Below are 129,146 nucleotides of genomic sequence, written 5' to 3' on the forward strand. Positions count from 1 at the left end.
CGGTTTTTGGCTTCAATAACTGCATCAGGAAACCTGACCGTGTAGCCGTACCCCAAATTATGTAGTGAAATATTGCAAAGTCTATATACACAGAATTTTATTTTTTGTTGCAAATTTGTGGTCAGTTGCAATTTTTATATGTTTTTTCTATATTTTTATACATTTTATAATTAAAAAAAAAATGGCAAATAAAAAAAAAATCCCTGTCAAAGGCATGCTCATAACAATATGACACACATTTACTAATATGAGTGAGCCTAACTTTTGGCATAAATTTCTTCAAAATGTGGCACAGTTTGGGGCATCTGGGTTTAGAGAACATTTCAGGGCCTAATACGAAAGGGGCATATGACCTACCTGATTAACCTAAGATGCATTGTTTTGAGCCTGGCGGAAAATTCTGTCTCAAAGTAATCCAACCAATAGTTGGTACAAGGTTAGACAAAAGTGTATATCCCTTCACCATATTTATCATCCAGCCTGAACCCCTGTGATAAATCTGGTGCAGGTCTAGACAGCCTGTCTGAGTTTATGCCATCTACAGGATTAGTAAATATATTGTCTTAGTAGGAGGATGCCTGTATCTGCCTGTATATGAATGTTATAAACTAGAATGTACACGTTTACATACAAAGTATTGTGCAAAAGTTTTTGGCAGGTGTGAAAAAAAAATGCTTTGAAAAAATAGAAATGTTAATAGATTAAATTACATTTTATTCTGCAGTAGGACAATGACCCCAAACATTATGCAGATGTCATTAAGAACTAACTTGTGCATAAAGTAGAACAAAGAGTCCTGAAAGTGATAATATGGTCCCTACAGTGCCTTGATCTCAACATCATCAAGTCTGTATGGGATTACAGAAGGAGACAGAAGGATTTGAGCATGCCTACATCCACAGAAAAGCTATGGTTAGTTCTCCAAGATGTTTGGAACAACCTCCCTGTCGAATTCCTTCAAAACCTGTGTGCAAGTGTAGCTAGAAGTGATGCTGTTTTGAAGGCAAAGGGTCGTCATACGTAATATTCATGTGATTTATATTTCTGCTTATTCCCTTTGTATTTTGTTAATTAATAAAACTAAACTATTAAAGGATAACTGTCATGTTTTCTCACCAAAAATATGTTACTGCTACAGCAGCACTATGCATAAAGCAATCTTTGGTTTCTTCACATACCACCGGTTTCCTTGAGTTTTCCCCTTAGTTACAGCTGTCTTGAATCCTTCAATATGAGGATCTTCTCAAAATGGCTCCTCTGCCAGTTCTCTGAGGCCAAAACTGCTTTCCCTCACTTCACATACACACTTGCTGTAGCCAGCAGCTTCCTGACAGCCAATCAGATTGGATTACTAAAAAACACGCCTCCTCACTCTGAAGCCTAATGCAGGCATGCAGTGTGAAGGACCGCCCCTCTGTCTTCTGTTTACATTAAGTTGGGAGACAGATGAGCCCTAGCAATGATCTTTTAAGGGAGCAGTGGAAAGGGACAGAGGACATTAATGAAAGCAGTTATAAGGTAATTACAGATCTTTTAGCAATCATTGACAGACTAACTCAGGTATACATGCCTAGCTCTAATAAACTAGCAAATAAAAAAAATATGACAGTTATTCTTTAACACTTCTATTTTTGAAATAATTCTTACTTTGCCAAACTTTTGCACAGTATTATATATTACACAGATATCTTTTATACTGCATTAATGTAATCATATTGTCCATGATACTGACCTTTTTCCATGATATCACATATGTTTTATCTCTCTCAATGTGCCCTTGGAATACAATTGTTTTAAACACATCTGCTACAGACTTCATCTATGTCTGTTCCTTCCCTTGGTTTTAAACCTGTTAGTTCTAAAACATTGACAACAATAGTTATTCAGCATAATACTGTATATACAAAGGGCAATGTATACCAATGTAATACCCTTCACTGGCTGCATTAATAGACTCAATCCCAGTCATTTGGGCATAAACATTCTGTGCAATTATTATTGCTGTTTTTTAATCCCATTTTACCTTTTCTTCTTTTAAAGTGTTTTTGATGAGGAACCATCTTTGGTATGAATTTTCATGTATATTTCAGCCACATAGGAAAAATACCCATCATCCTAATATATTAAAATATTTATTTGCTGTTTTATTCTACTCCTGTATTACCATACATGGTGTCTAGTACTGTACTTGTGCTAACTACATAGGGAAATCCACACTCAGAGCCTATATACTGTAATCAATGTGGATTTCCAGCACTGCTGTGTTCAAATTACCATCATGGCTTCAGTTTCTATTACTTGAACTGCAATGCAGTGTAGAAAAATGTCTCCTTGTACCCTGGTCTCAAAATAGCAGAGATGTAAAACAAGATCCATAGAACTAGTGTGTAAAGTGCTTCGGCTGCACAGGGGCCCAGTGTGGGAGAAGGGCCCATTATAAGTTTCGGCGGCAGGGCCAAAGGTAAATGAGCACTTCCATTGTGAAATCGCTCATCCCTATATTTATCTGCATAGTTGTACTCAGTACGGCGATACAGATGATTGCTGCGGTGGAGCAGGGGAGAGGTGTCTCCCTTTCATGTTCCTCTGATAGGCTGCAGGCCAGAAGAGGCCTACATCGCATCCCTGAAAGTGGAATGGAGGTAAGTATGTGAGTTTATTTTTTCCATTTACACTATGCTGTTACCCAGTATGGGGGAGAGGAGCACTATGGGGGGCATCTACTGGGGGCCCTATATATTGGAATTATATACTGGCACACATAAGGGGAACTATAGAAAAGGGGGGTACTGTGGGGTCATCCACTGGGGGCCCTATATATTGGAATGATATAATAGCACATATGGGGGGCACTATAGAGAAGTGGGGGAGAGGAGCACTACTGGGCGGGCATTATATAAGGGCATTTTATACTGGCACAAACTATATGTGCACTATGGGGGTAGGGATAAGAACTATAGGGGCATTTATATTAGCACATTATGTGAAGCACTATGGGGGCATCTATTGGGAGCACTATATAGGAGTATTTTATACTGGCACAAATTATGGGGGCACTATAGGGACCATAGCTCAACTTGGGACACTAAGAAAGTTATTTTATTTATTTTTTGACACATAGTAGGGGGCATTGGTACACATGAGGGCGCTATGGGGACATTGGCTCTACTAAGGGGAGGTATTTTTTTTACTGGCACGCAACAGGGACATTTTTTGCACCGGCAATTGTAAGGGGTATTTTTTGCACTGGGACACATTATAAGTGGGCATTTTTTGTACTGGCTCACATTATAAGGGGGCATTTTTCTACTGTCACACATTATAAAGAGAATTATTACTACTGGGGGCATTATTACAATTGGGGGACTATGGGGAATATGAATACTAGTATGGGCACTATGGGAGCATTATTACTTCTGGGGCACAGTGGGGACATTTTTACTGTTGGGGGCACTATTACTACTAAGTGCACTCTGGCACTTAGTATTTCTATTGGTGGGACTTTGGAGAGCACTATTACTGTGGGGGAGGGGGGGGGGGGGCACACTGGCACAGTATCAGCTTAGCACAATTATTTTTGGGGAACATCATGGTTACACCATTAGTGTCAGGGGCACAATTACTTCTTAGGGCACTGTGTGCTAATAATTATTGAAGAAGGCACTATCTCTTTAGTATAGTATTGGGGAGCACCATGGGCACAGTATTGGGGGTGGCAGGATGGAAAGTAGGAAACTAAGATGTCTGTCAAACTCTGCAGAGACAAGAGAAGGCTTAAAGAAATTATCATGGCGGTCTGGTCCAAATGGAGAAGTTGAAGAAAGAGAACATCTACATCAAAGGAGACGTCACTGGATGTAATACGTATGTGGCGCTGTATTAGGTTACTTTCACATCTGTTTTAGTGATTCCAGCAGGCTGTTCCAGCAGAGAACAACCTGCCAGAATGGCACTGCTGGATGCAGATAGAATGCTCACTGGCCCTATTAACTATAATGGGATCCGGCCACAATCTGGCAAAAATGTGTCCGCCCCTGCCAGCAAAGTACATGAGACTAGACAAATCTCATGTACACTTTGCTTTTTTTCTTCTGTGTGGAAATTGACCTGCTGTGCAGATTTAGAAATCATGCAGGTTAATTGTTTGCTCCCGTTAATTGTGTGGTATACCATGCAGCAGAGAGCAGGGGCTTGGCTCTCACATGGCACCCATGCTCCTGCTCTAATGGCCCTAACCGGAATAGCACCTGCTGCATTTAAATGGTTACAGAGCAGACTCCCTTTGTCTCCCATTAGCACCCCACAAATGAGATTGTGCGGTGCCAATGTGTGTGTAAGCAGACCACGGCCTAGTGTAGATCCCAAGCCTGCCTCCAGTGGTTCCCAGCAGTCTGCACCTCTCTGGCGCAGTCTGCTGGTCAATGTCAGTATAGCACTGACATTAAAATACAATGCACTATAGAAATAGCGTAATGTATTTTAGAAGCGATCAAAAGATTGCCTATTAAGTACCCTTTTGGGACTATTAAATGGTTAAAAAACATTTTTAAAAAGTATTAAATAAAACAATTTCAATAAAAAGTAAGCTTTTTCTATTGAAAAAAGCACTTTTCAATGGAAAATATTTAAAAAATAAAATCTCCAATTTGATATTTTTTGCATCCGTAAAGACCTGCACAAACAAACAAAAAGTAAATTTAAAATAGGAATCCGAAGTGGGCTTTGATGCCGAGTTACCAGCCAGTACCAAAGCACACTTCGGATATATGAATAGAGTAGTAATTCACCGAAGTCTTGCACGACTTCGGGCGGCGAAATGAAGTTTGGCTCCAGAGAGCCAATACATTTTAATGCTGTACGGAAACAACATTAACATCGAAGTATTTGAATGAATCAACTTCAGATCTATGATCCAAAGGTCAATTCGCTCAAGCATAGTGGCAGCATCATGCTGTGGGGATGCTTTTCTTCAGCAGGGACAGGGAAGCTGGTCAGAGTTGATGGGAAGATCGATAGAGCTAAATACAGGGCAATCCTGGAGGAAAACCTGGTAGAGGCTGCAAAAGACTTGAGATTGGGATGGAGGTTCACCTTCCAGTAGGACAATGATCCTAAACATACAGCCAGAAAATCATAAAAATATCAGACCACTATCCGGCGCTGCTGGCATATAAATCAGTCCTTGGGATGAATAATATTCTTTTATTTAAAGTCAACGCGTTTCAAGGGCGAAGTGCCCCCTTCGTCAGGACAATTTACAGAACGCACGTCCAAACATACAGCCAGAGCTACAATGGAATGGTTTAGATCAAAGCATAGAATGGTCCAAAGTCCAGACCTAAATTTCAATGAGATCCTGTGGCATGACTTTGGCATGGTTTGAGCTATTTTCTAAAGAAGAATGGGCCTTTAGATGTCCAAAAGCTGGTAGAGACATACCCAAAAGATTTGCAGCTGTAAGTGCAGGGAAAGGTGGTCCTACAAAGTATTCACTCGGGGGGATGAATACAAATGCTCGCCACACTTTCCAGATTTTTATTTATTAAAAATTCTGAAAAACATGTATCATTTTCTTTTTCCTTCACACATACTTGCTACTTTGTGTAGGTCTGTCTTTCATATAAAATACCAATAAAATACATTTAAAGCTAGATGCACACGACTGTATGTGTTTTGCGGTCCGCAAATTGCGGATCCGCAAAAAAAAAACGGATGACATCTGTATGCCATCCGTTTTTTTTTTTTGCAGATTCATTGTAACAATGCCTTAAACGGACAAGAATAGGACATGTTCTATTTTATTTGCGGGGCTACGGAACTGACATACTGATACGGACAGCACACACTGTGCTGTCCGCATTTTTTGCGGACCCATTGAAATGAATGGGTCCGCATCCTATCCGCAAAAAAAAATGGAACGGACACGGAAACAAACAACGTTCGTGTGCATGTAGCCTAAGTTTGTGGGTGTAATGTGAAAAAATGTGGAAAAGTTCAAAGGGTAAGAATTATTTTTACAAGGCACTTTATACATGCAAATAACCACAAAAAAAATGGAGTGCTTCTTTTGGAATGACTGTAGCATTCTGTTGTGTGGTGCTTAATTCCTTACCAGTAGAGTGGATTCATTGGGTTTGGTTAGGGTAGTGTGTTATATATATGCAGTGCCCCAGACCTAGGGGTATCTGCAATTGTAAATAGTTATGTATTGTAATGTTATGTTATGTATTGACAATGTATTCTAGCAGAGGAGGTTATGGTTGGTAGAAACAGGGCTAATCACCCTGTTCCTCCCCTCTTAGTAAGAGTGGGCTGGTCCTGCTTCCTGCCAGGAAAGTGAGGTCCTGTCTAGCTAGGAGAGGAGAAAAGAGTTCCTGTTCAGATAGTAGGGTACTTCTGAGGAACCGTATCTACTGTGATTCCCCCCTGAGACCAGCACTCTAGTGGGGTATTAAGGAACCTGATCCAGTTTCACCTGAGAGACTAACACTCCAGAGAAATCTCCAGAATCAAGAACACTGCTTCCAGAAAGCATCAGTGTGACAAGACAGCAGAGTGATCAGTGAAATACAGCTTTACGGACATTGTTGCAAGGTGAGGGACTACATCTCAGACACCACCACCTACCTAAACCGCCAAAAGCCTAGACTAATATCAAGCCAGTATTACAGTGGACATATATGTTCGCAAGTGCTTGTTAGTGCCTATTGCCATTAATCCAGCTACCATACCTCCTCATTTAGTGCCAGAAATTGCACTTTATAGGTACTACTGCTGGATGTCCCACAAGTTATATGTTGCACCAAGAGAGACTGTTATACTTTTACTTCTGGCCTGATTCTTCAATCTACATTTTCACTTCCACTGAACCCCAGGGAGCAACGGCCTGAGGGAGTATACCGTGGCACAAAACCTCATCAGGGCCTCTACCACCCCATCCTTTGCACCGGCTCCTCCGGGGTTCACTGCATATACAGTATCGCACAAAAGTAAGTACACCCCTCACATTTTGGCAAATATTTTATTATATCTTTTAATGGGAAAACACTGAAGATATGACACTTTGATAAAATGTAAAGTAGTCAGTGTAGAGTTTGTATAAAAGTGTAAATTTGGTGTTCCCTCAAAATAACTCAAAGCACAGCCTTTAACGTCTAAACCGCTGGTAACAAAAGTGAGTACACCCCTAAGTGAAAATGGCCAAATTGTGCCCAAAGTGTCAATATTTTGTGAGGCCACCATTATTTTCCAGAACTGCCTTAACTCTCTTGGGCATGGAGTTCACTAGAGCTTCACAGGTTGCCACTGGAATCCTCTTCCACTTCTCCATGACGACATCACAGAGCTGGTGGATGTTAGAGACCTTGTGCTCCTCCACCCTCCGTTTTTCCACCCTCAATAGGGCTTAGGTCTGGAGACATACTTGGCCAGTCCAGCACCTTTACCCTCAGTTTCTTTAGCAAGGCAATGGTCATCTTGGAGGTGTGTTTGGGGTCATTATTATGTTGCAATACTGCCCTGTGGTCCAGTTTCCAAAGGGAGGGGATCCTGGGATCAGTATATCACAGTACATGTTGGAATTCATGGTTCCCTCAATGAACTGTAACTCCCCACAGCTGGCAGCACTTATGCCCCAAATCATGACATTCCCACCACCATGTTTGACTGTAGGCAAGACACACTTGCCTTTTTACTCCTCACCTGGTTGCCGCCACACATGCTTGACACCATCTGAACCAAATAAGTTTATTTTGGTCTCATCAGACCACAGGACATGGTTCCAGTAATTAATGTCCTTAGTCTGCTTGTCTTCAGCAAACTGGGGGCTTTCTTGTGCATCATCTTTAGAAGAAGATTCCTTCTGGGTCGACTGCCATGCATATCAATTTGATGCAGTGTACGGCGTATGGTCTGAGCACTGACAGGCTTACCCCCTACCCCTTTAACCTCTGCAGCAATGCTGGCAGCACTCATACGTCTATTTGGAAAAGACAACCTCTAGGTATGAAGCTGAGCATGTGCACTCAACTTCTTTGGTTGACCATGGCGAGGCCTGTTCTGAGTGGAATCTGTCTTGTTAATCCGCTGTATTGTCTTGGCCACCGTGCTGAAGCTTAGTTTCAGGGTGTTGGCAATTTTCTTATAGCCTAGCCCATCTTTATGTAGAGCAACAATAATTTTTTTCAGATCCTCAGAGAGTTCTTTGCCATGAGGTGCCATGTTGAACTTCCATTGACCAGTATGAGAGAGTGAGAGAGCAATAACACCAAATGTAACACACCTGCTCCCCATTCACACCTGAGACCTTGTAACACTAATAATTTACATGACATCAGGGAGGGAAAATGGCTAATTGGGCAAATTTTCACTTAGGGGTGTACTCACTTTTGTTGCCAGCGGTTTAGACATTCATGGCTGTATGTTGAGTTATTTTGAGGGCACACCAAATTTCCGCTGTTATACAAGCTGTACATTGACTACATTGTATCAAAGTGTCAGATCTTCAGTGTTGTCCCATTAACCACCTCCCGTCCGCCCATAGGATATAAACGTCCTATGGGTGGATCTCTATTTCTGAACGCACGTTTTAAAACGTCCGTTCAGAAAGTGCAGCTGCACGCTAATCGTGCAGCTGCTGATCGGGTTGCCCGCTGTCAGTGACAGCAGGGCAACCCTTAGAGAAGGCAGGGACAGTGCCCAGATGTCCCTGCCTTCTAGATCGCTGCATACACAGGAAGCGCTATGTGACCGCCGGGACCGGAGAGTGCAGGAGCTGTGTGAGGTCTTTCAGAGACCTCGATCAGCCCTGCTCTGAGGCTGTACAGCGCAGAATTATGCTGTACAGCCTCTCTGGGGGGTGCATTTCTTCTGTAACTGGGGCTACTATGTCAGCCCCAGTTACAGGAGAAATCAACAGTGAAAAAAAAAAGAAAAAGTGAAGCTAATGTCCCCCAGAGGTCTTGTATGACCTTATGGGGGACGAAAAGTGCAAAAAAAAAATAAAAAAAAATAAAGGGTTGAAAAAATTAAATAAAAAAAAGTTTCACATGTAAAAAAAAAAAAAGTCCCCAAGTAAGGAATAAAAAAAAAAATGTTAAAAATAGAAAAAATAAAATAAAATAGACATATTTGGTATTGCCGCGTCCGTAAAAACCAGCTCTATAAAAATATCACATGAGCTAACCCCTCAGGTGAACACCGTAAAAAAAAAAAAAAAACTGTGTCAAAAAAAGCAATTTTTGTCACCTTGTATCACAAAAGGTGCAACACCAAGTGATCAAAAACGCGTATGTCCCACAAAATGGTACCAATAAAACCGTCACCTCATCCCGCAAAAAATGAGCCCCTACATAAGAAAATCTCTCAAAAAATAAAAAAAAATATAGCTCAGAACATGGACACATTAAAACATAACTTTTTTGTTTCAAAAATGCTATAATTGTGTAAAACTTTAATAAATGAGAAAAAGTATACATATTAGGTATCGCCACGTCCGTAACAATCTGCTCTATAAAAATGTCAACCAATTTTTTGGTCACCTAGCCCCATAAAGTGTTATAATGAATGATCAAAAAATCATATGTACCCAAAAATAGTACTAATAAAACTGGCACCTTATCCCCTAGGGTCACGTCTTGGGAGTTTCTACTGTAAGGGTGCATCAGGGGGCTTCAAATGGGACATGGCATCTAAAAACCATGTGGAGTTCCTTTTCTTCTGCGCCCTGCCGTGTGCCCATACAGCAGTTTATGACCACATGTGGGGTTTTCTGTAAACCGCAGAATCAGGGTAATAAATATTGAGTTTTGTTTGGCTGTTAACCATCGATGTGTTAAAGAAAAAATTGGATTAAAATGGAAAATCTGCCAAAAAAGTGAAATTTAAAAATTTGATCTCCATTTTCCTTTAATTCTTGTGGAACGCCTAAAGGGTTAACAAAGTTTGTAAAATCGGTTTTGAATACCTTGAGGGGTGTAGTTTCTACAATGGGGTCATTTATGGGGGTATCCACTATGTAGGCCCCACAAAGTGACTTCAGACCTGAACTGGTCCTTAAAAAGTGGGTTTTGGCAATTTTCTTAAAAATTTGAAGAATTGCTTCTAAACTTCTAAGCCTTCTAACGTCCTAAAAAAATAAAATGACATTTCCAAAATGATGCCAACATAAAGTAGACATAAGGGGAATGTTAAGTAATAAATATTTTATGAGGTATCACTTTCTGTTTTAAAAGCCGAGAAATTGAAATTTAGAAAATTGCAAATTTTTCGAATTTTTGGGTAAATTTGGGATTTTTTATAAATAAAGGTGAAATATTTTGACTCAAATTTATGACTATCATGAAGTACAATGTGTCACGAGAAAACAATCTCTGAATGACTTGGATAAATAAAGGCGTTCCAAAGTTATTACCACATAAAGTGAGATATGTCAGTTTTGCAAAATTAGGCCTGGTCAGGAAGGGGGCAAATGGCCCAGATGGCAAGTGGTTAAAAGATAAAATATTAAAATGGGAGGGGTGGACTGACCTTTGTGAGATACTGTATGTATAATATATATATAGTACAGACAAAAAGTTTGGACACAAACTTCTCATTCAAAGAGTTTTCTTTATTTTCATGACTATGAAAATTGTAGATTCACACTGAAGGCATCAAAACTATGAATTAACACATGTGGAATTATATACATAACAAACAAGTGTGAAACAACTGAAAATATGTCATATTCTAGGTTCTTCAAAGTAGCCACCTTTTGCTTTGATTACTGCTTTGCACACTCTTGGCATTCTCTTGATGAGCTTCAAGAGGTAGTCCCCTGAAATGGTTTTCACTTCACAGGTGTGCCCTGTCAGGTTTAATAAGTGGGATTTCTTGCCTTATAAATGGGGTTGGGACCATCAGTTGCGTTGAGGAGAAGTCAGGTGGATACACAGCTGATAGTCCTACTGAATAGACTGTTAGAATTTGTATTATGGCAAGAAAAAAGCAGCTAAGTAAAGAAAAACGAGTGGCCATCATTACTTTAAAAAAATTAAGGTCAGTCAGTCAGTCGAAAAATTGGGAAAACTTTGAAAGTAAGGGCTATTTGAACATGAAGGAGAGTGATGGGGTGCTGCGCCAGATGACCTGGCCTCCACAGTCACCGGACCTAAACCCAATCGAGATGGTTTGGGGTGAGCTGGACCGCAGAGTGAAGGCAAAAGGGCCAACAAGTGCTAAGCATCTCTGGGAACTCTATCAAGACTGTTGGAAGACCATTTCAGGGGACTACCTCTTGAAGCTCATCAAGAGAATGCCAAGAGTGTGCAAAGCAGTAATCAAAGCAAAAGGTGGCTACTTTGAAGAACCTAGAATATGACATATTTTCAGTTGTTTCACACTTGTTTGTTATGTATATAATTCCACATGTGTTAATTCATAGTTTTGATGCCTTCATAGTCATGAAAATAAAGAAAACTCTTTGAATGAGAAGGTGTGTCCAAACTTTTGGTCTGTACTGTGTATATATATATATATATAGTCATCATGCTTGCCACTAGAAAAGTTCTTCATGTTTATAATCAGGCATAGGCCCTTTTCTAGATATTCCATGTTATATATGTAGGTTTCATCACTGTAAAAAGAAACATTAAAGGGTCCCTGTCATAAAAAAAATGCAGTGCTCTTTGCAGGCAGCATGTTATAGATCAGGAGGAGCAGGACAGATTAATATAAAGTTTTATTGGTAAAGATTCAGTACAACTTGTAATTTATACAATTAATTCTCTCCTTTTTCATAGCTCATGGGAGAGGTATTCTCAGTGATTGATAGCATTCCCTGTGTAAGTGTACATACAGAGATAGTTGTCAGTGACTGACAGTTTGGGTTGTTAGACCCACATTCAGGCTATGTTTGTGGCCATAATGTGCCTGCATTACACTCATGTGAAACTCGTCTTAAGCCATGAAATAATAAAATACAATAATTATTGTTAATTTATTTTTATTACAAATTTTATTCTGTCTTCTGCAGCTTGCATGTATTCTCATAAATTATGGGCTATTTATCTCCATTGAGTGTAAAAAAATCAGTCTGTAGCACCACTCTTCTACAAACACAAATTAAAGTTGTCATTTTAACTGGTAAATACAATAAACTTAAATCTAAAAAGGAAGTCAGCTGTATGAACGTTCAGGTGAGCAGAGAGGGAAGTCTACAGAAAAACGTGTTACAGAGCTCATCTTAAGAATTTCACAATGAATGGACTATTGGACTAAGCAGCCTGCAATGTACGGGGGAAAAAAAGCAGATTAAAGAAAAAAAGCAATTACAAAATAGTTTTCTTTTAGAAAAAATACAAGCATTTCGGTAAAAAGAAAATGCCCAAGTTCTAAGTTTTAATTAGTTCTCATGTCGGATGTCACATTCATTCAACTATTGTAGAGACATTTTTGTCTTCTGCTGACAGAACTTAAATAAATGTTTTTTTCTCCTCTTCCTTTCAGAATATTGTCTCCCATCGGCACCCCATGAATGAGATTTGCGGGTGCAGATGTGTGTATACACAGGCCGGGGCCTAGTGAAGACCCCAGGCCTAAGCGTGTCCCAGCAGAGTAAAATACATAGCACTAGCAATGTATCAATATATTTTGGAAGCAGTCAAAAGATTGCCTATTGTAGCCCCCTTGTGGGACTATTAAATGGTTAAAAAAGTTTTATTAAATAAAAAAAAAATGCATGTAAAAAAAACACCTTTTTCCATTGGAAAAAATTATAATTTTCAGTGGAAAAAATTGCAAAAATAAGATCTCCACATACTTGGAATTGCCATGTCCGTAATGGCATGCACTACACAATTATCATGAAATTTATCCCACATGGTGAATGACATAAAAATTGTTCCTTTTTGCCATAATTGCTGTTTTTTTCTTATTTGCCACAAAAAAACTGAATAAAAAGATCAAAAAGTGTTATGTACTACAGAACTCCAATGAAAACTACAAGTTGTCCCACAAAAATTAAGCCCTCACACAGCTCCACAGAAAGAAAAACAGGTTGACCACTAAGAGGTTAAGAAATACCTGCAGCAGGTTGTTTCTGCCAAAGCGCTCTTACGATACCTGGTATATCACGTGCATTTCCACAGAAGGAAATGGCATTATCTCAAAATTTTCCGATTAATACCCTATTGCATAAGATTTTATCTTTATATCTGGTGTGAATAAAGAAGCACGTGGCTTCTCCTTGTCCTGCTTGGCTTCACTGACATGACTGTTTTTACATAGGGAGAGACCTGTCAGTGAAGCCAGCGGGAAGGGGGGGGGGGGGGGAGGAGAAGCTGCATGTCAGACTCTTCTTCCTGTGCCCGGATCGTTTTAAAACAATATCCCCCCCCCCCCCCCCCCAAATTCCATTTTGTTTGTGAACTTTGTTTTCTCTGAAACTCTGAAGCATTTCTGATTTAAACATGGCTCTAATTAAGGGGCTAAGGATTGTCAGGATTTCATGCACAGCATACATTAGAAGCCAGGCTCTGCCATTCATTTATATGGGAAATAAGCTAATGCATAAATGTACCACCCTTTGATTGACAGAACCAGGCAGTGAAAACATCATCATGCCTGGCCCTGTCAATCAAAGTGGAGAGGATAGTTGCAGAGAGAGCAGAGTCTTTAGGTGTAACAGCAACGCCCCCGTTGCTCCTAGTGGCTCATCTGCATATATTAAAACATCATTATTCCAAGCAATGCGGGCACATATGAACATGGGACCAACACAGATGTCTTCAGCTGTCAAGTGCACATGTAACAGGTCAGCCAGTTTCATAGGTACGAATCTGCTGACAGTTGACCTTTAAGTCTTACTAAACAAGTACCCTCTACTTAAAAAGAAAAAAAAAGAACTTTAAAGTACCCCAAGGCTAGGATCATGATCACACTGAGCTCCTGCAGGAGAACAAGGTGAGTCCCCCATATAGATATAGGGGGGTTTATCATTCCCCCATACCAGTTTTCTGGAGTTAAAAAGTCACAAAACACAATTTTGCGTCTTTTTAAATGCCATTTCTACTTTTTTAGGCAACTGGCATTTTTACATTGACCTCAGAAGGTGTCCGAAAAAGGGGGCGTTAGGAGTGCATGTAGTGGGAGGGCTGTCGGCCCTGGCTCAGTTATCATTATTTACACCAGAAACTGGTGGAAATAATGACTGAAATCTTCGGCACTTGTACGAGACATTATGTATACCCACTGGGGACACGTACCTCATACTGAGAACCTGGGGTACAATCTACCAGTTCTACAATCACTAAGCATAGTATTTTAAGCATGTGTAATTCATTTTTATATGGCAGAAATTACTCTAATTCTCCCTCATAGAATCAAAACCAGCAATACAAATACTACTATGCTGGATTACAGATGCTACTTTTGTGAATGTGAAATAAAATTACCATTATTGCTAATAGATTCTCATTTATCTGTATTAAAACAAAACATACAGGTCGTGGCTTGGCAGCCAAACGAGATGGCTGTGCAAAATCTCAGCTCCGGCACAACTCGACTATTCCACAGCCGATTCCCCTCTCCTAAGCCGCATAACTGCTGTGAATTGTGCCCGGTTCTATACTTAAGACTGCCCAGGATGCCGAGGGGGAAGAGAGCCCAAGCCAAGCAAGGCAGGCTCAAGTTTTATTTTGAGAATGGAGCGGATGCAGCGCCGCCTGCCTCAGCCGCATGTGACCCGTCCTCACCTCACACTGCAGCGGCCCCTTAACACTCTCCATCAGGACATTGTGAGGCCCCTCTGAGCGCCAACCAGCCGCGCTACTCACCTGCTGGTCCCGACCCTGCAGCCGGAGGTTCGAGTGGTGCGGACAAGGTTTGGGCATCTGCTCTCCAAGACCACGTGGGAGCGTAGGCGCCATCTTCCCCTGTAGTGAGGAGCCCTGCAAAACAGCGTTCCGGACTTCAGACAGCATCAGAGGAGGTGAGGCCAGGGTCCCCGGCCACTTATTACATCTCAACTGTACTGCAGGAGTTTGCCACTTCTGACAACCCTGCTTCAGGCACCCTGCTGAAAAATATGCTGATAGCATTGAGCACAGCCCTACACAGGGACTTTTCTTCACTACTAGTGCCACTACAATCCTCCATTACAGGCCTAGACTCCAGACTCTCCCACGTGGTTTCTAAAATGGGGGAATTTGCTGCCTCCCACAACCAGCTTATAGATAACCAAGAAGAAATTTCAAGTGAGATTGACCGCAATAAAGCTAACATAAGTGACCTAGAAGACCGCTCCAGGCGGAATAATATTAAGTTCAGGGGAATCCCTAGGATATTGGGCCCGCTGATCTCACGAACTATCTAAAATCCCTCATGCAAAAGCTCCTACCCTCTTGCTCCAGTCATGATTTGATTATCGATCGGGCTCACAGGATCCCTAAACCAAGGCACCTATCAGACTCGGCTCCTAGAGACACTCTGGTCAGGATCCATTTCTATGAGACCAAGGAAGCTGTTTTATTAGCGGCCCGCCAACTTTCAGAACTACCAGCGCCTTACCAGTCGGTGAAACTCTACGCAAATTTAACTTCTGCCACATTGCGCCAAAGTTGGCTGCTGGCTCCTGTCACCATTGCTCTGAGGGAGCATAAAATCATGTATAAGTGGGGCATCCCTGTGAAGCTGATTATCAATCACAACGGCAAGCAACACAGCATTGCCTCCATCGATGAGGGCCGTCGTTCGTTGGGAGTCATGGAACATTCCAGTCCTATCCCCAGAAGAGGCACACCACCCTCCCCCACATCATCTGGAACCGGAATGGCGCACTGTAAATGCCAAGAGGGGAACTAAACATTGATATGGAACATTCCTTAAGGTGCCATGGAGTCTTTTTCAGTGACTGGCATCAACCAGGAATCCCCCGCACCCCGAGGATACTCCAGTTTTTGACCTTCTTTGGTCCATTTCATTTTCTTGTTTTACTTGTTATGTGAGTTTATTTTGTATGTTTTATGATTGGATATACACAGGATGCCGAGTTGTGGTGGCGTGGCTGGTTTGAAACTGTTAGCCCTATAGGTCAGATCAACGACTTATGCTTTCATAAAATCCCTTATGGTTCTCAATATAGTAACATAGTAACATAGTACATAAGGCCGAAAAAAGACATTTGTCCATCCAGTTCGGCCTGTTATCCTGCAAGTTGATCCAGAGGAAGGCAAAAAACCCTGTGAGGTAGAAGCCAATTTTCTCCACTTTAGGGGAATAAAAAATTCCTTCCCGACTCCAATCATGCAATCAGAATAACTCCCTGGATCAACGACCCCTCTCTAGTAGCTATAGCCTGTAATATTATTACGCTCCAGAAATACATCCAGGCCCCTCTTGAATTCCTTTATTGTACTCACCATCACCACCTCCTCAGGCAGAGAGTTCCATAGTCTCACTGCTCTTACCGTAAAGAATCCTCTTCTATGTTTGTGTAGAAACCTTCTTTCCTCCAGACGCAGAGGATGTCCCCTCGTCACAGTCCTGGGGATAAATAGCTGATGGGATAGATCTCTGTACTGACCCCTGATATATTTATACATATTAATTAGATCTCCCCTCAGTCGTCTTTTTTCTAAAGTGAATAACCCTAATTTTGATAATCTTTCAGGGTACTGTAGTTGCCCCATTCCAGTTATTACTTTAGTTGCCCTCCTCTGAACCCTCTCTAGCTCTGCTATGTCTGCCTTGTTTACAGGAGCCCAGAACTGTACACAGTACTCCATGTGTGGTCTGACTAGCGATTTGTAAAGTGGTAGGACTATGTTCATATCACGGGAATCTATGCCCCTTTTGATGCAACCCATTATCTTGTTGGCCTTGGCAGCAGCTGCCTGACACTGGTTTTTGCTGCTTAGTTTGCTGTTTATTAAAATTCCTAGATCCTTTTCCATGTCAGTGTTACCGAGTGTTTTACCATTTAGTATGTACGGGTGACTTGCATTTTTCCTTCCCATGTGCATAACCTTACATTTATCAGTGTTAAACCTCATCTGCCACTTATCTGCCCAAGCCTCCAATCTATCCAGATCCCTCTGTACTAGTATACTGTCCTCTTCAGTGTAAATTACTTTACACAGTTTAGTGTCATCTGCGAAAATTGATACTTTACTATGCAAGCCTTCTACAAGATCATTAATAAATATATTGAAGAGAATAGGGCCCAATACTGACCCCTGAGGTACTCCGCTAGTGACAGTGACCCAATCTGAGTGTGTACCGTTAATAACCACCCTCTGTTTTCTATCACTCAGCCAGTTACTTACCCACATACAGATGTTTTCTCCCAGTCCGAGCATTCTCATTTTATATACTAACCTTTTATGCTGTACAGTGTCAAATGCTTTGGAGAAGTCCAGATATACGATATCCATTGATTCGCCGCTGACAAGTCTAGAACTTACCTCCTCATAGAAACTGATTAAATTAGTTTGACATGACCGATCCCTCACGAAGCCATGCTGATATGGCGTTATTTGCTTATTTCCGTTGAGATGCTCTAATATAGCATCTCTCAGAAAACCTTCAAACAGTTTACCCACAACAGATGTTAAACTTACCGGCCTATAGTTTCCAGGCTCTGTTTTTGGCCCCTTTTTGAATATTGGCACCACATATGCCACGCGCCAATCCTGTGGGACATTCCCTGTCAGTATAGAGTCTGCAAATATCAGAAATAAGGGTCTGGCTATGACATTACTTAATTCCTTTAGGATACGGGGGTGTATGCCATCCGGTCCTGGCGATTTGTCTATTTTAATCTTTTTAAGTCGCTGATGTACTTCTTCCTGGGTCAGACAGGACACTTTTAATGGGGAATTTATTTTACATTCTGCATGTCATCTGACAATTTATTTTCCTCAGTGAATACATTGGAGAAAAAAATATTTAACAGCTTTGCTTTCTCCTCGTCGCTCTCTGCGACTCCCCCCTCATTACTCTTTAAAGGGCCAACACCTTCAGCTTTATACTTTTTAACATTTATATAATTGAAGAACATTTTAGGGTTAGTTTTACTCTCTTTGGCAATTAATCTCTCGGTCTCTAGTTTGGCCGCTTTTATTTTTTTTTTACATGTTCTATTTTTTTCCTTATAGTTTTTCAGTGCTTCCGTGCAACCCTCCTGTTTTAGTGTTTTATATGCTTTCTTTTTGTCATTTATTGCTTTCTTTACAGTTCTGTTTATCCACATTGGTTTCTTTTTGTTCCTTAACCTTTTATTACCATACGGTATGTACCTCTCACAATGAGTTTTTAGGATGTTTTTAAAGATATCCCATTTTGTGTCTGTATTTGTGAGGACTTTGTCCCAGTTAGTTTGGCCTATGCTTAAATGCTAGGGGCCTGAATAGTCCTCATAAAAATTCCTACTTATGGTCAGAGGCGATGTGTTCAAAGGCAGACATATTACAGTATGTGTCAAGGAGTCACATGTTGTTAGTAAGGATGCCTATAGGATCCGTCACCATTTATATCCACATGTCGTACAATCTCACTACCGTAAAAAGCAGAGGGGGGTTATTCTCGCCTTCAGCAACTCTATTGCTTTTTCATCCAACTCCATTATATCAGATGTAAATGGCAGATACATCATCATTGCATGCACTATAGCTGCCATTTATGCACCAAACAAGCATCACATTAATTTCCTAAATAAGGTACTAGCTAAAGTTGAAAAGATAAGAAAAGGCCATTTAATCTTATGCGGTGACTTCAACCTAGTACCTGATGCAGAGATAGATTCAACTGCGAGTAGCAGAAGTTCATATCCTACCCTCTCTTCTTTGTTGAGTCGTGAAGAGCTGTACAACATCTGGAGACTTCAACATGCCTCTGAACGAGACTACTCCTTCTTTTCGCCTGTGCATAAGACGTATTCACGCATTGATTTATTCCTAGTGAGTAGATAACTCTTACAGCTAGTTACTAAATCCACTATAGGAGTGATTAAGTGGTCTGACCACGCCTCTGTATTACTTTCTGTCCAAGAAACTTACAATATCAGAGATACCCTATGGCAGTGTAGCCCTCATCTTATCTCAAATACGGTTCACAAAGCTGAGCTCACCAAAGCTCTCACCGAATATAACAGCTTAAACAGTAATTCATTCTCCAGTCCCTACAGCTTGTGGAACACCCATAAGGCCTTTATTAGGGGCATCTTTATCAAACTAGGCCACCAGGTGAAAAAGCAGAGAGACTCAAAAATGCTAAATATCCTCTCTCAACTAACCACCCTAGAGTCCCTTAACAAAAAATCCTTTTCCCTAGATAGGGCCACCCAAATTCACTCCCAACTCAAGGAGTGCCTTCTCTTTAACTACGAGAAAAACTTGAGATCAATAAAGGCCCGCTATTATTTCCAGGATAACAAGGCTGGCCAATTACTCGCCCGTTGCCTTAAACTACGCGCAGTCCAGAATCCCCTATATTATCCACTCCACCACTGGTAGTAAGTTATATGACCCGAAAGCAATACTATTCGGCACTATATACCGTAACCTGCAAAATTCAGCTAAACGTATATAGCACCCACCCTGCGCATACTTAAATACTCTAAATCTCCCATCGCTAACCCCCCAAGAAAGCAAACTTCTGTCTGCTCCCATATACCAAGCTGAAGTGGCCAAAACAATCAATTCCCTCCCCTTGCATAAATCCCCAGGCCCAGACGGTCTCTCCAATCTTTATTTCAGAACCTTTCAAGAACATTTGGTACCTCACCTAACGTCAGTATTTAATAAAGCCTTTCAAGAAGGATCCTTCCCTAATAAAATGTTTGAAGCCACGATTGTGGCCTTACCAATGCCCGGCAAGCCCCCTCACAAACCTCAGAATTTCCGTCCCATCTCTCTGATTAATACAGATTTAAAAATATATGCCAAGATTTTAGCTACCAGACTGTCAACGGTTTTGCCTCTCCCTCAATCAAGACCAAACAGGTTTTGTCAAAGGCCGACAAATTACAGATAACACCCGTCGTACCCTAAACCTGATTGACCTCATTAATCGGAGAAAAGAGGAGGCCTTGCTGGTGACCACCTCTGAGAAGGCATTCGACTGCCTGAACTTGTCGTTCGCCTTCTTGGTGTTGGGGACCATGGGAATGGGAGAACCCTTTATCACTGCCATAAGGACTTTATACTCTAAACCTTCTGCAAAAGTATTCTTAAACGGTGCCTTATCGTCACCCTTCTATTTAACAAATGGTACTCATCAAGGGTGCCCCCTTTCACCTCTACTCTTCATCTTAGCTATAGAGCCCCTCGCCCAAGCAATCAGACTACACCCAGAAATCTTAGGAATTAGTATTGGGGAAAGACAACACTGCATACCCCTTTATGCAGATGATGTACTTCTGACCCTATCATCCCCGCAGAAAGCTTTACCAACCGCGCTTTCTTTAATCAAAGAATATGGTCGCCTATCTTATTATAAGGTAAATGAGACTAAATCTCAAATACTCCCATTAAACATCCCAGCCCACACTTTCCACTCCCTCAAACAGAAGTTCCCCTTTGATTGGAGACACGATCATATTCAATATCTAGGAGTAGCCATTACCCAATCTATACCACGGTTATATCACCTTAACTATGTTCCACTACTGGACACGATCAAACAAGATATTGCTTCATATGGAAAACAAGAAATATCCTGGGTGGGACGAATTGCAGCTTTTCAGATGTTAATCCTTCCAAAACTTCTGTTCATTTTTAGGACTGTCCCTATTAAGGTTCCCAGTGTATTTTTTTGGAAGATACAGGGCCTACTCAATAACTTTGTGTGGGCAGGGAGTAGACCAAGGATTGCCGCAGGCATAATAACGAAAGCCAAAACCAAAAGGTGGACTGGGCCTCCCAAACATACTGGATTACTTTTTGGCAACCGAGATCTAGGCCCTAAGGTACTGGTGGATGCAAGCGCCTAAATCTCCATGGGTACAAATTGAATCGGTGCTAGCCTTAAATAAAAATCTCAAATCCCTTTTTATAAACAGTATTAGTGCCTCCCCATTTAAAACACCTACTTTACCAGCTTTACTAAGTGCCTCAATACTTATACAACAAAAGAGCGAGGATTATTCATGATAAAAAATCTCATTTTATTAAATTCAAAATAACATGATCAATTACGGGTAAGAGTCAAAGGCACAAGACATGGAGACTAAGCCACAATAGGGCTCTACAATGTGGAGAATCACATAAGGGGACAAAGTGACCATAAACAGCAGGTGACATAACAATTCAAGCAGAGGCTATGAACACTGGAGTAGTTGCGGGTGCAAATGCTGTTCCCTAATAAATAACAACTACCTTGCTCTCTGTCATAGCATCAACCAATTGGACACTGTAGGGTATAGGAGGACGGTGATATACTGATCATAAAGATGGCATTATGCAGATAATACAAGCCACTCGTCCAACCCTATTGCAGGTACAATGTTACCTACCCATGTTGCTGCTGTGAACTGGTAACACAAATCCCCAAACGCTTCAACCTCGACACGTGTTTCGCCACGTAGGCTTCGTCAGGAGGTAGAGCCCTATTGTGGCTTAGTCTCCATGTTTTGTCCCTTTGACTCTTACCCGTAATTGATCATGTTATTTTGAATTGAATAAAATGAGATTTTTTATCATGAATAATCCTCGCTCTTTTGTTGTATAAGTTGTAGTAGGTTGGGGAGTTAAGTATTGCTATTGGGGTATTGTAGGCTATAAGTGCCTCAATACACCATTGGCGTACTTTCGACCATATTAGCAAACACCAACCCATCTTTCTGCTAAATGCATCCCCTCTCCAACTTCTGGAACTGCATCTCCCAGAGACAAACCTAGCTAGGTGGCGATCCATGGGAATTTAGAGTATTAATTTGCTTTATAACGATAGGATTCTCAAGTCATTTGCGGATCTTCAGCAAGAGTTTGCGATCCCCAGGGTAGACTTCTTTAAATATTTGCAAGTACGACACTTACTACAATCCAAGTCTCCATATCAGTTGAATACAAATAAAGAGACCATTGAGCTGTGGTCCACTCCAGCCCAACCTCTTAGCAAATCGGGCATCAAGCCGTTTTATTTACCTCTGGGGTCAAAAACTACTTTCTCTAAAACTGCCCCTCTTCGGGCAAGGGAGAAGGAGTTACAAACTACTATTACTGAAACAGAGTTGGCAGATACCTTCAAATTTATTACAGCTACCTTTCGTAGCACCACTCTGCATGAGGTAGCAATTAAAACCTGCTTGAGATGGTACTCTACTTTAAAACCTGCTTGAGATGGTACTATACTCCTGATAAGACTTAGTAGAATTTACCCCGGTGCCACTCATCTTTGCTGGAGGGGTTGCGGTTGCATGGGTACCCTTCTACATGTGCTTTGGGCATGCCCATGAGTGGCTTCTTTATGGTCTGAAGTATTTAAAACAGCATCTAATTGCAGTACGCAGCCCTGCAGGGTATTGCGATGGTGAGGTCACGGTTACTAGGCAAACGAGGGTTGCTCTTGGTTACTCACAGTTTTTAGGATGACCCTGGGCAGGCGTACAGCAGTGATGGAGAGGCTGGCACAGTAGTCCTCTGGGGCACTCTCTGTGTATAGGGACCAGGCCGGTGGTAGGTGAGGTGCCCTGGGTGTTGCAGGTTTAATGTGCCTGTGGCAAGGTCCCTTTAAGATTCATGACGCCAGTGCCGGTAACGGTGGCACACCGATTGATAGCAGTAATAAGTGAGGAACACAGTTTGTAGTGAACCAAAACTTTTGTTTACTGAATCAGTTAACTATATACAGTTCTTTAGGTTCAGTTCCATATGACAGTAGCAAATCACAAGCAGGCTTTTATAAATGATGGCAGGCAACAATGTTCTTGCAAGATACTCAGAGGGTTAATTACACTCACAGATCAGGCTGCACCTTTTCCTCAGAAATCCTGTGCACTATTCCTCAGAACTCCTGTCTGTCTTGATCCCAAGGCCCGTATGCCCTATTGGTGGCTTTATCCTTGGTAAAGAAACTTCCTCAGGTATATATCTGTCATGCCCCACTCTGACGATGTGCGGAGGTCGGCCAGGATAGCAGCACGAGTTTAGTATTTGTTTTGGTGCCGTGCTGGATCCGCCTCTCTTCAAGTGCACTGGGTGGAGTCATTAGTTTAAATGGCCTCCAGCTAAGTGCTCTGAGCGGATTATACTGATCATTTTGGTCTGGGAAGTTTGGAGGGAAGGTTGGCTGGCAGTTCCTGCTCTCAGAAGATAAGTGTCATTTCTTGTTTGGTTGTTTGTGTCTTCTATCCCATCCAGGTTCTGTGCGAGCAGGCTGCTCCTATCTCCCCACTTCACCATCTCAGGGAGTTCAGGGTTTTGTCAGTCCAGGCTGGAGGACACAGCACACCTACCTTCAAGGTCTGCCTGTGGGCTGAGCAGTGCAGGGAAAGAGGTCAGGGATAAACTAGGAGGTGACCCTTCCCCTGTCTCTCGTCCAGAGCCTTGTTGGTGTGTTGTCTTTTATACTGAGTGCACGTCCGCCGTGACATTATAATCCGCTCAGAGCACTTAGCTCGGGGCCATTTAAACTAATGACTCCACCCAGTGCACTTGATGAGAGGCGGATCCAGCACGGCACCAAAACAAATACTAAACTCGTGCTGCTATCCTGGCCGACCTCTGCACATCGTCAGAGTGGGGCATGACAATATCTCCTTGCATTAGATATATCCTTCTGCCCTTCAGCTCACTTGTCTGGCTGGAAACACTTCTGCTCTGCACTGTACTTTGTAGGAACTGCAGGTTTCTCAGGAGGTAACTCTTCCCCTGGTAAGAAACTTCTGAGCTAACTCTGGCTCAAGAACCTCAGGCAGGCTAGACTGCACTCACTAGCCTCCTGGACTACACTACTCTTTTCCTGTCTGGGCCTAACTATATATATTAGGGGTTCCCTAGCTCATTCTACTGTCTAGGAGGAGGAACTACATACTACACCCTAACAGGCCTGATACACAGATAAACAGGAAAATGCACATAAAACATCATATACATTACAATGGTCATATTAGCCCTTGTGTAGTGCCCACCTTTACCTAGTGGGACACTACATAATTACTGTGGTTTTACCATTAATATGTCTTCCTGCCGGGCATTCTTTTTCATGGACATGCATTCCATACCACCCCATAGCCAAGTTCCAGTAGCTCATTTATTTCTAGCAACGAAGGTGGCAATCACTAGATGTTGGAAGTCAAATGTTATCCCTACAATAGCGGATATTTTATCTAAAGTGCTAACTGCCTGTTTGAGATAATCATGGCCTATAAAGACCATAAAGTGGATAAATTCATGCATCGATGAATACATGGATGACAGCCATGTCCCCAAACACTACTGTATTACAGAATATATCAATCTAATTGCCTCCAAGACTAATGTTTTGCTTTGTTTGGTTCTGTTTGATTAGCTACCTAAGCTATATAGTGCTCGACTTCTTCCCATGTCATGTCAGCCTTTAATTATACGACTTACCTCCAACAATCTGTACTATTGACTGCTTAACATGATAATTGGAAAGCTTTGTTATCTGTATAATGTACTTAAAAAAATTCAATAAAAATGATTGAAATATAAAACAAAACATATAACCTAAAAGAGTCAAGAGGAACATTCACCTTCCAGATTGATGAGGTGGATTGCTGACATTGGTAGCTTGCTCCATGTGTACTGTGCTCTTCTGTTCACTGTAATGAGAATGTAAGCAGGTAGTTCTCAATGTTAGGCCTCTTGCACACGTCATGTGCGGGCCGCAATGCACGAGCACAGTTCGTGGGGCAGCCACAGCGGATCGTGGACCCATTCACTTTAATGGGTCCGCGATCCGGCCGTTCCGCAAAAAGATAGGATATGTTCTATCTTTTTGCGGAACGGAAGTACGGGAATTTGCGGACCCATTGAAGTGAATGGGTCCGCATCCGTGATGTAGAATGCCCACGGAACGGCACCCTTGTATTGCGGGTCCGCAATACGTTAACGGGGCGCACACGTTCGTGTGCAAGAGGCCTTACACTGAATAGTTTCAGTGTTGGACGCCTTCACAGTTGAGCCAGTGTTCTCTCTATCTGTCAGCAGGTTTGTACCTATGAAACTGGCTGACCTGTTACATGTGCGCTTGGCAGCTGAAGACATCTGTGTTGGTCCCGTGTTCATATGTGTCCACATTGCTAAGAAAAAAAAATTATGTTTACATGTATGCACATGAGCCTCTAGGAGCAATGGGGGTGTTGCCATTACTCCCAGATGCTCAGCTCTCTCTGAAACTGCCATGTCCCCTGCACTTAGATAGGGTCAGGGGTGAGGACATTTTCACTGCCTGGCCATGTCAAAATGCAGTAGGCGCGCCAGTTGCAAAGAGAGCGAAGCTGCTAAGTGTAGCGGCAACGCCCTTGTTGCTCCTAGACAGGGCCGGCCTTTGGGGTGTGCGAGCTGTGCGGCCGCAGAGGGCGCCATGGCGGCCGACACAGCTCGCAGTCGGTCTCTTACAGCAGGCCGGCCCGAGATTGTGTGAGGCGAGCCTGGCGAGCTGAGCCGCTGCAGCTGCCAGGTCAGGTTCCGGAGCGTGGAGGAGGAGCTCAGGATCCAAGTGCTGCGCCTTCACAGAGAGCCGCGGAAGGATCCGCTCAATGTGTGAGGGGGGCGGCCAGTGCTCTGCAGACAGGGAGGGAGCAGAAGACTTCAAATAGTGAGTACCTGTTCTTATTGTTTTTTTTTTTTTTACCAAATACTGTATCTTTTATTAAATGGGGGCAGGTGACTGGATAAGGGTGACACTGGGTATGATTAAGGGGCAGGGGACTGGATAAGGGTGACACTGGGTATGATTAAGGGGCAGGGGACTGGCTTTGGTTGACACTAGGTATGATTAAGGGGGGCAGGAGACTGGCTATGGGTGACACTGGGTATGATTAAGGGCCTTAATCATACCCAGTGTCACCCATAGCCAGTCTCCTGCCCCCCTTAATCATACCCAGTGTCACCCAGAGCCAGTTCCCTGCCCCCCTTAAATCATACCCTGTCACCTTTACCCAGTCCCCTGCCCTTCTTAATCATACCCAGTGTCACTTTTAGGCCTCTTTCACACAAGCGTGTCCGGATAAGGTCCGGATGCGTAGCGGCAAACCCGCGCGAGTAGGTACGCAATTGCAGTCAGTTTTGACTGCGATTGCATTTTGCACGCGCGTGATAAAAAACTGAATGTGGTACCCAGACCCGAACTTCTTTACAGAAGTTCAGGTTTTGATTCAAGGTTGTGTAGATTGTATTATTTCCCCTTATACCATGGTTATAAGGGAAAATAATAGCATTCTGAATACAGAATGCATAGTACAATAGGGCTGGAGGGGTTAAAAAAAAATAAAAAATAATTTAACTCACCTTAATCCACTTGTTCGCGCAGCCGGCATCTCTTCTGTCTTCTTCTTTGAGGAATAGGACCTTTGATGACGTCACTACGCTCATCACATGGTCCGTCACATGATCCATTACCATTACCCATCCTGATGGTCTCCTAGCAACCGTGCGTGAAAATCGCACCGCATCCGCACTTGCTTGCGATTTTCACGCAGCCCCATACACTTCTATTGGGCCTGCGTTGAGTGAAAAACGCACAAAATAGAGCTTGCTGCGATTTTCACGCAACGCACAAGTGATGCGTGAAAACACAAGTGATGCGTGAAAATCACTGCTCATGTGCACAGCCCCATAGAAATGAATGGGTCGGGATTCAGTGCGGGTGCAATGCGTTCAACTCGCCCGTGTGAAAGGGGCCTTACCCAGTCCCCTGCCCCCTCAATTAGACACTGCCCCCCTTAATCATACCCAGTGTCACCCATAGCCAGTCCCCTGCCCCCCTTAATCATGCCCTGTCACCTTAACCCAGTCCCCTGCTCCCCTTAATCATACCCAGTGTCTGTCACCCTTCATTTAAGGGGGACAGGGGACTGGGTAAGGGTGACACGGGGTATGATTAAGAAGGGCAAGGGACTGGGTAAAGGTGACAGGGTATGATTAAGGGGGGCAGGAGACTGGCTAAGGGTGACACTGGGTATGATTGTGCTTGTTTGCACTTGCACTTAAATTAGCTGTAATAAAAAAAAAACAGTTTGTTACAAAGATTGTTTTCCTCTTTGTGTATGTTTAGGTTAACCCGGGGGGGCAGCCCTGCTCCTAGAGGCTCAGCAATGCGGTCACATATGAACATGGGACCAACCCAGATGCCTTCAGCTGCCAAGTGCACATGTAACAGGTCAGCCAGTTTTATAGGTACAAACCTGCTGACAGATGCTCTTTAACTTATCAGGTCTATATAAAGTACAAAGCATGCAGGATTGAATCTATAGGTTGCACCAAGAGCCACAAATGGCACAAATCCCAAGCAAAATCTGACAAAAGCTGCTTCCACACAGACTAGTCTTTTATTCTGTATTGCACTCTGATCCTGGAACACACCTTGTCTCACTCGCCTGGTGAATCCCCAGTGGAGACCACAACTCTCCTGGCAGTCTATGGCCGTGATCTCTGCAAATACCTCTCGACAGTGGGTCTAATGACCATGCGTTTGGGTCATTAGTCACATGGGCAGGCCATAATGTGCCTATATTACACTCATGTGGCAACTGGCCCTAACATAATTTTAATATATCATCTCAGCATATAAAGGGATCAGACCATTCAGACACAACCTTTTTGGCTTGTGTAAAGTATACATTAAATGGATTCCTCAGATGGATGCCATACAGTTGTATCTGTCACCATAGGGTCCCATTGTATACTTTTTTTTCTCGATCCTGCAGTGTACTACACTTTTGCATCGTTATTTGAATGTATATATTAAACGTGGAACAAAAATGTGATGTGAATAGCACCTGGTTTTTCCAGCTTTGTGCGCGCTTCAAATTTCAAGCCTAGCCAGCTGTACCTGTTGGGGAAAAAAAAACAAACACTCAGCTGCTTCCCGCAAGTTAATTTGGTCTGTGATAACACATGACGGTGTGAACACACACCAAATTAAGGTGTATACACTGTACACTTTAGGTGATGTATGGATCCTAAACAAAGACCCCTATATTACATATCCAGTGCACCACCAAATCAATCGATGTCACAGAACACAGAACTGATTTAATTATGTATAAGCTAAAATTTTAAAACATTTTAGTAAAAAATTATGGGATTTTACTAGTTTATGACGTAAAGTCATGATTTTATGAAAGACACGGAGGCGAGTATTGCATCATCTTTCTTTACTGAAAGCCACAGCAGCAAAGAAAAACGGAAACAAATTTACATATTGCCATAGCAACCGTCCCTCCCACCTTAGTCCTGTATATAATGTCCACAAGCCCCTAACACTTCCTCTTTCTTGGCGGATGCCACTCCAACCGGACCGGACACTGTATACTCCAAACTGAACCGCATAAAAACCGGAACCATACGAACTTGAAACATCTCAGAAGAGACAACAGCAGTCTTCTTCCGGAACCTCTGGAAAAAAGGTAGACCTCTGATCTCGCAACCTTAGAACTGGAACAGGCCGAATCTACATAACAGAAACGAGCGGGAATAATCCATCAGCGGATTCATCCTACAAAGAAAAGAAAATATGTGAAAGAGAATGCTCCATCTGGACGACACGTGCAAGCACGACAAATCAGCAAGAAAAAACACAATAATACAGAATATCACAAAAGAAACTGTACATCATAATAAACAATAACCCAAGGGGGGGGGGAAATACCTAAAAGGGAGGGCAATACTCGCCTCAGTGTCTTTCATAAAATCATGACTTTACGTCATAAACTAGTAAAATCCCATAATTTTATTTCAAGACACGGAGGCTCTTATTGCAAGTTTAAAGCTGTAAAATAACCGAAGAAAAAGCATGTAGAGACGGGCGAAAATAGAATTCCTTAAAAGTAGAAGCCCGAGACCAGTCGGCGATCTTCATGATGTCCTCTAGACGAGCCCCAGACACCAACATAGAGGTGGAAGCAGCACTCCTAGTAGAATGGGCCGTGAAGACAGAGGTATCCACACCTGCTAGGGACATAGTCCATTTAACCCAATGCGCCAGCGTAGGAGTAGAAACCGGGGCAAACGGACGTCGATATGAGAGAAACAACTGAGGGATCCCCGCAGATCTATGCAAGGAGGTCCTAGCCTCATACTCCCGGAGACAATCGACCGGGCAAAGGTTCGGAAAAGCCGGAAAACTGGGATAAGAAACTGAACGGATATGTGTCTTGGTCCGACGGGAAATATTGAAAGTGACTCCCTCCGGCGAAAAAGACCTGGCGTCAAAATCTAAAGCCCTGACATCTGAGACCCTCTTGCAAGAGATAAGGCAAAAGAGGGTAACCAGTTTGGCCAAGAGCTGGCGAAGGGAAAGTTGAGAATTAGTTGGCCAAGTAGAGAAAAGATCTAAAACCAAGGAAACATCCCAGGTAGAAGAAAAACAAGGCCGAGGAGGCCGAGACATACGAGATCCCTTGAGGAGACGGCATACCAGGGGATGTTGACCCGCAGGACGTCCTTCGAATCCCTGGTGGAAGGAAGAAATCGCAGACCGGAAGAGATTTATCGTACGATACGCCTTACCTTCCTCGAATAATGATGTCAAAAACTCTAGGACGTGTGATACAGGGGCTGAAAGGGGATCCACACCTCGTGCCACGCACCAACCAGACCTTGATCCCCAGGCCGCTCTATAGGCCCTTCTGGTGCCCGGAACCCACGACTGTTCCAAGAGTCTATGAGCTGCATCCGAAAGATCCTCGCTTTGGCTGAGGCGCCCGATATTCTGCATGCCAGCAGGCGGAGAGATCCTTCTAACAGTAGTGGATGTCGCGCGCCTCCGGAGTCTAGGAGAAGATCTGGGTAGTCTGGAAGAAGAATCGGTGGTAGGATGAGTAGGTCCAGCAGGTGAGGAAACCACGACTGGGAAGTCCAAAACGGCACAATCAGCACCAACTCCGCTTGTTGATACCGCACCTGAGTCAAGACCCGGGGAAGCATCGCGAACGGTGGAAAAGCGTAGAGGAGAGGTCCGCGCCAATCCTGCAGGAATGCGTCCACTGCCTCTGCATCCGGTCGCCAACTGAAGAAGCGCGGTAGCTGAGCGTTCAACCGAGAGGCAAATAGGTCGATATAGAATGGACCCCAGATGGATGAGATTTCTGAGAACACCAGCCCATCTAACTTCCAATCGCTGCCATCCCTGAGGTAACGAGAGTTCCAGTCCGCTTGGACATTCTGCAGACCAGGCAGATACTCCGCCACTACCGAAATTTCCTGGTTGAGACAGAAAGACCAGAACTCCTTGGCCAAATGAGACAACATGCTGGAGTGGGTACCTCCCATGAAGTTGACATACCGGACAGCAGACACATTGTCCATACGAAGGCGAATGCAGGCACTGGCGATGTCCTTGGCAAAACTGCGGATGGCGAAAGATCCGGCTAACAGCTCCAGGGCGTTGATATGGAGTGAGGCTTCCTCCTGAGACCAACGTCCTCCGGTGGAGACTCCGTCGCAATGGGCCCCCCACCCGAGCAGACTGGCGTCTGAGTCTATCGTGAAGTCCGGGGGCGGACCGCAAATCGCCTTCCCATTCCAAGCCTGAAGATTCGAAATCCACCAATGCAGCTCGTCCCGAGTTTCCGAATCCAGCAAGATCGTGTCCGCGTATGAGGCACCGGATTGAAGGTGTGCGTGTTTCAGGCGCTGAAGAGCCCGGTAGTGGAGGGGGGCCAGAAACACCGCCTGAATTGAAGAGGAGAGGAGTCCTATGATCCGAGCCAGATGGCGAAGTGTAATACGGGGGGTAAGCAACGTCTTGCGTAGTTCTTTGCAGATGGACCAGAGTTTTGACTGGGGAAGGCTGAGAGTCTCCGAGACGGAATCCACTGAGAAACCGAGGAATTCCATAACTCTGGAGGGAGTCAATAAAGACTTCTCGTGGTTGATGAGGAAAACCAATCGAGATAGAAGATCCATCGTCACCTGCAACTGAGAAAGAAGAACAGAAGGATCCTGATCCATTAGCAGTATATCGTCCAGGTAGATGATCAACCTGATTCCGCGACTGCGGAGCCAAGCGACTACCGGACGCATAAGCTTGGTGAAGCACCAAAGGGCCGACGACAGGCCGAAGGGGAGGCAAGAGAAACGCCATATCTGCCCTTTCCAACGGAAACAGAGAAGGTACCTGGAGGGAACAGCGACCGGTACAGTGAGATAGGCGTCCTTCAGATCTAATTTCACCATCCAATCTCCCTTGAGGAGCAGATCCCTGAGGAGGTGAATACCCTCCATCTTGAAGTGCCTGTAGCGCACAAATCTGTTCAAGGGTTTGAGATTTATGACGGGGCGCATCTGTCCCCCTTTCTTCCGTACGAGGAAGATACTGCTGAGCAGGCCCACTGAAGAGAACGGGACCTGCTCGATGGCGTTCTTGTGAAAGAGTTCTGTTATTTCCTTGTCTATGGCCTGAGACGTGGCCCGGGAGGATGGGATAGGAGGGGGAAACGGGATATGATGTGGGACCTGGGCCAGTTCTATCTGGAATCCCCGTATTGTGGATAGAACCCAACCGTCTGATGTGATTGACTCCCAGGCATGAGAAAAAAGTTGGAGTCTGCCCCCTACACAAACTGGAGAAAAAGGAAGATGAGGGAGACTTACCAAGGGGACGACGGAATCCGGAACCTCCTCTGAAAGGCCTGCGGCTAGGTGCACCTCGGGACGGGAAGAAACTTTGCGACTGCCTGGAATCCTGGAAGGAGGGTCGCTGAGAGAAAGGTCTTTGACCGTAGGAGCCTCTACCCGAACCACGGGCGTGGAATGAAGAGCGGCCGGCCGAACGGCCCCTGTAACTGCCGGCCCTTGAGGAAAAACTGCTCTGGAACACTCTCCTCATGGACGACTGTGCCTTGTCCAGAGCAGTAAAGGCACCCACGAATCTGCCCATGTCCTTAATGAAGGGCTCTCCAAACAAAAGACCCTGTGCTTCACCTGCGGCCTCAGTGAGGGCAAGATTGACTAGCTTTGGTTCAATTTTGAACAGAATAGCTTTACGCCGTTCTATCGACAGGAAACTATTGGCATTGCCCGCAATACATATGGCTCGCTGGGCCCATCCCCGGAGTTCTTCCGGATCTATGGGCGTATTAGCCTCTCTGGCGATTTCCGCCATCTCAAAAATTTTTGTCAACGGACCAAAGACGTCCAGGAGCTTGTCCTGGCACGCTTTAAGGGCCGATTCCAAACCCCTTCTAGGGTTCCACCCAGATTTTGCTAAAAACTGGACCATTTTGGGGTCCACAGATGGGGTCTCGCAGACCTTATTTGCAATAATGGGTATAGGGCACTCGGCCTTCAGCTTGTTACGCGCCTCCTTAGACAGAGGGCAACGTACACGTGCCTCCAGGTATTGGGCTACGTGATCAAGCGGGAGCCATTCGGCGGATCTGGGGTGGTGGAGACTGTCAGAGTCAAAAAGGGGATCCCCTAGAGAGTCGGTTAAGACACCAGATGGTCCTTGAAAAACATCCGCAGATGAAACGCCAGGAGGCGTCGGGATGGGAGCCGCAATAGGATCGGCCGGGGCATAATCAGACAGATCTCCATCAGGGTAATCCATATCCTCACATCTAACCTCCTCCTCAGAGTCGACATCAGAGTCGATCTCTAACTCAGTTTGTGCTCTGGCACACTTCCAATTCCTCGCCCGTTCTGCCTGGCGGGATGAGGCTCTCTTGCGCAAGGTCGCGCTCTCAGGGGTGGCATTAGACTCACCAATCAAGTTTGTTCTGGAGGCGTGAGGTACAGGTAAATCGGGCTGCGCCGTGTCACTGAAGACAGTAGGGCGAGCATTGAGGGCATCCGAGATGGATTTGGTAAGGGACGTGGTAACGGAGCCCATAGCGGCCATGATGGCCTCAGAGACAGAACGCTGGAAAGCATCCGCAGAAAAAGCGGAGCCACCAGGTGCAGGATTAGGTGAGGAGACGGAGTCTCTGCCTGCTTCCAAGCTCTGTGAAGGGGTATGGCCAGAGGGATGAGACAACATTGAAGTGTTAATGATTCACTATCAGGCCTATAATACAATGAGGGGCAGTAAATCCCAGGGGATAACACACCTAACCTGAGGGAAGGAGAGGAAAACTCACAGTGGGTAGTCACCCAGCAGTGAGATGGAGCAGGGAGAGAGCAGGAAGAAACCACACAGGGAGGGGGCGTGGCTAAAATCGGAACAAGAAGAAAAACCAGATGGAAAAGGTAATAGGCAGATGGATAGAAAACAAGAGATAGGCTACTACAAAATGGCCGCCGAAATCTCGTGGCCGGCCGAGATCCCGCGAGACTACGGGACTAAGCTAGCAAGCAGCTGCAAGAGGATGACAAGGCAGTGAGAGAGCTTGGATCCCCCCCCCACCGGGTAAGTGAAGGGGAGAGAGGAAAAGAGAGTGTGTGTCCCAGAAAGAACAATCAATAAGCCCCTCAGATCCCAGCCATTGCGGCAGGACAGCAAAATATTTCCCTCCCCAGGGAGGGAGAGGGAGACAGAATAACGGCACCTAAAATAGGGGAAAGATACTGAAATGCCTGTAGACAAATAAATCTAAGTGCCCCAGGCACCCAAAACGAATAAGATCAACAAAATATATATACATATACCATACAATAAATCAGAAATATGCTGCTAGACAAAACAGGTACTTAGCTCTGTGGCAGCAGCAAAGAAAGAGGAAGTGTTAGGGGCTTGTGGACATTATATACAGGACTAAGGTGGGAGGGACGGTTGCTATGGCAATATGTAAATTTGTTTCAGTTTTTCTTTGCTGCTGTGGCTTTCAGTAAAGAAAGATCAGTGGCGTAACTATAGGGGTCACAGCGGTCGCAGTCGCGACCGGGCCCCTAAGCCAGGGGGGCCCAGAGGGCCCCCCTTGCAAGTGCTAATGATCGCGGTCGCCGCAGCCCCGCCGCAAGTGATTTAAAATGTTTTAATCTTACTTTAATAATGGCCAGTCAGGTCGTGCCTGACCGGCGGCACAGCACTGCGCTCTCACAGTTAATTACATCCCGCCCCACCCCTACCCCGCCTCCACCACAGGGGACTGGCATGGCAGCAAATCATTCATAGGGGCCCGGCCTGGGGGAAAAAATCATGACATATATAGGGGCAAAGTGAAAAAAAATGAAACATACAGAGCGGGCAAAAAATGTAATATATACACAGGGGACAAATGTAATATACAGAGGAGGCAAAATGGATTTATATAAAAGGCAGGGTCGTAACGATCGCAGTCGCAGAGGGTATATATATCCATTTTGCCCCCTCTGCATATATTACATTTGTCTCCTGTGTATATATTACATTTTTTGCCCGCTCTGTATATATTTCATGATTTTGCCCCTGAGGCCGGGCCCCTATGAAGGATTTGCTGCCATGCCAGTCCCCTGTGTATGACTGGGGGGGGGGGGGGTTCGGGCCCGGTGGGGGGAGGCCCCAATTTAAAGTTTGCCCCGGGGCCCATAGAACTCTAGTTACGCCTCTGAGAAAGATGATGCAATAAGAGCCTCCGTGTCTTGAAATAAAATCATATTTGAATATTAAGCAAACTAATAATGGAACATAATTTAATATCTTAAGTTTAACCCTAGAAGGGACCTGATACTCTGACCAAAGGGTTGGTGGCCCAGGGTCTGTGTCGCCGGGCAGGGTATCCCAGCCTCAGCATCTTTTTCTGGTCACTTGTGCAGTCTGGAAGAGTCTCTCCTACTAAACACTGGTAACTATCTGCAGATAACCAGGGGCACAGACTGCTCTCTGGGGAGGGGTGAGGCTGGAGAAGCGCAAAACTCAGGTCTTCATAGTCTCTTATCACAGCAGTGGAATTACTAGCTTCTCAGTGTACAGACTACAAGTCTCTCAATATACCGTATTTTTCGCTTTATAAGATGCACTTTTTTTCCCCCAAAAGAGGGAGGAAATGACAGTGCGTCTTATAAAACGATGGTAGACTTTTTTTTACAGGGCTGACACGGATGTATCGCTGGCCGCTATGCTGCACAGCGTGGCCGGCGATACATCAGTCACAGTGCGGGGAGGGAGGAGGGGCTGGAGGCAACTCACAGCGGGGCTTGGTGCAGTCACTGTAGTATACCGGGCCCCGCGCACAGAAGTCTCTTTGTATGTAAAATCTTTCATTAATCCTTTATACCATAAATTGCTCTCCTTTTGATAAACTTTACTAGCCTAATCGCCTGCATCAGTACTCACTATGAATGTAGCGTGCGGTCCGGCCGGCGTGTGACTGACGTCACGCTCCTCCCACTTCATTAATGAAGCAGGAGCAGGATGAAGTCATGCGCCGGAGGGACCGCCTGCTACATTCATAGTGAGTACTGATGCAGGCGATTAGGCTAGTAAAGTTTATCAAAAGGAGAGCGATTTATGGTATAAAGGATTAATGAAAGATTTTACATACAAAGAGACTTCTGTGCGCGGGGCCCGGTGTACTACAGTGACTGCACCGGGCCCTCTGTGAGTTGCCTCCAGCCCCTCCTCCCTCCCCGCACTGTGACTGATGTATCGCCGGCCACGCTGTGCAGCATAGCGGCCGGCGATACATCCGCGTCAGCTAGTTTATCAAAAGGAGAGCGATTGATTCAGGATTAAATAAATATTTTACATACAAAAGAATAAAGTACTGTAATGCTGTGAAACATAGGGCCATGAGGGGGACCAGCATAAGATGCTATATGTGTGTCACCCACACATATAGCATCTTATGCTGGCCCCCCTCATGGCCCTATGTTTCACAGCACACATCCCCCATAACAGTGCATCATCCATAGATCCCCCCATAACAGTGCATCATCCACAGATTCCCCCCCCATAACAGTGCATCATCCATAGATCCCCCCCATAACAGTGCATCATCCACAGATTCCCCCCATAACAGTGCATCATCCATAGATCCCCCCCATAACAGTGCGTCATCCACAGACCATTAGTTCAAAATCCACTAAAAGCACACCTTTTGGTTCAAAATATTTTTTTTCTTATTTTCCTCCTCAAAAACCTAGGTGCGTCTTATAAAGCGAAAAATACGGTACATTATTGCTGTAATAAAACTGATAACTGTATAGAAAGCTGTATCCGATGAAAGCTGTAATGGCACCGGACGGGGTTAAAAGCAGAGTGTGCTTGGCGTGTGTGGCTGTCATGGCCCATAAACAGGTAGGAACTAGTGTTAGGGACCACTCCATAGAGGCGACCTTGACGTGGTGAGTGGCTTATTACGCTTTGGCCAAAATGTACACCAATGCCTCATCCAGCATAGAGGCAGGGCAGAATGCTGGTTGCAGAGTGCTATTGCATTTGTATTTTGCGTTTGTATAGATATATGCTCATAACTTGATTAAATTGATAAATGACATAGATCTGAGTGAGGTGTGCCCAACCTACCAATATACTATATATATCAGAGTACTTGACTGCCACAACAGGCATTTTTAAATAGGCTTTGATGAATCAGGCATTAGAATACTGACAATACATGATGTCCATTGTGACCATATAACGTCACTATTTAGACTGATCATCATATTCTTAAAGTGGCCACATCATAGTGCATAAACTATAATGATGATATTGATCACCTTCAGTATTGCGTTTTCAAATAGCTACAGCTAAACTGTCTTATGCTCAATATTGAGAAAAGTCTGAACATTAAGTGCAATTACCCATTTTTGGAAAGCAGGACTATATATGTTGTGCAATTAAATATCCTCTTGTGTGAACAACCACATTATTCAGATCCACCTATTCAGACAGCCTTTGATGCCATTTTATGGGACATTTTCTTATTTGTTTTGTATGTTTGATACCATTTTAATACTTTTTATAGATTTTAAGCAATAAATTGGCCAATTCATTCCATATTCTCTGCACGTTTTTCTTGCCGCGTATTACCAGATGCAGTGTGCCTGTCTTCCTATTAGCTTTTTATAATGTACTTTTGACAGGGTGAGTCATATAGATACTGAGCACCTTAAACATGATAGCAGATAGGTGAGCAACTATACGTCTTTTTTCTTCATAAAAGATATGAAGTTGCTCAAATAGGACAGATTATAGCACACAAAAGACATCCACCAGACCGAGACAGAACTCAGGCAGACATAACACACTGCTTCACCCTCACAATACAGAAGTAAGGCGACGTACGAGCACATAGGCACAATTCACATCAAGTAATCGGGACCAGGATACACAGCGCAATGGCACTAGTGAATAGCCATACCGAGAGATGGACCCAAATCCCTCCCAGAAACAGGTGACGCTGGTTCAATGGTACAAGTGAAGGGCCATAACACCTGCTTATCAATGTTTTTGATAAATAAGGTCCTTAGGTTGGTAGAACATATATATTTATAATTAACATTCTAAATTTATATAAAAGTAAATAAATTAATGACACAATATTAATAACATAACACCATGAAGCGTGTTATGTTAGCAGATGCTGTGGTTTTATTCATTTAACATGTTTAGTCTCTAAAAAGTGGATTTTTATTTGAAGATACATTTTCACCAAGATAAAAGGCAACCACCATTCTGTCCTTATTAGCAATAGCAAAAAACATTAAGTTCACTTGTATATAACAGTATGTAGTATACATGCACCTGAAAAAAGTAATGTTCTTATGTAATGATGAATTCTAATATGGCTTAATATTCTAATACAACGTCTGTGCCTTTAAATTTGAGAATGTGTGGATTACAGGGTCCCAAATGTAAAGATGATGCTATTTTATGCAGTTCTGAGAGACAGGTTACTTCTGCTGGTACAACATTCTATTAAGATTTATATCTGCAAGTCTGTTATATTAGATCTAATACCAGCAGCCTGACAATCTACCTACCTACCTTGCACAACAGGTAGTGCAGGGTACATTTTAGATATGTATTACCCAGAAGCATAAGGAGAACATCTATGCAAAACAAGGCTAAACTCGGGATCCATCCTGGAGAGGAGCAAAAGCCACCTAGCCGTGTCCATTCTCTTTATCAATAAAGGATTGCAGCTTCTTGTTCACTATATGAAAATGTTGCTCAGCTTTCATAATATTTTCTGCTTCGAGGCATATTGCTGGGAGACTGGACGTTCCATACTGCAAAAATAATTTACAAAACACATGTACTCAACAAAAAGGCTTAAAGACAACAAATTACAATAAAAAGTTTGCTTTTGATAAATACTACATATATTGTGCCTATGCACACCTACAGCTAAATATCTGATGAACAGTGAAGTACATCATACAATAAACCCAATACTATGCTACAGTGAAGAACCTTACTTCTGATATTTAAGGGGGTTATTCAACACCTTTCACGGCCTGCTATTGGCTGACCCCAAGAATGTTTTAATCTGCGCAACGGAGAGATGCAGCGGCGGCCGAGCATCAGAAGCGACGCGGGTGTCGGGAAGCAGGGCAAGTATAAACTATATGAGGGGCCCAGGCATTAGTGGGGTTATTATAGAGGTTGGATAATCCCTTTAAACTTGCATTCTGTCCCTCCCAGTAATGCATGCTGAACGTGAGATCTGTGTGTTTAGGATGCTGCTGTTTTCAGTAGTCCTGATGCACAGCTTTATCCCAGGACTTATTTCCCTTTCTACACTCAAAACGATGTGCTCTAACTTGTAGTCACTGATGAGTGTGTGATTCCCTCTCTGCAGTGCCTATAGTAGCTATTCAGTTTTTTCTATATACACTTGTTTACAGCATATGTCGCTTTCCGCTGCAAACTGCCTTGTGTGGGCTACTGTCTGTGTAAGCTTCCCAACCTGGATGTTTCACCCTCTCCACACTCTGATCTGTCATTTACAACATCTTCCTTCTCCTTGCTGAAATCTATAAAACTGAGAGAAGGGAGGTGCAGAGAATCCACAGAAAGAGGAGCAGTGCTATGACATTCATTTCACACTCCGTAGCATCAACATGTAGGTGAAGGACTTGCATGGGCAAAATGCTAGATTTATTTTTAATGAAAACTATTTACAGTTGCTTAATTTTGCATCCCAGAGGCAAATAAACAAGAAACAATATTTTCAAAAGGGGTCCATAGCCTTTAAACCTTTACTGATCCTTGCTTACCGTATGTAATGTCATTAGGAATTAATAAAGGCTTAAATGGGGCTGTACCAAAATAATCCATTTTTATGTGGCCACTTACTAAAAATGATGTACCCCAAGCACTCGCTTCACAGCCGCTCTCCACAGAAATGAATGAGAGTGTGAAGACGGTCAATGAAGAATTCACTGGTCTGCTTTTGTTTATATGACTATTGGAGACAACATTGGCAATAAGTGCTTCCCAATATCTGACAGAATACTTACCGTTTCCTTAATGCGGGGGTTTTCAGCTTTGAATGTCATGTAATCGGCCTGTAGATGTGCAAGATTGTCATAGAAAGCTCTTGCGCTCTTCAGCGATTCTTGCTTTTGCTCCAGCTCTGAACAATCCTTTTGTAGTTGATACAATATAGGTTGTCTCCTAGAAGAGCAAGAAAGAGTCAGGCAACACTATTTCTTCTCTGAATAAAATATGAAAGATGGATTCTTTCTTGAAACAAAAATGTCACAAATTATTGAAAATCTATAAAACCAAACTTCAGTTTTTCACTGTGATCCCTCCACATACAATGTTGGGATTTACTAATAACAGCCCACCAAGTAATATACAGCACATGACAGACTCATGCCCTGTCCACTAATAAATATTAGGCTTAAAGAGGTTGTACGAGTTATAAAAAACTTGCCCTGCAAGGCAGCAATTGTGATAAAATAACGAAAGAATTCGTGATGAGCGAATCAATTCTACAAAATCAATTTGTCTCATCAGTAGGACATTTCTCCTATGAGGGGCTGTCCCACCAGGTGAAGAAGTGCCCACCCGCTGCAAGATTGACAGAGTTGGTCATTTACCCTGGCCCCGACAATTTCCTGCCTGCGCCACAGCTCTGATAGGGCGGGTGCTTCTTCACCTGGTGGGACAGCCCCCCAAAAGGTGACGAAGCCCTGCTGATGAGACTAATCGAAATTTGTTAGAATCGATTCATTCATCTCCAGAAAGCTGCCGCTGCCATTGCCTCCAACGCTGATCCTTTCTGTCTGGCTTTGTTTGTTTGGCTGCCGCAATTATGTTACCGTACATTCCATGCGACTGCTGCAGTCAATCAATGGTCTCAGTAATCATGTGTCGTATACCACTGAGAACAGTGATTGGCTGCAGCTGTGTCCAGGATATACAGGAGCATCACTGCTAAAGCCAAGAATATGACAGCATGGCTGCAGCAGTGGGGTGCACAGTTGCAGGATCAAACAGGTGTAAATATTCTTTTATTACTTTATCACAACTGCTCCATTTGGCACTTTTGAAAACAATTCACCGATCCTCATCTCCTCTGACATCTGCCACTGGAGGAGAGGCGGGAGGCCCCAAGACAAATTAGATGGTCAATTGGTCCCAACAAAACTGGCGGGTTGAACCAACATTTATCTAGGGTGTATGTCCAGGTTATGATCCTTGGTCTGATTGCTTCAGTGTATTGCCCGCTCACTACTTTGTGCGTACGCACTGTACACTACACACAGTTTATTACTTGTACAAAAGTGAAGAGATGAAAGAAATCAGATAAAATCCAATATTGTTAATACAACGATAGGTGCATTTACTTGTTGATGACCAGAATGGGGACGCATGGCGCTGTAGTCTAACCAGTAAAAAAACTGGAAACCTGCCAGTCATTACGAGGCAATATCCATCATATTCTGTTCTTACAGACACCATTTCACTATGTATACATAGATTTTAATAAATATAATAAATAAAATGACTTACATTATGATTTCATCTTTCACTTCAAGTAAACGTTTCCTTTTTCTTCCAATTTCTGACTGCATCTGTGAGATATAATAAGCCTTTCTTAAAATACGAGTAGTGAAATGATCTAAACTATCCCTGTACACAGGCAACATAACCTAAAGAATCATACAAAACCAAAGTATTCAATATCTGTAGGCTCTAAAGCAGCATAAATGATGTCCGATTTGCTTGGGATCTCAGCTTTCTGTATCAGTGACATTGGAAGCGGTTAAAGTGATAAAACTGTGGAATTGTCTAGCGACTTAATTTGGTTGTCACACGAAAAATATGCTATAGTTTTCAAACTAGCACCTGTCTCTGAATACTTTTGTAATTGCATGTAATTAAACATTTTGTATAGCCACCAAGTTATTCAGCGAAATGTATCTGTATAGCACCACCTGCTGTTTGTACGTTTTCTTATTTCTTTGGCCGGATGACTGAGAAGGCCGCACATGCTTAGTTTCATCCTTCAACTGCCTCCTGAGCTGTGATAGGAAGAGAGCCCCAGGAGAAAAGACACGCCTCCTGAGAGGCAGCAGAAAGGTCTGTTTTTAATTTTTTACATTAATCATGGGATAACCCCTTTAAGTACACATGATTTTATTGCCATAAAATAGTATACACAGTACCTAATAAAATGCAAAGAAGTAGATAAAAGCCTACTACATACACATGAACATAACAGTACTGCATGCTACACTTCATACTATACTAGTCATGTGACAAAGGACTACCCATGTAACCTTTTTAAAAAAAATTTACATACGTGCAGTTCAACTTTTGATCTTCACTCAAACTTAATATTTAAGCATAAATGTGATGCAATGAGACAAATATAGGTATTTACCTTTGCATTTTTCCTTTTAAGATCTTTCAGCTTTCGTAGGTCCAAAATCTGTTGAAAAGCAGGTTGTTTTTGTATGTTAAATTATATAGAGAAACACCTTGTAAAAGTATTTACCCCCTTTAGTGGTTTTCCTGTTTTGTAACATTACAATCTGAAATGGATTTTTGGGGGTTTGTACCAGTTGATGTACACAACATTCCTTGCCACTTTGCAGATGCTAAATATTTTTGACCCAAACAATGGTTAAATAGTTTTCCAGCCCAGTGATCGGCTGATGGCGTTTCCTCAGGATAGGCCATCCCTAAGCTGATCCACAGGGATCCAGGACCTCGTACCCCCACCAATCTGCTGCTCTGTGGTTGAAACCAGAATTATAGTGCACCGTCAACATTGTAGTGGACAGCACACATCTCTTCAGGCTGCTTCCTTTGACTTCAATAGGCGCAACGATGCAGTGACAAGTGCAGTCAATAACAATATTGTCTGCGCAATGTATTTCCAGTGCCGAAACGACACAGAAAGCTGATCTGGGGTGCTGGACCTCTACCGATCAGCTAGTGATGGCCTATCCTGAAGAAAAGGCTGGACAACCCCTTTATGTAAAAAATAAATGAGAACTTTAATGCATAGCTATTGACCCCCTGAAAGTCAATGCTTTGTGGAGTCACATATTGTTGAAATTATAGATGCAAGTCTCCTGAGGTATGTCTCTATTAGCGGAGCATATTTACACACTGGGATTTTTGCCCATTTTTCCACTCAAAACTGTTCCAGATCACTGGCTTCAGGAGTACAGAAAACGTCACGTCACTGCTGAAACCAGTGATTGGCTGCAGCAGTGACCTGTGACATCCCCACTGCAGCCAGGAAAACAAACAGCAGCTGAGAGGACTGCAGCAAAGTACAGGAATCAAACATGGGAGAAACAGGGTGAATATAATTTCTTTTTAGACCATTGAGGGTCTGTGCAAGTCTTTATTTAATTTAATTAGGACTACCCCTTTAACAGTATGCGGTATATCATGCTGGAACGAGAACCTCAGTATCAAATCTCTCGCTAAATTTTCAATAAAAAGCATCCCCACAGCATGACATTGCCACTATCATGCTTCACTATGTGAATCGTGTATTTGGGGTGATGAGAAATGTTGGGTTTGAGCCACACAAAAGAGTCTCCTGGTGGCCAAAAAGTCCAAGTGCAAACTCCTGATGTTTTTTTTCTTAAAGTTTTTCTTTAACCTCTTCCTGCCTAGCGCAGATCTTTAAAGATGGCGCCCGCTCGCAAGCACAACGGGCGCCATAGCTGCTGGGTGCCGTTTTATACAGCAGACACCTGGGGTTAATGTATACGATCAACAATAACTTCGACTGCACACATTTAACCCCTAAGTCACAGGGCTCGACAAATCCCAGGCGCCAGGTCGCCATGGCGACCAGGAATTTAGTCCTGGCGCTTGGGTATTTGTCAGCCCGTTTTCAAAGGTGCCCGGGCGATGGGTGCGGAGCGCCGTTCTGTCTGGAGGCCGCACAGGAGTGGAGATGAGTGGAGAGCTGTGTGACGGTGCCTTAGGTTCCCTATACCCGGCTGCTCTTTGGACACGCTCCCCGCCCATGGCTGAGCGTACGCCGCGGAAGTCCACTGTGACAGACATTTGCGCTGGTGGCGGCGGCCCCGGGGTGTGATGAGGAGAAGCTCCGTCCTGCCCCCAGAGGGCTCGGGCCGCCCATCTGCTCTATAAGCGGAATGCAGAGTCTGGCATGGCGGCACGTTAAGCAGCAGCTGTGTCTGATGGGCCGGAGGCCTGACCTGCTGTGCGGGGCCATAGCGCTGACCTGCGCCCTCCTCGTGGCTTTCAGGTTCACCTGCAGGTAACTACACGCCTCCAGTGCAAATTACTACTACTCTCATCCAAGTGAGGCAGGAGCCTGAGGTGTCAGCACATGTACACTGTATGTCATAGTCCTACATACTGTATATATATCATGGTCCTGTATACTGCGTATGTAACATAGTATACAGCACGTACACTGAATGTCATAGTCCTATATACTGTACATATATCATGGTCCTGTATACTGCATATACCATACTATACAGCACATGTACACTGCATATGTAACATGGTATACAGCATTATTGGGGGGCTCTATGGAGAAGTGGGGGGGGGGGAGCACTATGGGGGCATCTACTGGGGGCTTTATGACGCGGCTCTGCCTGGCTCCTAACTTTTTTAGCTGGCTCCTAGATTCCAAGGAAATTTGTCAAGCCCTGCCCTAAGATGCAGGGTTCTATAAGAATATAGTGTAAGTATGAGAGGAGTATAATCTGATGACTGCTTGTTCAAGTTCCTTTTTATTTTTAAAAATATCAAAATTCTAATCACCCCCCCTTCCCCAAAATAAAAATAAACAATAAAAAATAAACATCATGGGCTGTGTACCTATTTATCCCATACTGAAAACTGCGAAATGGAAAAAAAAGAAAGTCAAAATGGCCAATTAGCCTTTTTTTGGTCACTTCACCTCCCACAATTTTTTTTAAAAATGAATAAAAACTGATCAAAAAGTCATACACACTCCAAAATAGTATCAATGAATCGCCGTAATCGTACTGACCGGGAGAAAGAAAAGTAGGTCAATTTTGCAGCAAAGGGAACTCTGTAAAAACAAAACCCATAAAACTGTGGTAGAATTAAGTTTTTTTCCAATTCCACCCCAATTTGAATTTTTTTACAGCTGCCCACTACATCGTATGCAATATTAAATGGGTTATTAGAAAGTACAACTTGTCCCGCAAAAAACAAGACCTTATACACCAATGTGAACGGAAAAATAAAAAAGCTATAGTCCCGGAAAGGAAGGGAGGAAAAGAACGTAAAAACAAAAACCCATCCAGGGGTAAAAAGGGTTAATGGTGCTGTGTGATGTTCAGACTTTAGGATATTATTTTATTACCCAATCCTGATCTAAATGTCTATCTCTCTAGCAAAGGGGCTGAATACATCCACACTCACAACTTTTCCATTTTTATTTTTTAAAGATATTATTTCTTTCCACTGTAACTATTTGAACTGATTTATAAGCACCATTACATAAACCTAAATTTTCTGGGAGTACAATATTTATGTCCTATCCATAGGATACCCAGAGCTGGACTCCTCAAAGCATACCAAGCACAGTGACATAAACACATCAAAAACACACACACAACGGGGAAGGAGTGAATACTTTTGCAAGGCACTAAATATACACACAATATAATTAAAGAGCATCTATCAGCATGATCAATCTTATTAATCAATAGTCATACTGCTTGTTAGGGTTGATCATGCTGAGAGAAACAACCCTAGGGCTAAAAGATCAGGTGCGGCGGGTGGAGTTTTTTAAATTTATTTATTTAATTATTTTTCATTTTCTCTTAATTTTTTTATTTTACACTTAATGACCCCAAGACCTTTGGGGGATATTTACATTTTTTTCTATTGCCTCCAGAGGTTTTACATAGCTTTACAACCTCACAGCAAAGCTTATGTGGGTCTGTTGACGCAGCGAGCTCCGCAGACTCCTGGCCCCCACTAGGACCAGAGAAGGAAGCGGTGGTTAGTCGATGTGTATAGAGGGAAGGGAAAGGCAGGGACGGTGAAAAATTATCCCTGCCTTCTCTATGGGATGCACGGCTCCCACAGCTGCAATCTCTGCATGGACGTTTTAAAATGTCCGTGCAGAGATATTTGCCGATCGCCCAGACATATATAGTCAACAGGCAGTTGGCAAATGATTAATGTGCACCATGAAGTCTGCACCTAAATCCTCTGATATTTTATCTATAATGCAAATGAATACCCAATTCACATGCTATGGAAGGGGGGTGAGAAGCACAGGCTGATCATGCTGCAGATTTTTTAAATCCACAGCATGTTTATGACTGCAGCAGTCTCCACACGGAAAACCTGATCTCCATTGGATTATAACTGGGCTAATCCACTTTTTCCAATTTATCAGCAGAAATCCAAACTTTATCCTTTGATTTCTGCTGTGGATACTTTGAAAAATCCACAGCCTCAGCAGAACTAAATCAGAAATTTACCAGGGTGAATTAAGTCAGTTTACTGTACGGATTTCTTGCAATAAGCAATCTATTAGCATCAATAGTTGGCATAAAACAAGAAGCCCTTATAAAAATGTATTAAAACTATTGCGGCAGAACAGACACTTCAGACTGGTGCGGGTGATTCGAATGGAGTCACTATCTCTATCTAAGCAAATGAGCAGAGACGTGAAGGCATAGCAGATACTTACTGTTGTAGAGAGCTGTTCTTTAAATCTATGGAAAAACACATCAATTGCTCTTTTGCAGACATCTGTTTCAACATTTTCTCTACAAAAAAAGAGACTAATGAATTATTTAATACTCTTATATGGCATATTCCATGGCACTTTACAGGCATCTCTCACAATCTAGATTCCCTATCAGTATAGAAACATAGAATGTGTCGGCAGATAAGAACCATTTGGCCCATCTAGTCTGCCCAATATACTGAGTACTATGGATAGCCCCTGGCCCTATCTTATATGAAGGATAGCCTTATGCCTATCCCATGCATGCTTAAACTCCTTCACTGTATTTGCAGCTACCACTTCTGCAGGAAGGCTATTCCATGCATCCACTACTCTCTCAGTAAAGTAATACTTCCTGATATTACTTTTAAACCTTTGCCCCTCTAATTTAAAACTATGTCCTCTTGTAGCAGTTTTTCTTCTTTTAAATATTCTCTCTCCTCTTTTACCTTGTTGATTCCCTTTATGCATTTAAAAAAGTTTCTATCATATCCCCTCTGTCTCGTCTTTCTTCCAAGCTATACATGTTAAGGTCCTTTAATCTTTCCTGGTAAGTTTTATCCTGCAATCCATGTACCAGTTTAGTAGCTCTTCTCTAAACTCTCTCCAAAGTATCAATATCCTTCTGGAGATATGGTCTCCAGTACTGAGCACAATACTCCAAATGAGTTCTCACTAGTGCTCTGTAGAGCGGCATGAGCACCTCCCTCTTTCTACTGGTAATGCCTCTCCCTATACACCCAAGCATTTTGCTAGCATTTCCTGCTGCTCTATGACATTGTCTGCCTACCTTTAAGTCTTCTGAAATAATGACCCCTAAATCCCTTTCCTCAGATACTGAGGTTAGGACTGTATCACTGATTTTATATTCTGCTCTTGGGTTTTTACGCCCCAGGTGCATTATTTTGCACTTATCCACATTAAATTTTAGTTGCCAGATTTTTGACCATTCCTCTAGTTTTCCTAAATCATTTTCCATTTGGTGTATCCCTCCAGGAACATCAACCCTGTTATAAATCTTTGTGTCATCAGCAAAAAGACACACCTTACCATCGAGGCCTTCTGCAATTTCGCTGATAAAGATATTAAACAATATGGGTCCCAGAACAGATCCCTGAGGTACACCACTGGTAACAAGACCTTGGTCTGAATATACTCCATTGACTACAACCCTCTGTTGCCTGTCCCTCAGCCACTGCCTAATCCATTTAACAATATGGGAGTCCAAGCCCAAAGACTGCAATTTATTGATAAGCCTTCTGTGTGGGACAGTATCGAAAGCCTTACTGAAGTCTACATAAGCGATGTCTACTGCACCTCCGCCATCTATTGTTTTAGTCACCCAATCAAAAAAATCAATAAGATTAGTTTGACATGATCTCCCTGAAGTAAACCCATGCTGTTTTTCATCTTTCAATCCATGGGATTTTAGATGTTCCACAATCAGTATGGTTTCCATTAATTTCCCCACTATTGATGTCAGGTTTACTGGCCTATAGTTGCCCGATTCCTCCCTACTACCTTTCTTGTGAATCGGCACATTTGCTAATTTCCAATCTTCTGGGACGACTCCTGTTGCCAGTGATTGGTTAAATAAATCTGTTAATGGTTTTGCTAGTTCAACACTGAGCTCTTTTAATAGCTTTGGGTGTATCCCATCAGGCCCCTGTGACTTATTTGTATTGATTTTAGACAGCTGACTGAGGACCTATTTCTCTGTAAAGACACATGCATCAAAAGATTCATTAGTCTTCTTTCCTAACTGAGGTCCATTTCCTTCGTAAAGACTGAGCAGAAGTATTCATTGAGAGAGTCAGCTAGTTCTTTATCTTCTTCCATATACCTTCCTTCTTTTGTTTTTAATTTTGTAATTCCTTGTTTTAGTTTCCTTTTTTCATTTATGTATCTGAAGAATGCCTTGTCGCCTTTTTTCCCTGACTGAGCTAATTTCTCTTCTGCCTGTGCTTTAGAAGCTCTTATAACTTGTTTGGCCTCTCTCTGCCTAATCTTGTAAATTAGCCTGTCATCCTCGTTTGTTTGTTTTTATAATTCCTAAATGCTATCTTTTTGTTTTTAATGATTTTGGCCACTTCTGCTGAGTACCACAGTGGTCTTTTCTTTTTTTTGCTTTTACTGACAAGCCTAATGCAATTTTCTGTTGCCTTCAATAGAGCCTCTTAAGTAGTCCCATTTCTCCTGGACTCCAATGAAATTGTTCCAATCTGACAGGGACTCGTATACCACTAATCTAATTTGAGAAAAGTCAGTTTTTCTAAAATCTAAAAAACTTTTGTTTGTGTGGTGTGACTCAGTCACTGTGCTTATAGTAAACCACACTGACTGGTGATCACTAGATCCCAAGCTTTCCCCTACAGTAATATAATATACCAAATTCCCATTTGTGAATACTAAATCTAAAATGGCCTCCTTCCTGGTTGGCTCCTCAACTACTTGCTGTAGAGATAATCCCAGTAGGGAATTTAGAATATCTGTACTCCTGGCAGAACTAGCTATTTTGGTTTTCCAGTTTACATCAGGAAGATTAAAGTCTCCCATAATGATAACTTCCCCCTTCAATATCATTTTAGCTATATCCTCAACTAGTAGATCTTCTAATTCTTTGACTTGGCTAGGTGGTCTATATATCACACCTACACGAGTTACCTTATGATTATCAAGCTGCAAGGTAACCCAAACTGACTCTAAATTGTTCTCGCTTAATTGTATCAAATTAGATTTTACGCTGTCTTTCACATACAGGGCCATCCCTCCCCCTTCTTGCCTTTTCTGTCTTTCCTGTATAGAGAGAACCCCTGGTATTGATATATCCCAGTCATTACTCCCCTTGAACCACGTCTCAGTAACAGCCACTACATCTATATTCTCAGATGCCATTATAGCCTCAAGTTCATTGATCTAAACTGCGAGCATTTGTAGATAAGAATCTGAGCTTGTCATTTCTTAACCTTTGTGCTACTGGTATGTCTTTGGTGTGTGAGAAGAAACTAGAGTACCTGGGGGAAATCCTCCACTGCACCACCACGCTGCCTATTTACATGAATAAGTTAAAACATACTTGTACATATAAGGCTCTGCTATGATCAGATACTTAGCCAATAATTTTTTATACAATTTCACACTTTGATGCAAATTTAATAATACGCAAACCAAAGCTAAAATTGATTTTAGAGGAAAAATTGTTGGGAAACATTCTTTCCTGTATATTTACTTGTATATAAAGTGCAAGTGCTGCCAAAAATTACAAGAAAGAGGCACTTTGATACAACCTGAATATCACATAAAGGAGGGCCTCATTCACATTGTGGTACAATTGTTCAGGTAGTGGGACTCCTACACTCATAAAGCCTATGCACTAAGTGAAAGGGCTGCCAAAAATTACAAGGTACCGACACTCCAATACACCCTTTATTACACATAAAGCAGGGCATCATACACACCCTTAAAAATGTATAATTTATGGCCTGCTGGTGGCCCTCAAAAACATTAGGGACGAGGGCCTGCTGCTAATCTTGACCATCTAAAACATTAGGGGCGAGGGCTTGCTGCCGAGCTGACCATCTAAAACATTATGGGCGAGGGCCTGCTGCCGAGCTGACCATCTAAAACATTATGGGCGAGGTCCTGCTGCCGAGCTGACCATCTAAAACATTATAGGCGAGGGCCTGCTGCCGAGCTGACCATCTAAATAATTATGGAAGAGGGCCCCCTGCCAAGCAGACCATCTAAAACATTAGGCGTGAGGGCCTGCTGCTGAGCTGACCACCTAAAACATTAGGGGTGAAGGTCTGCTGCTGAGCTGACCCTCTAAAACATTAGGAGCGAGGGCAGCCTAATAAGCATATTGATATGATGGAGGAGGAGGACGAGAAAAGGAAGATTGAACCATATACCCTTTTTTGTGGTGAAAGGGGTGCATGGGAATACAGTGTATTCAATACATCATAAAAGCCACATTTAAAGTGCCTTTTCAGTTAACAGGCGGATGTGCTTATCAGTTAATATGCCCCTAGCAGCACTAAATACCCGCTCTGACAAAACGCTGGAGGCAGGGCAGGCCAGCACCTCCAAGGTGTAGAGCGCCAGTTCGTGCCACGTGTCCAGCTTGGACACCCAATAGTTGTAAGGCACAGAGGGATCATTGAGGACGCTGACATTGTCTGCTACGTACTCCTTCTCCATCTTCCAAAAATTTTCCCTCCTTGTGACAGTAGGCCGCACATCAGGGTGAGGGTGCTGGCTAGGTGTCATGAAACTGTCCCAGGCCTTGGAGAGCCCTGCCTCTGTTGGAACTTCTGTGTGTTACCATCCTCGGTTGCCCATGGAACTACATACTCTGCAGCCAGCGTTGTAAGAAGGACATTTTTGGAGCAATTTTTCCACAAGGACCTTCTGGTATTGCACCATTTTGCTAGTCCTCTCCACCACAGGAATGAGAGATGAGAAGTTCTCTTTCTAGCGGGTGTTGAAAAGGGTGAACAACCAGTAATCGGTGTTGGTCAAAATGCGTATAACATGAGGGTCACGGGAAAGGCAGCATAACAAAGTCAGCCATGTGTGCCAGAGTCCCAACAGACAAGACTTTGATAGTCATCCTCCTGATGAGGACAGCAATCTCCTCATCCTCTTCTGGCCATCCACGCTGAACAAATGGAATAAACCTGCTATAAGTACTACCCTCTGTAGTGGAGGCAACAGTCTCCTGCTCCTCCTCAAATTCGCGCTGAGAAGACAAAATGAGGGTGGTCTGGCTATCACCCTGTGTACTGTCTTCCCCCATTTCCACATGCAAAGCGTCCGCCATCATTGTGAGCAGTGAGCGTTTCAGTAGACACAGAAGTGGGATGGCTACGCTGATAATAGCGGCATCGCCGCTCACCATCTGTGTTGATTACTCAAAGTTGCATAATACCTCACAGAGGTCAGACATCCATGCCCACTCGTCGCTTGTGAAGAGCGGAAGCTGACTGGAAAGGAGACGACCATGTTGCAGCTGGTATTCCCCTACTGCCCTCTGCTGCTCACAAAGCCTGGCCAACATGTGGAACATGGAGTTCCAGCGCGTGCTCACATCACACAACAGTCGGTGAACTGGCAATTGCAAGCGCTGCTGCAGCGTTGCCAGAGCGGTTGGCAGCTGTAGATGAAATGACTTTCGGAAATGGGCACACACGTGGCGCACCTTCACCTTGAGAAACCACTGACCCACCAAGTTTAACACGTGGGCTAGGCATGGTATGTGTGTGAGCTTGCTGAGCTCCAAAGCCGCCACTAAGTTACGGCCATTATCAGACTCAACCATGCCTGATTGTAGGTTGAGTGGAGAGAGCCACAGCTCAGTCTGGTCCCTTATACCCTGCCACAACTCTGCGGTGGTGTGCTATTTGTCACCTAAGCAAATAAGTTTCAGTGCGGCCTGTTGCCGCTTCCCCACTGCAGTGCTACACTGCTTCCAGCTACTGACTGATGGCTGACTGGTGCTGCAAGATAAGAATTCAGAGGTGGAAGAGGAGAAGGGGGGGGGGGGGGGGGGGGTTGCTGCCACTAATGTAGGTGGTGACGGAAATCCTGATGGAAGTAGGGCCCGCAATCATTGGTGTCGGTAGCACCTGTGCCATCCCAGGGTACGACTTGCTCCCGGCCTCCACAACGTTCACCCAGTGTGCTGTCAGGGAAATGTAGCATCCCTGACCACAAGCACTTGTCCATGTGTCAGTCGTTAAGTGGACCTTCCCAATAACTGCGTTGGTCAGGGAATGGGTGATGTTACGGGACACATGCTGGTGTAAGGCGGGGATGGCACACCTGGAAAAATAGTGGCAACTGGGGACTGAGTAATGAGGGACAGCTGCCGCCATCAGGCAGCAGAAAGCCTCAGTGTCCACAAGCCTAAATGGCAACATTTCCAGGGCCAGCAATTTGGAAAGGTGTACATTTAGTGCTATGGCCTGTGGGTGGGTGGCTGTTTATTTGCACTTTCGTTCAAAGGCCTGGGGTATGGACATCTGTACGCTGCGCTGGGACACAGAAGTGGATGTGCTAGCTGATTGTGCTTGTGAAGGTCCAGGTGCAGGGCGGGAGGCATCCGGGCCTGCGTCTTGGACAGGGGAGTGGTGTGACCCGCAGAGACAGATTGTGGACCCAGGCATTTGGCCCACCTAGGGTGCTTTGATGCCATGTGGCAGATCATGCTGAGGGTGGTGAGGTTGCTAGTGTTCACGCCCCTTCTCATTTTGGTACTGCACAGGTTGCAAATGACAATTCTTTTATCCTCCACACTTTCCTCAAAAAAGCGCCAGACTGCGGAACACCTACCCCTTGGCAAGGGAGATTGCCGCAAGGGGGTGCTTTGGGGAACAGTTGTGGGCCGGTTTGGTGTGGCCCACCTTCTCCCTTTTGCCACCCACTGCCTTTTCCAGCCTGTTGCGGTGCTGCGGATCCCTCTCCCTCTGTACTGCTGTCCTTGCTCGGCTTGCCACCTTCCCAGGTCAGTGATTTCATCGTCCACCACCTCCTCTTCCACTTCCTCACTCTGGTCAGCCTCCTGACTTGTTGACCTAACAAGAACCTCACTTATTGACAACTGTCTCATCATCATCATCCACCTCGTGAAACACTAATTGCCGTTCCCCACCGTCATTTTCTTCTGACTGTGAATGCTCAAGAGTTTGGGAATCAGGGCACAAGATCTCCTCATGTCCCTCTTCAAGCGGGCTTGGCGAGAGGCCCAAATCAAGGAGTGGGATCACTTGTTTGCAAAAACTCTCCATGGTGGGAGGAAGGAGGATCAGGGTGAGGATTCTGTTGACCAGACTCTTGGCTACTGAGACTGGACTTTGTGGAAGACAGGGTGGTGCTTAACAGACTGGAAGCATTATCTGCTGCAATTCAACCGACCACCTGGTCGCACTGGTCTGACTTTGAGAGTGCTGTCCTGCGCCGCCCTGCAAACTGGGACATGAAGCTAGGTATCGTGGATGAGTGTGTTTCTTGTGCTCTGGCAGCAGGCACAGTTTCACCGCGCCCAGGGCCACGGCCTCTGTGCACACCATCAGCAGCACGGCCACTTCCTCGTCCCTTACTGCTCGCCTTGAGCATATTAAATGGTATATATGCTTGCAAGTATGTCACACTTACAGTAGCGCAGGTTTTGTAAGCGTATGCGCAAATAAATTACAGTGAATGTCACAGATATTTGGGATGCGGAAACGTTATACAGGAGATGTAGCGCAGGTAATGGAGCTGTCACCAGCGGCCAAACTATTGCGCAGAATGTCATATTTAGGATGCGCTAACGTTATACAGGAGATGTAGCACAGATAATGGCGCTGTCACCAGCGCCTAAACAATTGGACGCAATTTAGCGCACGTTGCGCTAATATATTTCTCAGCCAGATAAAACAATAGTCCTTAAAAGGACTTTTGGGTTTCTAACACCTTCCAACACTCAAAACTCACACAATTCCTCTCCCTACACTATCTGTCCCTTCTGCTTCAGCTCGCCCTAACACTGAGCCGAACCACGTGTCATCGGGTGCTATATAGCACCCGATGACGCGTTTCGGCCAGCCAATCACTGTAATGCCAGTAACCAACATAGCTACGGCATTACAGTGCGTGCCAGTACTTCCGCGCACGTTTATTGGCTGCATAGCAGCCAACAAACGTGCGGGGAGGAGACTCAAGCATCGCGCACGAGCACACCCGGTGTTTGGCCAAACACCGCGATGTGCCGAGCATCGCGATGCTAGAGTGAAAATAGTGTTTGGCCAAGCATGCTCGCCCAACACTACTCAAGTCTCAATACAGTGCAGTATTCCTCAAAACTGTGTACTATAGCACAATACAGTACAGTACAGTACACTGCTGCGTGCTCTGTTATGAACCATAATTCCTAACATATGCTAACAGTCTCTGGCTGTTAGGATGTGTTGGGAGTTTCTGGGGAAAATTGCAGACACTTTATCCAGCATTCTGCATATTATACTATATAATCTAACAGACCATTTTTACTGACCATTTCACCAATGCCCCCTATTGGAGCTGGCTCCATATAAAGTCAATGTTTGACTTTTCAATAAGTCTTGGAAAAAGACAAAGGAAAATAGCCAAACCATCTATCAAAAGACAGCTGTTTCAGAGCACTTGCTCCTCATCTTTGCATATTATTTTCCCATGGAGCACTGCCATTAAGTCTCCAAGAACAGTAAGTCTTCATAAGGAGAGCCAGTACCTCCCCTAAGCTGCGTCCAAGACACCTCACACAGCCAGCCAGAATCCTACTCCATACTGATAAGGTGCCATAACCCCAAAACAGCTGACACTGACTATAGATATAGATGGAAGGTTTGGCCATTTTCCCTCGTCATGATCCAAAGATTGTTGAAAAATTGAAAAGCAATTTAGAGTAAGCCACTTCCAAATGACAACATTAGCAAAACTGTTCTTTCTCTGGGAGATACCTCTTTGCATATTATTTTCTTATGGACCACTGCAACTGGTCTCCTTATAAAGTGTACCAAAACTTATAAATAAACTTTATTAAAAAAATACTGTAAAACCCCTATAATGTTTATTTCTAATATACTTCATTTTTTGTTTTCTATGCCATATAGGCAACTGAAGTTCAGGTACCTATAGCCCTTTGCAATCCATACTCTCATACACTGCTCTGTATGGAAGTATGGTCCCCCTACGACCACACTGAGCGATGTACGGGAAGGAGATCCATAGCACATGTGCTATGCCAGGCTTTAGTAGAGCGGGCACAGGGGCCTGGTGCAGGGGCTAGAGGAGCGGAGCCAACAGATGCAGGGTAGGAGTTCAGCATAACACATCGCTCCTCAGCCAAAGCCTGGCATAGCTAGTACAGAGAGGAGCAGTGATGTGCTATGGAGCTCCTGCCCGTACAGCGCTCAGTGCGGCGGAAGGGGATTCAGTACTCCCATACACAGCAGTGCTATAGGCACTTCAGTTGCCTAGAGCACATGGAAAACCCAAAAATTAATTATATTAGAAAATGCATTTTAGGGCATTTACAGCAGGTTCTAGGTACACTAAAGCTAGTACCTCCCCTAACCTTTATTTGACGCATACCTGTACAACTCGATAAGTTTTCCACTTTCAAAGAGCACAACATCTAGCTCATTCACATTTCTGACAGACTTTGGCATATTTTCTGGGCTCCAGATGTCTACTAGGGCTTTCTCCATCTCACCTAAAACCAAATAAAATAATTATACAACTAAATCGATCTATAGACATATTAGTGCAGTATGCTTCTTTAATAAAAGGGTGTGTTCATGTTATTTAACATATTCAATAAAATGCATAGCAGGCTTTTAATTTTGTCTTTATTTCTTAACCAGTTAAATTAAAGGAATACCCATTTTATTAAAAAAGTGCCCATTGTGCTAAACATTACTGTCTTAGAGCATGCCCAATTATTATTTTTTTTATTCTCTCAGATTTCAGACCTACAGACATAGAACCCATGATTTCTAGGAATACTAGCAGCAACTTCAGATGGCCATAGTTTTGAGATTAAAAATGGATTTTACCACCTAAAAGCAGGAGGTGAATTACAGAGGCATTCAGTGGCCTAAAAACCAAAAACTGCAGCAAAAGCTAAATCTAAACCTAACGCTCATGCTTCTTTTATGAGAGCATACTAAATTAAAATCTACAGCTAGCTTCACTCTTCCAATTCTTGTCTTATGGGAGCTTGCATTATCAGGGCAAGATATTTAGAAACTGTTACTAAACAGATTTGAGCTGGGTATTAAAAAAACAAACAAAAAAAAACATAGTGAATAAAGGTTACGGCTATTTAGTTAGTAGAAAACTGTTTCCAGCAATATATAATGATCACCTATCATCAGTGGTTACGGGGAGCTGCCGCGTTCACCGGAGATCGGGTGAGCGCAGCTGGCTCCCGGATCTCTCCCAAATACAGTGGCTGTGCTTGGTATGGCAGCTCAGCCCTATTCACTTCAATGAGGCTGAGCTGTACTAGGCCATGTGACGTCACATGGCCTAGGAAGAGGTCGCAGCGCTCACTGTGCGCCCAACCTCTTCTAACAGCTGATCGCTGGGGATCCCGGGTCTTGGACCCCAGTCAATCTGATATTGATGACAGATCATGGCATGGGGCTAGGTCACCCATATTTATTACCAGATAACCCCTTTTAAAGGGGTTATCTAGTATTTTAACTCTGATCTATTGATATTTTTTATTTGGCTATGTCATTCATATAGTTATTCATCTTAGTGACATATTTAAGCATCAGGAAGGAATATTTAGACTCCGGAATCTTTTTTCAAATAAAATGTGGACAATGTATTTGAAGAACAGGCCATATACCCATGGTTAGGTGAAGCACCAGAATGTAAAAAAAGAAAATAAAATAACCTAATGTGGGGTTGGGGGGGACCCAACATTGTGATATATTTATATTTAGGAGGGAAAAAACTGTGAACCAAACTGTGTGATTACCCGTAACTTTAGAGGCCAAAGCAATATCGAGACTATTCACCTTTTGTTGATATCTTTTTACTAGAGGAATTCGGTTCTTTCCTTTGAGTCTTTGTCTTCTTGGCAGACACCTGGTGAGAAAGTGATGCTATTGATTAATTATTGTTAAAAATTAAACTGATCATTAAATACAAAAGGTTATAAAGGCAGCTTGAAAGTACACTATTAAAGTTAAAAAATATAATTGGAAAACTTGCTGTACAATTAAGAGCTAATCACACTTAGCAAACAAAGTGCCTTAGGGCTCATGCACGCAGCCGTTCCGTACATTATGGACCGCAATTTGCTGTCCCCAATGGAGGGGCTACAGCCGTGTAGCGGCCGGGATGGATTAAGACTAGAGTTGAGCGAACACCTGGATGTTTGGGTTCGAGAAGTTCGGCCGAACTTCCCGGAAATGTTCGGGTTCGGGATCCGAACCCGACCCCCATTGAAGTCAATGGGCACCCGAACTCTTCGGCACTAAAAAGGCTGTAAAACAACCCAGGAAAGAGCTAGAGGGCTGCAAAAGGCAGCAACATGTAGGTAAATCCCCTGCAAACAAATGTGGATAGGGAAATGAATTAAAATAAAAAATAAATAAAAATTAACCAATATCAATTGGACAGAGGTCCCATAGCAGAGAATCTGGCTTCACATCAGCAGAGAATCAGTCTCTTCATGCCATAGCAGAGAATCTGGCTTCATGTCAGCAGAGAATCAGTCTTCATGTCATAGCAGAGAATCAGGCTTCACGTCACCCACCACTAGAACAGGCCACTGTCACATATTTAGGCCCAGGCACCCAGGCAGAGGAGAGAGGTCTCGTAACAGAGAATCTGGCTTCATGTCAGCACAGAATCAGTATTTATGTTATAGCAGAGAATCAGGCTTCACCCACCACTGGAACAGGCCACTGTCACATATTTAGGCCCCGGCACCCAGACAGAGGAGAGGTTCATTCAACTTTGGGTTGCCCCACAATATAATGGTAAAATGAAAATAAAAATAGGATTGAATGAGGAAGTGCCCTGGAGTACAATAATATATTGTTAAGGGGAGGTAGTTAATGTCTAATCTGCACAAGGGATGGACAGGTCCTGTGGGATCCATGCCTGGTTCATTTTTATGAACGTCAGCTTGTCCACATTGGCTGTAGACAGGCGGCTGCGTTTGTCTGTAATGACGCCCCCTGCCGTGCTGAATACACGTTCAGACAAAACGCTGGCCGCCGGGCAGGCCAGCACCTCCAAGGCATAAAAGGCTAGCTCTGGCCACGTGGACAATTTGGAGACCCAGAAGTTGAATGGGGCCGAACCATCAGTCAGTACGTAGAGGGGTGTGCACAGGTACTGTTCCACCATGTTATTGAAATGTTGCCTCCTGCTAACACGTTCCGTATCAGGTGGTGGTGCAGTTAGCTGTGGCGTGATGACAAAACTTTTCCACATCTCTGCCATGCTAACCCTGCCCTCAGAGGAGCTGGCCGTGACACAGCTGCGTTGGCGACCTCTTGCTCCTCCTCTGCCTTCGCCTTGGGCTTCCACTGGTTCCCCTGTGACATTTGGGAATGCTCTCAGTAGTGCGTCTACCAACGTGCGCTTGTACTCGCGCATCTTCCTATCACGCTCCAGTGTCGGAAGTAAGGTGGGCACATTGTCTTTGTACCGGGGATCCAGCAGGGTGGCAACCCAGTTGTCCGCACACGTTAAAATGTGGGCAACTCTGCTGTAGTTGCGCAGGCACTGCAGCATGTAGTCGCTCATGTGTGCCAGGCTGCCCAGAGGTAAGGACAAGCTGTCCTCTGTGGGAGGCGTTTTGTCATCGTCCTGTGTTTCCCCCCAGCCACGCACCAGTGATGGGCCCGAGCTGCGTTGGGTGCCAGCCCGCTGTGAACCTGCTTCATCCTCATCCTCCTCCACCTCTTCCTCATCCTCGTCCTCCAGTAGTGGGCCCTGTCTGGCCACATTTGTACCTGGCCTCTGCTGTTGCAAAAAACCTCCCTCTGAGTCACTTCGAAGAGACTGGCCTGAAAGTGCTAAAAATGACCCCTCTTCCTCCTCGGCCACCTCCTCTTCCATCATCGCCCTAAGTGTTTTCTCAAGGAGACATAGAAGTGGTATTGTAACGCTGATAACGGCGTCATCACCACTGGCCATGTTGGTGGAGTACTCGAAACAGCGCAACAGGGCACACAGGTCTCGCATGGAGGCCCAGTCATTGGTGGTGAAGTGGGGCTGATCCGCAGTGCGACTGACCCGTGCGTGCTGCAGCTGAAACTCCACTATGGCCTGCTGCTGCTCGCACAGTCTGTCCAGCATGTGCAAGGTGGAGTTCCACCTGGTGGGCACGTCGCATATGAGGCGGTGAGCGGGAAGGCCGAAGTTACGCTGTAGCGCAGACAGGCGAGCAGCGGCAGGGTGTGAACGCCGGAAGCGCGAACAGGCGGCCCGTACTTTATGCAGCAGCTCTGACATGTCGGGGTAGTTGTGAATGAACTTCTGCACCACCAAATTCAGCACATGCGCCAGGCAAGGGATGTGCGTCAAACCGGCTAGTCCCAGAGCTGCAACGAGATTTCGCCCATTATCGCACACCACCAGGCCAGGCTTGAGGCTCACCGGCAGCAACCACTCATCGGTCTGTTGTTCTATACCCCGCCACAACTCCTGTGCGGTGTGGGGCCTGTCCCCCAAACATATGAGTTTCAGAATGACCTGCTGACATTTACCCCGGGCTGTGCTGAAGTGGTGGTGAAGGTGTGTGGCTGACTGGATGAGCAGGTGGAAGAAGAGGAGGAGGAGGAAGCTGAGTAGGAGGAGGAGGAGGAGACAGGAGGCAAAGAATGTTGCCCTGCGATCCTTGGCGGCGGAAGAACGTGCGCCAAACAGCTCTCCGCCTGGGGCCCAGCCGCCACTACATTTACCCAGTGTGCAGTTAGGGAGATATAGCGTCCCTGGCCGTGCTTACTGGTCCACGTATCTGTGGTTAGGTGGACCTTGCCACAGATGGCGTTGCGCAGTGCACACTTGATTTTATCGGATACTTGGTTGTGCAGGGAAGGCACGGCTCTCTTGGAGAAGTAGTGCCGGCTGGGAACAACATACTGTGGGACAGCAAGCGACATGAGCTGTTTGAAGCTGTGTGTGTCCACCAGCCTAAATGACAGCATTTAATAGGCCAGTAGTTTAGAAATGCTGGCATTCAGGGCCAGGGATCGAGGGTGGCTAGGTGGGAATTTACGCTTTCTCTCAAATGTTTGTGAGATGGAGAGCTGAACGCTGCCGTGTGACATGGTTGAGATGCTTGGTGACGCAGGTGGTGGTGTTGGTGGTACATCCCATGTTTGCTGGGCGGCAAGTGCCAACGTCCCTCCAGAGGCGGAGGAAGAGGCCGAGGCGGCGGCAGCAGCAGAAGAGGCCAAGGCGGCAGCAGCAGAAGAAGTAGCAGGGGGAGCCTGAGTGACTTCCTTGTTTTTACTCCACTGCAGTTCATGCTTTGCATGCAGGTGCCTGGTCATGCAGGTTGTGCTAAGGTTCAGAACGTTAATGCCTCGCTTCAGGCTCTGATGGCACAGCGTGCAAACCACTCGGGTCTTGTCGTCAGCACATTGTTTGAAGACGTGCCATGCCAGGGAACTCCTTGAAGCTGCTTTTGGGGTGCTCGGTCCCAGATGGCGGCGGTCAGTAGCAGGCGTAGTCTCTTGGCGGCGGGTGTTCTGATTTTGCCCACTGCTCCCTCTTTTGCTACGCTGTTGGCTCGGTCTCACCACTGCCTCTTCCTCTGAACTGTGAAAGTCAGTGGCACGACCTTCATTCCATGTGGGGTCTAGGACCTCATCGTCCCCTGCATCGTCTTCCACCCAGTCTTGATCCCTGACCTCCTGTTCAGTCTGCACACTGCAGAAAGACGCAGCAGTTGGCACCTGTGTTTCGTCATCATCAGAGACGTGCTGAGGTGGTATTCCCATGTCCTCATCATCAGGAAAAATAAGTGGTTGTGCGTTAATGCATTCTATCTCTTCCACCCCTGGGGAAGGGCTAGGTGGATGCCCTTGGGAAACCCTGCCAGCAGAGTCTTCAAACAGCATAAGAGACTGCTGCATAACTTGAGGCTCAGACAGTTTCCCTGATATGCATGGGTGTGATGTGACAGACTGATGGGCTTGGTTTTCATGCGCCATCTGTGCGCTTTCTGCAGAAGACTGGGTGGGAGATAATGTGAACGTGCTGGATGCACTGTCGGCCACCCAATTGACTAATGCCTGTACCTGCTCAGGCCTTACCATCCTTAGAACGGCATTGGGCCCCACCAAATATGGCTGTAAATTCTGGCGGCTACTGGGACCTGAGGTAGTTGGTACACTAGGACGTGTGGCTGTGGCAGAACGGCCACGTCCTCTCCCAGCACCAGAGGGTCCACTAACACCACCACGACCATGTCCACGTCCGCGTCCCTTACTAGATGTTTTCCTCATTGTTACCGTTCACCACAGGTATACGTTTAATCACAGAATTAGACTTGTATCTGCACTGTAGCGTGTGTGTTAAGTTTTTCAGAATGACCCTATCAGCACCTTGAATCTAATATACCCTTTTAGGGATAGATTTAAAGTAGGCCTGATACAGCAGAAACCACTAATTTTGAGAATTGCAAATTTGGGAATTGTTTTCAACCCAGAAAAAAAACTGTGCTTTTACGGTCACTAAAAATAACTGGACCAGCTAAAACAGTACTGATTTGGAGGAATATAAATGTGAGGCCTATTTTTTAGGCGCTGGATGACAGGCTCAACTTGCCCCTGATGTAGTATATGGCCAAAAAATAACCACACTATTGATGGTTAAATGCACTTGGGTGACACAGGCTCAGCCTGCACCTGATTTAGTATATGGCCAAAAAATAACCACACTATTGATGGTTAAATGCACTTGATGAAAGCTTGACCCTGATGTAGGATATAGCAAAAATAACCACACTATTGATGGTTAAATGCACTTGGTGGTAGCTTGTGCTGGCGCACCACAAGCCACAAAATGGCCGCCGATCACCCCAGAAAAAAGTGACTGAAAAACGCTCTGGGCAGCCTAAAAACACTGAGCAATTTAATAGCAGCAGTTCAATGATCCACAGCTGTAGATCGATCACTGAATGAAGTCTTTTGGAGGAGTTAATCACTGCCTAATCTCGCCCTAACGTCGCAGCTGCAACCTCTCCCTACGCTTGTATCAGCAGAGTGACGTGCAGCGCTACGTGACCCAAGCTTATATAGAGGCTGGGTCACATGCTGCACTGGCCAATCACAGCCATGCCAATAGTAGGCATGGCTGTGATGGCCTCTTGGGGCAAGTAGCATGACGCTTGTTGATTGGCTGCTTTGCAGCCTTTCAAAAAGCGCCAAGAAAGCGCCGAACACCGAACCCAGACTTTTACGAAAATGTTCGGGTCCGTGTCACGGACACCCCAAAATTCGGTACGACTATACAGTTCGGGTTCGCTCATCCCTAATTAAGACCCATTCAGCTTGAATGGGTCAGAGATCAGTCCGATCCGCAAAAAAGTAGTGCATGCACTACTTTTTTGCGGTGTGGATGCACGGCCAGAAACACCAGGGAAGCACTCCGTAGTGCTTTCGTGGGGTTCCGCTCCGCATCTCCCGGATTGCGGACCGGCTGTATGCGGGCTGCAATACGGCCGGCCAAAGGCTGTGTACATGAGCCCTTATTCAGAGAACTATGGCACGAAGCCCAGTTTATTATCAGTAGAAATGTGCAAAAGAACATGCTAGCAGAATTATAATAATCCACATATGTACACCCGGTTCCTGTTTTAGATGCCATTGCTGGCGTTATGAAGAGGCACCGGCCTCTTTATAACTTCAGCACAACCAGCACTGCTTTTAAATGTAAAACAGCTTCCTAGCAGTTTTACATTTGGACCTTATTCTACACCTGAAACAGGCGTAGAAAATGGTAAATGACATGGGCCTGCTTGCCCGTCCCCTTCCCCACCCACTTCAAACCTGTAGTGAGCGGGGAAAAGTTGCAGATTGAGGCACAACTAACTAATTTAGGCATATTTCAGCTTGATAAAATGACCCCCATAGTCTTTACCAATATATGACTTATGTCTCACCTGTTCTTCTGTTTTTCTATAGGTGACAACTCAAACGCTCGAAAAATATTAGAACATAAAATTTATCAAATGCTCCCATTATGCTTCTCAATAAATATGAGGAGCTGGCTACATTATGTCAGACTTCTTGAACTCAGAACGGTGGGTCTCTTTTTGTGGTCTCCGTCAGTCGAGGTAATTTAGTGCAGTAATCAGAATCTCTGGAGTGAACTGGGTTAGCTTGAAATTGTGGAGAGGAAGCATGGCCTTCATTCATTAATTTTACTCTAATGATAAACAATTTTTGGGGGTACAACCTCTCCTTTCAGAGAGCGCCCTAAATGAAATGAGGAGGCTTATAGGCCATACATGCCTCTCTGGAATTCTGGGAAGTAAGGATGTAAATGAGCTCTTAGCAAGCGCTGCCTCTGATGCCACCAGATGTAAGCCACCGATCCTATAAGTCAATGTTCAACTCTTTAAACAGGCCTTGAGACATGACTCTGATATTAAGCCAGCACCTCATCTGCAGACAGCTGTTTCAGAGTGATTGCCCCTCATCAGTGCAGAGCAGAGTGTATTGGCTTAACTGGGTGAGAGAGTTTGGATCAATTCTTTCCAGAATTCCAGAGAAGCATGTATGGCCTATAAGTCTCCTCAAGCCATTTTAAGGCGCTTTCCATAAAGAGGTAGTAACCCCCCCCCCCCTCCAAATCCTGACCTAGGCCCCTCACTCAGTTAAGCCAGTACTCTCTGCTCTGTCTCAAAGCCTATTTAAAGGGTTGAATGTTTACTTATAGGATAGCTGCCTTACATATTGGGGCATCAGAGGCAGAGCTTGTTAAGAGCTCATATGCACACCTGATCTGAAACAATGGAAGATATACATGAAAACTATCTGTACAGAGCAACTGCACTGCTTGAAAGAGGCGACTACTGTGACTCCTAAAATCAGCACTCCAGAATCAAGTGGAGAGATGGTAACAGGAGTTGAGAAGTCTTCAGCTTCTTCCTTCTAGTGACTTGTGGAGGTCTCTGTAGGGTCTCTCCCCCACCTTCTGACATGTTTCATATGAGAAGATTTTTTGTAATACTCAGTGGGAGTAAAATCTAAGCGATCTTTGGTCTTGTTACACTTATAAGCTTTTCTCTGTATCAGTAATAAAGGTGAGATTGACATCAATTATAATTATGCATTAGCCCAAAGAACCCTACAAGAACAAAGATCATGAATATGCCTGCTCAGAAGTGTTACTCACCAAACTTCTATTTGGTGTACTATTTGGAGCTTGTTTTGATGAATGCGCTCCATCACGCACATTTTTGGGAGTCCCAAGCCTCTTAGAAGGACCTGGTTCTGGTACATGTACTGCTTTCTTTTGTGGAGTCTAAAAATACACAAAAAAATTGGAAGACATGATTTTCAAGGAGTATAGAACAAAAAAGAGGAATTTATGAAAAACCAGGAATCAAAAGCAGAATGGAAAAAAAATAAAAATAATCATCTCATTGTCACGTGTGTTGGCATGTGTTTCTGTGCATATGTATATATTTTTATCTGTAATTTCCAGGAAATAGATGTGTGTGTATAATAACCCCTGAAACTAGAATTGCTTCTATGGAAATTTGCTATCACGGTTTTACATTTTGTTTTCAATGCTATGGTTTTCCCAAATAAAGTACCGGGTAAAAGGAGAAAAAAAAAAAACATGAAAAGTAACAACCGCTAAACAGATTTTACATTAAAAACCACAGAAAGCTCTGACAAACATAGTTCTCGAGGCAAATATGAAATGATTATTAAATAGCATTGGGTCTGCAGTCTGAAAACCAAAATCTGCAGCTAAAGCAAAATCTAAACCCAACGTGCATGTTTCTTTTAATCACAGCATACAAGATTTAAATCTACATCTGGCTTCACGCTTCCAATTCTAGTTTTACGGGAGCTTGTATTATCAGAGTTAGATATTTGAAACAGCTAATAAACTAAAGCTATTCAATTTACTGCTTAACATTATAATCTTACCTGATTATAAAACAGATATTTTAAAAACTATAATAAAACTTAAAGGGAGTGTCACCTACTCAGAGTCTTAGACCGCTCAGATCGAGTTACAGAACGTTTGCCCCCATTAAAATAGTACATCTCTTGTGTCTGTCCCACGTAGAGATCCTGAAAAAATATTTTACAAAGGTATATAAATTAGCGGCCGCAAGTGCCCAGAGGCGGTGTTACGGCCGCAAGTGCCCAGGCCCCTCAGCTGGCTCCTCCTCTAACTTAGAGATCTTGCACGAGTGCCGGTAACCGCTGGGCCCGCGCACTGCTCTGCTCACTATGGTCAGAGGCACTGATCTTAACAGTGCGCATGCACAGGCCTGTGCGAGATCTCCAAGCCAGCGGAGGAGAACTAAGTAGGAGAGGAGGGCGGGCCAGAGGACTGCAAGGGGAGCGGTTAGCTGAGGGGCCTGGGCTCTTGCGACTGCTAATTTCCATAACTTTATAAAGTACTTTTTTTCAGGATCTCTACATGGGACAGACACAAGAGAAGTACTATTTTATTTGGGGGGGGGGGGGGGGAGGCAAATGTTCTGTAACGCGATCTGAGCGGTCTAAAACGCTAGGTGACAGACTCCCTTTAATGGGAAAATTATATTATATTATATTATATTATATATATATATATATATATATATATATATATATAAATAATCAGGTTAACAAGGTTTCACACACCCTCTTCTGTTTGGCAGTGTCAGGTCTACGATCACTGTGTTCTGCATTGGCTGCACTTTTCCTCTTTAATTGCTCCTGGTTTGGTCTCATACTAAAAATTAAAAAAAAGGTGTGAATATAAGTTATATACACATATATACAGAGAGATCATCTTCCTCACTGTAATAACTGATTAAGGCCAGGTTCATTTCTAGCATTATGACAACTCACATAGAAAACTTACCATAGATTAGCATAGAAATGCTCCTAGACCCAAGTCTATAGCTTTCAATGTAGTTTTATCCTCACTGAAGACAATGAAGGAAAACTAGCAGCACAACAACAACAACAACAACAACAACAACAACAACAAGTAGAGCATACCTCAGCTCTTAATTAAAAAATAAAGCGTTTTTCTAAAGGTTAGGTGTGAAACGTAACAGTTAATCAAAAGCTTAAGAGATCAATATACACTATATGGACAAAAGCATTCGGACACACCTCTTAATCACTGAATTCAGGTGCTTCATTCAGTCCCATTGCCACAGGTGTATAAAATCCAGCTCCTAGCCATGCAGTCTGCCTTTACAAGCATTTGTGAGAAAATGAGATCACTGAATTCCAGCACAGTAATATGGTTGAAACAAGTCAGTTTGTAATAATTCTTCCTCCTAGATATTCCACCAGCGTTTAGAAACAACGGTAACTGAGGGTGGAGCCTAGCGGCGCATGGAGTAGGACGCGCGCTGCACTAGCTCCGGCAAGAATCCTTTCTATTATATCGAATACGGTGACGATCTATCTTAAAAATACCTGGAGGAGCTGGGGACATATCCAGGAAGCGGTCTGGTGCAAGAAAACATCATTATACCTGCGAAGAGAGGCAAAACGCCGAGCCGTCAGGAGAGAGAGACCCGTTAGGAGAGAGAGACCCGTTCTCAAGATGGCGCTGAGGAGGAGAAATGGCCTGACCTGAGGGCGGCGGTGAGTCAGGGAGCTGCAGCGCGGCTAGAGCGCTTCGCTCACAAGTCCCATCAGTCCCCCAGCCATATATGGGGAGAAGGAGATGACACTCTGGCACAAGTGGAGGAAAGCTTAGGGGAGCAAGATGGCCCCTGTAATGATGACCAGCATTCCCCTGTTCAGAAAGAGGGGGGGGGGGCGAGCTCTAGCCTGTGCAGCACTGAAAAGGGTCTGCCAGTGATCACTGCCCCTGAGCCCACCTTGAAAGACGTGATGGCAGCTATTGCTAGTTGTAATGTCACCCTCCAGACTATGAATATTAACATTGGAAGCCTAAAAGCGGATATATCCATTATCCGTCATGACCTGCATAAGGTGGCTGAACGCACCTCAGAAGTAGAGAGGAGGGTCTCGGATCTGGAAGATGGGGCTGTTACCCTACAGAGAGAGAGCCGAGCTGCGTCAAAGGATATAGCGGCGCTTCATGCAAAAACTGAAGACCTTGAAAACCGCTCTCGCCGCAATAATATTAGGCTGGTGGGCATTCCTGAGAAGTCTGAAGGCCCAGAGGCTACTGAATTTATTGAGAAACAACGGTAACTCAACATCAGAGTGAAGACCATGTAATTTTATAGAGTGGGGTCGTGGAGTGCTGGGGCACATAGTGCATAAAAGTTGCCAATGCTCTGCTAACTCAATATCTACAATGGCATTAACATCAGCACACAAACTGTGCATCCAGAGCTTCATGGCATGGGTTTCTATGGCCAAGCAGCTGCACGCAAGCCATATATCACCAAGCAACTGATGAAGTGGTGTGAAGCACCATTGGACTCTGTGGAGTGATGAATCCCTCTTCTCTATATTGCAGTCTGATGGAGGAGCCTAGGTTTGGTGAATGCCAGGAAAACGTTTACCTGCATTGAGCCAACTGTAAAATTTGGTGGAAGAGGGATAATGTTATGGGCTGTTTTAAGGTGTTTTCCTAGGTCCCATAGTTTCAGTGAAGGGAAGTCAATGCTTCAGCATATTAAGGGGTGATCCGGTAATAAATATTGATGACCTATCCTCAGGAAAGGTCATCAATATCAGATCAGAGGAGCTCCGACACCTGGGACCCCCGCAGATCAGCTGTCAGAAGAGGCCGGGTGACGTCACTGTACATCAGTCACATGTCCTAGTTGCAGCTCAGCCCCACTGAAGTGAATGGGGCTGGGCTGCAATACCAAGCACAGCCACTGTGATAGGGAGAGATGCCAGGAACAGGCAGCGCTCACCAGAGCTCCGGTGAGCGCAGCGGCTCCCCGTAAGAGCTAATCGACAGGGGTGCCGGGACTCGGACCCCCAACGATCTGATAATGATGACCTTTCATGAGGATAGGTCATCATTATATATTACTCGCTAACCCCTTTAAGACATTTTGGACAATTGTACGCTTCCAACTTTGTGAGAACAGTTTGGGGAAATAACTGTTCTGTCCTAGCATGACTGCACAACGCAAGGTCCATAAAGGCATGGTTGGGCGAGTATGGTGTGGAAGTACTTGACTAGCCCTCACAGAGCCTTGACCTCAACTCACTTAAATGCTTTTGGCATGAACTAAAATGGAGATTGCAAGCCAGGCCCTCTTGTAAAAAATTCCCACAGAAAGTGTTCCCAGAAGAATGTAAGCTGTTTTAGCTGCTAGGGGATGTCATAAAAGCTCCTGTAGGTGTCAGTATGTAAAATATGATGTACAAAATACAATATTGGAAACTTTTAGAACAAGTGTTTTCTCTAATGGGTAATGATTTCTGGAATGTCAGTGATATGTCAGACATCTTGCCTGCTGGGGGTGTGGATCCTGAGACTGCTAGAGAGCAGATGGGCTGCGATAAGCTCTGCCCCTTTGGCACAGATCAGCTCTGAAGACAGCATTGTATGGAATCAGAAAATATACACCCCATATATTGCTGATCTCAACAACAAAATGGGTGGCAAAAGACTCATTTCATTAAAAACACAAAAATAATGTAGAGATAACTTATACAAGAAAAAAATATCCTCGAGGAAGGACAGAAGCGAAAATAAAAATACGAAACCATACATAAATATAGTACAGATGTCTAAGTATTATTATAGCATATGTATATAATCTAACAAGTTCCTGGTAGCAAATAAGGAAAGACAGGGCATAACTAGGTAAGATGGGCAAGGTCCACACAAGCTGCAGAACATCTATGGCAAGCATTAGTGGTTATCCCACCCATATGAAACGGACGAACTGGTGTTAACTAACACTGACGGATAATACAAAGTTATATCATTAATATTTGCGGCAGAAGATACTCCTAGGTAAGATTGCTGCGCCATTATCCAATCCTCCAAAGAGAGAGAGGGAATCCATGCTTTCCCATTTAGATTCTGCTATACTAGGTTTTCATAGCAATTCGGCAGATAGCAATTGGTGTATACGAGAGACACCAAATCCCTCGGACAGTGTGAGCAAAGTATCCCAATCAAAGGATAAGATCACATTTATTTAAATGGGGGTAGGAATTAAAGAAAGAAGGACAAGACGTAACTAAATACATTTGAATAATTAGGTATCCGGTACCGAAAACAAATCCTTAAAAGGGGTTGTCTCACTTCAGCAAACAGCATTTATCGTGTAGAGAAAGTTGGCCTATGCGCGCTCTCGCGGTCCAGGCCACCAGAGAGACTGGCGCTATTTCCTATAGTGTGCAATCAGAGCAACCACTGATTGATTGCAGGGTGGTCGTCAACATGGAAACGAGCAATGTATAATGTGATGAAGAAATTAATCTAGCCAGCAAAGGAGGCAATATGGACAATCACAATACATTAGTAAGTGCCTTGTAGTAACTTTCTCTACATGATAAATGCCATTTCCTGAAGTGAGACAGCCCCTGTAAGTTCGGTAATTATTTTTAAAGTACAAGTAGAGTTGAACACGCGAGACACTGTGCTTAATCCCAAAGATCTCCAAAAATGAATATGTGATATCTTCGTTAAATGATAGAGGCCAGAGTTACACCATATGGGAATTACCACTATATATTCGGTGCAGCGAAATACTACTGTAGAATGCAACCAATCTTGTCTAGCTAATCTGAGAACCGGCAGCAGATACCTAGGTCTATAGTCCTCAGGTTCTAATGGAAGAGAGACGGGGAGAGGGGGAATATAAAATGGACTGGTCCCGCTAAATACAAAATTAAATCAGGCACACGCTGACTCTTTAGGTCTTTGGTGCATGGCAAGTTTTAGTTTAGATCTACCCGTACATGTCAAGAACAAGAGTAAAGACTCGTCTAATGACCACAACATCAGCGTGTTCCAGTACGTATAACATTTTAGAAAGAACTATTGTTTTCAAATGAATCCTTTGCTACAGAAAGAGGAAGTAACTTGCATAGAGCAAATTTACCTAGGAGGTAGTCCAATAATCTATAAGAAGCTATCCCATGAAATAATAATCCCCAAGTACTTAAAGTGAAAGGTTACCTGTAGACCGCAAACCTCCTCTGCCCACCCACAGTTGTTCCTGTGTAAGGGCATTAAATATGATATTTGCCAGTTAATCAGGAGGCCAGAGAAGGTCCCAAATCTATTAAGGGAGATAGCTCTAGGAAGGATAGCATTCAGGTTGGCCATAAACACGGCCATAACATCGGCATATATTATAATCGCCATACGGTCTTCGAGAGCCGATAACGATACCCAAATATACTGATATAATCCTTATTGCTGAGGGTTTAATAGCTTTTAGGGTGAAAGGCGACAACCTTGTCTAGTGCCTCTGTAAAGCGCAATGGTGGAGGACAGTAGACCATTCACCATAACCGGGGCAAATGGAGATTTATACATTTCCTAAACTGATCCTGCTTAGGCAGGGGACCTATTGGCAATAAGCTCAGTTTCAGAGGTGGTGATCCCTGCGTTGGGCTGTTTGTGACCGCACACCCAAACTCAAGCCCACCTCTTCTCATTGGCTTACAATACAATCATCAAATGCAGAAGGGAAAATGAATCCCAGTAGAGTAATGCATTAAATTACATAAGTCTCAGTACTTATCTTTGCACCCCCATCTATCGCTCCACACGGATGCGGCTGTATTCTGGCTAGTGGCAGCAACATTGCCACATGTAAAGTGGCGCTTTTTAAAGGACGCCGTGAACGCCGGCCCGCCCCTCCACAGAGCGGTCAGCTGTCTGTCACGTGACCGGGTCATGTGTATAGTCCAATGACGCGCAGAAACAGCCGCCCCCTTCCCCATTGGATCACATGACCGCCAGGACTCCCGATCATGTGTGAGGCTCTATGATGCGCGCGCCATGTGACCCTCTGGGAATGACATCTCCCCCCTTCCCCCATATATATTTGTGGTCATATAGGGGAGTTGCCAACTTTCCTTATGCCGTTTAAAATGCTCCACAGCGCACTCTCTGTATTTTACAATAAAGCACAGCCATTCTATCACTATTGAATTAAGCATGAGGATAAATAGTGGGGAGAGGGGGCACTGCTATCCCGCAGCGATTGTCCCCACCTCCTCCACTCTATACCTGCCTCCGCTGGCAGGACAAGAGGGGAGGGACACTCCCTCCCTGATGTCATTCCCCCGAGGGTCACATGGCGCCCGCATCATAGAGCCTCACACATGGTCGGGAGGCCTGGCAGTCATGTGATCCAATGGGGAAAGCGGCAGCTGTTTCTGCGCGTCATCGGGCTATACACATGACCCGGGGTAAAGATAAGTACTTACACTTATGTAATTTAATGCATTACTCTACTGGGATTCATTTTCCCTTCTGCATCTGATGATGGTATTGTAAGCCAATGAGAAGAGGTGGGCTTGAGTTCGGGTGTGCGGTCACAAACACAGCCCAACGCAGGGATCACCACCTCAGAAACTGAGCTTATTGTCAATATGTCCCCTGATGAGTTGGACTAATGTCCAACGAAACGCGTTGGAACGTTTAGAAAGACCAAACGAAGTACATGTTCTATGACCAGAAGAATGACATACTGGTAACAGGGCTTTCCCCCACAGTGTGACGAAGTTGGGCAGTCTCTATTGCTGCGCAAGGACAGGGAGGGCTTAATAGGTTTCCACGGACAACTGTGGGAATTGATGTGGATGGTGCCACTGTCACCTTATATCCATTGTAGGGAGAGACTAGTTGTCAGAGACCCAGTACTAGTCTCCCCTATCCCTAGCTCCTGGTTACCATTGGCGCAGCGAATGGTGTATATCACATATATTTAGGGATTTAATTGCACATTATTAGAAGTTACGTTTTGTTGTTTATATTTGCTAAAATGATCCCCAAAGGACCGACATAACATAAAGCCATTCAATGGAATCAAAAGGCTTTGCTGCATCATGTGAGGCCAAGGCCCAATCTTACTATTCCCACCGTCTAATCTGAGAGGCCACCTGCCCCCTACAATTATTATCCATAGTGGACTTACTCGGTATGAAGCCCAAGGGATCAGATGAATTATTTCATGGAGGACTAAACACAACCTATTGACTAGCATTTTTTCATATTTTATAATCTACGTTAAATCAATTAAATGGGTCTAGAGGAGCCACATTCCTCAGCATTCTTCCATGGTTTTAGCAAAACTGATGGTCAACCCCCACATTGACCAGTCAAAAACATCAATATGTCGGGCCAATATGTCCATATATTGTATATAAACTTTTAAGGGAAGGCCATTAGGCCCAGATTCTCTGGGAAGATAAGCCACCACCAGAACTATCTGGCATCGGTTTTCTCTGCTCCTCCTATAGCATACACAGACGCGGTCGGCCGAGGCGAATGTGTATAGGGAGTCCGGGAAGGAGACGGGAGAGAAAGCTATTAGGCGAACGATCGTTCAGCCGCCAGCCACTGAATGTGTATGACCAGCTTTGATAGAGGGACATGAACAGGAATTTGACCGCACAATGATGCGGGACACATTGAAGACACACTTACATGGCTGTCTACGCTCTTCAATTTAAAAAAACTGCTGCAAGACGTGATGGAGATGGAGTATTTGTGCAAACCCCTACTCCAGGTAACAGTTTGGCTTGGCTCACTGTTAGAAGAGAATATATACACCTATTTACAGGGGTTATCCTGCCATTTATATTAATCAGTGGGGGTCCGACATCTGGCACCCGCCAATCAGCTGTTTGAAGAGAGCCTGTGATCTCGAACGTTTCGGTAGTGCGATGTAATGACAAGTACTCGCTCCATTCACTTGAATGGAGCGAGTACTTGTAATTACACTCGCATGGAGCGCCACTTTCTCTTCGAACAGCTGATCGGCAGGAGTTCCCAGAACACCGCCTACTTTTGCCGTTAAATTCATGTCTTGAGGACACATCAATTGAGGCTGGTGGCAACCTAAGAAGGAGAATATCACATTTCTCTTTCTAGGCGAGCCCAAGCCGCTCACATTCTAGGACAGAATCAAGTTAGCCACCATAGCCATAGTAGAAAAGTAAATACCGTTCTGGCAAACACAGAACAACCGTGGTTAGCAGTAAGGGGAAGAGTTCACAACTCTACAAATATGTTGCCGAAAACTCAATGGTAGAAGGGGACTAAAAGGTAAGAAAGAGTATACAAATGTATGAAAAGTAAGTAGAAACAGAGGGGAAATTGTGGAGAAGAGAAAGGAAGATCACTTACACTCTACTCCCTGCCATGGCCTGGATGAATGAGACTGCTGTATAACTTAACCACCTCAGCCCCCAGTGTTTAAACACCCTGAAAGACCAGCCCACTTTTTACACTTCTGACCTACACTACTTTCACCGTTTATTGCTCGGTCATGCAACTTACCACCCAAATGAATTTTACCTCCTTTTCTTCTCACTAATAGAGCTTTCATTTGGTGGTATTTCATTGCTGCTGACATTTTTACTTTTTTGTTATTAATCGAAATTTAACGATTTTTTTGCAAAAAAAATGACATTTTTCACTTTCAGTTGTAAAATTTTGCAAAAAAAACGAGATCCATATATAAATTTTGCTCTAAATTTATTGTTCTACATGTCTTTGATAAAAAAAAAATGTTTGGGTAAAAAAAAAATGGTTTGGGTAAAAGTTATAGCGTTTACAAACTATGGTACAAAAATGTGAATTTCCGCTTTTTGAAGCAGCTCTGACTTTCTGAGCACCTGTCATGTTTCCTGAGGTTCTACAATGCCCAGACAGTACAAACACCCCACAAATGACCCCATTTCGGAAAGTACACACCCTAAGGTATTCGCTGATGGGCATAGTGAGTTCATAGAACTTTTTATTTTTTGTCACAAGTTAGCGGAAAATGATGATTTTTTTTTTTTTTTTTTCTTACAAAGTCTCATATTCCACTAACTTGTGACAAAAAATAAAAAGTTCTATGAACTCACTATGCCCATCAGCGAATACCTTGGGGTCTCTTCTTTCCAAAATGGGGTCACTTGTGGGGTAGTTATACTGCCCTGGCATTCTAGGGGCCCAAATGTGTGGTAAGGAGTTTGAAATCAAATTCTGTAAAAAATGACCTGTGAAATCCGAAAGGTGCTCTTTGGAATATGGGCCCCTTTGCCCACCTAGGCTGCAAAAAAGTGTCACACATCTGGTATCTCCGTACTCAGGAGAAGGTGGGGAATGTGTTTTGGGGTGTCATTTTATATATACCCATGCTGGGTGAGAGAAATATCTTGGCAAAAGACAACTTTTCCCATTTTTTTATACAAAGTTGGCATTTGACCAAGATATTTATCTCACCCAGCATGGGTATATGTAAAAAGACACCCCAAAACACATTCCTCAACTTCTCCTGAATACAGAGATACCAGATGTGTGACACTTTTTTGCAGCCTAGGTGGGCAAAGGTGCCCATATTCCAAAGAGCACCTTTCGGATTTCACAGGTCATTTTTTACAGAATTTGATTTCAAACTACTTACCACACATTTGGGCCCCTAGAATGCCAGGGCAGTATAACTACCCCACAAGTGACCCCATTTTGGAAAGAAGAGACCCCAAGGTATTCGCTGATGGGCATAGTGAGTTCATGGAAGTTTTTATTTTTTGTCACAAGTTAGTGGAATATGAGACTTTGTATGAAAAAAATAAATAAAAAAAATCATCATTTTCCACTAACTTGTGACAAAAAATAAAAAATTGTAGGAACTCGCCATGCCCCTCACGGAATACCTTGGGGTGTCTTCTTTCCAAAATGGGGTCACTTGTGGGGTAGTTATACTGCCCTGGCATTTTCCAGGGGCCCTAATGTGTGGTAAGTAGGTAAATGACCTGTGAAATCCGAAAGGTGCTCTTTGGAATGTGGGCCCCTTTGCCCACCTAGGCTGCAAAAAAGTGTCACACATCTGGTATCTCCGTACTCAGGAGAAGGTGGGGAATGTGTTTTGTGGTGTCATTTTACATATACCCATGCTGGGTGAGAGAAATATCTTGGCAAAAGACAACTTTTCCCATTTTTTTATACAAAGTTGGCATTTGACCAAGATATTTATCTCACCCAGCATGGGTATATGTAAAAAGACACCCCAAAACACATTCCTCAACTTCTCCTGAATACAGAGATACCAGATGTGTGACACTTTTTTGCAGCCTAGGTGGGCAAAGGGGCCCAAATTCCTTTTAGGAGGGCATTTTTAGACATTTGGATACCAGACTTCTTCTCACGCTTTGGGGCCCCTAAAATGCCAGGGCAGTATAAATACCCCACATGTGACCCCATTTTGGAAAGAAGACACCCCAAAGTATTCAATGAGGGGCATGGCGACTTCATAGAAAAAAAAAATTTTGGCACAAGTTAGCGGAAATTGATTTTTTTGATTTTGTTCTCACAAAGTCTCCCTTTCCGCTAACTTGGGACAAAAATTTCAATCTTTCATGGACTCAATATGCCCCTCAGCGAATACCTTGGGGTGTCTTCTTTCCAAAATGGTGTTATTTGTGGGGTGTTTGTACTGCCCTGGCATTTGAGGGTCTCCACAATCATTACATGTATGCCCAGCATTAGGAGTTTCTGCTATTCTCCTTATATTGAGCATACAGGTAATGAGATTTTTTTTTTCCGTTCAGCCTCTGGGCTGAAAGAAAAAAATGAACGGCACAGATTTCTTCATTCGCATCGATCAATGTGGATGAAAAAATCTCTGCCAAAAAAAGAAAAAGGAGGGGAAAGGCGTCTGCCAGGACATAGGAGCTCCGCCCAACATCCATACCCACTTAGCTCGTATGCCCTGGCAAACCCGATTTCTCCATTCACATCAATCGATGTGGATGAATAAATCATTGCCGGGATTTTTTTTTTTATATATACAAAGTGTTTGCCAAAGTATATGAACACCGCCACCTCCTCAGCTCATATGCCTCGGCAAACGTATCTTTTACTGCAGAGGAGAAATCTCGTCTTGCAGCGCCGCATACACCGACTTGCGTGTAATCTGACAGCAGCGCAATGCTTCTGTCAGAATGCACATCAGTGCTGCAGCTAGTCGATCGGTTGGTCCACCTGAAAGGTAAAAAAAACAAAACAAAAAAGAAAAAACCAGGCCGCAACGCAATAACTTTATTAACTTTAGAACAGAACATATTAACTTTTTTTTCAAACTTTTTTAACTTTTTTACTTACAGGTAATTTCTTTTTTGTTTATTTTTTTTTACCTTTATAGAACAAACCTCTCCTTCCCCATGGGACAATGTGCAAAGCGCAAATCGCCCAAAGATGTGGCGAAGTACGTTATGCACTTTATCCCAGGTGAAAGGAGAGGTTTGCAGCAGCTGAGAGTAAAAGGGCCCTAATAGCCCTGTGTGCCTGTCCTGTGAGATGCAATCCCTATGCTAGGTGTACCTGTGTGTGGTACTTCCGGAAACACTCACCAAAGAATAGGGCAGGGTGGTCAGGACAGTCAGGACAGAAATAGCGGGTGTCACGCCTTATTCCACTCCTGCTACAGACACGACATCTTTTTCGGGGTGACGGTTGGGTTGAGGTACCAGGAACGACACTGGGGAAATGTCGCTCGTGTAGACGGCTAACTACACTGGTGGATGGGGCCACGGAACCTCCTGGGTAAAGGAGGTTCTCGATGATCTCTTCCTGGAATTTGAGGAAGGATCGTGTTCTCCCAGCCTTACTGTAGAGAACAAAACTATTATACAGCGCCAATTGAATTAAATATACAGACACCTTCTTATACCAGCGTCTGGTTCTGCGGGAAACTAAATAGGGAGCCAACATCTGGTCATTGAAGTCCACCCCTCCCATGAGCGCATTATAGTCGTGGACTGAGAGGGGCTTTTCAATGACACGGGTTGCCCTTTCAATTTGGATTGTCGTGTCTGCGTGAATGGAGGAGAGCATGTAAACGTCACGCTTGTCTCTCCATTTCACCGCGAGCAGTTCTTCGTTACACAAGGCAGCCCTCTCCCCCCTTGCAAGACGGGTGGTTACAAGCCATTGGGGGAAGCCCACGCGACTAGTTCGCGCGGTGCCACAGGCGCAAATCCGTTCTAGAAACAAATGCCTAAAGAGGGCCACACTTGTGTAGAAATTGTCCACATAAAGATGGTACCCCTTGCCGAATAAGGGTGACACCAAGTCCCAGACTGTCTTCCCACTGCTCCCCAGGTAGTCAGGGCAACCGACCGGCTCCAGGGTCTGATCTTTTCCCTCATAGATCCGAAATTTGTGGGTATAGCCTGTGGCCCTTTCACAGAGCTTATACAATTTGACCCCATACCGGGCGCGCTTGCTTGGGATGTATTGTTTGAAGCCAAGGCGCCCGGTAAAATGTATTAGGGACTCGTCTACACAGATGTTTTGCTCGGGGGTATACAAATCTGCAAATTTCTGGTTGAAATGGTCTATGAGGGGCCGAATTTTGTGGAGCCGGTCAAAAGCTGGGTGGCCTCTGGGACGGGAGGTGGTGTTGTCGCTAAAATGCAGGAAACGGAGGATGGCCTCAAATCGTGCCCTGGACATAGCAGCAGAGAACATGGGCATGTGATGAATCGGGTGCGTGGACCAATATGACCGCAATTCATGCTTTTTTGTCAGGCCCATGTTGAGGAGAAGGCCCAAAAAAATTTTAAGTTCGGAAACTTGGACTAAAAGCTTCCCGGGTTGGCGGATATAAATTGTGTGGCATACCGGTTTGTCTCTGCCACGACTAAGTCCAAGAGCTCCGCAGTCAAGAACAGCTCAAAAAATCCCAGGGCCGAACCGATTTGAGCCGTCTCAACCCGAACTCCAGACTGGGTGGTGAAAGGGGGAACTACAGGTGCGGCTGAAGTTGGTGACTGCCAATCAGGGTTTGCCAGCACCTCAGGGATTCTAGGGGCTCTACGGGCCTGTCTGCGCGGTGGCTGCGACGGGGTAACTAGTGCACGTGCCACCGTACCAGCTTCAACTGCCCTTCTGGTGCTCGCCACGTCACCATGTTGTACAGCAGTGCTGGTACTAGGTCCAGGGAGGGCTGCGCTGCTGGTGTATGCCTCACCACGTGATCCGGCAGCGACAGCCCCACTCTGCTGCTCTTGAAGAGGATCCTGCATAACCTGTGGTCTAGCGACATGGGGCCAGGTACGCCTGGTGCTGCCAAGGACCTCAACCTCCTCGTCCGAACTTTGGGTCAGAGAGCCACTGCTTTCTACAGGTTCATATTCTGACCCGCTAGATTCGTCAGATGAGGGTTCCCACTCCTCATCCGACTGGGTCAGAATCCTGTAGGCCTCTTCAGAAGAATACCCCCTGTTTGACATTTTGGACTACTAAATTTAGGGGTATTCCCTGAGACTACCCAAGAAAAAAAGCAAACCTGTCTTACAAAGGGGAGGCTAGCGAAGTACAAGAGGCCGCTGCGGTTGATAAAAAATATCAAAACTGATTTTTTTTATCGCCGCAGTGCGTGTAAAATGAATGTGCAGTGATCAAAAAAAATATATTTTTTGTCACTGCGGTGGGGCGGGCGTGGGTGAACGCATGTGTGGGCGACCGATCAGGCCTGATCGGGCAAACACTGCGTTTTGGGTGGAGGGCGAACTAAAGTGACACTAATACTATTATAGATCTGACCGTGATCAGTTTTGATCACTTACAGATACTATAAAAGTACAAATGCTGATTAGCGATACGCTAATCAGCGAATAAAAGTGACTGCGGTGCGGTGGGGTGGGCGCTAACTGACGCTAACTACCTAACCAAGGGGCCTAAACTATCCCTAAAACCTAACAGTCAATACCAGTGAAAAAAAAAAAGTGACAGTTTACACTGATCACTTTTTTTCCTTTCACTAGTGATTGACAGGGGCGATCAAAGGGGTGATCAAAGGGTTAATTGGGGTGCAGGGGGGTGATCAGGGGCTACAGTGAAGTGTTTGGTGTACTCACAGTTCAGTCTGCTCCTCTGCTGGATCCAACCGACGAAAAGGACCAGCAGAGGAGCAGACAAGCCATATAACAGATCATATTTACTAATATGATCTGTTATATGACTTGTGATTGGATTTTTTGAAAATCGCCAGCCTGCCAGCCAATGATCGTTGCTGGCAGGCTGGTGACGAACTTGTTCTTTGAATTTTGCCGGCCCGCGATGCGCATGCGCGGGCCGGCTTGGAGCGAAATCTCGCGTCTCGCGAGATGACGCGTATATGCGTGACTGTGCGCAGCGCTGCCACCTCCGGAACGCGAATCTGCGTACAGCGGTCCGGAGGTGGTTAAGACATAGGAGTTGTAGCGCCACCTTGTGGAAATGAGTATGAAGGCTTTGTCAATAGTGACCATATAACAGAAGACATCTACCTTTTTTCCTGGACTTCAGGTGGAACAGGAGACGCGTGCTTTGCTGGGATTTCGACACGATTCTCATTGGACTGCAGGAGCTCATCTTCACCACTATAAACTGCAGTACTGTGCAAAGGAGGATCTACAAATAACAGCATGCATTACCTTTCTGTGTAAGGACTCCTTTACATGAAATACACATATTACATAGAAACATAGAATGTGTCGGCAGATAAGAACCATTGGGCCCCTCTAGTCTGCCCAATATACTGAGTACTATGGATAGCCCCTGGCCCTATCTTATATGAAGGATGGCCTTATGCCTATCCCATGCATGCTTACAGATTCATTTTTTTTCCTTTTACAATCGGTTCCATTTTTTTTCTGTATTTGGCGTTTTGATTAACTATATTTTTTGAGGTTTTTGTAAGGGTACTTTCACACTAGTGTTTTTGTTTTCCGGTATTGAGTTCCATCACAGGGGCTCAATACCAGAAAAAAAACTTATCAGTTTTATCCTAATGCATTCTGAATGGAGAGCAAATCCGTTCAGGATGCATCAGTTCAGTCCCTCTTACGTTTTTTGGACGGAGAAAATACTGCAGCATGCTGCAGTTTTCTCTCCGGCTAAAAATACTCATCACTTGCCGGAATGCCTTTACATTGAAGTGTATTAGTGCCGGATCCGGCATTAAGTGTTTCGGGAAAACGGATCCAGCTTTCCGGTCTCCGCAGGCGCAGACCTTCAAAAATGCAAAAAGATTAATACCGGATCCGTTTTTCCAGATGACACCGGAGAGACAGATCCGGTATCTCAATACATTTATCAGACAGATCCGCATCCGGATCCGTCTGACAAATGCCATCAGTTTGCATCCGGATTTCCGGATTGCGACGAAACTGCCTGCCGGAATCCTCTGCCGCAAGTGTGAAAGTACCCAAATGTTGCTGAAATACAGATGAGAAAAACAGCACAAATATGCAAACGTGAACTGTGTTAATACGGCGCATGGTTTTTCAATTCGCCAACTCTATGGGCTAAAAATGGTACCAGTACAGATCTGTTGAAACATGCTGTGCATAAAAAAAAAAAAGAAAAAAAAAAAAAAGAAAAAACCTCCCCAGATAAACACCCTCAAAGAATATAAATCTGCTTACACCACTCAGTGACCAATATTTGCACGCGCATTGGTCCGCTGTAGCGCTATTAAACCCAGCCGCGCAGTCAACGTGGTGCAGATTGATTCATAAAAAATTGGGAGGTTCAGTGCACCCAAGGTAGGTACCCGGGGACAATAGAGACTCTCTGCGCCCCTGCAAACTGATCCGCCACCTAACTGAAGTTGATAAACATCTGTCCATATCTAGCAGCCAGCCAAAGCAAAGCGTGTGTCCACAACATAGACACGTGCAGGCAATGGCTGCGATACGGGCACAAATCAACCTACTGACCTAACTAAGTACACATGGCCCACCCTGACTGCTAAAGTTGCTCTGCTCGATCTACGCGTTTCGCCAATAATGGCTCACAGGGCTGGCCTTAGGTGTTCAGGAGCCCTGTGCGAGCTAATCTTGTGTGCCCCCCCCCCCCCCTTCCCCCCCGGGTGATATAGTGTCACCCATAGCCAGTCTCCTGCCTCCCTTAATCATACCGTCACCTTTACCCAGTCCCCTACCCTCGGGAAGATCGATCCCCTGGGCCAGCCAATCACAGAGGCTGGGGCTTGGTCCTGCCACGGTTAAGCCCCTCGAGCCGGCCCACTCAGCGGAGCGCTCTACAGAAGATGTCAAAACATCACATTCCACTCAGGGACCAAACGGCGGTCTATATATCATGTGAGCAGGCATAGACGCAAAAGAACAGAAAGGTGAGAGGCATCAGGGGCTGCCAATCCATTACATTGGTAACAGGATCAGCATGCCCTTGCATAGTGTAATGAGTTAATGATTCAAAAAGCACCCGAAAAACAACCTTGGTTAGCATGACAAAAATAAAATTGTGCGGGTATTAAGATGGGATAGTCATGCAAAAAAAATCGCAGGGAGCCATAGCCGATGTAATATGGATATTCCTATGCTACAAGTGGAAATGATGATCACAGTATGGGAGCTACGGATATACCGGGACATAGGTTGCTTTAGATAAAGCAAGTAAATGAGTTGTAATCATTAAGTCCTTCTGGTTTGACCGTATGTTTCTTTCTGAAGCAATTTTTTATCAAAGTCTCCACCTCTTGGGGATCTTCTGACTGTTTCCACACCTTGAAATTTGACTGCCCCAGTGTCCTGATTAGGTTGGGAAAAAACATGCTTCGCAATCGGGGTGTCTGCACCTTTACGGATGTCATTCAGGTGCTTCCCGAACCTCCTGCGAAATTCCTGCACTGTTTTTCCCACATATTGTTTGCCATAAACACTTGTGGCCAGGTAAACAACCCCTATTGTGCGGCAATTAATAAAATGATCTAATGGTGAAGGTTTCACCCGTGACAGTACAAATGAATTCGCTGCCAAGTAGTATGGCCTTACATGCCACCCATCCCACACACCGAAACGTGCCCTTTAGGTTACCTAGCCATGTGGAATTACTGGAAACCTGCAGAAAACTATGGACCAGTCTATCCTTCAGGCTGCATCCACGACGGTATGTGATAAGTGGTCTTTAACCAAGGAGGTGACCTACATCAGATCTTAAAATACTCTTAATCCCTGCATTCTGGCGGCCGCGTACGGCCACTCTAGTGCTGTTTGCCGACGGCCTCTGCACATGGGGCCGGCGGCTTGTTTGTTGCAAATCTTAACCCTGTTAATAGCAATGCTCTTGTCAGTGCTCCTGATGAGACATTATTGGCGAAACGCTTAGAGCGAGCAGAGAAACTTTAGCAGTCAGGGTGGGCCATGTGTACTTACAGTTAGGTCAATAGGTTGATTCGTGCCCGTATCGCAGCCATTGCCTGCACGTGTCTATGTAGTGGACACACGCTTTGCTTTGGCAGGCTGCTAGATATGGACAGATGTTTAACAACTTGAGCTTCAGTACACAAAGTCAGTTTTTCCAAGTTGATTCGTGCCCGTATCGTAGTTACTGCCTGTGCATGTCGGACCCAGTTTGGACGCACATTGTGATGGCAGACTGTCTGATATAAGCAGATGTTTATCAACTTCAGTTAGGTGACGGATCACCTGTAGCAGTGTTGCAGGAGCGCAGAGAGTCTCTATTGTCCCCGAGTACCTACCTTGGGTGCACTGAACCTACCTATTTTTTATGAATCAATCTGTACCACGGTGACTGCGCAGCTAAGTTTAATAGCACTACAGTGCATTATTCCTTTGTTTTAAGTTTTTTTTTTTTAAATAAAGGTTAGTTTTAAATCACAGCATCCCTTCAGTGAATGGTAGTGATAGTGGGAGGCAATTAAGTTTCTATTCAGTGAAATCAGATTCTACTCCAAGACCGAGCATGCAGCTTCTTTTGTCCACGCTGTTTTTTCAGCATAGAAATAACCCCAATGCTTTTAAGAGGGTTTTTTTTTTTGGCGCGGATTATGCATGAAAAACAGTGCCAAAAAATGTCATGTGAATGGGCCCAAAATGTACTACAGTCTCAAACTGCCAAACACGTCTGATGAACACATTTAATAATTAGTCCTATTCACTGTCTGCATGGTGGTTACTCACTGAAAGAGTCTTCCTCAAAATCTTCTGGCAAGGCATCGCCTGCGTCACTTAGGATTGAGAAGATGTTGGCATGGGCCACAATTTCTTTTAGTAAGGGAGACCTAACTTTCTTGTTCATCAGCTCTTTCACCTTGGAATGAATAAGCATTTCGGCATCTGCCTACAAGAGAAAGGAGAACAGTCAAATAGGATACTGGCATGACTTTTTACTTAAACTACGGGATAAGTTCTAGTTTCAGTTGCCGTCCAGAAGGGTGTGTATGTATATGTATATATATATATATATATATATATATATATATATATATATATATATATATTTATATATATTATATTTTTTTTTTTAAATCAGATCCTTTTTATTGACATCGCCAAATACCGTAATAATACAGTCTTACAACAGAATATAGCAATAAAAGGCTTTTCCATTAACACATACAATCTTGGTCTGTACTCAGAACCTTAGCATATATTATGATACAACTTTTATACATTGTGTAACCTAAAGCGCCCATTGGTCCTCCCTGACGCACTTCTGCACCCTCCAGGAGCATCAAGAGGTCTCGGTTTTTCAGTTGATATTGAATTATTTGGCTGGTCACGTCTCTAGATTCGGAGTCCAACCATCCCTTGAAATGTTGACTCTGAGCAGCCAGATAATATATCCAGGGATTCGGCACCGCCAGTCCCCCCTCCGATTTAGAGTATTGCAGCGTTTCCAATTTAATTCTAAGTTGGCCCTTGCGCCATATGAGCTTCCGAAAAATAGAGTTAATCTTGTCAAATTTATCTTTTGAAAGCCAGACCGGGGAGTTTTGCAGAATATATAACAATTCAGGCATTAGTACCATCTTAAGAAGATTCATCCTTCCCACCACTGATAAATATAGTTTGCACCATGCCTTAATTTTGTTCCGAAATTTAAGCAGCAGAGGTTCAAAATTGAGTCGCTCAAAATCCTTAACTTTGGGAGACGTATATATTCCTAAGTATTTAAAAATTTCCACGCAGGGGATGTTCCTGTCTGTTATCAAGCGCGACTTTGACTGCCCATCAATGAGCATTAGCGCAGATTTATGCCAGTTTATAGTCAAGCCAGACAGTCTGCCATACTGGTCAATGAGAGACATAACTGTAACCAGAGAGGATTCAGTGTCTCCCAGAAATAGCAGAGTGTCATCCGCGTACATCGCCACTTTGTTATGTACCTCCCCATATCTAAAGCCCTGAATATTAGGGGATTTGCGTATTGCCCCTGCCAAAGGTTCTATCGCCACTGCAAATAACAGGGGCGACAGTGGGCACCCCTGGCGTGAGCCTCTCCTCAAATGGAATTTCGTGGACACACCTCCATTCGCCATAATACTCGCTTTCGGATTGGAGTATAATACTTTCACCCAAGAGATAAATGTGCCCCCAAATCCCATATGTTCTAGAGTGCGCCACAGGAACTGCTACTCTATACTGTCGAAAGCCTTGGCCGCGTCTAAGGAAAATATAGCCCTGTCTCCCGCATTATCAGCGGGTATTTGTAGACTAGTAAAGACTCTTATATTAATTGAAGTTGATTTTTGGGGCATAAAACCAGTCTGGTCTGGGTGAATAATAGACAATATAACTTTAGAGAGACGATTGGCCAAGACCTTCGCCAGCATCTTGACATCTGTCGATAATAATGAAATCGGCCTATAGGAGTCAGGCAGCGAGTGATCCTTGTCTGGCTTAGGAATGACCACTATCAATGCCTCCTGCATGGAGGACGGTAGCTCACCCACTTCCAAAGAGTGGTTTAGTACTTTCAACAACTCAGGGAGCAATGTGTCAGCGAAAGCCTTATATATCTCCACAGAGAGACAGTCAAGTCCCGGCGCTTTGTCATTGGCCATGGAAGCCATTGCTACCCTTAACTCCTCCAATTCAATCGGGGCATCTAGGAACGAACTGTCCTCCTGCGACAGCCGAGGAAGATCTAAACCCTGCAAGAACCAGTCAATATCATGTACTCAGTCAGTACATGATGTCTTAGATGAATACAGGGAGGAGTAAAAGTCTCCCAATATATTCAAAATACTCCCAGTATCCCTTCTCAGGGTTCCACTGGAGTCCACCAGACCCGTAATACACGGAGAACCCTGCTGTGCTTTGGCTATCATTGAGAGCATATGCCCCACTTTCTCTCCTTCCGCAAAAAATAGTTGTTTATAGAAGAGACGTTTCCTCTCAGCCACCTGCAGGAGAGGACACCTTAAAGAGGACCTTTCACTAGAATAAAACATCTAAACTAACTATACAGACATGGAGAGCGGCGCCCAGGGATCTCCCTGCACTTACTGTTATACCTGGGCGCCGCTCCGTTCTCCTGTTATAGCCTCCGGTATCTTCATAGTTAGGATCCACCGAGGGGAACCTCCAGGCGTCTCATTCTCCCATGCTGTAGCGCTGGCCAATCACAGCGCTCAGCTCATAGCCTGAGAGGCTTTTTTTTCTCTCAGGCTATGAGCTGAGCGCTGCGATTAGCCAGCGCTACAGCATGGGAGAAAGAGACGTCGGCAGGCTCCACTGGGTGGAGCCTAACTATGAAGAGGCTATAACGGGAGAACAGAGCGGCGCCCAGGTATAACAGTAAGTGCAGGGAGATCCCTGGGCGCCGCTCTCCATGTCTGTATAGTTAGTTTAGATGTTTTATTCTAGTGAAAGGTCCTCTTTAATTCCTCCTGCTTGGCTTTTAATTGATTGCTCGTCTCTGTGGAAGGCGCATTCACAAAGGCTTCCTCTGCCATCTGCATATCAGCATGTATTTTTATATCTTTTTCTTTAGATTTAATCCTACTAATGGACTTAATCAGGGTTCCTCTAAGAAAGGCTTTTATAGCCTCCCATATTGTATGCATGGAGGCCGAACCTTCATTATATTCAAAATATTCCCTCAGGGATTGTGCTATATCAGTAGTGTCCCCTATCGGGGTCAACCAAAAAGCGTTCATACGCCAGTACTTCGTCCCCGGTCTGGCTTCCCCAGAAGCATTTCTACACTAAATATAGAGTGGTCTGACAGGGTCCTGGCTAGATACTCCGACTTCCGGACAAGTGGATGCATGAGAGCATTCGCTAGACCCATATCTATTCTCGACAGGGAACTATAGGTCGATGAGCAACATGAGTACTGTCTGTCTGCAGGGTGTGCCTCTCTCCACACATCAGTCAGCCCTACTTCCTTTATTAATCTAAAGTTTGGCATCTGTCGAAAGTTTCGCTTAATACATTATTGAAATCTCCTACTATCAACACTGGAAGTTCTGGATAGTCCGCCAAAAACTCCAGCATCAATCTCAAAGGTACCGAAGAATAAGGAGGAGGCATGTAGATTGTCGCTAGCACCATTCTCACTCCCTGCAAATTACAGTGAACTCCTATAAATCTGCCTTCTGAATGTACACATTCTTTCAGACACTCAAATTTCTAATTTTTATTAACCAAAATGCTAACCCCCCTGGAATATGATGAGAAGACAGAATGCACAGAGTACCCTACCCATGATTTGTGCATTAAATTTATTTTTTGCTTGGTCATGTGTGTCTCCTGTAGGCAGCAGATTGCAGGTTGAAACCTTGACAGATATTGAAAGATACCCTGTCGTTTGGTGGCGTCCGCCATTCCCCTCACATTCCAACTAAGTACCTTTATGGCCGGCCCCATCGCATTTTATTCAACTATATAACTGCCTAAGCAGATGCCTTAATACCATCATCCAGTAAAGGAAAAGCAGTCTATAAACAGTATCCGCCCCCTCTCCTGCTGCGGAAACCCTCTTGTGAAAAAAAGACTATTACCCTTAGACTGAGTATAGCGTTGTTCAATTACCTGTTGCAGATCACCAACACCAAGTAACCCCCTCCCCCCCCCCGACCTTTTGCCCACTAGCAAATAACACATATAAATTGTATAAGAAACAAAAAAATCCTCTGTAACCTGGGGCCAATAGAAGAAACCTGGCCCAACAGTGTCTACAACAATGTGCAGTCCCGTACAACCCAGCACTAAGAACTGACATAATACCAGGGAGCTTCGGGATAACGCACGCTCAACCCAGTGTACGTCTCCAGCAACAGGCCCAAGACAACTGAACTTGATCAACAGCTGTATGTATGTATGTATGTATGTATGTATGTAATATACAGTGTCTCTGTCCCTATAGTGTGAGAACTTAGCAAGAATCGGACGAGGTGGATGACCGGGCGGCAGCGGTCGGGTTGGAACACGGTGTGCTCGTTCAACAGCATATAATGCAGAGAGGCCTTTGTCCTGGAATTTCTCAGAAATCCACTTTTCTATAAAGTCAGTGGGGATCGGACCCTCTATTTTCTCCGGCACCCCCACTAGCCGAATATCTCTTCGACGTGAGCGATTTTCGACATCATCAGTTTTGGCGTACAGCGCCGCTATATCTTTTGCTGTTGTTTACTGGCATCATGAAGCGTTTTGGCTCCATCTTCCAAATCAGACACCCTCGGTTCCACCTCTGTAGTTCGTTTTGCCACTTTGTGCAAGTCATAACGAATTATAGATATGTCCTCTTTTAGGCTCCCAATATGAATATTCATGGACTTAAGCGTGGCATTGCAGCTTGCAATCGCTGCCATTATATCTTTTAGTGTTGGCTCTGCTACTTCAGTCTCTTGACTGCACTCCACAGGGCTTTTGTTTTGATGGCCAGGCACAGCATTATGTGGGGACAGAGGTTGCTGTTCCTCCTCAGAGTAGCCCTCCGGCACTATAACCTCCTCCTCTGGGACCAAATTGTTCCCCTCTGTATCTCCCCATGCGCCCCGTATGGATTTCTGGGGCTTGTGGGCGAATTTTTCAAGCTGCGCCGCTACTCCAGTGCTTACCGTGGCCAGCGTGTCACCCTCACCAGCGCCATCTTGGATCCGCTTGTCTCGCTCTGGTCTAAGCGGGGTTTTTCCTCTCTTCCCCGGCATGGTGGTTCCCGAGGTAGGCGTATCTTCGTCCCAGAGGCTTTAGGGAGCCCTGTTCTGTTTGTGCCGCTTAATAAATACAGCTGGAAGACTGTTTATGACAGGATCATGGCTTAAGCACTGGAGACCAGCGTCTTGCTCCATGCGGCGTCAGGCCCCCCCCCCCAGAAGCGGATATATTTAATGGGGCTGTCCAAAGAATTTTTTTAATTTCGGAAAACTGCAGGCAGACCGGTAAAATAATAAAACATAGAATGTGTCAGCAGATAAGAACCATTTGGCCCATCTAGTCTGCCCAATATACTGAATACTATGAATAGCCCTTGGCCCCATCTTATATAAAGGATGGCCTTATGCCTATCCCATGCATGCTTAAACTCCTTCACTGTATTTGCAGCTACCACTTCTGCAGGAAGGCTATTCCATGCATCCACTACTCTCTCAGTAAAGTAATACTTCCTGATATTACTTTTAAACCTTTGCCCCTCTAATTTAAAACTATGTCCTCTTGTAGAAGTTTTTCTTCTTTTAAATATTCTCTCCTCTTTTACCTTGTCGATTCCCTTTATGTATTTAAAAGTTTCTATCATATCCCCTCTGTCTCGTCTTTCTTCCAAGCTATACATGTTAAGGTCCTTTAATCTTTCCTGGTAAGTTTTATCCTGCAATCCATGTACCAGTTTAGTAGCTCTTCTCTGAACTCTCTCCAAAGTATTAATATCCTTCTGGAGATATGGTCTCCAGTACTGAGCACAATACTCCAAATGAGGTCTCACTAGTGCTCTGTAGAGCGGCATGAGCACCTCCCTCTTACACCCTATACACCCAAGCATTCTGCTAGCATTTCCTGCTGCTCTATGACATTGTCTGCCTTCCTTTAAGTCTTCTGAAATAATGACCCCTAAATCCCTTTCCTCAGATACTGAGGTTAGGACTGTATCACTGATTTTATATTCTGCTCTTGGGTTTTTACGCCCCAGGGTGCATTATCTTGTACTCAACATAAAATTTTAGTTGCCAGATTTTTGACCATTCCTCTAGTTTTCCTAAATCCTTTTCCATTTGGTGTATCCCTCCAGGGACATCAACCCTTTTACAAATCTTTGTGTCATCAGCAAAAAGACACACCTTACCATCGAGGCCTTCTGCAATTTCGCTGATAAAGATATTAACCTCTTCAGGACACATGACATACGGGTACGTCATGTGTTGTTCCGATCACTGCCGTCCGGCGGGCGGTGATCGGAACAAGGTGCCTGCTCAAATCATTGAGCAGGCACCTCCACTAAATGCACGGGGGGTCCCGTGACCCCCCCGTGTCGGAGATCGCAGCAAACCGCAGGTCAATTCAGACCTGCGGTTTGCTGCGCTTTCTGCAGTTTCTGATCCCCGCGGTCCCTGACCGCGGGGATCAGAAACTTTAACATGCCCAAAATATAGATTTTCACCCCCCCTGCACCTTTGAGTGATTTTATGGCAACGGGTGGTGCAGAAGGGGGTTGCGGGCGGTGCGGCAGGCGGGATCGCGATCCCCCGCCCGCCTCCTCTTGAATATTCATTGTTGGCCAGTGGGTATACCAGAGTGTCAGCACATTGCTGACACTCTAGTATAAACGGCTGACATCTGTGCTGTGATGTCAGCCGTTTAACCCTTTCCATACCGCGGTCCGTACGGACCGCTGTATGGAAGAGCAGAGGTTAACAGTCAGGGAGCTCCCTCCCTCTCCCATCGGGGGGCTGCTGTGCCTTTGCAGCCCCCAGACAGGATGGGGTCACAGAGGGAGGGAGCCCCCCTCCTTACCCTTCCCCGTCTGCTCAGTTGTGGCCACAACTGAGCAGACGGGGAAGGTTCCCATGGCAACAGGATGCCTTCTCAGGCATCCTGCTGTCCATGGTGCTGAACAGATCTGTGCTAAAGGCATAGATCTGTTCAGACAAAGTGTAAGTAAAATACAGTACAATACACTATATAGTGTACTCAATAGAAAGAGAATCCAGCTTATTGTGGAGTAAAAAATAGTTCTTTATTGGCTCATCATATAAAATCCACCAAAATCACAGGAAAAAGGTGTACAGTAACAAGTTTCAGGCTACAGAATCCAGCCCTTCATCAAGACTTGATGAAGGGCTGGATTCTGTAGCCTGAAACATGTTACTGTACACCTTTTTCCTGTGATTCTGGTGGATTTTATATGATGAGCCAATAAAGAACTATTTTTTACTCCACAAGAAGCTGGATTCTCTCTTTCTATTGGATATTCTATTAGGCCCAGTTCTGGCCTTTTTTCCGTGCGTCGTGGATTAAAGTCAGGAGGTGAGAGCTGCAGTCATTTCTATAATTGTTTTGGGACTATATAGTGTACTGTACTGTATTATACAGACATCAGACCCACTGGATCTTCAAGAACCAAGTAGTCTGGGTCAAAAAAAAAAAAGTAAAAAAAAAGTGAAAAAAATTAAGTAAAAAAGAAACACATTTATCACTGAATAAAAAAAATAAAAATAATAAATACACTACACATTAGGTATCGCCGCGTCCGTAACGACCTGATCTATAAAATGGTCATGTTACTTTCCCCGCACGGTGAACGCCATAAAAATAAAAACTATGAGGATATTGAAATTTTGCCCACCTTACTTCCCAAAAAAGGTAATAAAAGTGATCAAAAAAGTCGCATGTACGCCAAAATAGTACCAATCAAACCGTCATCTCATCCCGCAAAAATCATACCCTACCCAAGACAATCGCCCAAAAACTGAAAAAACTATGGCTCTTAGACTATGGAAACACTAAAACATGATTTTTTTGTTTAAAAAATGAAATCATTGTGTAAAACTTAAATAAAAATAAAGTATACATATTAGGTATCGCCGAGTTCGTATCGACCTGCTCTATAAAAATATCACATGACCTAACCCCTCAGATGACCACCGTAAAAAAATAATAAAAACTGTGTAAAAAAATGCCATTTTTTGTCATCTTACGTCACAAAAAGTGTAATAGCAAGCGATCAAAAAGTCATATGCACCCCAAAATAGTGCCAAACAGTCATCTCACCCCACAAAAAATGAGACCCTACCTAAGATAATCACCCAAAAACTGAAAAAACTATGGCTTTCAAACTATGGAGACACTAAAACATGATTTTTTTTTTTGTTTCAAAAATGAAATCATTGTGTAAAACTTTACATCTTTAAAAAATTGTATACATATTAGGCATCGCCGCGTCCGTGACAACCTGCTCTATAAAAATACCACATGATCTAACCTGTCAGATGAATGTTGTAAATAACAAAAAAAAAAAAAACGGTGCCAAAAAAGCTATTTCTTGTTACCTTGCCTCACAAAAAGTGTAATATAGAGCAACCAAAAATCATATGTACCCTAAACTAGTACCAACAAAACTGCCACCCTATAGTTTCTAAAATGGGGTCACTTTTTTGGAGTTTCTACTCTAGGGGTGCATCAAGGTGGCTTCAAATGGGACATGGTGTCAAAAAAACACAGTCCAGCAAAATCTGGCTTCCAAAAACCATACGGCGCATACTTTCCCTTTACGCCCTACTGTGTGCCCGTACAGTAGTTTACGGCCACATATGGGGTGATTCTGCAAACTACAGAATCAGGGCGATAAATATAGCATTTTGTTTGGCTGTTAACCTTTGCTTTGTTACTGGAAAAAATGGATTAAAATTGAAAATTTGCCCAAAAAAAAAATTAAAAAATAATCGAAATTCTGAAATTTTATCACCATTTGCCATTAACTATTGTGGAACACCTAAAGGGTTAACAACGTTTGTAAAATCAGTTTTGAATACCTTGAGCGGTGTAGTTTTTAGAATGGGGTCATTTTTGGGTGGTTTCTATTATGTGAGCCTCACAAAGGGACTTCAGACCTGAACTGGTCCCTAAAAAAGGAGATTTTTTGTGAAACTCACCTGTACAATCTTTTTCTCGTCTTTTCCATTGGGGGACACAGACCATGGGTATAACTTAGGCCACCACTAGGAGGAGACACTATGCAAATAATAAAAAACAGCTCCTCCTCAACTGGCTATACCCCCATGGTCCAACAGGAGGACCTCAGTGCGTCCAAAAGCAGTAGGAGAAGGAGATCAGAGACCAAATATTAACAAAGAAAAGCAGAACCAAGGAAATCTCCTTTTCTCGCCCATTCCACTGGGGGACACAGACCATGGGACGTCCTAGAGCAGTCCATGGGGTGGGAAGACCAGCACCTCCAGAGGGAAAAGGTCCAACGGTTAAACAGGAACCACAGCCTGCAATACCTTGCGCCCTAGGGCAGCATCAGCCGACGCCAAAGAGTGCAGCTGGTAGAACTTTGTAAAAGGTATGTAAGGACGGCCAGGTGGCCGCCTTACAAAGTTGTGATGTAGAAGCTCGACTGCGCCTGGACCAGGAGGACCCGCTGGGGGAACCCTACCCCGGGATCGATAGGCTATGGCAATAGTCGACCGAATCCACTGAGCCACAGTGACCTTGGAGGCCGCCAGACCCTTACGAGGCTTCTCAGGAACCACAAAAAGGGAGTCCGAGCGGCGAAAAGGGAGTCTTGAGAGCCGCCGGAGGAGAGGGCTGTCGCAGACCTGGAGAAGGAGAAGCGCCGAAAGGACTGGTTTCTAGAGCCAGAGGGGCAAGCTCTGAAGGCGCGCTTGGCTCTAGATTGGGGCAGGTGTGTACTCTTGCCCCCCGTAGCGTCAGAGATAATCTCATCCAGCTTAGCACCGAAGAGCCTGGAGCCCGCAAAGGGGAGGTTAGTGAGGGAGCGCTTGGAGGAAGCGTCGGCGTCCCAGACCTTCAACCAGACCTCCCTGCGCTGCGTGACCGAGAGGGCCGAAATCCACGCAAAGAGAGTGCTGACGTCCAATGAGGCCTCACAGAGGAATGTCGTCGCCTGGCACATCTGAAGGATGAAGTTTAGGGTGTCCGCAGAGGCATCCTGCTCCACGAGGTCCTGATGATGGCGCTGCAACCACACCGAAAGCGCCCTGGCTACCCAGGCCGAGGCGAACGCGGGCCGCAGACCTGTTCCCGCCAGAGAGAAGATGGCTTTGGAAAGAGTCCAAACGCCTGTCAACGGAGTCCTGTAGGGAGGACCAGTCCAGGACTGGTATTGCCGTATTCTTAGCCAATCTGACCACCGGCGGGTCAACCTTAGGAGGAGAAGACCACTGCTGCACGTTATCTGCTGGGAAAGGATAAAGAGTATCCATGCGCCTTGTAGCAGAAAAACGGTGATTAGGGCGTTCCCAAGCCTTAGAAATGACCTTGGCGAACTCGCCATGAATGGGGAATGTGACAGCCTCCGGTTTTCTGGAGTGGAAGAGGGGGAATTCCTGGCTACTAGTAGAAGGAGGTTCGCCCTGGATGTCAAAGGTGTCACGTACCGCCGTGACCAAGTCTGCCACCATGGTGGAGAGCTTAGGTGAGGGTTCCGGCTCTGTGTCCTCGTCCGAGCCGGACCTTTCCCCTTCAGACCTGTAATCCCTGCGCGAGGGAGAGGCTGAACACGCCTCCAGGCGAGGGGGGGGGGGGGGGGGAAAGCAGAGTCATCCGAGGAGGGATGCTGCTGCGTACGCTGCCTCTTAGCGGTCGAGCGTCCTCTGTGGGGGGCACCGGGAGGTGGAGTGGTGCTAACCACAGGCGGAGGATCAGTGGCCGCCATGCGTTCCATAAAGGCCATGGCCGCGCGCGAGACTTGGGCCAAGTCCGCGGCTGCCCTAGCTATGGCAGAGGCCCAGGAGGGCTCCGCGGGCTTCGAAGGAACTGGGCTGGTTTGGTGGAGGGGGAGGAAGCGGTGGATGATCCTGTCTCGAGGCAAGGCAAGAGTCTGTAACCGATAGTGGCAAGCAGCAGACCTTACAGGATCCCAGTGGGACCTGAAGTGTCGCTTTCGATTTTTGGGAGGCCCCAGGTCTTGGCAAAGTTTTGCAGAACACTATCAGTCCTACCGTGACCTGTGAGGAGCTGGAGTAGCAGTCAAACGTGGATAGGCGCTGATGCAAAGCGGAAGCGTTGGAGCCGACGCGATAGGCTCCGCCCCCCCAGTCGCATCACAGAAATCGCGTGGAAAAAAATTGTGCGCGCGGGAATATGAAAAAAGGCAGACCCCGGCTCCGAAAATGCCGCCCATCGCCAGGATACAAGAAGGAATACCTCCTCCCTCTCAACCAGCCGGCCCTCTCACATGTTAAGCCCTAAACAATCGTGTCACAGTGTGAGCACGGGGGAAGGGGAAGCTGCAGGAGAGCCGATGTACTTATCTGAGTCCTGCAGTCTTCACCCTCTGTTCCAGACCAGCATCGGGTCACCTCTTCAGTCATCTGGCACAAGGAGTGGCAGTGCACTGGATAGAGGGCAGGACTAGGTGACCCCGGATCTGGTAGGCCACCGGAGCTGCAGGTCGAGCCCGGTTCCACTTATCTTCTGGAGGGAAAAGGAGGTAGCCGGGACGGCCATTCGACCCCGGCGCTTGCTCCACTGAGAGACCAGGGACGCACCATGCGACCTCTTGTTTAGAAAAACAAACAAACAGGAGAAGAAAAAACTACAGGGACAACCCTGCAGGAGCAGGAGTGTCACCTCCTTATCCGACACTAGGCTAAAACTGAGGTCCTCCTGTTGGAGCATGGGGGTATAGCCAGTGGAGGAGGAGCTGTTTTTTATTATTTGCATAGCGTCTCCTCCTAGTGGTGGCCTAAGCTATACCCATGGTCTGTGTCCCCCAATTGAATGGGCGAGAAAGTGGTTTTTGAAAATTTCTGAAAAATTTCAAGATTTGCTTCTAAACTTCTAAGCCTTGTAACATACCCCAAAAATAAAATATAAATTCCCAAATTGATCCAAACATGAAGTAGACATATGGGGAATGTAAAGTAATAACTATTTTTGGAGGTATTACTATGAATTATAGAAGTAGAGAAATTGAAACTTGGAAATTTGCTATTTTTTACAACTTTTTGGTAAATTTTGTATTTTATTTTATAAATAAAAAAGATTTTTTTTTTAACTTCATTTTACCAGTGTCATGAAGTACAATATGTGACGAAAAAACAATCTCAGAATTGCCTGGATAAGTCAAAGTGTTTTAAAAGTTATCACCACTTAAAGTGACACTGGTCAGATTTGCAAAAAATGGCCTGGTCCTTAAGGTGAAATAAGGCTGTGTCTCTAAGGGGTTAAACAATATGGGTCCCAGAACAGATCCCTGAGGTACCCCACTGGTAACAAGACCATGGTCTGAATATACTCCATTGACTACACCCCTCTGTGTCTTTAGAAATTCCAACTTGTCGCACCAAAAACAAGCCCTCATACAGCTATGTGAGTGGAAAAGTAAAAAAGTTATGGCTCCTGGAAAGCAAGAAGTAAAAACGACACAAAACGACATATTAGATACCAAGTAGTGGAAATCTGGAAAAAAAAAAAAATCCAAATGGGGTAGAATTGAAAAAACAAAACAAAACAAAAACGCAATTCGGCCACAGTTTTATGGCATTCCATATGCAGTAAAACGGTTCTCTGGGTCAGTATGATTACTTTGCCCGATTGCCAAAAAAATGATTTTTCTAATATACTTTATTAATCAATAATACTGTTTCACAGATCGCTGCTCCTGCCTGTGCTCCTCTTAAAGGGGTTATCCAATATCATAAACAGCCCCCAATGTGCTGGGCCCCTCACAGGGTATATACTTAGCCTGTGGCACTCCTGGGCCCTGCACGGCCGCTGCTGCTTCTCTCTGTACACGGATGAAAACAGTCAATAGCAGACGGGAATGCGGGCGAGCCTCCCTAGCATCACCTGCGATGCCAGGAAGGCCTGCCCCAGTCCCTGCCTGCCATGGACTGCTCCCCCCGACACCGGATGTTTTCATCAGTGTACAGGGATAAGCAGAAGCGGCGGTGCGTTGACCAGGAGCGGCGCAGGTAGCGGGGTAAGTATATTCCCTGTGAGGGGCCCCAGCATATGGGGGGCTGTTTATGATATTGGATAACCCCTATAAGCTTGGCTAAATTCTGGCACAGCAGATCGGTACCGTGTACAGACGTGCTATGCAGGGATTTAGCGGAGTAGGCTCCTGGCTGAGCACGTTCAGCTCAAGGCTCTGTGTAGCACATAAGGTTTTTGAAAAGTTTAGTTTAATGTTTAAGTCCCCCAGGGCGACTTTAGCATGATGTCGCCTGATCGCTTCTCCCATAGACTGCAATAATTTAAAATTGCAGCCTATGGGAGATTTATTATGTTCCTATTGTGCCCTGCTGCAGGCCTTTGAAACTTCAGGCCTGATGCTGCTATAGCAACCAAACGAATTCCTCGATCTCTGGCTGGAAAGCCATTCAGACCCTGCGAGTGCTCTCAGATGTCATGGTTGCAATTGGCAGTGAAGTTAGTGATCAATGTAATCGGCAATCATAGCCTTTCCGCAGAGTAACTGCTGTGTAAAACAGCAAAAACCTAGCAAATATGGCATCCTCTCAGCTTCTGAGTAGGCGCCATATTTAAAGACCCGACATCCACTGACCATACAGGGCGGATGTAGGAAAGAGGTTAAACACTGCCAGAAAAGGCTATGTTTGACAATGCCCTTAGTTTAAAAGGGGGAGAAGATTTTTTTCTTTGATAAGAGATATTGCAAATTTTTTTATATTTATTTATTTTCTGCAGCGCTTTACAGATATTTGCATCACGCAGTCCCAATATATTCCACTGTACTATTAAAAGGGGTTGTCCGGGTTCAGAACTGAACCCGGACATACCCTTAATTTTCACCCAGGCAGCCCCCCTGAGGCTAGCATCGGAGCATCTCATGCGCAGGGCAAGGTCTCTTTTGTTTTCACATAAAGGCTAGGGCAGCGCTAAATCCCGCCCATCAGTGCCGGTGACGTCACCGGGCTTCCTGGCAGCCCCATGGAGAGCCCAGTTACATCCCCAGATCTCCAAAAAATGCCTTTGCCCTGCGCAATTTAGCGCAGGGCAAAGGCATTTTTTGGACTGCTCCGATGCTCAAGTCAGGGGGGCTGCCTGGGTGAAAATGGAGGTATGTCTGGGTTCAGCTCTGACAACCCCTTTAATTTATGCAAAGTCTGTAGAAATGACATCAGCCACAGCTGAACAATTGTTGTCAAAGGGGGGGGATTACAAAAATTTAGCCAAGAGCAGACAACGGGATGAACAAAAACAAAGCATCTATACTCAACTCTTCAACTCCCTGGTGTTCCAATGATCTCCACCGGTCTCTACTTCCTGCCGCTATCACTCAGCCTACATCATTTATGTGACTGCTGCTGCCATTTACTGGCCTCAGCTGTCATGCTGCCATGTAAGGCACATGAACTGCTTCTATCCATCCTCTACTTTTAAGATAAGCGAGAACAGGAAGGGAAACTTACTTTGCTGGTAGGTCTTTGGTTTCTGACATTTTGCTTTTGAGGGGTTTTTGTCCTACAAAATAAAAACCATAATTAGATTCAAAAGGTTCATTATACATATAAGGTCTCATGCCCACGACCTCATATTTCAGTCATTTCTGTGGATTCACAGGAAAAAAAAAGAAAAAAAGGACAGTGTATGTGCATTCTGCAAATTATAGAGCAGGTCCTATAATAGGCATGTCTATTGATGCAAGTGAGAAAAACTAGGAATGCACACGGAAGGTTTGTGGACTGAAATACGGATGTGTGCGCATGAGGCCTAAAACCAACATCATGTGCTCTAGTAACATGATAAGAACGGGCAGCAGGATCGGGGTTCTATAGGTCTGAGGAGGGCCTATTCTGATTACAGTGAGGGAGGGGGAATGTCACCCTATTGATTTGTCTTTTAGCACTGACATCTGCATTTCACACTGAAGATTTTATCGATTGGCATTTTCTCCAATCTCCACCACTAGACTGCATATGAAGACGTCACTGGCTGTGGAGGGGGGGGGGGGGGGCACAAACCCCATGCCCGTCAGCCTACTGCACAACACATGTGTTTGATAGTGGGATGATCCCTGATATAGGGGTTTCCAAGGTCAATCCTTCAATGCCCGTAGACACTCATTCTTGGTTTAGACTTAAAGAGGACCTTTCACCACTCCTGACATGCCTGTTTTAACAGCTTCTTGCATTCCCCAAGTAATAACAATTCTGGAGCATCTATTCTTATGGCTGAGCCATTCCTTTATTATTTCCACTAGAAGTTATGAATAAATTGCTAGCAGTCTGCAGTAAGGGTAGAGAGGAGAGGTAACAAGTTAGGTGTGTGTCCTTATATAGTGCACCTATAGTTTTGCCATTGTTTTTATATCTGTATTGACTGTACACCTGTATAGGTTTGTCTGTCAGCATCTGTGATTTTACTTTTTATATATTCAAGTTGATTAGACATATGAGATTGCACCATGTGTGTTGCTCCTCACGATCATGTGATCGATTGATTGCATGGCCGGCTGTGTGAGCGGCTCATAAGAAGTTCGATATGTCATGAGGAAGGACCGATATTTGTTTATGGTCTGAAACGAGTAACCGAACTGTTCCTGTTTGTCGAAGATTTTATGTCGCAATAAAGCTACAATTTTTTCCACCACCTTTGAGCTAGATTTCCCTACTTTTCTTGTGTCCCTGCACAGTCTGAAAATGGCAGCACCGATTGGATAAAGTGAGTCTGTGAGGGTACCCCCCCCCCCCCCCAAACTGGTTACCACCCCTGTGTACCCTTACTGCAGACTGCTAGCAATTCATTCGTAACTTCTAGTAGAAATTAAGGAATGGCACAATAGTCATAAGAATAGCTGTTCCAGAATTGTTATTACATGCAAAATGCATGAAGCTATTAAAACAGGCATGTCAGGAGCGGTGAAAGGTCCTCTTTAAAGGGGTTTTCTGGAATTTTAATATTGATGACCTATCCTCAGGATAGGTTAATATCAGACCAGCTGGGGTCCGACACACGGCTCTGTAGTATACACCTGAATAGGAACGAGCCGTCCCATAGAAATGAATGGGATGGCTTGTAATTACATTTGTTCACTGCTGAGATGTCAATGGCGAGCAGCTAAACAACGAAAGGAAAGGCTGCGTTCGCACAGAGCACACCTTCTCTTCAACCAGCTGATTGGCGGGATGCCGGGTGTCCTACCTCTGTCAATCTGATATTGATGACCCATCCGGAGGATAAGTCATCAATATAAAAGCCCTTTAACAAGGATCACTACTCCCGACGGGTCTTAGTAAATGCTTGCATCTCCCATATAGTTACAACTTTTCTCGGAACTCTACATTGTAAATTCCTAGAGTTAAAGGGGTTTTCTGGGAGTAAAATCCTGAAGACCTGTCCTCATAGGTCATCAATGTATGATTGTGGGGGGTCTGACAACCACGGCCTCCTCACAGCATACAAAGCATATCATCGTTCATTGTACACCGGCTGTGCTTTGTACTGCCCCCCAGGCCCAATCACTTGAAAGGAAATGAGCTGCAAATAGGTCATGTGACCAATGAACGTGATGTCACTGGCCTATGTAGAGGACGCGGCACTAACCAGAGTACTATGGCCTCCTCAAACTGCTGACTGCCGGGGTGCTGGACCATCACTGATCTGATGTTGAAGACCGATCCTGAGGATAGGTGAGCAGTATTTTACTCTTGGAAAACCTCTAATTCTACTAGAAATGTATGAATAAATTGACACCCGAGTGTTACTATTCCTCTTCTCAATACTGATTGGACAGTGTCAAGACTGTGTAAGGACACACCCCTTGACAAGGTGAATGGTCACACCCAGAAGTCAATTTAGTGATACATTTCCATGAGGAATAACAAAGGAACAGCTCAACATACATTTATAAGAAAAGATGCCCCAGCATTGTTAATAATTACTACAGCAATGATGGGTTCACTCACCACTTTACCTTTCAGTGAACTTACATTTGGTTTATAAGTTTTGATTTGTTCTCCTTGGTGGACATTTCCTGTTTAAGTCCTCACGTCTGGGAGGGAGAGATACAAAGAAGTATGTAAATACTTAGTCATGCTTAAAGGGGTTGTCTCACTTCACCAAATGGCATTTATTATGTGCAGAAAGGCAATACCAGACACTTACTAATGTATTGTTATTACCCATATTGCCTCCTTTGCTGGCTTCATTAAATTTTTCCATCAAATTATACACTGTTCATATCCATGATTACGACCACCCTGCAATCAGTGGGGGCCGTGCTTGCACACTATAGAAAAAAGTGCTGGCCTCCCTGGTGAGCGGGACCATGGCAGCTTAGATAGGCTGGTGCTTTTTCCTATAGTGTGCAAGCACGGCCCCCACTGATGGATTGCAGGGTGGTCATAACCATGGATACGAGCAGTGTATAATGTGATGGCTTGATCCCGGACATTAAGGAGGGATCCACATGGCCATTATCAGCATTGTCCCATGTAGAGGTTTATTTTCTTCACTGGGCAGAGGCTGATTTCTGCCCAGTGATTGAGATACTATTTTTAGATTGGGTTTTGGAGGGGAAAGTTTTTGCTGTGGTCACTGGGCAGAGTGGTTATTCTGCCCAGTGATGGCCGTAATTGGCTGAAGTTAAGGGGCTGTCTTTTTCCAGGGTTTCGGGTAGAGATACCCGGACCCTGGTAACAGGTGCCTGATTGGTGGGGGGGTTTAGGAGTGGGGCTATAATTGTCCTGGCTCCGCGAGCTTGCCTTTTCTCCACGCCAGCCAGTGGAGCCTGGTTCCATGTGCCACTTCTGAGGGAGGACATCCTTCTGGGAGAACTGCTGCGGAGGATGGTGCCCCGTCCTGTATCCGGGATTGCCTTCTGCAGGTCAAGTCCTCTTCCATTTCTTCTGCCCTAGAGCCTTTCTTGAGTTCAGCGGGCCCCAGTAGTTCCTGGTGACTGCGGCATACCTGGTGTCGGAGGTTCTGGTGATGATCGTTTTTTAGGATCTCGCGAGGGGAGCCGAAGGCAGAGGACGTAGAAGAGAAGATTCTCTCAGTCGACTCCTGGGCATGCTCGGCCGTGCGGTGATGGCGTCAGACACTCCAGTGCTGCGTGTCAACGGGCCGGATGCCTAGAGGGAGCGTAGTTTCCTGCGCACCGTGGATCTTCGGGACCTGGGGAGCAGTACAGCGGGTTGGCGCAGATGCCAGTCTGGGGGAGTTGAGGGACGTGCGCCCGGATTACAATTTCCTGGGCAAGAAGAGTCTGTCAGACCCCCCCCCCCTGCATCGCCTAGGACCGTCGCAGCTGCAGCACCTCAGCCTGGACCAGGTCTATAGTTGGGCGAGTGGTCTGCTGCACAGCTGGCCCCAGTTATGTCCTCTTTGTCCACTGTCCTGTCCTCTCCAAGCTTTATTCCCTTTGTCTTCTCCTTAACACCCCCTTCCTCCTCAGTCTGCATTATGTGATCCTGTCATCAGTGATGTGTCTTCTGCGTGGCTTGCGGCAGAAGGGGGGGGGGGGGGGGGGGTAAGGGATGGCGATGCAGACAGCAGTGTGGAGCAGTTATCGGTTCCACAGTGTTTGCCCGTAATTAACAGGTCTAGGGGTCTGAAAGTTGTTTGAAGGAAGTTCTACCCTGTCCTATTTCTCCTCTTGGTTTTCATCTGTCTACATTAGTTAAAGAAAAAAATATGGAATTCAGAATATGTAGATATTTTCTGTCTTGCCTGTGTCAAAGGAATTTGTCTCCAAACTGGATCGCAAGGAAGAGAGATCAGAGGATAGACGCATGTTCCTCGTTCTTTTAATAATTGGCTTCAAGTATTTTTGCCAGTGTGAAATATCCTGAGAAATGCTCGGGTTTATTTCAGCACGTGGACATTGTACTGGAAGCTTACAAAAGCTTTGGCTGGTTCCAGTATGAGAATTTCCATCAGAAATTGGCAGTTTATCCTCAGTTGTCTTGGGGTACAAAAGATGTTGGCATTTGGCTAAATCTTTTGGTTCCCCAGAAGCCTTCCCTGCCTGCTGGGGGGTTTGTTAAAGCGTGGTCTTTGCTTTGCTTACAATGAATCGCAGTGTAAATGGCCTGCGAGTTGTAAGTATAAGCACGAATGTGCATTTTGCGCCGGGAGTCAGCCTCTTTCCAGATGTTTTAGAAAGGCAAATTTGCCATCGCAACAGACGGTGAAGAAGTTTCTTTCCAAAAGCTTGGACGCCAGTAAGCTTAGCGAAAATGCTGCCATGGTTAAGCAAGTTTCCAAAGCAGTAGATAGCCGATTTGTTGACAGCTGGTTTTTCAGAAGGCTTCATTCTGCCTCCATTTTCGGGACAGGGCTATACGATGGTGAGTAATTTACCTTCTGTGCAGAGTTTCCCCGGAAGTGGTTAGATTAAAAATACAGAAAGATTGATGCTGGCAGGATTTCTGGTCCTTTTTTGGTGCGCCTTTTGAGGATTTTCGTTCATCTCCTCTGGGGGCTGTACCAAAGAAGGAGCCAAAGTCTTTTTGGATTATACTTAATTTTTCGTATCCATTTGGGAAAGCTCTGAATGATGAGATTGATAAATCCTTGTCGTGTTTGTTATGCCACGATTGATACGGCAGTTAATGTTGTTAAAGCATTTGGTAACGGGGCCTTAATGGCTAAGGCCGATATTCAGTCTGCATTTCGGCTCCTTCTAATTCACCCAGCTGCATTTAATTCATTAGGTTTTTGTTTTGAGGGCGCTTTTTATTTCTATTTCGTGTTATTTATTTTGAGGCTTTTTCCACATTTCTTGAATGCGTTGTTGCAGTGCACTCCATGAGAAGAGGCATTGTTTATTATCTGGATGACTTTTTATTTGTGGGTCCAGCGGACTCATCTGTTTGTCAGGATTTGTTGTCAGAATTTTCTTGTTTGTTCAGAGTTTGGCATTCCCTTGGCTTCTGAGAAGACTGTTACCTTCTAGTTGTGTTGAATATTTAGGGATAGTTATTTATGTGTTGGGGAGTTAGTTTACCGGAAAAAAATAAAAATAAAATGCAAAAGCAGTTTTGTTAATTAGGAAGTTTTTATTGCATCATAGTGTTACTGTTAGAGAAGTTCAATCGTTGTTAGGTCTGTTAGCGTCCCAGGTATTGCTAACAAGATTGCCGATTCTTTGTCACGTTTTCAGATAGACCGTTTTCGGAATTTGGTGTCGTCGGACGATGTTTTCGGGACTAATTTGGGCTTCGGGTTGGATTTGTTGAGTCGTTCTCTGGCTGCAGCTTTTGTTTTACAATTTTTTGGAGCTTTGCATATTGGCGAGTTGTTACTACGATCTAAACGCGGTTATTCTGGTCTGGCCCTGCAGCCTGGTTCACGGGGATCTGTCCCCTTTATCGCAGTTTCAGTTCAGGGCTGTGTTATCAAAGTGTTTAACTGAATTGGGACTTGGTGCAAAATTTTTCTCGTCTCATTCATTTTGGATCGGTGCAGCGACTGCTGCTGCACAGGCTGGTCTACATGAATCTGTTATTAGTCTAATTGGTAGGTGGTCGTCAAATAGATATCAACTTTACGTGCGGCCCCATTTATTGATGGTTTAATATTCTCATTCGTTTTGGCAGGTGAAGCTGTCTGGATTTCGGGCTACTCATATCCATTGGGCACATAGGAGGGCTGCAGAGCACTGTTATGGTGTAAATTTATCATTACCTTCGGATGCCATCAAGGTTTTCTAGGTTGGAGTTTGTGGTCTCCATTGGGCAGGTTTGATTGATCTGGTTTTACAATTGCATGATGTTTTTCCTAACCCTGACTTTCTTATTATCCATTTAGGAGGAAACGATATTGGGTGTGGCGACACTATGGACCTAGTCTACGAGATGAAAAGAACTATGACCGATTTACGTTGTCTTTTCCCAAGCACCCGTTTAATTTTTTCTGAAATTATCTCTAGGTGGTGCTGGAAAGTGTATCCCGATTTAAAATTTAAGGATAAAGTTTGGAAGCGGGTTATGTTTCGTTTTATGCTGTTACTGTGGGGTTTTTCTTTTCGTCATGTTGATTTGGAGAGTGGAGAGGCTGGCCTGTATTTTCATGATGGTACTCACCTTTCTGATATCGGTTGTGATATTTTGAACCTTAACCTTCAGACTATGGTAGAAATAGCTGTTGGTGGGGTGGGGCCCGAGCCGCTTGTTTGAAGCAGCTTGGGCCTGGTGGGTGGTTTTACATAGGTCATCCTGTGTATAGGATGTACTCTGAAGTTATTATTATTATGGTTTGAGTCTGAGTTTATGACTAGGCTCTAAAATGTTATGGTTAAGGTACTTTCACACTTGCATTTTTTTTTTTCCGGCACTGAGTTCCGTCAAGAGGAGTCAATGCCGGAAAAGAACTGATCAGGTATATCCCCATGCATTCTGAATGGAGAGTAATCCGTTCAGGATGCATCAGGATGTCTTCAGTTCAGTTATTTTGACTGATCAGGCAAAAGATAAAACCGCAGCATGCTACGTTTTTTTTTATCTCCGGCCAAAAAAACTGAAGACTTGCCTGAATGTCAGCATTTTTCCCCCCATAGGAATGTATTAGTACTGGATCCGGCATTCAAAATACCGGAATGCCGGATCTGTCCGGAATGCCGGATCAAAAAAAGGTGAAAAAAACAAATAAATGCCGGATCCGTTTTGCCGGATGACACCGGAAAGACTGATCCGGCATTTTAATGCATTTTTCTGACTGATCAGGCATTTTTAAGACTGATGAGGATCCTGATCAGTCTTACAAATGCCATTAGTTGGCATACGTTTTGCCGGATCCGGCAGGCAGTTCCGACGACGGAACTGCTTGCTGGATAACTCTACCGCAAGTGTGAAAGTACCCTTATTGGTTATTTATGAGTGAATAAACGGGACATGGCCATTGGTTTATCTCCACCCTCGTGTGTTACGTTTTTATTTATATTAATGTATATTTTTGGATGTGTGGGACATATATGCTGTATGATTGCCATGGAAAAATTAATGAAGCCAGCAAAGGAGCAATATGGACAACCACAATATATTAGTAAGTGCCTTGTATTAACTTTCTGTACATGATAGATGCCATTTCCTGAAGAGAGACAACCCATTTTAGTCTTGACTCTAATTATACAAAGAAATACACTATAAACAAAAGTAATATAAGAGGCAGCAGACAAAGCAGTCCCTTGAGAAGTAATCATCAGACAGCTCCCCCTGTACTATACATTATTGGTATGGAGTAATTTCATCTCAAAGCTGTCAAAACCGGGCTTCAATGTAAATACACGGGGCAAACATGGTGCATGCCATCTGTTCTCACACTACCATCTTCTAGCATGGCACAAATTAGTCATGAGATGTCAGGTACATAGAACCAATATGTGTTGTAGATGTATTTACTGGAAACCACTAAACCCCTCGAGTTCTATTCACAGGACAGATTCAGCAGCACAGGCGCGCCCTCTAGTGTTACAGGCTGGTCTAACAGGCGTCCGCAGTTCTATTAGATAGGGAGCGCAATTACCGCCCCAGGTCATTGCACATTGCTTATAAAGAAATGCGCTTCTTGATGAAGCATTTTGTCACAAAGCAAATATTTTTGTAAAATGGCAAAACAGCTGGAACGAATTTTTGACAGACTGGGGTTGTATCTGAAAATGGCAAACACTTTTCTACCCCATAAGCTGGTTTTGCAGCACAGAAAAATGGCAAAATGCTACTATAAAATGCCATTGTGACTAAGGGCTCATCCACACAACCGTGATTGGCCCAGGGAACAGGGTATGTGTTTCGGCTGCAGATCCCCTGACCCAAACGGACTAGGATAGTCATTTATGATACAGTCAGTTCCTATGGGATCACGGGGCTATTGCAGACTGCAGTGTACTAACATCATCATCACGGACCGCGTTTACTGGGCCGATCACTGTCATGTGCATGAGCTCTAAATGTAATCACAGTTGGCATGTTTACACCACCCTTTCCAACTTTCGAAAAGGGGCATGGTGTGGGCAGCGGCATCTGCCCTGACACATCACCATTTGCACCAGTTCTCACCTTATCACGCTGCAGCAGTCCCTTCTCTCTTCACAGAATGGGACCTGCTGAAGGTGCGCGATGACGTCACTGCGCGTGCCCGCGTGGTTACGTCACCACGCAGATCGCAGGTCCTGCTCAATGAAGAGAGAAGAGACTGCCGCACTACGAGCAAGTGGATGAGGCGATTATATATATTTTTTAACCCCTAAATGGCCTGTGTACCCGCTTTTAACAGCCGTTAGATGGGTGCACTCCTGTCAATCGGCCGTTAAAAATGGTCCTATTGATTTCAATAGGGTCAGTCCGGCCGTAAAAACAGCCAAAAATAGGACATGTCCTATTTTTGGATGGATGCTATTCACTGGCCGTTAAAAGAACGGCCATGTGAATAGCCCCATAGACTTTCACTGGTGCTAAAAATGGCCGTGTGACGGCCGTTACTTAGGGTACTTTCACACTTGCGGCAGGACGGATCCGACAGGCTGTTCACCCTGTCGGATCCGTCCTTCCGCTATTTCGCCGTGCCGCCGATCCGTCCCCATTGACTATAATGGGGACGGGGCGGAGCTCCGGCGCAGCACGGCAGTTCGCGTCGAGAGGACGCCGGACTAAAAAGTCGGACATGCAGGACTTTTAGTCCGGCAGCCTTTCGTCGTGCACTGCCGTGCCGGAGCTCCGCCCCATCCCCATTATAGTTAATGGGGACGGAGCCGTGGTCCGGCAGGCATGGCGAAATGGCGGAAGGACGGATCCGACAGGGTGAACAGCCTGTCGGATATGTCCTGCCGCAAGTGTGAAAGTAGCCTTATTCTTATCCATTTTGTGGGCAAGAATAGGCTTTTTTTTTTACAGTAGGACCTGTGAAATTGAGGGATGCACACGGACCTTATCCGTATTTGGCAGACTGCAAAACAGATAGTTGTGTGCACAAATCTATACAGATAACAAACTGCTGTATATTTAACCCTTTCAGGACCCTGCCATTTTTCACCATTCTGCCCAGGCCATTTTTCGCAAGTCTGACATGTGTCACTTTATGTGGTGATAACTTTAAAACGATTGTTTTCTCGTCACATATTGTACTTCATGACAGTGGTAAAATGGAGTCAAAATATTTCATTTTTATTTATAAAAAAAATACCAAATTTACCCAAAAAATTTTAAAAAAATATTCCATTTATCTACTTTTATAATAGTAATACCTTCAAAAATAGTTATTACTTTACATTCCCCATATGTCTACTTCATGTTGGGATCATTTTGTGAATGCCATTTTATTTTTTGGGGACGTTACAAGGCTTAGAAGTTTAGAAGCAAATCTTGAAATTTTTCTGAAAATTTCCAAAACACACTTTTTAACCTCTTAAGGACATAGGGCGTACAGGGACGCCCTTGACCTGTGTGAAGTTGGCACCCCATGTTCTTAAATTTTAAAAAGAAATACACCATTCGTTTGTGCTGCGTTTGTGCTGGTTTGTGCCGCAAAAATGAACGTTTGTGCCGGTTCGGTTTCCGAGATATTGCGCGTTAGATTTTTATGAAGCCCCGCCCATTTTCCACCCCATGTTCTTAAATTTAAAAAATAAATACACCATTCGTTTGTGCTGCGTTTGTGCTGGTTTGTGCTGCAAAAATGAACGTTTGCGCCGCTTTGGTTTCCGAGATATTGCGCGCTTGATTTTCTGAAACCCCGCCCATTTTCCACCCCATGTTCTTAAATTTCAAAAATAAATACACCATTCGTTTGTGCTCCGTTTGTGCTGGTTTGTGCCGCAAAAATGAACGTTTGTGCCGCTTTGGTTTCCGAGATATTGCGCGCTTGATATGCTGAAACCCCGCCCACTTTCCACCCCATGTTTTTAAATTTCAAAAAGAAATACACCATTCGTTTGTGCTGCGTTTGTGCTGGTTTGTGCCGCAAAAATGAACGTTTGCGCCGCTTTGGTTTCCGAGATATTGCGCGTTAGATTTTTATGAAACCCCGCCCATTTTCCACCCCATGTTCTTAAATTTCAAAAAGAAATACACCATTCGTTTGTGCTCCGTTTGTGCTGGTTTGTGCCGCAAAAATGAACATTTGTGCCGCTTTGGTTTCCGAGATATTGCGCGCTTGATATGCTGAAACGCCGCCCACTTTCCACCCCATGTTCTTAAATTTCAAAAAGAAATACACCATTCGTTTGTGCTGCGTTTGTGCTGGTTTGTGCTGCAAAAATGAACATTTGCGCAGCTTTGGTTTCCGAGATATTGCGCGCTTGATTTGCTGAAACCCCGCCCACTTTCCACCCCATGTTTTTAAATTTCAAAAAGAAATACACCATTCGTTTGTGCTGCGTTTGTGCTGGTTTGTGCCGCAAAAATGAACGTTTGTGCCGCTTTGGTTTCCGAGATATTGCGCGCTTGATTTGCTGAAACCCCGCCCACTTTCCACCCCATGTTCTTAAATTTCAAAAGGAAATACACCATTAGTTTGTGCTGGTTTGTGCTGCAAAAATTAACGTTTGCGCCGCTTTGGTTTCCGAGATATTGCACGCTTGATTTGCTGAAACCCCGCCCACTTTCCACCCCATGTTTTTAACCCTGACCCTAGACCCCCCCAGGTGTGCTGCAGCTTGCCCCCCTCACGCTCTTAGCGTCCGGCCACTGTTAGCGCATCGCACACCCTACCGCTGATCAACTTTGGACGGTTGATCGGTGAGTTAGAATTTTTTTGAAAAAATAATTCACATTTTTTGTCTTTTTTTTTTTGTCTGTTAGGTTTAGGATAGGTTTGCGAACACCCGTCCCCCCACACACACGCACACCAAATAAAGTTTATCACGCACACACACACTCCCCTATGGCCCGCCGGATGTTCTCGGCTGAGGAGGCATACGCCCAGCTTGCCTCCGAGTCCGAGAGCCCCAGTGAGGACGAGGATGACCCCACTTTCCTTTTGTCATCCGCGTCCTCCTCATCATCTAGTGATGATGATGAGACCCCAAGGCGGCGGAGACACCGCCAGGCGGAGCAAGGGGACCGCCATTCTAGGGACCCTGTGGCCCACACTAGTACGAGAAGCTCTGGGGCTCGTACTAGTTTTCCGGCCCACCAGTTAAGTCCACTGGAGCCCCCTACTTGTCTGGTATACCCCAGAGCGTTTTGAGCCCGTGATTCTTGATTTTGTAGGCCAACCAGGAATCCAGATTTCCACAGTGGGCTTCACTGAATACGGCTACTTTAGTCTTTTTTTCAGTGACCACTTTGTGAATCTGATGTTGGAGCAGACGAACCTGTACGCCCAACAGTTCATTGCTCAACACCCAGGCTCCTTTTTGGCTAGGCCCGGTGGCTGGACTCCGGTCTGTGCAGCCAAGATGAGGACGTTTTGGGGCCTCGTGCTGCATATGGGCCTAGTCAAGAAACCTAGTGTCAGGCATTACTGGAGTGGGGACGTCCTTTACCAGACCCCCCTTTACAGTACGGCCATGACACGTACCCGGTTTGAGGCCATCCGGAAATGCCTGCATTATGCAGATAATGCAGCATGTCCCCCCCAAGGTGATCCTGCCTATGACTGCCTGTACAAAATCAGGCCGGTCATCGATCATTTTGGGGCCAAATTTGTGCAGGCCTAAGTACCTGGAAGGGAGGTCGCGGTTGATGAGTCTCTCATTGCTTTCAAGGGGAGACTCATTTTCCGCCAGTATGTTCCCTCTAAGCGGGCGAGGTATGGCGTGAAGCTGTACAAACTTTGCGAGAGTACCTCAGGGTACACTTACAAGTTTCGTGTGTACGAGGGGCGAGATTCCCGTATTCAACCCCCAGAATGTCCCCCCACTCTGGGTGTTAGCGGGAAACTTGTATGGGACCTTATGCACCCACTGCTAGATAAGGGTTACCACTTGTACGTGGATAACTTTTATACTAGTATCCCCTTGTTCCTGTCCCTCGCCGACCAGATCCTGGCAACACAGGGACATTCCTTCAGTTCTATGAGGCAGTCCTCAAGGACCTGATCTTTTCTGACCGGGAAAGAGCAGGCCGGAGTACCTCGGGAACTGGAGACGCCCGGATCGTCCCTGGCCAACACTTTCCAGGTGTGGTCCCCCATACTGGAAAGAAGGGACGGACTCAAAAAAGGTGCAGAGTGTGTCACAGGAAGGGGATACGGAAGGACACCACTACTCAGTGTGACATGTGCCCTCTTCATCCGGGCCTCTGCATTATTGGTTGCTTCAGGGAGTACCACACTTCCATGGAGTACTAAATTTATGTTCCCCTTCCCCAATTTAGCCACTGACAATTGGATAAAAAACTATGGTTCTCAGACTTGAGACACTAAAACGGAAAAAAAAAAATTCTAAAATATTTAGTAAAACTAAAATAAATAAAAAAAGTTGACATCTAGGGTATCGCCGCGTCTGTAAGTATCTGCTCTATAAAAATACCCCATGACCTAACCCCTCGGATGAACATGGTCAAAAAAGAAAATAAAAACGGTGCAACGCGATGTAAGGTGACAAAAAAAACTTTTTTTTGCGCCGTTTTTATTTTATTTTTTGACCGTGTTCATCTGAGGGGTTAGGTCATGGGGTATTTTTATAGAGCAGATTCTTACGGACGCGGCGATACCTAATATGTCTACTTTTTTATTTATTTTAGTTTTACTAAATATTTTTTAAAAAATATTTTTTTCATTTTAGTGTCTCAAGTCTGAGAACCATAGTTTTTTATCCGATTGTCAGTGGCTAAATTGGGGAAGGGGAACATAAATTTAGTACCCCATGAAAGTGTGGTACTCCCTGAAGCAACCGTCAATGCAGAGGCCCGGATGATCGGGGCACGTGTCACACTGAGTAGTGGTGTCCTTCCGTATTCCCTTCCTGTGACACACTCTGCACCTTTTTTGGGTCCGTCCCTTCTTTCCAGTATGGGGGACCACACCTGGAAAGTGTTGGCCAGGGACGATCCGGGCGCCTCCAGTTCCCGAGGTACTCCGGCCTGCTCTTTCCCGGTCAGAAAAGATCAGGTCCTTGAGGACTGCCTCATAGAACTGAAGGAATGTCCCTGTGCTGCCAGCGCTCTGGGACAGCACAAAAGAGTTGTACAAGGCAACCTGCACCAAGCAGACCGCAACTTTTTTGCACCATGCCCGGGTTTTGCGCATGGCGTTATATGGCTTGAGAACTTGATCAGATAGATAAACTCCTCCCATATACCGATTGCAGTCGACGATGCAATCGGGCTTGAGGACCGTTGCCGAGGTACCTCGCACAGGGACAGGGGTGATGCCGTTACCGTGAATTGTGGACAGTACAAGGACATCCCTCTTGTCCTTATATCTGACCAGCAACAGGTTTCCACTGGTAAGGGCACGGGTCTCACCCCTGGGGATAGGTACCTGGAGGGGGTGGGTAGGGAGGCTGCGTTGATTTTTCCGCACGGTCCCACAAGCGGACGTGGATCTGGCGGCGAGGGACTGGAACAAGGGGATACTAGTATAAAATTTTTCCACGTACAGGTGGTAACCCTTATCTAGCAGTGGGTGCATAAGGTCCCACACAAGTTTCCCGCTAACACCCAGAGTGGGGGGACATTCTGGGGGTTGAATACGGGAATCTCGCCCCTCGTACACACGAAACTTGTAAGTGTACCCTGAGGTACTCTCGCAAAGTTTGTACAGCTTCACACCATACCTCGCCCGCTTAGAGGGAACATACTGGCGGAAAATGAGTCTCCCATTGAAAGCAATGAGAGACTCATCAACCGCGACCTCCCTTCCAGGTACATAGGCCTGTACAAATTTGGCCCCAAAGTGATCGATGACCGGCCTGATTTTGTACAGGCGGTCATATGCAGGATCACCTTGGGGGGGACATGCTGCATTATCTGCATAATGCAGGCATTTCCGGATGGCCTCAAACCGGGAGCGTGTCATGGCCGTACTGTAAAGTGGGGCCTGGTAGAGGACGTCCCCACTCCAGTAATGCCTGACACTAGGTTTCTTGACTAGGCCCATATGCAGTACGAGGCCCCAAAACGTCCTCATCTTGGCTGCACAGACCGGAGTCCAGCCACCGGGCCTGGCCAAAAAGGAGCCCGGGTGTTGAGCGGCGAACTGTTGGGCGTACAGGTTCGTCTGCTCCAACATCAGATTCACAAAGTGGTCACTGAAAAAAAGACTAAAGTAGTCGTATTCAGTGAAGCCCACTGTGGAAATCTGGATTCCTGGTTGGCCTACGAAATCAGGAATCACGGGCTCAAAACGCTCTGGGGTATACCAGACAAGTTCACCGGTAGGGGGCTCCGGTGGGCCGGAAAACTAGTACGAGCCCCAGAGCTTCTCGTACTAGTGTGGGCCACAGGGTCCCTAGCATAGAGTTCCGTCGTCGGGGCTCTATGCCGGAAGAATCCTGATCAGTTTTATCCTAATGCATTCTGAATGGAGAGAAATCCGTTCAGGAAGCATCAGGATGTCTTCAGTTCCGGAACGGAACGTTTTTTGGCCGGAGAAAATACCGCAGCATGCTGCGCTTTTTGCTCCGGCCAAAAATCCTGAAGACTTGCCGCAAGGCCGGATCCGGAATGAATGCCCATTGAAAGGCATTGATCTGGATCCGGCCTTAAGCTAAACGTCGTTTCGGCGCATTGCCGGACCCGACATTGAGTGGTTACCATGGCTGCCGGGACGCTAAAGTCCTGGCAGCCATGGTAAAGTGTAGCGGGGAGCGGGGGAACAGCATACTTACCGTCCGTGCGGCTCCCCGGGCGCTCCAGAGTGACGTCAGGGCGCCCCAAGCGCATGGATCACGTGATCACATGGACACGTCATCCATGCGCATGGGGCGCTCTGACGTCATTCTTGAGCGCCCCGGGAGCCGCACGGACTGTAAGTATACCGCTCCCCCGCTCCCCGCTCCTACTATGGCAACCAGGACTTTAATAGCGTCCTGGGTGCCATAGTAACACTGAAAGCATTTTGAAGACGGCTCCGTCTAAAAATGCTTTCAGTACACTTGCGTTTTTCCGGATCCGACGGGCACCTCCGGCAACGGAAGTGCACACCGGATCCCAACAACGCAAGTGTGAAAGAGGCCTTAAAAACATGGGGTGGAAAGTGGGCGGGGTTTCAGCAAATCAAGCACGCAATATTTCGGAAACCAAAGCGGCGCAAACGTTAATTTTTGCGGCACAAACCAGCACAAACGAATGGTGTATTTCTTTTTTAAATGTAAAACATGGGGTGGAAAGTGGGCGGGGTTTCAGCAAATCAAGCGTGCAATATCTCGGAAACCAAAGCGGCGCAAACGTTCATTTTTGCGGCACAAACCAGCACAAACGGAGCACAAACGAATGGTGTATTTCTTTTTGCAATTTAAAAACATGGGGTGGAAAGTGGGCGGGGTTTCAGCATATCAAGCGCGCAATATCTCGCAAACCAAAGCGGCACAAACGTTCATTTTTGCGGCACAAACCAGCACAAACGCAGCACAAACGAATGGTGTATTTCTTTTTGAAATTTAAGAACATGGGGTGGGAAATGGGCGGGGTTTCAGAAAATCAAGCGCGCAATATCTCGGAAACCAAAGCGGCGCAAACGTTCATTTTTGCGGCACAAAACAGCACAAACGCAGCACAAACGAATGGTGTATTTATTTTTGAAATTTAAGAACATGGGGTGGAAAATGGGCGGGGTTTCAGAAAATCAAGCGCGCAATATCACGGAAACCAAAGCGGCGCAAACGTTCATTTTTGCAGCACAAACGAATGGTGTATTTCTTTTTGAAATTTAAGAACATGGGGTGGAAAATGGGCGGGGTTTCATAAAAATCTAACGCGCAATATCTCAGGAACCGAACCGGCACAAACGTTCATTTGTGCGGCACAAACCAGCACAAACGCAGCACAAACGAATGGAGTATTTATTTTTGAAATTTAAAAACATGGGGTGGAAAGTGGGCGGGGTTTCAGCATATCAAGCGCGCAATATCTCGGAAACCAAAGCGGCACAAACGTTCATTTTTGCGGCACAAACCAGCACAAACGCAGCACAAACGAATGGTGTATTTATTTTTGAAATTTAAGAACATGGGGTGGAAAGTGGGCGGGGTTTCAGAAAATCAAGCGCGCAATATCTCGGAAACCAAAGCGGCGCAAACGTTCATTTTTGCAGCACAAACCAGCACAAACGGAGCACAAACGAATGGTGTATTTATTTTTGAAATTTAAGAACATGGGGTGGAAAATGGGCGGGGCTTCATAAAAATCTAACGCGCAATATCTCAGCAACCGAACCGGCACAAACGTTCATTTTTGCGGCACAAACCAGCACAAACGCAGCACAAACGAATGGAGTATTTATTTTTGAAATTTAAAAACATGGGGTGGAAAGTGGGCGGGGTTTCAGAAAATCAAGCGCGCAATATCTCGGAAACCAAAGCGGCGCAAACGTTCATTTTTGCAGCACAAACCAGCACAAACGCAGCACAAACGAATAGTGTATTTATTTTTGAAATTTAAGAACATGGGGTGGAAAATGGGCGGGGCTTCATAAAAATCTAACGCGCAATATCTCAGGAACCGAACCGGCACAAACGTTCATTTTTGCGGCACAAACCAGCACAAACGCAGCACAAACGAATGGTGTATTTATTTTTGAAATTTAAGAACATGGGGTGCCAACTTCACACAGGTACGCCCTTGTGCCCTGGTACTTAAGGACACAGGGCGTACATGTACGCCCTGTGTATTTTCGATCACTGCCGTGCGGCTGGCAGTGATCGGAACCCGGTGCCTGCTCAAATCATTGAGCAGGCACCTAGGCTAAATGCGCGGGGGGGTCCCGTGACCCCCCCATGTCGGCGATCGCGGCAAACCGCAGGTCAATTCAGACCTGCGGTTTGCTGCGATTTCTGCAGTTTCTGGTCCCCGCGGTCCCTGACCGCGGGGTTTAGAAACTTTATATGCCTAAAAAAACGTTTTATTCACCCCCCCCCCTGCACCCCCGAATGATTTTATGGTGGCGGGAGGTGCAGGGGGAGGGTTGCGGGCGGTGCGGGAGGCGGGCGGTGCGGCAGGCGGGATTGCGATCCCCCGCCCGCCTCCCCTTGTATAATCGTTGGTTTCTAGTGGGTATACCAGGGTGCCAGCACATTGCTGGCACCCTGGTATAAACGGCTGACATCTGCGATGCGATGTCAGCCGTTTAACCCTTTCCATACAGCGGTCCGTACAGACCGCTGTATGGAAAAGGTTAACAGCGCAGGGAGCTCCCTCCCTCTCCCATCGGGGGGCTGCTGTGCCTTTGCAGCCCCCCGATGGGGAGGGAGAGAGCCCCCAGACAGCCCCCCGACAGATCCCCTCCTTACCCTTCCCCGTCTGCGAAGTTCTGACCAGAACTGAGCAGACGGGGAAGCTTCCCATGGCAACAGGACGCCTCTCAGGCGTCCTGCTGTCCATGGTGCTGAACAGATCTGTGCTGAAGGCATAGATCTGTTCAGTGTAAGTAAAATACAGTGCAGTACAATATATATTGTACTGTACTGTATTATACAGACATCAGACCCACTGGATCTTCAAGAACCAAGTGGGTCTGGGTAAAAAAAAAGTGAATAAAAGCGAAAGAAAAAAGTAAAAAATCAAAAAACACATTTATCACTGATAAAAAATGAAAAAAATAAAATTCCCTACACATGTTTGGTATCGCCGCGTCCGTAACGACCTGATCTATAAAACGGTCATGTTACTTTACCCGAACGGTGAACGCCATAAAAATAAAAAATAAAAAACTATGATGAAATTGAAATTTTGCCCACCTTACTTCCCAAAAAAGGTAATAAAAGTGATCAAAAAAGTCGCATGTACGCCAAAATTGTAACAATCAAACCGTCATCATCATCCCGCAAAAATCATACCCTACCCAAGATAATCGCCCAAAAAGTGAAAAAACTATGGCTCTTAGACTATGGAAACACTAAAACATGATTTTTTTGGTTTCAAAAATGAAATCATTGTGTAAAACTTACATAAATAAAAAAAAAGTATACATATTAGGTATCGCCGCGTCCGTATCGCCCGGCTCTATAAAAATATCACATGAGCTAACCCCTCAGATGACCACCGTAAAAAAATAAAAATAAAAACGGTGTAAAAAAAGCAATTTTTTGTCATCTTACGTCACAAAAAGTGTAATAGCAAGCAATCAAAAAGTCATACGCACCCCAAAATAGATGCCAATCAAACCGTCATCTCATCCCGCAAAAAATGAGACCCTACTTAAGATAATCGCCCAAAAACTGAAAAAACTATGGCTCTTAGACTATGGAGACACTAAAACATTTTTTTTGTTTTAAAAATGAAATCATTGTGTAAAACTTACATAAATAAAAAAAAATTGTATACATATTAGGTATCGCCGCGTCCGTGACAACCTGCTCTATAAAATTACCACATGATCTAACCTGTCAGATGAATGTTGTAAATAACAAAAAAAAAAACGGTGCCAAAAAAGCTATTTCTTGTTAACTTGCCGCACAAAAAGTGTAATATAGAGCAACCAAAAATCATATGTACCCTAAACTAGTACCAACAAAACTGCCAACCTATCCCGTAGTTTCTAAAATGGGGTCACTTTTTTGGAGTTTCTACTCTAGGGGTGCATCAGGGGGGCTTCAAATGGGACATGGTGTAAAAAAAAACTGTCCAGCAAAACCTGCCTTCCAAAAACCGTATGGCATGCCTTTCCTTCTGCGCCCTGCCGTGTGCCCGTACAGTAGTTTACGGCCACATATGGGGTGTTTCTGTAAACTACAGAATTAGGGCCATAAATAATGAGCTTTGTTTGGCTGTTAACCCTTGCTTTGTAACTGGAAAAAAAATATTAAAATGGAAAATCTGCCAAAAAAGTGAAATTTTGAAATTGTATCTCTATTTTCCATTAAATCTTGTGCAACACCTAAAGGGTTAACAAAGTTTGTAAAATCAGTTTTGAATACCTTGAGGGGTGTAGTTTCTTAGATGGGGTTACTTTTATGGAGTTTATAATCTAGGGGTGCATCAGGGGGGCTTCAAATGGGACATGGTGCCAAAAAAACAGTCCAGCAAAATCAGCCCTCCAAAAACCAAACGGCGCACCATTCACTCTACGCCCCGCTGTGTGCCCGTATAGTAGTTTACGGCCACATATGGGGTGTTTCTGTAAACAGCAGAGTCAGGGCAATAAAGATACAGTCTTGTTTGGCTGTTAACCCTTGGTTTGCTAGTGGAAAAAATGGGTTAAAATGAAAAATTATACAAAAAAATGAAATTCTCAAATTTCCTCCCCATTTGCCAATAACTCTTGTGCAACACCTAAAGGGTTAACAACGTATGCAAAATCAGTTTTGAATACCTTGAGGGGTGTAGTTTCTTAGATGGGGTCATTTTTGGGTGGTTTCTATAATGTAAGCCTCGCAAAGTGACTTGAGACCTGAACTGGTCCCTAAAAATTGAGTTTTTGTAAATTTCTGAAAAATTTCAAGATTTGCTTCTAAACTTCTAAGCCTTATAACATACCCAAAAAATAAAATATCATTCCCAAAACAATTCAAACATGAAGTAGACATATGGGGAATGTAAATTCATCACAATTTTTGGGGGTATTACTATGTATTACAGAAGTAGAGAAACTGAAACTTGCAAATTTTTTGGTGCAAAAAAAAATATTTTTTTGACTCCATTTTACCAGTGTCATGAAGTACAATATGTGACGAAAAAACAATCTCAGAACGGCCTGGATAAGTCAAAGCGTTTTATAGTTATCAGCACTTAAAGGGACTCTGGTCAGATTTTCAAAAAATGGCCTGGTCCTAAGGTGTAAAAAGGCTGTGTCCTTAAGGGGTTAAGGACCAGTTCAGGTCTGAAGTCACTTTGTGAGGCTTACATAATAGAAGCCACCCAAAAACGACCCCATTTTAGAAACGACACCCCTCAAGGTATTCAAAACTGATTTTACAACTTTGTTAACCGTTTAGGTGTTCAAAAAAAAAAAATCATATTTTGTATATTTTCTGGTACAGGAAATACGCTTTTTCGTCTCCCCCCACCCCAAAAAATTTCTTGCGCAGGCGCAGTGAATGTCTGACCGCTCCCTGCACAGACATCTCCACTGCGCCGATGATGTCAGAGTGCTCCGAGGAACAGACGACGCCCAGCAGCAAGCAGTGGAGATGTCTGTGCAGGGAGCGGTCAGACATTCACTGCGCCTGCGCGGAATACAGACGCGCACGGCGCAGGCGCGAGAATTCGTCCGCTGGCTCAGAGGGAGGATCGCATTCCAGAGGAGATGAGCGGGCTGGAGGGACGCGCTGGGCGGCATTTTGTGTGAGTAGACGGAGCCTCTAGGTGCTGAAGAGACGCCCGCATAGCACCTAGGGGCTCATTAGCATATCAATAAAAGTTCGTTTTTTAGGCAAACGGCTGCACACATAGGTATTATAATAGCATTGTTTGGTAGAGCAGACACTAGCGGATCGCTAGGGTCTGACAGCTAATTATGTCAAAACGAAGTGGTAGAAACCCTTTAACATTTGCCGTACACTTCACGCAAAGTGGTTTAGAGCCACAAGTAGAAAGTCATTTAGAGCATATGCCACGTTTTCTGGTTTTAGGCCTTACTGAGGCAGTTGGATCCTTGTCTCTCTGAAAGTGTAAGGGAGAGAAGGATGAGCAGAAAAATACTCATAATGGTCATAAGTCAGGTTACTCACTGGGCCCTGTGTACCAGCAGGCTCTGCAGCAGAGCTTGGGGTGGCAGGGGCACTAATTTCCTCTGTTGGCCCGTCCACAAGCTGATGTTTGATTCCAGCTTGCCTATTTTGTGACTCTGAATCTTGACGTTTCGGTTACTTCAGACCTTGGTCACATAAGTCACTAATGAAAAAAGGAACATGAATTCATTAGTCAGAGGCAAATGTTATGTGTAGGGATGAGCGAATCGATTTCAGATGAAACATCCAAAGTCTATTCCCATAAAACTTAGTTCTAATAGCTCCTGCTTCTTACAGTATTAGAATGTATTGGCTCCGATGAGCCGAAGTTATTGCTTCGCGAAGTCTCGTTAGACTTCGCATAATAACTTCATAAATCAATTTGTACTGTAAAAAACTATTTCCCGAACTCCGGTTTGGTTCCAAGTGGTACCATGGAACCGAACCAAAGTTCGGGAAATGTTTTTTTACAGTACAAATTAATTAATAAAGTTATTATGCGAAGTCTCACGAGACTTCGCGAAGCAATAACTTCGGCTCATCGGAGCCAATACATTCTAATACTGTAAGAAGCAGGAGCTATTAGAACTAAGTTTTATGGGAATAGACTTCGGATGTTTCATCTGAAGTCGATTCGCTCATCCCTAGTTATGTTATATAATAAGGTAGTCATATTGCTAATTATAGCTGAGACCGATGTGTAAAAAAGAGATTGGAAGATATAGGTCTAAGTCTATATGGACGTGTCGATGAGGGGCTCTAATGTGTAACCAAAGCTGGAGAAGCAGCCGAGGTGTATAATGTGCTACTGATGTAAAGATATATCAAGTAGATGTCCCAGGAGGTGTATATGAGGTGTAAAGTACATGTCCCCAAAAAGTATGGGACAAGCCAAAAATAACAAAGCAATGGAGAATGTGGGGTCATCTTATTATAGACAAGTGACACAAAGTGATAAACAATAGTATGCTGCCATGTGGAGTATATCAATTGGTTGAGGGCAACCCCAGAGCCGGCAGAGAAACTTACCAAGAGTAGGGTGACGGTGTTTCAGGAGGACCCCCGTTATACTGCGCGCCAGTGTGGAAGAAAGCGCCGGTGACAGCGTCTAAGCAGGAGCAGTGCGCCTGCGTAACGCGCGAGATCTCGCGGGACTTCGGGAGTGTTGTGGAATAGACTGGGCGTGAGGCTAGACGGAGACTCACTGAAACTGGCGCGGCCATGTTGGGTCTGGGAAAGGATAAGGGGGAAAAAAAAGTTGGAGATTGCTGTAGTGAGTGGTTATAGTGTGAACTGATAGGCGGTGTGTGAGTGTGAGAAAGAGGGGAAAGAAAAGGGGAATAAAGAAGAGGACATGGTGGCAAATGTGTGTGATGGTGTAGGAGGCAGGGAAGGGAGAAGAAAAGGAGAAAAAAAAGGGGAGCAAGAGAAAAAGAAGGAAAAAAGGGGGAAGTGTGTTAGAGAAGGGTGTGTGTGAAAAAATGTGAGTGAAGGACTAAATGAGAAAAAAGGAGTGAAAAGTGAAGATAAAAGTAAAAATAGAAAAATAAAATATAAATTTAAAATATTAACAAAAAAGAAAAAGAAAAAAATGAAAAAATAATAGAGGAAATAAATAATAACAAAAAATAATGACTGAAAATAAACAATGAAATAAAAAGGAAAAGGAAGAAAGAAAAGAAAGGAGAGTGTGTCATGTGGAGTGTGTGGGGACCAGGGAAAAGAAAAGAGAAGACAGGCCGGTCTGGGGGGCCTACTACCTCTGGGGTCCCACGGAGGATCAATGGGTCTGGAGAGTAAAACGTAGAACGTTAGTTACATAGTAACAGTTTAAAAGAGGAAGTAAAAAAAAAAAAAACACTGTGAAATAGAAGCCAATTTTCCCTACTTAGGCCATCACACGAGCGTGACGGATTAGGTCAGGATGCGTTCAGTGAAACTCGCACATTTTGCAAGCAAGTTCAGTCAGTTTTGTCTGCGATTTGCGGGTGCAATCCGTTTTGATGCGTTTTTCACGCGCGTGATAAAAAAACAGAAGGTTTACAAACAACATCTCTTAGCAACCATCAGTGAAAAACGCATTGCTTCCGCAAGTGAAAAACGCAGAATATCGAGCATGCTGTGATTTTCACGCAACGCAGAAGTGATGCGTGAAAAATAACGCTCATGCACACAGACCCATTGAAATGAATAGGTCAGGATTTAGTGCGGGTTCAGATCATGCATTGCACCCGCACGGAAAACTCACACGACGACATTTGTCACATGACATTTTGTCGCACCAATGTTGCGCGACAATTTTTATAATGATAGTCTATGGTGTCGCACTGCAACATGCAACAATCGCAAAAAATCCATTCGAAATTGATTTTACTGCGACTGTCGCGTCGCAGTCGCAGAATGTCACATGTTGCAGTGTGACACCATAGTCTATCATAAAAATTGTCGCTCGACATTGGTGCGACAAATGTTGCAGTGTAGTTTTGCCCTATGTGTCGCGCAACTTATGTCGTCATGTAGACCCAGCCTAAAAGGGGCCTTAAGGGGAAAAAAATTCCTTCCCGACTCCAATCAGGCAATAAGAATAACTCCCTGGATCAACGACCCCTCTCTAGTAGCTATAGCCTGTAATATTATTACACTCCAGAAATACATCCAGGCCCCTCTTGAATTCCTTTATTGTACTCACCATCACCACCTCCTCAGGCAGAGAGTTCCATAGTCTCACTGCACTTACCGTAAAGAATCCTCTTCTATGTTTGTGTACAAACCTTCTTTCCTCCAGACGCAGAGGATGTCCCCTAGTCACAGTCACAGTCCTGGGGATAAATAGATGATGGGAGAGATCTCTGTACTGACCCCTGATATATTTATACATAGTAATTAGATCTCCCCTCAGTCGTCTTTTTTCTAAAGTGAATAACCCTAATGTTGATAATCTTTCAGGGTACTGTAGTTGTCCCATTCCAGTTATTACTTTAGTTTCCCTCCCCTGTACCCTCTCCAGCTCTGCTATGTCTGCCTTGTTTACAGGAGCCCAGAACTGTACACAGTACTCCATGTGTAGTGATTTGTTCAGTGACAAGACTATGTTCTCATCACGGGTATCTATGCCACTTTTGATGCAACCCATTATCATATTGGCCTTGGCAGCAGCTGCCTTGCTGTTCACTAAAATTCCTAGGTCCTTTTCCATGTCAGTGTTAGGCCTCATGCACACGACCGTTGTGTGCATCCGTGTCCGTTGTTCCGTTTTCCGTGATTTTCTGTGGACCCATTGACTTTCAATGGGTCCGTTGAAAACTCGGAAAATGCATCGTTGTTCATCCGCGTCCGTGTTTCCTGTCCGTCAAAAAAATATAACCTGTCCTATTTTTTTGACGGACAACGGTTCGCAGACCCATTCAAGTCAATGGGCCCGTGAAAAAACACGGATGCACACAAGATCCGCGTCCATGATCCGTGTCCGTAGACTACTTTCGCACAGACGGATCCGCAGATCCGTCTGCATAGAGCTTTTTCAGATGTGAGTTTTCACATCGTGAAAACTCAGATCCGACAGTATATTCTAACACAGAGGCGTTCCCATAGTGATGGGGACGCTTCAAGTTAGAATATACAGGGTGGGCCATTTATATGGATATACCTTAATAAAATGGGAATGGTTGGTGATATTAACTTCCTGTTTGTGGCACATTAGTATATGTGAGGGGGGAAACTTTTCAAGATGGGTGGTGACCATGGCGGCCATTTTAAAGTCGGCCATTTTGAATCCAACTTTTGTTTTTTCAATAGGAAGAGGGTCATGTGACACATCAAACTTATTGGGAATTTCACAAAAAAAATATGGTGTGCTTGGTTTTAACGTAACTTTATTCTTTCATGAGTTATTTACAAGTTTCTGACCACTTATAAAATGTGTTCAATGTGCTGCCCATTGTGTTGGATTGTCAATGCAACCCTCTTCTCCTACTCTTCACACACTGATAGCAACACCGCAGGAGAAATGCTAGCACAGGCTTCCAGTATCCGTAGTTTCAGGTGCTGCACATCTCGTATCTTCACAGCATAGACAATTGCCTTCAGATGACCCCAAAGATAAAAGTCTAAGGGGGTCAGATCGGGAGACCTTGGGGGCCATTCAACTGGCCCACGACGACCAATCCACTTTCCAGGAAACTGTTCATCTAGGAATGCTCGGACCTGACACCCATAATGTGGTGGTGCACCATCTTGCTGGAAAAACTCAGGGAACGTGCCAGCTTCAGTGCATAAAGAGGGAAACACATCATTATGTAGCAATTTCGCATATCCAGTGGCCTTGAGGTTTCCATTGATGAAGATTGATGAAGATTGATGAAGATTGATGAAGAATGGCCCCACTATCTTTGTACCCCATATACCACACCATACCCTCAATTTTTTTGTTCCAACAGTCTTGGAGGGATCTATCCAATGTGGGTTAGTGTCAGACCAATAGCGGTGGTTTTGTTTGTTAACTTCACCATTCACATAAAAGTTTGCCTCATCACTGAACAAAATCTTCTGCGTAAACTGAGGGTCCTGTTCCAATTTTTGTTTTGCCCATTCTGCAAATTCAGTGCGCCGATCTGGGTCATCCTCGTTGAGATGCTGCAGTAGCTGGAGTTTGTAAGGGTGCCATTTGTGAGTAGCTAATATCCGCCGAAGGGATGTTCGACTAATGCCACTCTCCAGTGACATGCGGCGAATGCTACGCTGTGGGGTCTTGCTGAATGAAGCTAGGACAGCCATTGATGTTTCTTCATTAGAGACAGATTTCATGCGTCCACATTTTGGCAAATCCAACACTGAACCAGTTTCAGGAAACTTAGGCCTCTTTCACACTTGCGTTGTCCGGATCCGGCGTGTACTCCACTTGCCGGAATTACACTCCGGATCCGGAAAAACGCAAGTGTACTGAAAGCATTTGAAGACGGAACCGTCTTCCAAATGCGTTCAGTGTTACTATGGCACCCAGGACGCTATTAAAGTCCTGGTTGCCATAGTAGTAGTGGGGAGCGGGGGAGCGGTATACTTACAGTCCGTGCGGCTCCCCGGGCGCTCCAGAATGACGTCAGAGCGCCCCATGCGCATGGATGACATGTCATCCATGAGCTTGGGGCGCCCTGACGTCACTCTGGAGCGCCCGGGGAGCCGCACGGAAGGTAAGTACACTGCTCCCCGCTCCCCACTACACTTTACCATGGCTGCCAGGACTTTAGCGTCCCGGCAGCCATGGTAACCACTCTGAAAAAGCTAAATGTCGGATGCAGCAATGCGCCGAAACGACGTTTAGCTTAAGGCCGGATCCGGATCAATGCCTTTCAATGGGCATTAATTCCGGATCCGGCCTTGCGGCAAGTGTTCCGGATTTTTGGCCGGAGCAAAAAGCGCAGCATGCTGCGGTATTTTCTCCGGCCAAAAAACGTTCCGTTCCGGAACTGAAGACATCCTGATGCATCCTGAACGGATTTCTCTCCATTCAGAATGCATTAGGATAATCCTGATCAGGATTCTTCCGGCATAGAGCCCCGACGACGGAACTCTATGCCGGAAGACAAGAACGCAAGTGTGAAAGAGCCCTAAGCAAGCAGTTTGCTAACTGTAGCATGGGAGATGGGTGGTCTCGTAGGGTGTCTTGCATTGAAATCTGCTGCAATGACCCGGTTACTGCGTTCACCAGACATCAACACAATTTCTATCCACTCCTCACATGTTAACCTCGGCGACATGTCAATGGCTGTAAACAAAGAGAAACTTGTAAATAACTCATGAAAGAATAAAGTTACGTTAAAACCAAGCACACCATTGTTTTTCGTGTGAAATTCCCAATAAGTTTGATGTGTCACATGACCCTCTTCCTATTGAAAAAACAAAAGTTGGATTCAAAATGTCCGACTTCAAAATGGCCGCCATGGTCACCACCCATCTTGAAAAGTTTCCCCCCTCACATATACTAATGTGCCACAAACAGGAAGTTAATATCACCAACCATTCCCATTTTATTAAGGTATATCCATATAAATGGCCCACCCTGTACTAAGAACTGTGTACATAACTGCCCCCTGCTGCCTGGCAGCACCCGATCTCTTACAGGGGGATGTGATCCGCACAATTAACCCCTCAGGTGCCGCACCTGAGGGGTTAATTGTGCGTATCATAGCCCCCTGTAGGAGATCGGGTGCTGCCAGGCAGCAGGGGGCAGACCCCCCTCCCCTGTATTAAATTCATTGGTGGCCAGTGCGGCCCCCCTCCCTCCCTCGTATTAAATTCATTGGTGGCCAGTGCGGCCCCCCTCCCTCCCCTGTATTTAATTCATTGGTGGCCAGTGCGCCCCCCCCCTCCCTCCCTCCCCTGTATTAAATTCATTGGTGGCCAGTGCGCCCCCCCCCCCCCTGTATTAAATTCATTGGTGGCCAGTGCGGCCTCCCCTCCCTCCCCTAATTAAAATACCCCCCCCCCCATCATTGGTGGCAGCGGAGAGTTCCGATTGGACTCCCAGTTTAATCGCTGGGGCTCCGATCGGTTACCATGGCAACCAGGACACTACTGCAGTCCTGGCTGCCATGGTTACTTAGCAATTTTAGAAGCATTAAACTTACCTACGCTGTCTGTGACCGGCCGGGCGCTCCTCCTACTGGTAAGTGACAGGTCTGTGCGGCGCATTGCTTATAGCACAGACCTGTCACTTACCAGTAATGATGGGGGGGAGGGGGGGGGGAGAGGGGAGGCCGCACTGGCCACCAATAGATTTAATACAGGGCAGGGAGGGGGGGCCGCATTGGCCACCAATGAATTTAATACTGGGGAGGGAGGGGGCCGCACTGGCCACCAATGAATTTAATACAGGGGAGGGAGGGGGGGTCGCACTGGCCACCAATGAATTTAAAACTGGGGAGGGAGGGGGGTCTGCCCCCTGCTGCCTGGCAGCACCTGATCTCTTACAGGGGGCTATGATATGCACAATTAACCCCTCAGGTGCGGCACCTGAGGGGTTAATTGTGCTGATCACAGCCCCCTGTAAGAGATCGGGTGCTGCCAGGCAGCAGGGGGCAGTCATGTACACAGTTCCTAGTATATTCTAACTTGAAGCGTCCCCATCTCTATGGGAACGCCTCTGTGTTAGAATATACTGTTGGATCTGAGTTTTCACGATCTAACTCAAATCCGATGGTATATTCTAACATAGAGGCGTTCCCATGGTGATGGGGACGCTTCAAGTTAAAATATACCATCGGATTGGAGAAAACTCTGATCCGATGGTATATTAATAGGGACTCCTGACTTTACATTGAAAGTCAATGGGGGACCGATCCGTTTGCAATTGCACCATATTGTGTCAACGTCAAACGGATCCGTCCCCATTGACTTGCATTGTAAGTCAGGACGGATCCGTTTGGCTCCGCACGGCCAGGCGGACACCAAAACAACTTTTTCCTTCATGTCTGGTGATTCTCCAAAAATCAAGGAAGACACACAGAAAAACTAACGGAAACGGATCACGGAACAACGGAACCCTGTTTTGCGGACCGTGAAAAAATACTGTCGTGTGCATGAGGCCTAACCCAGTGTTTTACCATTTAGTATGTACGGGTGACTTGCATTATTCCTTCCCATCAGTGGCGCACCTACAGGGAAGGTCCAGCGGGTCTGGACCCCCTTCCCCCCCCCAGAACAACCAGTGAATTTATTATTATTTTTTAATCCCTCAGGGCCGCACCGCCAATCACCACAGGCCCTGGTTCTAGTTGCCAGCAGCGGTAGGGAGGGGGCAGTAGGAGATGAGCGCTTCAATTGTGGAAGCGCTCATCTCTATATCGCCATCCTCAGGACAGCGATACAGATGACTGTGCTGCTGCGGCCTGGCGGGGTAAGGGTGGGAGAGGAGTCTCCCTTCTCTGTTCTTCTGATAGGCCGCAGGCACTAATGCCTGCGGCCTATCAGAGGCCGGCGCGATGACGTCATTATCATTGCGCCGCCTGAGCCGGGCAGCACACAGCAGGGACACAGGCCGGAAGAGGCCTGCATCGCATCACTGCTAAATGAAGGTAAGTATTAGTGTGGTTTTTTTTTCTAAGGGGGGGGGGGCTGGCATTTCTTACAGCCCCCTTTTTTTGGGGGTGGCACTCTGGGGGCATTTATTTCTTGACCATTTTGGGGGGGCACTATGGGGGCAATTCTTACTGGCATATTATGGGGGAGAGGAGCACTATGGGGGCATCTGGGGGCTCTAAAGGGGCTTTTTTTTATTGGCACATTATGGGGGGCACTATGGGGCATCTGGTGGCACTATAGGGGCATTATTTAGGGGCACTATGGGGATGTGGGGGCTCTAAAGTGGCCTTTTTTCTTACTGGCACAATATGGCGCACATGGCATCTGGTGGCACTAAGGGGGCATTTTTTACTGGCACATTATGGGAGGCACTATAGGGGAGAGCGGCACTATGGGGCATTATTTGGGGGCACTATAGGGGAGTGGAGCACTATTGGGACATCTGGTGGCACTAAGAAGGGGCACATTTTTCACTGGCACATTATGGGGAGAGGAGCACTATAGGAGCATCTGCTGGGGGCACTAAGAAGGGGCCTTTTTTTTACTGGCATATTATGGGGGACACTATGGGAAAGGGGGAGAGGAGCACTATGAGGGCATTTACTGGGGTACTATATAGGGGTATTTTATACTGGCATACATTATGGGGACATTAGCTCAACTGCGGGCACTAAGCGGGGGTATTTCATGTACTGTCATATTATAGGGAGAATTACTACTACTAGGGGGTATTATGGGGAGCTTTACTACTACTGGGGGGCTATGAGGAACATGATTACTAGTATGGGCACTATAGGGGCATTATTACTACTAAGAGTGTGCTCTGGCAGAGAATTATTTCTATTGGGATTTTGGGGAGCACTGTTACTTTGGAGGGCACCCTGCCACAGTATCAGCTTAGCACAATTATTTTTGGCGGACATTATCTTTATACTATTAGTGTCTGGGCACAGTTATTTTTTAGAGCACTGCGTGCCAATAATTGTTGAAGGGGGCACTATCTGTGTGGTAGTAGTATTTCTAGGGGAACTGTTTCTGCAGTATAATATTGGGGGCACAGAGGGCACCGTATTGGGGGTGGCAGGAAAGGGTGTTCAGAAGATGTAAAGATGATGGAAATGTGGGAAACTAATGTCTGTTTGTCAGTCTCTGCAGAGACGGGAGATGGCTGAAAAATCATCATGGCGGTCTGGTCTGAATGGAGAAGATGAAGAAAGAGAATGTCTACAACAAAGGTGACATCACTGGATGTAAGAGGTATAGGGCGCTATGTAGGAAAGGAGATGCTCCGGCTCCTCCCCCTGCCATTTGCAGAAGGAGGATTCAGAGCTGGGTGAGGACGGCCAAGGAAGGCAGCAGGCCACGGGCGGGTGGCAGATGGTGGGGGGAACCACAGGCCTTAAGCAGGATCGGGGGAGGAAGGAGCTTCCTGGCTGTAGCCGGTTGTCTATTGTATAACGTGAAGCAGGCAGTGCAGCCAGGACAGGCCTCCCCTCTCCGTATGATGTGTAGAGACAGGCCTCAACTATAGAATGTCAGCTGTACAGTGTGTGTTGGGAGTGGCCTATTATATGTAAGAGGGGCTTTTAATAATGGACGGGGCTAAAAAATAAATAAAAAGGAACGGGGCGCTGCGCGCACTGCATTTTTCCACTCCAACAGAGCTTTTAGAAATGGCCAGGCAAAAGAATCAGCGCAACATGCTATGCGCATGCCACATTTTTAAATATGAAGGGGGCTTTGAAAAATGGGCGGGCAAAACAATTGGCACAGCGCGCTACACGTGCCACATTTTTTGCCTTTCGGACCCCCCCCCAGACAAAATTCCTGGATGCTCCCATGCGCATAACCTTACATTTGTCAGTGTTAAACCTCTTCTGCCACTTCTCTGCCAAAGTTATGATGAACAATCAAATAAACCCATTCTAAAGGTACAAGAATTAGATGTATGGATTGAAGTCCCGGTTAAGGCCTTTACGATGTAGGCTCTGCAGCGTGTAGATCCAATATGCTTTGCGTTCTTTCAGTAGGCATACATGGTTTCCACCATGTCATGGGCATTGTACATTTTCAATGATTTGAAACTTAAGTTGGGCAATGCTGTGGGGGGCTTTATTAAAATGGTCAGGAATTGGGAGCCAGTTCAGAGTTGCCATAGATTTGAGTTTGGCTCACTGACTGCAGGAGGAGGCGGCATTCAATTTATGACACCAGTCCTGATAAATCAGGGCCGATTCCCATCTGCATTTAACTGATCCAGCATAGCCGGAAACAACTGTGCTCTGCAAGACACCATTGGCTTTAATGAGATCCGGCATAGGCATTGGTCGCACATAAAAGTCATGCATGCTGGATCAGTTAA

At 44.9% G+C, this 129,146-nt stretch overlaps 1 protein-coding gene across 1 annotated transcript; it reads right to left on the minus strand.

Moving 5' to 3' along the window:
* Positions 1-37,602: 37,602 nt before the first annotated feature.
* CENPU (centromere protein U) lies at positions 37,603-119,859 on the minus strand. The gene is made up of 15 exons (XM_040418731.1): positions 119,738-119,859; positions 118,709-118,871; positions 99,930-99,991; positions 97,410-97,461; positions 83,020-83,179; positions 79,360-79,483; positions 65,590-65,680; positions 64,115-64,243; positions 56,764-56,833; positions 55,325-55,445; positions 46,172-46,250; positions 41,873-41,920; positions 40,999-41,060; positions 39,495-39,651; positions 37,603-38,261 (listed from the first exon to the last, which is right to left on the minus strand). The coding sequence occupies exons 3-15, from the start codon at positions 99,968-99,970 to the stop codon at positions 38,136-38,138; spliced, it is 1,260 nt and encodes a 419-aa protein (XP_040274665.1). The 5' UTR covers positions 99,971-99,991; positions 118,709-118,871; positions 119,738-119,859; the 3' UTR covers positions 37,603-38,135.
* Between the last annotated feature and the right edge of the window lie 9,287 nt (positions 119,860-129,146).

This window comes from Bufo bufo, chromosome 2, assembly GCF_905171765.1.
Source record: "Bufo bufo chromosome 2, aBufBuf1.1, whole genome shotgun sequence".
In the NCBI taxonomy this organism is placed as follows: Eukaryota; Metazoa; Chordata; class Amphibia; order Anura; family Bufonidae; genus Bufo; species Bufo bufo.

Excerpts from the sequence above, each read along its gene's own strand:
- CENPU (XM_040418731.1), bottom strand. The coding sequence starts at position 99,970 with ATGTCCACCAAGGAGAACAAATCAAAACTTATAAACCAAAT. Across the intron at positions 97,462-99,929 it reads TCAAAACTTATAAACCAAAT|GACAAAAACCCCTCAAAAGC; the intron begins GTAAGTTCACTG and ends TTTATTTTGTAG. Across the intron at positions 41,921-46,171 it reads AAGAACAGCTCTCTACAACA|ATTTTGGACCTACGAAAGCT; the intron begins GTAAGTATCTGC and ends GCTTTTCAACAG.